The following is a 144,179-nucleotide window of genomic DNA, read 5'->3' on the forward strand; positions in this document are numbered from 1 at the left end:
GGTTAGAATCCTAAGAGACTGAGAAACTTGAGAGTAACTGTCCATTCAGTCTTGCTTAGAAAGCCATTTCTTTAAGCAGAGCTGGCAGAAAATGAGTCAATAAAATCTCAGTATGTGACATTTAATCTCTGTCACAGACCACAATCCTGAGATCACTTACAACTCTTTTTTTCCTGATGAGTTAGTAGAATAGCTGTGCAGAAATATCTCCTTACTTCTTTTGTACTGGGAAAGTAATCCTGTGCCAGCTTCACATGGGCTGATGTCCTGGCATATCTCTAAAAACATCAAAAACTTGTTGTATAGCAGCACTTTGCTACTTACCCATTCAGAGTGATTGCTTATGCTGGATTTCAAATGATTCAGCAATAAAACACATGCTGTAATTCCACTTACATTTTTTTTTCACAGCTTTTAGCAAGTTAGTGGAAATGTGGTTAATTTAAAACATAAGAAAATATTTGCTGTGAGACTTGGGTATTTTCTATTTCAGTGGGAAGGAAATTTTCCTTTACAGGAAGAGAAGCTCTGATTATGGCTTTGCCAAGCAGAAGGATAATTATTGTCTGAGTAATTTTAAAGAGACACCACCATCTTCAAAGCAGAATAAGGCAAACAAAATGCAGTGTCAGGAAGAATTAACCAGGTTGCTTGTATAAATGAATAGTAATTAATGTGGTGAAAAGGTTGTAGAATCAGATTGATAACATGGATGGTTTTGGGACATAATGGGACTAAGGTTTCCCAAGGTTAGTAGTGTGTTTCAGAAACAGAGTTTTCAGCTACAAGTGCTCTGAGCAGAGACCTGGTCTTTCAGCTGAAATGGGTAGATGGAAATAATTGGAGCTGATGACGCACATACACCATTTCTTTCTTATGCTGAAAATTTTCAACTCTTTTTTTTTTATCCTTGATAAAACCTTGGAAAACAGGATACTGGGTGTTCTTGTAAATAGTGACTACACTTGTAAATTAAAAAAAATGTTATTAATATATAAAAACTTTCCCATTGTAGTCTTAGCCCTTGTCATCCAGCAGCATCTAAACAACTTGAAGGTAATTTCCAGGAGCCAATGCATCAGCAAAGGAAGTTTTGTCAATGGACATCCTCAAGTGAACATTTTGTTTCAGAAGTTAGGGGAGTTTAATTGTGTAGAAGCCAGACTTAGAGCTTTGTCTGACTCAACACTGCAAAGAACAAAATATTTCATTAGTGAAGGTGTAGCTTCAGAGACTGGATTCCATATATGTGTTTGTCAGGGTATTTAAAAACTTACAAGGTGTTTTTCCACCTATCCTCACTTAGCCTTTTGAAAGCTGCTGTCTCAGTGATGGTAAAGTGAACCTGAGCATGGAAAGCTCTGTTACATATGCAAAGCAGGAGGGATGCAGCCTGTACCCTGGGAGTATGAAAAGCCCATGTCCCAGTCGAAAAATGGAGCAGGATTTGTACAAGTTAATCTGCTTAATAGTTTATTCCCTGTGACATTAGGCATTTTCAAGTTTTTGGGGAGGGTTTTTGACAATTCTACCCACAACACACAGGTCAGAGTGACGTGTTTCACTTCCACACATTTACTTATCTAATCCAACACATGTTTAAGCATCCTCATCCAGCATACTTTGGCATTCTCCTGCTGTAAGTGTGAGGAAAGGGAAGCTCAAGTAATATTAATATCTTTAAAATGCACACACAAAATGTTGATTGTACAGGTACACTTCATTCACAGAGTATACATTCACTTGCTTCTCCCAAATCTTAATGCTGAAAACACTTGTCACATGATTTTACTTCAAAACTCATGAAAGACCGTGGAAGCTGATCTGGGTCCATAGGTAGCTTTCCAAATTAGTGTTATGTACTTTAGCTCATAGCTTTGTTGGGGTTTTTTAATTTGCTTTTTGTTTTGTTTATTTGGTTGGTTTTTGTGGGGGTTTTTTGAGGGGGGAGGGCAGCGTTATGAAGGCAAATTACAACCAGTGAGAGATCTTGGTGCTGTGATTTGGCATGGAGTGGATATATTATTAGCTGTTTCTTCATTGCAGTACCCTCTGGAGGTGAATACTTTTTTAGACCTGCATTTAAATTCCAATCTGTCTTGGCCATATCTAAGGATAATAAAAAAGACTAGAACATTTGACAAATATGAATGTTATTTCATTAATTTTTATAACTTTAGAAAAGTCCCATGAATGTAAAAAAGGTCCATATATATCCTTTTTTGAGATAGGCCATCGCTAGAAATAACATAATGATGTTAATTTTCTAATCACTGTCACATATGTATAAAGCACAGCAGTTGACAGTTTCAGCAATTTCAGAAGAAATATGTGTCAATTAAATCTGCTTGGTATGTATGAGAAACTGCCACTTATGTTATAGCACTCGGAAAAAATTAATGCCATCTTAATTGCCCTGGTGAATTTGAAAAATATAATCTGTTCTGTACTTAAAAATGATAACATTTATTTAACCCATTAGTAGATTTTATGTTTTTTTAAAGATTACTTTTAGGTTGAAAGTACCATAAAAAAATTCTTTCTACACATCCTCAGAAGTAGCAAAGATCTGGCATTGCACAATGATTAGGTTCTAGAGTGCTTCAGTGGTGTTGCACTTGATGTGCAAAGGAGATTTATGTTACTACAGAGACTCTTGGATTGCATTTTACCACAGGAAGGATAACATTTCTTGGGGTTTCCTTCCTCAGAGACGTCATTTCTCCTCTTAAAACTGAAACTGCCTTTAAGAGTCAGTGAAATAAGCCCGTTCAGGAAAACTGTGATGGTCAAGCTCCACTTGAAAGAAAATGCCTGTTTTTTGGGTAACTTCAGTGGAAATAATGAGCAATCTAAGCATCAAAAAGCATAGAAAAGAGTAGTTTTGATGTTTCTTTTGTTGACTGAAAACCAGAAATGGCAGGATGAGAGGATCAGAAAGACAGACATGTTACAAAGATTAGTTTTGCAGAATATTATGCTGTCTACAGAGTGAAATTAGGAACTAAAAGACAAATCCTATTTGTCTCACTCAGAGAAGTTGCTTTCAATCAATAAAGTCACATTAGTGTACAGACTTTCAGGATCATGTGTTCACCTTACACTGCTGAGCAGCTGAAATGAATAGCTGAAATGCCAACTGAGCACTCACAAGACTTATTGGCTTCACATTGAGTTATAAGAGCTTGTCATTTCCCAGATTCAGATCTTTCATGCATAAAGCTCCCAAAAAAATCAATGCCTTCTATGTGTCTGGACCACAAGAAACTTCACACTAATATCTTTGACTTGTGTCTGTAGATATTCATGGTTTTATTATGGAGAGGGCAGCTTCTATTCATGCCCCACAGCCCCAGATCTTTCAGTTCAGGTATCTATCTTCTTGGGCACGCTGTAGCTCTTTCCTGCCTGCTCAGCTGGTTTTAAATCCTGTGTTAAAATGGGATGGGCAATGTTTAGTGCTTTCCAAGATGAATGATTAGTGTCTCCAAGATTAGTGTCTTCCAATGATTAGTGTCGCCAAGACCAAGAGTATGAAATCCAGCCCCTTTGTCCTATAGATACTTGCAGAGACACTACACACATTAAGAGCTGCTCAAAACTGAAAATAAAAATAAATTAATTTCCATGATATCAGGGCATTTAGGCAGGCATGACTGTCCAAATAAGGAATGACATCCTAGGCCATTGAGATTATTTTTCTGAGTTATTTGACACCGTTCCACACTAGAACATATGCTAGAACATTCCACTTCAACCCAGAGCCTCTACAGAAGTGAACAGGACAGGTTGTTCAGGCCACAAGTTACTGCCAGGGACTAATACTTCATTTGTCAGCTGCAGAAGATGTGGAACTCCATTACTTCTTAAACCTGAAGATTTACATGTGCTACGGTTTTGCCCTTCCATCCCTCTAAGGGGAAAGAAGAGGAAAGGAGGCACCTCAGGCCACATTCCTTATGTGCAATTTATTGTGCATGTTAAGAAAGCACCCAGTTTTGTCAGTGGGAATTCTCTAAAGTAAAATGTATTGCACTGTTTCCAGTTCCAATGAAACCTCATTATTGTCTATTTTATTCCATATCTACTTAGCAAAACATTCTAAGCACACAGCCAAATCTCAAATTGCAAAAGAAATCAGGGGATTGATGTAGGCAAAATGTTTTTAGTATAAAGCAGTGCTTGACTCCCCATCCAAGATCAGTTCATGTAGCATTCATTTTAAAATAAAGCAAAATTACAGCATTAAAAAGACAGGAAAATACCCCAGAGCTGTGGTTTGGAAAAACTGAGAACTCCCACAGAGAACATCAGTTCACATCAGATCAGTGGGAGTTAACAGGGAACAGAGTGCTGAACATAACCAGAAACATCTGAAAATGAATCCCATTTCAGCAATAGCTGTTTCTAATAGGAAAAGGAGGATTGAGAAAGACAACCCTTATTAAGCAGCCTAATATCTTAATACTGTGGCCTATTAGTTTTCTGACATCTTCCCACTGCAGTTCTATTCCACTGTATCTAAAACACCGGGGGGTTTAAGGTGCTGAATTCATGTTGCATAATTTAAACTGCTGTGCTGAGCATTCACCTGGCCCTACTGCTGACAGAGTCCAGCAGGCAGGAATTGCCATACAACACAAGAAATACTGCACAAGACATCTCTGTCCCCAGAGTTCAACATTTTCTATCAGGCTAAATTTGTGTGTAGCAGACAGCTGTAGACTGATCAAAGAGGTGATATTTCATGTCTATATTATTTTGCTTCTTAGGTTTCAGTATCAAATTATTAAACCTTACAAAATGCAATTTGTTTTCATTTATGACAGCAAAAATGAGCTGAGAAAATACTACTTCTTGGATCAGTTTTGATCAGGAAATTCTATTTATGAAGCAAAAAACTATAATGAATACAGTTGAAGAAAATGTTTGCTTTTTCCCTGACATAAACCTGTACTTCATCATCAGTAATATTGGACGTGAAGCATTTTTTTCTAGCACAGAAAATTTGTAAAGTCCAGATTATTATTTAATAATAATAACTTTTTCAAAATAAAAACTAGATTTTTTTTTTCTTTTAATTAAATTTAATCTGTTTTTTCTGGTCTTGTCCCAAAAGTATTCTAATAAAATGAGTCCTTGTAGTATAGGGGGGTTAGCCAGCACAGCCCATTAAAGTGATGTCACTAAAACCACAGTGCAATATTTTCAACTACTGAAAATAAGGAAAGGAGAAAAACGTTCCTTTAATATAACAGACAAAAAGAGAAGTTCATTACAGCTATCTGGATGAAAATATTTATACTATGATCTAACTACAGCTAATACTTTTTTAATCCAAAGTTTTTTCCCCCAAAATCAGGTGATGAACATTAAGTTAAATCAGGGGCTAGTCCTAGGGAAGTTCACTGCTATTTTAAAATATTACTGAACTTTGCTTAGTTTCACATAATTTCATTTCCTCATAATTTGACCTAACTCTTCCAGAGCTTCATTGTGGAAGTTATTTATTTAAAAACTGTATCTTCAAAATATATCTACCTGTCTGAGACCCAAACAACAAGTTATTTTATTCATCAGCTGTATATCCTGATGAACCTGGTTCTGTTCCATAACAAATATGCAGCAGACACTGTGGTTATTGTTGTTTCATAACTCATGTATTTCTTGTGAAAAAACTCAATAATATCTTAATTCAGAAAGTATGAATTGCACTCAGTTGTCTAAAGATATGAGGTGTGGTCCTAAGAAATTTCACTTTGGGAATTATTGTGGTGAACAGGGCACCATTGTCTCCATAGCATCAGATAGCTGAGAGTGGATTGCCTGATCTCTAAAGGCCTTTTTGTGTTCTGAAATGCTAAATGCTGGAGGAATTGTGCCAAGTCTGATTGGTTCTCCAGTTTGTCCTTTGTAAACCAACTCCTGTTTTGTTATTAGACTCTCACGCTGAGCAGCCAAAGAGGCTCTCAGGGTGTAATGCAACATTGCTCTTTGAATTGCAGAGGGAGATACTGGGAAAATTCCTATTAATCAGCTCCCAAATCAGCACTTCCCTTGTTGCTACTGGTGTGCTTTCCTCTCATCTTGTTATTTATTTTCCTGCATCCTTATTGTCAATCAGCTACCCAGATTGGGATAGTAAACCAAATACTTCAAAAGACTGCAGGGTCTCAGGATTTCTATGGATTTTTATTTATAAAAAACTTGAACATGCATTATTGTGCAGGATCAAGTGTATCCACAGATAAGTTTTTATGCTTTATTTTTTGTTTTGTTTTCTACATTGAGCCACGACTTACAGGCACCTTGTAGAAAATTTTAGATGGTCTCATTACATAATAAAATAAAGGGGACAACACTGGAACTCTGGTCTCTAATCCAATTTGCACCAGATTATTTTCAAAATGGAGTTTTTAACCAAAGCCCTTCAGAATGCTTTCAAAATCATGTCTCCTTGAAAATATTAGTTCTAGCTTAATCTGTCCAGAGACTCTCAACTGACTATTTCTTGCATGTTTTAAAGCTACTTTATGCTGTCCATCTCCTTAGCCTTGGCCAACATACAACATACACCCACAGTGACAACACTTTCCAAACACCAACCTGTACAGACAGCCTGGGAAGTCCTCCCAAGTAACTCTTACTTTGGAAACACCACAAATTCCAACTTCTAGAGCTGGACTTGATCCTGAAATAGTAAATACTCAACAGCTTGGCCAGGCTCAAATGTTAAACTCTTCAAACATGTGAACTCGGAAGCATCAGGTTTAAACCTAGTGTGTTAACTCCTGATAAAAAAACCAACCAACCAAGCAACCAACAAAAAAAAAATCCACGAACCAAATACAAAACAGAAAACTCAAGCAAACAAACAGAAAAACAAAACAAAACAAAAACCCACAAAAAACCCCCAACCAACCAAGCAAAAAAGAGAAAACGATCCCAAAAATCTTAACCCTAGTCTATTCAAAATTGAGAAATCATTGCTACTCCACAGCAGCTGTTTAATCAGGTTATTCAGGCAGATGCCAGCCAAAAATCCCTTTTCCATTTTCATATTACATGGCAACTCCACTCATCCATCTCTGCCAGACTGAACCTCTAATTCTGCATTTAGAATAAGCTTCTGCTTACTGACTCTTCCTGGATGGAGACATGAATGTGTGTGTCTGTGGAGGGAGATGGTGGAACTGAAAGAGAGATGACTTCTGGGATCATGTCAAGTACAGGGGATGGGGTGATTTCAAAGAAGACCATTATTAAATTTATAATGACTTTAGGCCATGCTTCAGTTTTGTGCAGGTGGATATGTTGTTAATTCCAATTATCAGGCAGCAGAAAAGGTGCTTTTTAGAAAGGTTAAGGTGAGCCCAAAAAGACTGTTGAAAATCACATTCTCTATGTCTGGAAGGTCATTTTGGAAAGAGTAACAAGATAACTCTGTCTTGTAACGTTAGAGCTATATTAAAGCACTCTCTGTATCTAAAAATCCACTTTATAAGCCCTGCAGACAGGCACAAAGTTTCCACTAGTGATTTCGAGCTTAAGGCTCAACTGTTCTTGCCTCTTGTTTCATTAGTGCTTTCTGCAGCTGGACTGTAAACCAGTCCCTCTTGCCAGAACTGAAACAGGTCACTGAAATCAGAGCAGCTCTCTGATGCTGGGGGTCATCCCATGGCTCAGCTTGAGCAGCAGTGTTGCCATGGAGTGGCTTCTATTTTTTTTTTTTTTTAATTGAGAATTAAGCTTTGTTTTTATCCTTTTCCCCTTAAAATATGTGTTGTGAAATTCAATAAAAACTCATTAAAATAATTTGGTATGGTTAAGAAGTAGGCTGACACCAATGTCCTCCGTTTCTATTCAGTTTTAGATTTCTCTGCCTTATGTACACATAGGTTTTATGCACATCTTCAGATACAGCTTCTTTTATTGCCCTAATTTACTGTCAGACCACTGAGCTGTCCTGTAAATTACTCTCTTCAACAGGAACTGAATGAGAGGTGGAGAAGTTGGGTTTCTACCTTCTGTTATTGTTCATTTGAATGATCTTTCTGTTCAAAAAACCCCAGGAACAAACAGTCCCAATTTATACACATATCTATTTCAATAAGGTTGATGGTAAATATTTCAAACAAGACCAGTAGGGAAACTCTTTACAGCAGCCCATGCCATTAGGTTCTGCAAAGCATTTCCTGACACTATGGAGAGGAATTAGAGATAAACACTTAATACTTTGAAACTGGCTGTAGTTTGGTCTAACACTGTTCTGTCCATGGGACTTGGACAGATACTTTTTGACAAGGTATTCTCTGTCATGTGGTTCAGAAACTTGTTGCATCAGAATAATGAAGATGTGCACAGATGGAAATAAACATTTGAATATGGTGAATTTTTCATGTTGATCAATATCTGGTATCTCACTAGAAATTTGCTGCTATAATAAAGCAGATACTTAAAAAAAAAAAAAAAAAAAAAACCACAAAAAACAAAATACACACACAGAAAACCCCCAAAAAACCCAAAAAGAAAAACCCCAGGGAACAACAACAAAAGCCTCAGTATTTCAACCTTTTAAACATAATTTGTTTGTTTTAACAAAACTAATTACCTATATTATGTGGAACTTGACATTGGCATTGAAGAGAACAGGGAATGGGAAAAAGCCACAGGTTGTTATGAAAGTCAGCTTCATGTACTTATGGAAGTGACCTTTCAGAACTGATAAAAGCCAGTGCTGAGTGCTTTTGAAAATTCCAACAGAAAAGAACACATCTTGTGTACCAATGAATAAATATCTAGCAAAAAGGCTTGAAACATAAAAATGACTGTCATGTGAAATATAGAAGCCACAGACTGAATCTTTCACACTGCCTGGCATTCTGAACCAGAGCAAACTCAAAGATTAATTTGATGTACAAATTCTAGGAGGAGGACATTAAAACAAAACAAAAAATTCTTTATTTCCCCCTCACTCTCAACTTTGAATGAACATTCAACAATACTAGAGTTCAGAAAAAATACACATAAATATTAAGAGCTAAGAGCTATTGTGAAGATCCTGGATCCCACAAGATTTTTGAAAAAATATTTCTGGATATTTTTCTTTAATTTTTGATTGATGGATCTCCCTAAATAATTATTTTCTTACTTCATTTCTGGTATCAGAAGTTTTGGAACTAATTTTTGACATTCAAAAAATTAAAGTATAAAATCTTTAATTTAAAAAAATCCCCAGAACATTAAACTCAGGGTTTTTTGTTTTATGTTTCCCAAATAAAGTGGAAAACATAAAACAAAAAAAAATATGTTTTTTTGTCTTTAAACATATAAAGAAAACACTTTATTGTACCTACCCATCCTCACTTGGAGATATTTTCTGTTTTTCTTTCCCCTCTAAACTCAAACATGATAAAATGAGACAATTAAATTACACAACATAGCTTTAGTGGTGAATGCCAAAATATAACTAAAATTTTTAAATAATCTCTAAATTTTTCTCCTCTTGTATGGAATAATTTACTCTAATTTGATTGCAAGAAATTTTATTGACTTCTTCATAAAGAGAAATGCTGAATTAAATTAAATTTGACATTCAAATAGCAAGTCATGCTGTTTTCTGAATGCAGCAGCACTAAGAGGTCTGGGAAAGGCAAGGACAGACTGCATTTGTATGAGAACAGTAAAAACTAGTTTCTACTAATACTTCTATTACAGCAAACAGGGAAGAGAAAAGAATACGTTAGAGTCAGTCTATAAGGGAGGAATTGATGCTCTGGGAAATTATGATTTACTGAAGTTTGGAAAAAAGCTATTTTTCAAACCAACAAATTATATTCTGTGCATCGTTCCAGTGCACAAAATAGAGTAAAAGCTTCCAATTCTGATGTATCTGTGCTTTTGTCAAGCTATAGTTAGCTCAGCAAATATTTGAGGACCATTTCAGTTAGAAGGTTAAAGGCAGATGCTTTGTGAAAAGCAGTGTGTCAGCAGATTTCTAATTTGGAGAAAAAGCTAAGAGGAAAGAACAGATGGAGTAGAAGACTTACAATGGTTATAGTGGACAAAATGTAATTTATATTTAAACAATTAAACATTTTGAATAGACTTCCTTAATTAACTTCCAGTGCACAGCAGTAAGTACCGTAGGAGGAGTTATCAGTGGTTTCCTGTGATTTATGAGCTGTGTATGAAAAGGTAATATTCAGAGAGTGGCATTGCAATAGCTACATGTGTGTGTGAGGATAACACTGGCTGCACTTCCGAAGAATGACTAAAAATGATCTATTAATTCTTGGAGACAGCTCATTGTTCTTTTTTGCATAATTTAATTAAACTACATCCACATATAATGGAAATCTTGCTAATTGGCTCTAGAAACTTGCTGAGCAAGACTTACATCCTATTGTTAACATTTGGGTTATTTCCTTTGAATACTTTTTCTGAGCATGTGATCTACAGAGCAGCTGCATTTGGATTCCTTTGTGGGTTTCTTCTTGCTAATGTTCAAAGGGCCAAGTGCTGCACCAGGGATATAGACAGATTACTTCCACAAGTATTATCCTTCTTGACACAGCTTTTGTAATAATGTACTTCCACAGTTACAAAATTCAAATTAAGCACTGTAAAATAGCAGGCCAGACGTTTTATGGTCCTTGTCTACTACTTCGTTTCTGAGCTACTTTGGGATTGTCACCTTTCCTGGTTGCTGGTACTGCCTGGATGGCCCATCTTTCATCTAAATCCCTGTGAGACTGTCTGTACTAAGCATTTCTGAATATCAGTCTTTCTGCTGCTCCATCTAGTCCTTTTCCCTCTCATTGATTAACTGATGAGTTTCATCTTGAGACAAAATCCTTCTGATTCCTCGGTCCTTCAAATGCCACCAGAACCAGCTGCTTACAGTCTCACCCCTAACTCACTGCCTACAGGCTGTGCATCCTCCTCTCCAAATGGCCTCATGGACCCCCTACCCTGAGAGGTGAGTCTGAGCTCTGCAGGGAAGAAGTGCTCAATCATACCTGTGAGGATGGTGCAGCAGAAGCAGGCTTTTTTGGGGTGAGCAATAAGTTATCCTCTCCCTGAGTCAGCTGTGGAAAATTGAAAATACAGAATCAGCTACAGCCTATGTTTGAACAATTTCCAGGTCATTTTCACTGATATAACAGACAGTACCTCCTTAGAGTTCTTGGAAAGAACTAAGAGAAATTTAAGGCTGCAAAGAGTTAAAAAACTGATTTGGGGAAAAAGAGAAAGAAAACAAAAAAGGCAATAAAGAATCTCACTGAAACCTTGTGTGCCCAATGGGATGTAGTCAATGATTACTGCCCTGGTATTCTCCTTACTTCTTTTCTTCTACCCTAGCCTGGAAACCTGTGGCATCTATACATGCATAGATGTATGTATGAAAGTGAAACCATTTTACACACACACACACACACACACACACACACACACACACACACACACACACACTACAAAATTGTATAATGTGTCATTTATAATTTATATTATGATGCTTTAAATATCTATTCATATATGTTTATATTCATATCTTGCATCTAGATATCTAGATTATAATCAAGCTTCAAGGGTGGTGAGCGAGGACAAATGCAATGAACACTGGGTCAAAGAAAAAAAAGAAAATTTCTTCTTAACAACAATAAAATTCAAGCACATGTGTAGATAGTTCAGGATATCTGGAGATCTGAACAGTGGCCACATTCCTATTTCAGCAGAGCTCCTTGTTTTCATCATGGTCTTGTCTATACCACACAGATATCTTCACCCATGCTGTCTATCACACATTTCTATGCACATTAAATTAGTATTCTAAATGTTATTCTACTAAGCTGTCAAGGTTACATTTCCACAGTGATTAGTAGTGAGCTTTAATGATGAATAAACTTTTACTGATTGGTGTTTACAACCATGGGAACAGTGGTGTCATTCTGTACTTAGACTTTCAAAACATCAGTTATCTTTTTGTGCCTGCACTTTTGGTGGTCCTAGTTCCCAATGCCAGTTCTCACTGAATGGCCTCCAAGCTGCAGTTACCTGGCAACAAACATTTTATTCAAATGGTCTAATAACAACCACACTCATGTTGCAGGATCCTGAAGCATTTCACTGGGGGAAAAAATATTGATCCGTGAGAAGATAGATGCACATAAAGTTATTTGCGTGTATTAATGTCTTTTAGTTAGGACATGGTTACATAATCAAAATTGGTTCAGAGCAATCAGTCCCCTCTTCCATATAATCTGTTCACGTTACTGTCATGAGTCCAACCAAGCTGCACACTCCTGAACCTGCCTCATCTCATTATTGCAACTGGCCCCTTGATAAAGTTCCTGATGTTGGGTACCTCCTCTTCAAAATTTTAAAAAAATTACTAGTCACAAGTAATTTTGCTGAAATACACAAATATGTTTCCATAAATTTAAAATCTTTTTAAAAGTGATGATAAAAACTTTTGCTTTATCCACAATACAATAATTGCATGGAATACTACACATATTAAAATTCTTAAGGATCAGCTTCTGATTTCTCAAAATCCAACTCAACATCTATATTTACCTTTCCATATACATATTTTGAAGTAGTGATGAAAATCCTGATTTTGCATTTGATGTGTAGAGTAAAATTCTTACTTTTATGGATTTGTTCATTTGTTACAAGTATCCTTGAGTTCTCCACGTTTCAGGACAGTGGGAAATGAATGCCCTACAACCTCTTGTTCAGCCATGGACTGACAGCAAGAGCTTGTGCTGGAAGCCTTTCCAGCAACTGGATCAACGTGTTCAGTTTTAAACTTCATGGGGAGAGCAGGAAGAGGGATCATAAAGGGTAATTGGTTTCTCCCTTAAATGTGTATTCAATTACACAGTCGACTACTACCAGCACAGAAACCTCTGTGTTTGATTAGGCATTTCTGAGATGCAGAATCCCTGCCAGGATGCTCTTCCTTTTATTGTGGCATGGAATATCCTGAAGCTTTTTCCATAGTTGTCTTGTCCACTGGTTACAGGTTTGATTCATGAAGATAAGGCTTCCTTTCTACTCTTTCTTTTATTTTTTTAATATTTTCTTTTTTTTAAATTTTATTTTATTTTAATAAATGTCATTAAATAACCAGAGATTCCTGCAGTTAGTACATATAGCTTTCTATTGATTTATGGAGGTTTTTTTTTTCCCTTTTTTAACTGCAGAATTTTTTAATTATAACTTCCTCAAAATATGATTTATACACAATGCAATTGCACCTATTTTCAGACATTTTCAAATATCCAGAAGTACCACTTCTGTTTTTATCATCTTTACCCTAGGTTTCAATAAAATCCTGTATTATTTTTATGTTTTTGTGCTCTAATTGTAAGACTTTCTACAGTGGACAAAGATCAATGTATCTCTCAGAAATTTTGAATGCATTTTCTCTTACTATTCTTAAGGGCAGTACTTATATTTTTATCTAGTATATAATACAATTTGAAGCATTTTGATGCTATGGCTTTAAGCAACTGAGGCAGGTGACTGAGGAAAAGATGTTGCAATTTTATTTGAGATGATCAGTGTTTCTGAGCTCTTAGTTTTATAGAAATCTGTATTTTGTGGTGATTTTAGAAGCTTTAAAAAATTATGTTATAATAAAAGTTATTGCCTTATTGCCTTTGGATAAAAAAAAAATAGTAGAAAAGGCTTGTGGTTATTCTCCTCTGCCTGTGGGGCATGAGCAATGGAGTGAGTGTTGATGAGGTATCTAGGGATGAGACATAGGGAATTCTTCAGATAAGCACACACTGCTTCCACAGTTTACTGCTGGACCATTTTATGCAGCTGGAAGGCAAAGGAAGTCTGTCCATCTCACAAGTCACTTAGGAATGCTTTCCACTTCAGTGAAAATTGTTATGTGTGTTAGAAAGCATAACTTCAAAACAGCCCCAAACCCCCCCAAAACAGCAACAACAAAGTCTAGTTCTGTTAAGTTTTTTGTAGCTACATAAATGTAATTGCAGTATTAAATTCTTAGGCAGGCTTGGGTTTGTTTGAAGACCATTCCTGAAATCCGTCCATATTTCTTGATGTATACATTATGTAATTTCTTATCTGGTACTTTGAATGTTTCAGGGACACAAAATCAATTTTTTCAAAGTTGTAAAGGACAGAACATCAGGCTAGGCTTCAGCACACTTAAATGCTGTACAGTCCATTGGTGAAATTGCAATAAAACTAAACATCAAAATAAAACTTATATAAAAGTTAATAAGCTTAGCGTGCAAGATACTTTCAAGCATTTAGAGAAATTGCATTACCAGAAGCCATGATCACTATAAAGCCACTATCCTCATTAAAGACTTTGGGGAGGATATAAGCTTTTCCAAGCAGGTTTCTTCATTACAATTCTTACAGTGTATGCGAGCAGCTTAAACATTTGCCTTATCACAGAAAACCAGTGAAAACTTTAAAGTCTTCATTTGATACTACCATGGATTTACATGGTACCAGAACATTATTACTTGGTGTGAAAGACCAATGGGCTGAATGAGGAAATCAATTGACTTTCTCAGGCTTTTATACATCATCCAGAATCGTCATGGGGAGTTGTTAGCAATGCACTATTTTCTTTTGAAACCTGATGTTGTGCATTGGATCTGTCTGGGTTGGAATTAACTTCTTTCACATCATCCTATATTGTGTTGTGGGGGGGTTCATATTTGTGGCTAAAACAGTCTTACTAACTTGCCAGAACTCTAGGCTTTGGGGCACCTAGGTGTGGCCCTCCATTACCTGAAGGGGGCCCACAAGAAAGGTGGAATGGACTTTTTACAGAGGAGCCTTGAATGACAGGACAAGGGGGAATGGCTTCAAACTGAGAGAGAGCAGGTTTAGATTAGATATTAGTAAGAAATTCTTTAATGTAAGGGTGGGTGAGGCCCTGGCACAGGTTATCCAGAGATACTGTGGATATGCCATCCTGGAAGTGTTCAAGGCCAGGTTGGATGGAGCTCTGAGCAAGCTGGGGTCATGGAAGCTGATAAAGGAACAAGACAAACATTCTGATGGAATTAACGATTTTTAAGGTCCCTTCTACCCCAAAGCACTCTATCATTTTATGATTTCTGCTACTGCTGAGCAGTGCCAAGACTTTCTCTTTTACCCACTCTGCCCCCAGTGTTCTCTGGGAATGGGCAAGTAATTGGGAGGGGGCAAAGCCCAAAGGCACATGCCATAATATTTGACATCATGCATAGGTAAAGAGAAAAGGCAGGGGGGATATCCTATTTTATGGTGTTTGTCTGTAAGGTGTGCTGAGGCCATGATTTCCAGGACGTGGTTGGTCATCTGCCCACTAATGTAGAGATTCACATATCAACACTGTTGGGATTGCTGACTTTTTCTGAAGAGAAGAAAATTACTTTATTAGCACTGATGAATAAGTAGGCCTTTCCAGGACGGTCATGGATCTGGTTACGTTTGTCTCTGGGATACACTGTCAGCATCTCAAAATTTTCCTTATTCAGAAGATGATGTTTCTGACTGTTAGTTCAAACCCCTGTGTAATAATTTGGTTTGTATTGCCAAATATTTAACTCCAATCTGTGCTCTGGACCTTGACTTCTTGTTACAATTATTCAGCCTCTAATTTGATAATAACAACAAAAGAAACTAAATGAATAAACAAACTTTACTCTTACCCAAGCAAAATTTGTGGAGGTTTTTCGTAAAAAAAAATCTGTGAGATTTAATTTGTAATAGTAAATGCATCAGATTCCTTGGTGTCAGAAGAACTGACTTAAGAAAACAGATGATCATGTTATGCTCTGAATAATCAAAATACTCTTATGGCGAAAAGAGAACAATCATATATATAATTTTATATATATATATATATATATATATATATATATCTAAATGTGAAATTGCAGTTTTATTTTAGCCCAATGACTGCTTTTACAGTCTAATAGTGAAACTATTACCCAACTTACAATCATAACAATACTCATAAATAAAATTGATACAGGAAAAAAATATTAAGAACTTTAAAAATCATTATACATTTAAAGCTACTGACTGTTGCCTATAGGTAAAAACTCACAAAAAGAAGATCTTGTACAACCATAGGTCAGGCCTGTTACTTTGGCTGAGTAGAAGAGGACTATGGGAAAGTGATGCAGCTGAATGAGAGGTAGAAAAGCAAGTTCTATAACCATTGTGTGTTCCCATCGTGGTGTATGGTGGTTGGTTGGATTATGTTTGTTATGATTTAAAGCTATGTAACTGAGAAAGGCCTGGCTGCTTAAAAAGCCTGGTTTTTGCAATAAAGCAGCTCTCCTTTGCAGCTGCTTGGGAATTCTGTGTCGTACAAATAACACCTACTTGTTTCCTCTTGTACTCAGCCTACTCTTCCAACCCCCCTCTGGGCACTGAACCTTCTGCCTCCATCAGGAATACCAGAGCTAACACACCTGATGCAGCCAATGGGAAAAGAGGCAATATGAGGAGCAAACCTTCTGCTCTGGGCAGATGAGGAAGGATGAGGGAGGGAAGAGGGCACAGTCCCAGAGGAAGGAATGGTCTAAAGGTGCCTGCAATGCCTGAAAGGCCAACAGTTATGATTCAGATCAAAAGCAGAATAAATCTGGTTGTGGAACTAGATTGTTGGTTTTTGTTTTGGTTTTTTTGTTTGTTAGTTTGGTGGGGGTTGGTTTGTTTGTTTGTTTGTTTGTTTGTTTGTTTTTGCTGGTTTTCACTTGTTTTTTTATTTGGGTTTTTTTGGGGGGGTCTGGTGGGTTTTTTTCTGTATTTCAAGTGTAAATTGAAGACAAAGTTTGTGGTAAAGACTTGTGGCTGAAGACTAATTCAGAACAAGCCTTAAGAGAGTAAAAAACAAAAATCTTTATACAGTAAAGCTTAATGACATAAAAGGAACACAAATACAAGTTTATTTTGGTTTTCTGATTAACTAAAATCCCATCAAATAGGCTTGCTTTATCTTTGCAGCTATCTCAGAGAAAATATCCAGGGAAAATTTACTCAGGAACAGCTGCTATTATTTTAAATCTGGTTTTATCTAATCTTGTATGATTCTAAATGATTTTCCATAAGGTAAATTTATTTGAATTAAAGTTACCTCATATCTCATATTTCCTCTGGTACAGCAGAGTAAAAATTTGTCTTTTTTTTTCTGACATTGAAGCAACATTTTGAAACAAAGCACTATTTATAGAATGCTCAAAGGCACCAAGTATTTTGGAATACAAATTAAAAAATGTATTTTAGCTATACCTCTGTAGATTCTTCGGGCTTGGTTCATCTATCTGAGAGAAGACAAAAAATCACTCAAAGCAAAAGCTGCAGAATCCCTTGCTGCCCTTTTGTCTTCCTCCCTCTGCAGATTTTTGCCTGTTCATCAGTGTTGTCCATACACCAACTTGGCAGGCTCTTCCTGCTCCTTCAAAACTCTGCTCTAGCCTCAAATGGGAAAATTTTACATCTCTTTTGGTCCCATTTCACCCTGAATGATACCAGACAAATAAGGTTTTTCCCCACTGATTATGGAGATATTATATGGTTTGAGTGGTGACATTACAAAGGATTGACTTGCATTTCCTCTAGATTGTGTCAATTGTAGTCTCAATTGTAGTTTTATCTGAAGAAAATAGTTAAATCACTGTACCTATCTCCAAGAGATTCCTACCACATACATAAACATAATACAGGCATTTCAGAATTTGCCATAATAGATTAAATTCATTGTTTACACTTATTTGCCAGTAATAAAAAAGTACTGTGAAGTGACTTTGAGTTTGTGTTATTTTTTTGTCTCCAGCAAGAAAACTGCAGCATACCCAGGCCCTTGCACAGAGATAGGCTTGACTATATTTAGCATTTTAACCTTTAACCCAAAACCTTCTCTAGAGGATTTTGGGGTAAAAACAAACAACTACACCAAGCCTTGAAAGAGAAGCCTTTTCTATTGCCTTTGATCTCTGTAATCATTGTTTTTAAATGCAGCATTTTACTGATTATAGATCTACTTGTAACTGTTTGGGGGTAATTTTATGAATAGGATTTTTGATAAATGGCTGTTTTAGTCCCTCTGCAACCTAATTTATCACTGAAATTTGAAGATTTAGAATTTCCATTTATCTAGACAGGAATGAATTCACCTAGGTCACCTCAGTTGCTCTGATGAAAAATATATTTATATATTTCCATTATATTTATGTATTTATTAGAGACAGCAAAAAAGTTCAATCAGAACAGATCAGACATATAATCTTTAGAAATTATACAGGCTGATTCAAAATAATTCCCATCTCTGGAGCTCTCTAAAGCAGAACTTCTTCCTTTGGGAAACTGACAACTCAACAAAACCTCAAACTTCCAGAAATTTCCTTTTCATCTGACATCCTATAGTTTCCTTACTTCCACAAAATATAAAGTGTCAAACCTTTGAATGTGAAGCCAAGAAAATATCTAACAACTTCAACACCAGAACAAAAATATTTTATAAAAATGAAAGCAATCAAAAGTCTCTCAAGTGACTCTATCTGTGGAAAACAAGTTTACTTCTTCAGATATGGGCAGAAACTGGATGAGAATTCCCAAATGTGAAGTCAAGCTCTCAGATTTTATGGCTCTTACTTCTAGAATTCTCATTAGGGGACAGGCAATTCTATTCCACACTGAAATTCACTTCTAAACTTCTAAACCACTGCACAATTTTGGCACGTGTGGTAGGCCAGAGGAAAAGTGATTCTTTAGTGGTGAGGCTGTAAAGAGGAAGGGTTTCTAGGTGATTACCCTGAATTAGGCTATTATGTTATATTATCCCAGTTTTCTAAAATAATGCTGCTAAACAGTGCAGTGGTCTTTTCACAGTAATATTGTATAAATACAGAGTGACCATGGGTCTCCAGTATTGAATGTCTCTTCCGTCCCAATGAAACATTGGTCTCCTGCTCTCAGGTGTCCATCCTATTTGGATAGAACCTAGTACATTTCATAAAGTGGAAACTAGATCAGAGAAAAAAAAAAAGATTGCTAAAATAAAGAAAAATAGAAGAAGAAGAAATAAAAACTGTTGCGGTGTGAAGCTATATCCTGTCCCCCAGGTGTGCCAACTTCTTCCTTCCCCTCCCTCTGCCCCCTTGCCCTCTTCCTAATTGCTGTCTGTCAAGTTCCACATTCCAGTAAGGGCATCGTGTGATTGGCTGAGGTTCAAAAGATGCTTCTCAGACCTGGGATCATTGGCCTGTCCAGGTGTCATTGTCCCCTGAGACCCTCCCCCTCCCACCTGGTTGGGGGCTCACCCCTATCCTCTCCCTCCCCACTCCCTGTGGGCTTAAAAGTCACTGAAACCATGCGGTCGGGATTCTGTTGGAGCTGTTACCAAGATTCAGAGCTCTGCCACCCTGGAAAAAACTCTGGATCTAACCGTCCGGAGAACCCGCTCTCTTTCTCTTCACCATCACCTGAACTTTTTCCACTAGAGGTAAACTGAGTTTCTACCATGCATGGACTCATTCTGAGTGCCTAACTGCAAGTGCCAGCCAGCCAAAGGTGTCTCTGAAGTGAAACATCTCCAGCTGCTGCCTTTGGTCCAGCACTAGGGCCGGACGAGCCCAGGCACGCTCCACTCAGCAATATTGGGATTTTTTTCCAATAAAATCACATGAAAAGATCAAATGACTCTAAACATCAAATCAGGTACTCATGGAAAGTAGAGGATCAAACCAAAAGCATAATGTCAGAAGTTTTAAGTACATTGTGTTGCCTAGATCAGTAATTCTCCTATTTTTTTTTTTTTTTTGTGATTAAAATGAGTTACTGCACACATTACGAATACTCCTTTTAAATGATCTTACTTGTCTTTTCACTGAAGGGCTAAGAAAGTTAGAATTCATAGAGATAATTTGAAGACAATATGCCCAAACAATGTAATTTATTGTTTGGAATTGTGGCACAAGGGGGTTGTATTGATCCAAGAAGGCAAATTGTAAGGTAGGCACAACACGCACTAAAAAAATAATCTCAGAGAAAGAGGTATGCTTTAACCAGCCTTAAAATAACTGGAATTATTATTTTTGGAGAGCCTGTTGACTGCAGAAGATAGGCACAGCCTGAACACCTTCCTTTAGGCAGCTAAAATTAAATAAGAAAAATCTGACCTTGAAAAAGAAAGGCAAGATACAATGGAGGGCAAAGGGCTCTTTCCTCCTCTGCATTCTGCCAAAATGTGGAGGTCTGGCAACTTATATACCCTGTTTATTATGAGTCCCAAATCACTGACATAAAAAGAATAAAATAATGCTTTATTATTCAAAACAAGATGAACAGAGCAATGTCACAAAGCCAAAATAGTTCTTTTCTTATGCAGATGAAACAACAAATCTGAAATAGTTTGCTTTGGCTTTTTTTCCAACACACTGTCAAACTGACAGTTTCCTTTTAAACATGCTGATTTTTACCAAAACTGTGTTTTCAAATGGAGACTTTTCTAACCTTTTATGACAGAATCACAGAACCATAGAATATTCTGAGTTGGAAGAGACCCACAAGGATCCAACAGCTCCTGGCGCTGTACAGGACCATCCCCAAGAGTCACACCATGTCCCTGATGTATTGTCCCAACACTTCTTGAATTCTGTCAGGCTGGGTGCTGTGACCACTGCCCTGAGGATCCTGGTTTTTACTATGATTTCAATTATCCTTTCCTTATTTCCTAGGCAAATACTTCTGGATGTTTTTGTCTGTTTGGTTGGTTGGTTTGTTTGGATTTTTATGTTTTATCCAAGATTTTTTGTAATTTATGATCTAATTTACAAGTACGGAGTCTTCTATTAATTAAAGTGCACTATCTTTCTTCCTCCAGCTTCCCTCTCCCAAATTATGGAATTTATTTTTTAAAATATTATGTAAAGGAAAAGGAATATTTCACTATCATTGATTTCTTGTTACACCAAGCATAATCATCCATTATATAATTTATTCAAATTTGAGACCAAAGTAAATACAAGATTTCTGTCCAAAATGCAATCTCTTTCTTTGTTTGTTTTTTTCTTTTTTTTTTTTTCTCATTATCAGCTACATATTGTAATTAATTACATTTCCTTTTCATTAAACCTGCATTCATGGTTGTCTTTATTGTTATACGGATAACGAAATTAAAAATAAGAATCAACATCTCCTTTACCATCTCCTTCTGTCTTGCAAATAAAGTTCATCTTCAATAAAACTACAAAAGTTGGATTTACTGCAGAGAAGAATCTAATTAATGAGAATTTCTAAAGAAATACTGACATGTTGAAAAAAGAGAATTTGAAACACTGTCTGTGGATCCAGGATTTTATCCTTCAAACATCACATGGAGCCATCCTAAGAATTGATGGGACTATAACGATGATCATAATGATAATATTAAGACAAAGCTCACACAAGTTTTCATAGTTTTTCAAGCTATATAAGAAGAAAACTCAAAATATCACTAGAAATATGTTCTTGGGAAGGAAAATTCTTACATATCCCTTGGTTCGGGGCAATAGAGCTTGTGTTAAATTTTGGGGTTCATAAATACTGCAAGGTGAAGTAAAAATCAAAGAACAAACTGGAACAAAAACCAAGGAAAATTAAATTAAACTAAGTCTTACATGAACTACACTTGTCTACTAACAAACAATATCTCGTGAGTCAACAGAATATTGCCATAGAAAAACAAATATATAATTACATATAACAGCCAACTAGATCTTCAAAATGTTGAATAGTAATAATAAAACAAATAACAACAATATTAATAAAAATATATATTTTAAAAAATCTTCCTTATTTTTCTAGTGATGTATTTCCTGTATGAAAATCTGCTTCCAGTATTTGTTTCACTAAAAATCCCACTTACAGTTATCAAGCCTGGTTTCTACTCTAGAAAAGCCTCCATGAAACTTCAGCTGATTTGAGGCCATAAGCTGCCCATGAGCCCATCTTTTCTAGCTGTAGTATTTCCTTTGTCTGGCTAAATATTTTTGGTTTTCTGAATATCTGGGGTTTCTGACTGCAATTAAAACAGCTTCCTATCAAAAAAACCCGAACCAAAACAACCATTTTCAACACCAATTTAAAGCTTCACATAGTTTTTGTTTTCCTTTAATTATGAGATCATTTTTTGTTCTATTTTATTTAAATTCTAAGATACCAGCCATTTAATGACATTAGGTTTGCCCATAATTCAGCCTTTCAGACTTCTGCATTCTATGCAATTGTAAAATACTCCCCTCTTTATCAACACTTTCTGAATTTAGAAATCCTCTTAAGTACAGTGCAATAAAGGTTGTAATTTGAGCATGTATGATGTTTACATTCAAATATTTTTGTCTCTAGCAGATGTCATATAATACACAGGGAAGTAAATGAAGTCAGCTGGAAAAAAGGAATCAAGAGGAATTCATAGAGAAGCCATTACCTGCAGTATTGCTATGACACATTAAAGAAAAGTTCTCACAAGGGGAAGAATGGTCTCAAATGACAAATGTAAAAAAAATTTAGGCTTGAGGCACAATATCATTTTACATCTGTTTTCATCCTTAAAGCATTAAATATTAATGAAAATACGTCTTTGTTGATGTGGTAATTATTTCCAATTATTTATGATCCTTACTCCTTGTCTCTCAAAACTGTTTTTTCATTGCTTAATTTATTGTCCTCATTTTGGTATCCCTTTGTTGCCTCTATTAAATTCCATATATTCCATAGTTTACATTGTGCAATATCTCATAGTTGTTCCAAAGCGCTCACATGGGGTCCAAGCTCTTTCTTTGTGTCATTAAATTTAAATAGGCACTGTTGCCTTCTGGATTTGGAGCCACTTTTCACATAAGAGGTGTGATGGCTGTATTCAGAAGTGCTGTTTGTGGTGAGGTTTGTGTTTTGAAGTGGTTGCAGATGGCTGCATTCCATCTTATACACATTTTGCCTATCCCCAAGTACTGTCTGTAGTCACGGTCTTATTAGAGAAATGGTGTTTGGCTGCCACCTATTTCAAAGCTCAGTAACCTTGTAATGAAGGAATGAAATGTTGAGTCTTTCCTAGATGATGTAATAATGCCTAAATGAAGTGAAGATTGTAGATGGAGAGTGTATATTGACTTTCCTGAGCTAAAGTGGATGAAAAAGAACAGCTTAGCTTTCAGTAAGAGATATTCTTGAGATTATTATAATGTTTACAATCATACATTTACAAACAGGAATGCCCATACCAAGTAAAACACACTGTACATTTCCTTCCCTGCAGGATGTGGCTTAAATGGTAGCTAACTGAAGTTTCCTCACAAATATTCTTCCTCCAAAAATTGCCCTGTAGGAATCTCCCAACTTTCTTTTTTCTCTCCAGTTTGAAATTAACTGGAGGCTTAAAGATTCCGCAGTAATTGTCATAATGTTTATGAGCATCAGTGATGCTTGTAATGCTGAAGTAATATATTGATATATATGCAGTAATATATATCATATATTGATGCAGAGAGGAAACTAAACAAGATGCTCAGCTTTTATCACAAGTGCTTAAAGAAATGATGGTTTTGCATCTCAGGATAACGACTGAGTAAAGAAACACTGGTTTGAGAGCTCCCACCTGGTTTAGACTGTGCTCCCCCTTGCGGGTGTCTGCAACCTCCTGACAGGTTTGAATCTAGTCACAAGACTAGATTCAGTTACTTATAGCTTTAAAAGTAGTAGGGAAGTGAAATAAGTTACTTGTGGACAAAAGCTGTGGTTTTGCAGCATAAGGTGCTCCCTTTACAATGAAAGTCTTGGTGCCTTGGGTGTACTTTATCTTTGAATATTTTCAAGTGGATCATTTGGACTGCTCCTACCCTTTTCCGGCTGAATACAGCCCTCTCTCCATGATCAGCCAGCCAGCAAGGTAATGGAATGCAATTTGTGCTGCACATAATTATCTGGATGGGAGACTCCCATGCTTGTGTTCTCTAATGGAGAGCTGGATTATGTGGCTTTATTATTCAAAGCAAATGGGAACATGAGTTACATGCTGTGTAACTGAAATGAGTAGGGCCCATAGGTTCAGCCTGATGCTTATGAAGTGGCCTGCCGTAGTTAACTCTCTTGTAAAATAGGATTTATAATGGAATCATTTAAACTGGGAATGCCAATTTATCCCCATCTACCAGTAGCTATGAAAATATTGTCACATGGCAGACTGTTAGAAGAGAAAAAAAGGCTCAGCAGCATACATTGCAGCACATATCCTTTCATAAGCCTAATGCAATAAGGCTTTAATAGTGAAGTCATTGTTTTTTATAGTATTTCTTGATAGGGGAAATCTAAGAATGTACTCTAGTTTTTGCTGACCTGTCTACTTTGTACATACTGTCACAGAATTAATGGATTTTTTATATAATCAATCTTTGAAGGAGTCTCTTAAAATAAATATTTGCAAAATGAAAGCAGAGTCAGACAGCATATTTTTCCTTTTAATAATTTTGTTACATGACATGCTGATAATAACTATCTTTATTTGGTGTCCACATACACTCACAGACTAAAGTAAAAGTGGTGTTGGAGGAAGAAATGTTTGTGGAAAAGTGGCCAAAGAAGGAAGACCTTGCTGGGTTTTGATTTCTGCAAAAATATATTTTGTTTTATTTACACCTTTGTCATTTTTCAGAGTCATACTCCAATCATCTGCACCTTAAACAAATGCAACTTTTGGTATGAAGTGACAATCTGTCTTGGGTATACCAAAAAAGTGTAAATTTAGATTAGAATAGATATAAGGAAGAAAATATTCTGAGGTTGATGAAACACTAGAACAGGTTGATCAAATAACTTGTGGATGCCAAGCCATTGGAGGTCAGGTGGGATGGGGCTTCAAGCAACCTGGTCTAGTGGTAGATGCCCATTTTCAAAGCAGGGGGGTTGGAATTAAACAATCTTTAAGGCCCTTTCCCAACCAAATCAAAATGAAAGACAGAAAATCAAATCTACAAATGATGGATAGGTAGAATAAGTTTTGGAAATTGACTAAATTGGTATAGGAAAAAAGGTAGGAAAAACATGTTTTAAAATAAGTGGTAAAAATATTAAGTAGGAAAATAAAAGCATGGAAAGCACTGGGAAAGGAAAAAAAGCTTTGAAATTAATGTTTCATAATTCTTTTCCTTTGATTTGAAATATTCTGTATTTTTCAAAATTTTCAGTCAGAAGACAACATCTGCAAAAGGCATACTTTGCCAATGTTATTACTATTATGCACTCCAAAGTAAAATCAATTTTTGTATGTCAGGGGAGAGACAGAACATAACATGCAGGTCACCAGAATGTGGTAAATCTCTCAGCAATGGACACCAAAAAACACTCAGCTGCTTGCCTCATGGCCATTATTTTTCTTTTTAAATATTAATCTTTATCAGAGCCCTTTATAAACAGCTGGGTTCCACCTTTTGTTCGGGAGAACGGTCTTGCTAAAATGTGTACAACCCAATCACATATTTTCCTTTCTTTCATCAGAATGTTAAGATCTGTCTGCTTGAAAAAGAATCTCAAAAAGAAAGGTAATGAGTTGAGAAAACTGGTTTGTAAAACTGATTATAAACTTCCTTCAAGAGATATGGCAATATAGGAAGGATTTGGTTTCTAGTTGGCTAACATCAAACTAATTATATGTTTATACCATCATTTTGTATTTTAGTCAGTGAGAAAATTGTTCTTTTTCTACTTGTTTCAAGAGATGAAGGAAAAATTTCCCCTTTTCTTGCATGGTGTTCAAGTATCTTCAGGGTAAACAATGACTTGCCATGTACAGGATTAAACACTGAGAATCATATTGGAGCTGCAAATCTTTTTATTAATTATGGAAGATGTCAGTGCAAAAGTGTGTTAAAAATGAATATAATGACATTTTTGGAACGTTCATTACTAGTGTTAATGTCGAGAGCCTACTATATGAATTTATCATCTATAATAGCTGACTCTATCACAAATACAGTATTGAATACTGAATTTATATCAGTCTTTTCCAGGCAGGAATTGTGCCATAATTGCATTACAGAATATATATGCTAACCTGTAAGGAGACAAATCAAATTTATGTTTTAGTTTGTGAGAAGGTGAAATATCTATTTGTTTATTTTATCAAAGTATTGTTAGAAATCACATTTTTATGCATGGTTACAAGTTTTCTGTTTGGTGTTTAACAGGTATAGATAATCCCTTTTGACAAGTACAAGAAGGAGTAAGTGCTTTAGAGCAAAGCATGTTTTTCTGTTAACAATATTCATATTTTTACACAAAGAAGTCACAGGTGGTTTTATATGTTATATAATACAATCATATTGATAAATAATCAGTCCCTGTGGTTAATCATGTTTCTTCTCAAACACAGAAAATGTGTATGTCTTTGACAGAACATGCACCTGACTGCACCTTTAAAGAGGGTAAAGACAGGGAAATACAATAAATGACACTTTAGCTGAGGTGCAGCTACACTCATTCCTGCACAGTTAATGGACCCATCCATGGTATCCGTGATGTGGGATAGGGCTTTGCTTTAGAATGTGCCTTCATGTTACTGCTGAATTTTTGGGGTAAGGCATCTAATGAAGCAAACTAGATTTTGCAGTGACTTAAAGGTGCTAATCTGTGCAATAAATTTAGTTAGAGAAGAAATGCCAAAGCTTTAGCTCTATTTGTCTGCATTTAGCAATTTACTTTGTTAAGGTTAGCAATTAAGTACACCCTTATTTTCTGTATTTCTTATTATCCTAGAAGCAGAATTCTTCTAACTCTATGCTAATACACTGAGACAATACTGACTCAGGGAGAAGCATGTCATTAGATGATTCTACAGTGTCACTGCTGCTTCCTTGTGGATTCAGGATATCAAAAGTTTTTTTTTCCAAAGATTAGTCATATAAATCACTGTTTCTGTTTCTAAGATGATAAATATTATAAAAAATTTTCTGTCCAAGTTTTAATAACTTGAAATTCCCCTCTTTCTGCAATACTTACTTGAAACTACCTCATGTTTTAAAATTATTTGTGTCAAACTAGTGTGAAGACACAAGTCCACCATTTAGTGAAGTTCAAATAATTTCAGCTGTATAGTTTAAATCCATTAAAAACAGAAAAGGTGCTTGAATAGGACAAGATAGATTAGAACAAGGTCTTGTGGAAACTAGTAGAACACACAATTACCAACTTGCAAACTCCACAGAAAAGAATTGTGGAGTGTAGAGAGCAGGGAGTAATAAAGCAGGAGTTCTGAAAAAAATGCTTAGGAGAGAATATTGCAAATTTCAGTGCCAAACCAACTTTTGGTGATTGCAATTACATGGAGTCAGGATTACCAGTACTGAATATGATCTCTTACAGATGAAAAAACTTCTTAAACATGATGAGAATTTGGAAGATTTGAACCATTTTCTTGTGTCAAAATTGAGAGAAAGCACAATGGAAAAAAAATGTTTAGAACTGAATGTGAAAATGAGTATAAAATGAGGGAATGTAAAAAAATGAGTGAAAATGAGTTTAAAGATTTTATTATTTACCTTGTCTGAAGAAATATGACTGAAGAAAGCAATTTCTTGACTTATCAAACAAGTACAATTTGCAATTTATACCTAAATAGCAGCAAATTGCTTTTGGTCAATATGCAGTTATGCTGTCATTACAATCTTAAAAAAAAAGCACTAGAGAAACCATTTCATGAGGTCAGTTTGAATTGTAATAGAAGATATTAATTTTAAAATGACTTCTAGATATAAAGAGCAACTTCTGCTTGCATGTTAATAAAAAGAAATGCCATGTGTTATTAAATAATACGTGATTAAGTTTGTGCTCCTGGATCTGACACAGATGAGATTTTTCCATTCATAAATTCTCTTACTCATGATGTTCCGCTTAGAACCTGGACAGCTTTTCTGGCAATATAATGTAACAGTTAAGATATCCATAAGTGCTCTAGGTGAGTGCTTTGTCCCTTGTCATGGTCGTAAAGGTATTTTACAAGTGAGTAGAGCAGATTATGGCTGTACTGCATGTTCCTGTAGCCTCCAAGAAAGTGTCCATTCTCTTTTTGGAGCTGCTGAGTTCATTGCAGCTAGCAGGTAGGATATTGTAGGCCAGCTCTAACATAGTTTGATCCACAAGACCACCATACACTTCATGGGGACACGAAGAGCAAAATTACTCTCAGGAATTCAAGATCCAAGTACATCATGTGGCATAATAACATTTACTATCACACAGTTTACCATTTGATTTGCTTTCCTAATTTCTGTGGTGACAACATTTAAGTAGAATTCACTTGTATGATTGCAATAAATCTTTTCTAAGTGGTAGTAGTCGCTATAGCACATGTATTTAATACCAGGACTCCCCCCAAATCTTGTGCATCACTATATTTCTCTGTAGCAAATATTATCAGTCATTTTATCAAGACATCACTATTTAGTGGGTGTTTCACTGTTGCAATAAGGTAGAAAAATCATAAAGAAAGGCTTCATAAAATCAAGCCTGCTCTCCTGGAATCAGTGGCTGGCCTTGTCAAAGCTAGCATTTTGCAAGTTCCCATGTGAAAGCAATCCTGTTCTTAGCAATTCCTTATAATAACAATCTATTTCTGAATAAAAAATAACTTGCACCTGCATAACTTTTTTTGCACTGTTAGACAGAAAAATGAAAACTGTCTTTCACAAACAACTTCCCTGCAAGTACACACTGAGAGTTTGAGTGACCAGTCAATACAGGGTAACAACTTGTTGCTAACCAGTAAAAGTAATTGGCAAAAAAACTACTAACCGATTGGAGTCCCACACGGGGTCTTTAAAACTGTATGAAAAAGAGTTATGGGAATAAAGACAGGCCTTTTTTCCACCATGAAGGAAATGGAGTCCTGTGTGATTTACTCCCATATTTCACCTTCATTCATGACCTTCATTTTATCACCTTGATACCACAGAACTGTCAGGCTGTACTTTTAGCAGTTCTTCTTGGTGTAAAAAGAACTCTGTGTCTGTTATCATGGTGACAACAATAGCTCTTGTTCTGTTCTTTGCTGGTTTTGCACCTTTCTTCTCCACCTCCCTATTATCAGTGATGGAAAATTGCATGGAGCCCTTTATGCCACACATGGAGCCCATGGAGGAGATCTGCATAATTATTTTAGTGGTCAGCATGGTACAGAGGTGCCATTTAATTGGTTTTCTGATTTACTCTCACGCAAAGCAGTGCCTCTCCCATCAGCACTTGTTGATGAAGCTGTTCCTTTCCTCTGATCCTATAGTCCCAGGTCTTCCTTTCAATGAAAAGTTTTGTCCTTTCTTGGTTTTTATGCAAAAAAATATTAACAGTTTCAATTGTAATGTCTTCTCCAAAGACAAAAAAAAACTCCTTAAAATGGGCTGGGGCAAGGAAGAGACTGAATTTTTGTATATTTCATAAACATAATGGTGGATATGAACAGAATGAGTCACTTGAATTGAAGGCTCAGGGAACTGCACTCTGCTCATCTCAGCTGATCCACCCTGAGGCTGTTGTGTGACAACATCATCAGAATCACAGGCGACAAGCATCATCAACTCCCACTAGTGTGGCCCATGTATTTTTTCTACACACGAACATATAAAGTTTTTCCAAATTCTCTTGGGTTTGTAAAGCATTTTCAGTAACACAAATAATGCTCATTCTTAATAACGTTTCATTATAGGAATTTTTTATAGATTGCAATTTTCTTACACTAGAAAACATAACCTAAAATCACTATGCTGGGAAATGGAGGTATGAATAAAATGCTATAGATTGCATTTCTTTAAATTAGGAAAAAAGTAGTTATTTCAAAATTAATTGCCAAATATTTTTATATCTCTCCTGTTACATGACACTGATATTAATTTCTCTTAACATTACAGTTTGTTTTCTGGTAGCACAGAATTTGACTGTTAAAGGGTGTGCAGTGTTTCAGTTATTTTCTTCCTTAGTTATTGATCTTTGAAAATTTCCAAGCTTCCTGCTACATAAGACAGTTACAGAACTGTGCCATATGCTTTATGCATATGCCAAGCATTTTGGAGAAGTTCTCAGTGTTGTGTTCTGCAGATCTGCGCAGAAAGTGCCACTCTGAGACTTGTGCAAATTTTTACAGCTGGAAAAAAAAGGTCTTTTAATTATAGAACAATAATGGAGCTGTGTTGGACTTCTTCAGGAAAGCCTGACACAGATGTTAGTGCAATGGAAACCAGTTATTAATTGAGACAATTAGCTCTGTCCTGCAAGCTGCTCCCAGCATGTGGACCCCATTGATTTCAGCTGGACTCTGCAAGGGCACAGTGCCTTCCAGCCAGATGGACCACTTTGCAGGGTCAGAGATCAACCTTACCTTTTGAGGGAGAAAAAAAGTGACACAGGTGCTTCCTGCTTCCAGCCTTCAATGCAGCAGTCACATCATCTCAATTTTTCACTACTTATTTTGTGTTGTTATCATGTGAAAATTGCCCATAATTCGGTGGGATTTTATTCAGGATGCTAAGAGCCAGATTCTCAAATAATAAGTGTTCCTATGAGGTGAAATGAAATGTAACTAGCTATCAAATTCTCACTGCAAAATAGAATGGATTGGGGATTAAAAGGTTTTTTTATGCTGTAAAAAACCATGTTGCAGTGGTTGGATGGTCAATTTAATGTCTGCTAAGGCTTTTTCTCTAAAAGCAGATTACATCCTCTATGAACTATGAAGAAAGGCACAGTAGATAGTCCCAAAATCTCTGAACTGTCAGAAGTACTCACTGTAGAATCAAAGCTCTCTTGTTTATACTGAAGGTTAGGATAGCACCAGCATGGTGAGATCCTCTGAGCCCAGTTTAAGGGAGAGTATGCAAAGAAGTTTTAGGTTTGAGTTCCAGACAAGAAAATAGCACAGTATTCCATTTATATGTCCATGTCCATATTGCAGTAATCCTTCATTGGTGAGAATATGGCAATGTGCAAACCACACTGTGCAGACTGACAATTTTATACTGAAACATGCAGAAAACAGTAACCAGGAAATATCAGCTGTCACAAAACAGGTATATTTTCCTTAACAGTGAAAAAAAAAGAAGTTAGGAAAAAACTTCCAAGCACACAACACTAAAAAACACCCAAAACCACCCCAGAAAAATAAAACTAAAAATTAAAAACAATACCAATCAAAAATGCATTCTACTATGATTTGATTTGTATGTGAATTATTCTTGACTTTTTCTTGGTTTGAAAGACAGGTGTCTAGGGAAGGCAGGAGCCTCCCTTGGAATGGAGAATGTAAATCCCCTCTCTCCGAATTGTTAGGATTTTGAAATTAAGGGTTTGCAGGCAAAGATATGAGGATAGGAATAACAGTTCTTTACTAGTATGTTTGACAAGGCAAACAAAGAGCCTTCATCCTTTATCTGCCTCTGTTCTTCTGGTATCTCTGTCCCGCTGAGAGAAACTCCCAGAGAAAAAGAAGTGAAGCCAGAAGTGAAGCTCCTCTCCTGACTTCAGCCACCTCCTTTTTTTCTCTTATGTACCCATAAGTACCCATTAGTTAGTCTCCCAGCAATTTATGGGAAAAAATTCCATAACTAAAAAAAAAAAAGAAGAAACCCAACCCTCAACAACTTTTTTATTACCATTTAGAATCTGTAAATTAGAACCTAAAACAGTAGGAAAAATAGACATCACAAAAATCTTTCAGAAAGATAAGGTGAAACAATTAAAGGTAGAATGTAATTTAACCATAAAGGAATTATATAAGATCTTTTTCTACAGGCTCTCATTCAGGCATTAAATGATCATCTATGGTCATTTGATCTATTTCAATCAAAAGTACGTTTCTAAATATGACTTTCAGTTTTACAAAACTCTAATGATTTTAACCTACTTCTTGAGGCCTTGATATCACTGAATGTGCTCAGGTGATTTTATGATGCTTGCATCCCCAGTCGTCTGTTCTGTTTACGCTGGATATTAAGCTCTGCACCTTTAAGACTGGTTGCAAGAGCAAAGGGGGAGACAAGAAGAGCTCAGTTTGTTACCAGAAGCTGCACCTTCTCCCCCCCATTTCTCCCTCTCTCAGTGAGTGTTGTCTGCAGCACAGAAAGTGGGAGAGTGGTCTCCTTGGCTTTTTAGTTAGTTTTTTTAGCTAATGAAACAGAAAAGTTCCCCAGACTGTGGCTTTTCTTTTTCTTACAACTAATTGTCTCTGCTCTCGGTCAAAAATAGGTTAGAAATTGTTGTTAAATAGTTGATAATTGTTAAGCATGTACTGTTGGCTTGGTTATTTTATTGTAAAAGGGGTTAAAAGGGTCGTTATAAGAAATATGGTACTCAATGTACCATAATACACCTCAGTAAAGTGCACCAGACCCCAAGCGAAATGAGCCAGCCTGGACAGAACTGTAATGGGCCAATCAAGAGCCTTATACCTTCATGCAAATGAAGGATCTCAAGAGAAACCAATCCAGAGGAACAAAAAACAGTATAAAAGGGGCATCCGACCCAGTGAATCTGTGCTGCTCCACCTGGAAAATCAGGGACATCACTGCTCGACAAAGAGAGAAGATCCAGAGCCAGAGTTGCAACATCCTCAGTGGGAACGCTCCTGTTTGGCCCATGGACCCCCTTGCTTTAGGCCTTATTGTAATAAATGCTGAAATCACTTTTAGTACTGGGAGTCTGGTCCCCTTTTTAACACTCTAGACTAAAAACCCAGAAAAGCACCAGTAGCTCACACCTGTGGCCCACTGGGGCCCAGGACACAGCACTGGAGGGACTGAGTACACTGAACTACACAGAAAGAACTTTCTGAATTTGCTGTCTCTTCAGAACAGTGAGAAGTTTTATGGTTTTATTGTTTATTCATTTTTTTAATGCTTGTGAATACTTTGCTTGTTAAATAAATAGATTTTTTCCATTTTTCTCCAAAGAAATCTTTTCCCAAACCAATTGCAAGAGGGGCCGCTTAAATCTGCTTTCTAGAAGGACTCCTTTAGAAGTTTCCTCCCAAATTTGCCCTAAACCAAAACATTCTCATTTATTAGCATAACCAATGAACCTTCTCCTCTAGAGAAGAAAAGAATAATCTGGTTTAGAAGGGTTCTCCAAAGATCATACAGTCCAACTCCCCTGCCTGATGCCTTGATCATGGACAAGCCTGTTACCCTCTCCCCTCTACTCTAGTTTAAAGCTCTGTCAATAAACTCCAGCAACTTGTGAGCAGAGACTCCCTTCCCACTTTGAGAAAGGTGAATCCTTTCTGACACCAGCAGACCTGATGCCTTGTGGGCCATGCCATTATTAAAACCTGAAAATTGTGGTGGTAACACCAGCCACAGGGCCATGCATTAATAGACTGGGTCCATCTGTGCCTTCCAGTGTCACTGCCTGCAGCTGGAAGATAGAGAAAAAATCACCTGTGCTCCAGATTCCCTTAAAAATTATCCCAAAGACATGAAGACCTTTTTGATCACACTTGACTATACATTGCATGGAAGAGCAGTGATGGGCAATAGACCAAGCCTGTGCCAGGCTGAGTTTCCTGGTGATGCCCTTAGCCCTGGCTTCAGGGAGGCAGAAAACTTCCCTAAAAGAAATGTGTCTGGCTGCTCTGCTCCCCTCAGAGGAGAGTCACATATAACCTGTATTTCCTTGCCTATGGGGGCAGTTGTGATACAAGGGATGGGCTTTCCTGACTTTAGCAACAACTCTGATGCAGAGGCACTGTCCTCAATGTCATCCATCAATTGGCCTTCCCCATCCAGATCCCCATCCCCGTAGTACAGATGAAGCTGGGAAGGTGTGGTGGGCAAGAAGAGAGTTCACCTGCTGCCCTGAGCAGGGACTTGACTTCATTTACTCCATTCCTATAAGCTTTCACCTTCTGCCTAGTGGGAAGATAACACTGGATCTCCTTGATGTGGGTTTTCTGGTGGCTATTTCTTTCTCAGAGAGGGTGGCAAGGGAACAGTACATGATTCACCAGCCAGACTTTTATACAAGATCCTTGATACTTTTGCCTTTTTATTTCCTCTCATAAATCTGCAACCAGAGCAAATCCTTACGCTATTTTCTTTGCAAAACAGAAATGGTTTTGGGCTAGAAATCATCCCACCCACTGCAGTAACATGTATGTTACTCAGTGCTACAAGATTTTATGGGTTTTATTATGTTTACCTACAGCAACTTATCTGTGTAAAATTTTCCAGCTTTATTAGTTTTACTTCATTCCAGTTACTGGTTTTATTGGCAGGTTTCATGAGTAATCTTGATTTGTATGTCTGGTGATTTAATCAGAAAATATAGTGGATAAAAAGGTAAGGAAATAATGCACTCTTTTTTTTAATAAGGCAATATATGAAGCCAATAGTTTTAAATTTCTTTCCACTGATAATGATTCTGAGGTAGAAATCAGAGATTTCTTTTAATCTGGGCATACTTTTTTTTTTTTTTAAAGTCAGAAATCTAGAAATCAAAGGACCTAATTCTTTAGCTGTAAAATTACTGCTCTTTATATGACTGCCTTCCATGACCTTCTGCCTTTATATGCAGAAGATACCTTCCAGACTTTAGGGATTCTTTTATGTGACAAAAGTTTTCACATGAACTTCCAGGACACCTAAACACTGCCTAAAACTTTATTCAGTGGAAATAATAGTGAGATGTTGGGCAAGAAACTTAAAGCACACAATGCCCAGGGATGGTCATAATTATGATACACACTAAGATTATAGGTTGCCTCAGCATTTTGCTGTGATTTCTTGCAGGTATTTGTGCTGAGTCTGGCTGGGATAATGATAACTTTTTTCACAGGATCCTGTATCATGTTGTGATTTAGACTTGTGGCTAGAACAATGTTGATAATATGCTGATGTTTTGACTGCTGTTGAGCATCACTGGCACAGGTTTCAGGCACTCCTGAACCAGCAGTTGTGCAGGTGTTTAGCTGCTGGTCTAGGTCAGCCCAGAAAAAAAAGTCTTTGTTAATAAACAATCACTGAATTCAAAATAGAAGGAATCCCAACAGGTAATCTTGCCCACGCTCTGCACAAAGCAGAGCTGGGTCAGGGATCAAACCAAGTCATTCAGGACTTTGTCCAGATGGTTCTTAAAACTTCCAAGGATGGAGACTGCACAGCCTCTCTGGCACCCTGCTTCTCTGGCTGACTATTTTCAAAGGTAAAAGGGGATTGTTTTGTGTCCAGATGGAATATATTTTTCTCAGTTCATGCCAACTGTCTCAGGTCAGCATGATACATTACTCAGTGAAGACTCTGACCCTGTCTTCTCAATGACCACCCCACAGGCAGCTGTTAGGCCCCCTTAAACTGCACCTCAGCAAGGTTGAACAAGCTCATATCCCAGAGCCTCTTATTGAATGGCACATTCCTTCACCCCAGACCAGCTTGGTGGTCCCCCACTGAACTCGCCCCAGTTTGCCAGTGTCTCTCTTGTAATGGGGAGGACTGAACTGGGCAGTGGTTGTGCAAAGAAGAAAAATCATTTATGAACTAAATGAAAGGGTACACCATTTTCTCTTCTAAGTGACTGATGCTATATAGGATATATAGGATAGGTTCCTTTATATATCCTGAAGAAACTCCATGTGTTTCTGGCCTTGAGCCAGACAAATCACTAAGCATTATTCTTTGAGACTGACTAAAGGACCCAACTTCACATCCATCCAGACCATCACCTCTAGACCACAATGTACCACACTGCTCACAATGAGGATGCTCCACGGGGCCATGTGAAAAATCTGCTTAAGTAAAGACAGGCAACACTCACTGCCCTCCCCTCACCCACAGCTACTTCATCTTAGAAATAAACAGGTAAGTCCAGGATCCTCTACCCTTGAAGAAAACAACACAAACCACAAAAAAGAAGTTCAAGATTTCCTTTGGATTTATTCTCCTGACTTTCCTTGTGGCCAGCTCCCATGACTATATTATTCAATTGAAAGTAAATATCAGGAATTCATCTTAATAGCTGTATAATGCAATACATTATAATGTGTAATCTAAAAAAACTGGTTAGGCTAGAGTGGGCTAGGACTGGATATAGCTTAAGCTTATGTTATGTTACCTAGGCAAATATTTCCTTTATTTTAAGCAATATAAGCAGGTCCAGTTGCAATACCTATTATTAATAATTGTGAATCACAAGTGATACACAAAAGGGGATTTGGACTCTGTCTTTGAATTATGTATTGTATATGTATTATATTTGCTACAATAAGCCCTGGAAAATTAGTACCTCACTAAGATTTTCTGCAGCTTTAACCTTTGAGATAAAGTTACTATGAAATTTAGTAAAAGCAAAAAAAGTCCTGCATTAAATTACTTTTGAATTAATTTTTTGCCTCTGAAGAAAAAGTGAAATAATAAACTGAATTTTTCTTCTTCAAAGTTAGAAAATATATGGAGAGATTTTTTAGTATTATTCATTTACTCTAAGACTTTATATGAAAATTGTGTCAAAAGATTAATATTATTTTCTTTTTAAGCATGAAAGCTATCATGCTAAAATCTTTCTTGATACCTCTTTCCCTTCATGCAACATTTGTCCTTGAGTAACTAATGAAGGAAGTTATGATGGCTTTTTTATGTAGTAAAAATACTCATTGTAAGTGTTCCTCACCTTGTTGCATCTTCTTGAACTTGAAGCTGGCTGAATAAGTTTTACTGCATCATCTTGGGTCTTTGGCAAGCTTAATGGCAGAAAAGACAATATCCAGTGCATGTGCCTAGCTCAAAGCTGCCCAAGAAGCAGCCTAAGCCACTGTCTACATCTGAATCAGTTCATTTTATTGTTACATAAAAAAACCCATTGCTTGATGCATCAAAGTCTTCACTTTGACAATACTTCATTATATAGCACATTTTAGGAATTTATTTTTTGATTCTGCATTCACAAAAGGCATTGAAGGTAAGTGATTTTGTAGAATTTCTTTAAACTCAGAAACTTTTTTATTAGTTGATTTAACCAGAAAGTACCCCTAGGCCATGGCAATATTTAGGTTTCAGCCCACATTACAGCCATTGACATTTAAATCTTGTTCCCATCACTGAAGTCATCAGCAACTGTGTATTGTTTAAGTTTTTGATACAGTTGGACGATGAGTCATCAACTGCACTATCAAACATTGATTTCCTCAGGCATTTGGAATTTCAAACTTTTATTTTACTACTTCAGGTTGTTATTCAGAATCTGTCCATTGGGTGCCATAGATTTAAGCCACATCTCTCTAATTAAGAGACAAGGATTTTGTGCAGGACAATGTCAATTACATTTCACAAGTCCAAGTACACAGTATCAGCTGGTCTTCCCTTATCCATCAGTAATGTATCCCTTTAATACTGTGGTCCTGTTCCAAACCTCAAGGTCTTTTAACAAAAGCAGAATCCATTTACAGAATTCTGTAATATATATATATATATATATATATATATATATATAATCCTTTCAAAATCCCCAACAAATACCAGCACTTTATTGTAGTGCATTTTAAAATGGACTAAATGGACTGCACTAATTGTCATTTCAAATTTAAACAGTACAAAAAGCAAAAACAATATAGTAATGTACTTAGTTCATTTGCTAGAAACTGAAGTTATTCTAAGACAGCTAGGTGACAAGCAGCTACAGTATCTTATCTTTCTTGTGTTAGAAAATAGAAAATCTTCAGAGTAGAAATGAGCCATTGATTTGCTGATGTTGCTGTGGCATAAAAATGAAATCTATATCAGGACCACAAACAGAATGAATGAAGGAAAGCAATGAAAATAAATGAAGATGCTGAGTGGGATTCATTTTTGGAGCAAATTAGTGGGATGCATAGCCTTCAGGCAGAGCATGAAAATATTTGAGCAATCATTTCATGTTAGAGAACAGAGAGAGATATAGGTATGGAGATAGGTATGATTTCATATATGTATAGACACATTCTACTAAGCAGCATCCACACAGCTGAGAGAATAAAACTAAGTGAAGAAAAGCTGAAACCAGAACACTGAGCCTAAAAATAAGAAATGTAAAATGAATTAGGCTATTGATCAGCTTCCTTTTTCTTGGTTAACTAATATTTTCTAATTAATACTAGTAAACCATTTTAAGTTTCATTTCTGCAAACTTAGCCTACTTTTGTCTTTTCATACCAACTTTATCCCCAGTATTCAAAAGCCAGGAAGCTATTTATTCAAGCAATACTTAAATCTTAAAGTAATGTAACACACACCAAAATCTTTCATTCAGTCCTAGAAGGCACTTTCTTATCAGTAAAGGGAGACAAAAAAATTTAGTTTATGTAATTCTGCATCTGTGTAGTTTGCTTTGTTTCATAAGATGAGAAATGTGTGGTAGTCCCACAGTTTTCTTACTATGGAACCAGCAGTAAATTATGCATATAGTTATAGATATTTTTCATATGGGTAATTAACACATGACTCACAGAAGTCCTTGGACACTGGCTTCCTTCCATTTCAAATGTTAAAAGCATAGAAGTAACTAACAGTTGATGATATGCAGTCACTAAGCCAATTGAAAATTAAGATTTACTACTGGTAAGAATATGATATTGAAGGAAGAAGAAGAATGAAAATTGCTGCTGAATTCTTTAGAAAAAAAAGTGCATGTCTGTATTTCTCTTACCAAAATGATTAATGGAAATAAATTATAAAATTAAACAAAAGATATATAATATGGAAATGACCTTCAAAGTTGACTAGATTTTGTTTCTACATAAGAAAATGCGAAGGATAAAAAAAAGCAAAGCCAAAAAGTCCCTCTTTCCCCCTCTCCCAAGATTTCTTTGAATTTTAGGAAATACAGAATTTTTTCCCAACAATTTTCCTAAAATCAAGTTTTAAGGAATTCTTTGTATAAGAGGAACATAAAGGCACCCATTTCTACAAAGGAAAATGAACTTTTTTTTCAGTGGCTTGGAGACTGAAAAAAAATAGAGCACATGGTTAACAACTTGGTATATATGAAGGCATAGTATTGAGGGAAAGAAATGTGTGTTTAATATTTAGGGTAGGCACTTACTCTAGCACTTTCTCTTTCACAGTATGCTAAAAAAAAGAGGAACATTAGTTTCTTTCCTTATTTTAAAAGTTCTGGGTTTTTCTTTTTTTTTTCCCTTCTTTTTTTTTTTTTTTCTTTTTTGGCTAGTATTTATAAAAAACTTTACAGGCATCAGTAAAGAGAAAAAAAAAACATTGTGAATGATGATGCCTAAATGCAAAACATTGCAAATATTTGAAGCAAATTCCTAAACATCCTCAGGGATGATAAAGTTGAAAACAGATATCTATTGAGTGTAAGGGAAAGAGATGGTGTCTTATCCTTCCTCTTAAAGGTCTCAATTAAGAGGATTGCTTAATTGTATCAAAGAATGACTTATTTCTGCACACAAAACTAACCAAACCTGAATAAAACCATCCTTTATGATGGCTTACTGAAGCAATGGATATTTATTCCACTCCCTTCTCCATGACCTTCAAGGAGATTAAAGCCTTCAGGCATTTTTCTATACAAGGTAATCAAGATAAATCTACCTACTGTTTGTAGGACTTAAGTTTGTCAAACAGAAATCTGCAAAAGACTCCCAGAATCCATTATCCCATGTGCTCCATACCTTTCTGAGAGGAAATATCTGTAACAACAGCGAGATGGAAGTGGGAGGGTTGATTCTTTACCATTTAACATGGCTTTGGACAGGGAAATGTCCCTTATATGCAGTCTAATGTTAGCAGAACACTTCCGATAAATCTTCAGAGGAGCTGAAAACAATTCCCACTGAAACTCTGGAAATTGTGCCTCTTCATCACTACTGAAGTGTTGCCTTCTGGAAGGGCTGAGTAATTAAGAAAATGCTTGCCAGTTCAGCACAGTGTGGAAGCAGCTGTCTGCTCGCTCAGGTGAGAGAATTGAATTCTGGAGAGCTCTTTATTCACTTTCTCTGGCTTGCTGTTAAAAGGGAAGGTCTGTGCTTCATGATCTTCCCTTGGTTTTCCACCACTGCCCTAGGCAAATCTTCCCCCCAGAGAGTTCTGTTCATCTTTTCCTTCTTTGCTACAAACATTAGGATGTTGGGGTATTGCAAAGTTTCAAATAAAAGAAGTTAAAAGGGATCAGAGCAAGCCACTGGTTATCTTCTGATAGATTCTGATATATTTTAAACTCTCTTTCTGGCCTTATTTTAATAAACTAAACAGAATATTTTCTTATTGCCAAATAGCTAAGCAAGTAAAAGAAAGAAAACATGGAAAGTGAGGGCAGTGAGGCATAAGTCTGTATAAAAGAGAATATATTCAGTTGCTAGCAGCTAGACATTTCATTTCAGCTTTGTAGGAGATTTTTAGCATGCAGAAAACATGAATTTAAAAGCTAATTTCTGACTGGGGAGAGAATTTTATTGAAAACGTGAACCCTTGCAGACATTTATAAACTCAGACATTAGAACTGAAAAAGGCATGTTAGTATGAAATTTCCTGCAGGACTTTGAAGTCAACTACCTGGTTTCATATCTTTCTTTCTGTATGTTATTTTGATTTTCTCTTTTGTTTAGTAAAGCTCTGATTCTGTCCTTTCTCTTTTACTTCTATTTATCCTTGTAAAGCATATGTGTAATCACTTTGATCTCGACCTCAGATCCCTTCATTTTCACTGAAGGAAGTCAGTGTCATCACTAGAAGTAATGCTAATTTTTTTTTTTTTTTTAAAGACATTAATTCTGCTTCCCAGTTATATTCTATTATATGTTATATTGTTACATCACCTTGTGGTACTGGAAGCCTCAAGCAGCATATGCTTTTTGTTGTAGGTTAAATTTTACTTTTCCATATTGCATTTGTATTTTCCACATTTACCTCCAAACTACTGTTTTGTGAATCATATTGTTGGTGGCATAATCTTTAAATAATCTCTTTCCTTTGTTATCCAAAACATTTCTCCATATATGAAGCAATCAGTACATCTACGATGACAGTGTACAATCTAATCAGTTTTTCTTGATCAGATCCCTATCCAAAATGATTTCCAGTCAACACACAAAAAAGTGACTAAAGAACAATGGATTTTTTTTTACATTTGAATCAACTATGTGTCCCTACTTTCTCTCTTGTTCAGATTTGGTGCCTAAATGAAGAACCATTTTCTTTATCAATAAACTATAATTTTAATTTTTATCTCAAACAAATGAAATTGCAGTTCACATAAATTTTATCCTAGAGAATGGAAGATCTTTCCTTCCATGTTTGCTTGTAGAGCTTGCCTTCTTGTTGACTGCTGTGTTTGCCTGTTTTCTTCTCCTTTTTTCTATGGTTGTTGTTAAGTGGAAGCAGCTTTCTCCTACCAGTTTGCTAAATATTATCTATATTAATGTTGATGATGATCACTTCGTGAAAGGGCTGGTAATTAAACTCTAAAAGCCATTCCCAAAGCATCATGCTCATCATTAAAAGTTTCCCAGGAAAACATCATTCTCTATCTTACTGCTTTTGCATTGCTCACCCAAAGAAGCATAAAATGACTGCATGCAATGTCTTGTAAAAAACTAGCAATTTTCCTCTTCCATCTGCTTCCTTCTTCATTATATGTCCGCTCTTTTATTTCTCTCTTTTCCCTCTATGTTCATATTTTCCCTCCCATCATCTATTTCTTCTACTTTCTATTAAAAAAAAAAAAAGAAAAAGAACAGGACAGAGAGGAATGAAGTTGTCAGAAGAAAATGGATTTTGTGAAATAGCTGTTTTACAGTTCAGCAATGTTAAACAGAGACTGACTGTGTTGTACAGGAAAATTTAAGAACATCATTAATCCAAAATAGCTGGTTTTGACTAAAGGGTATTGTGGAATAATGTTCAGCACCTAAAATCCATTAGGTTTCATTCTTTTTCTTTCTACTTTCATCGCTTCAGTACAATCATATTTCTCAGTTATCACAACTTTTTCATTGAAAACTTTCTTCATGGTTCAGAGACATCCTGCTAAGGGTCAGGAAAATTTTTGAAAACATCCTAAAAGAGTCAGTTCAAAAACCATTTTGAAACAAAAGATGGAAACTGCTGTGGTAATAAAGGTAAAGAACATTTAGGAAAGGTTTTCCCTCTGTGAGGGATTTTGCATATTTTTATAAGAGTTTAAAGAGAAAAGCCTTTTTTTTTTTGTCCTCCTGGAGGAGAACTGATTAATTACCAATTAATTTTGAAGCCCTTTTGGGCACAGGAAAACTATATATTTGTGGGTTTCAGATGGCTAATGATAATGTTACTGCAAAAACAACTACTTTCAAAATGTTTAGTATATTGCTGCTAAAAAAACCAAACAAAATGGGACATGTACAAATGAAAAAATGAAAAAATGAAAAAATGAAAACATGAAAATGCTACTGAGTAGTTTGCTTGAGAAAATACATACACATAAATACACTTTCAGTTAAAGTCTGACAAATAGAAATGTCAAGGAAGGAATTCACGCTGTAGCAATCAGGTTTTTCACATCCTGGCACTGATGAAATTGATCACCCCTGCATTCTCCTTTCACTGCCCCACCTCACTGTTACAGGGAGCAGTAGCCACTTCAAACGGGATTAGCAGGAGTTCTGACCTCATTGAGCAAAATGCTGCTTTCAAGGTCACACCTTAAACCAAATCTCCCAGCCTCCTTTCCCTCAGGCACTTAGAGATCAAATTACTTATCTATCTATCTATCTATCTATCTATCTATCTATCTATCTATCTATCTATCTATCTATCTCTATCTCTCCCATATATCTATCTATATCTATACCTATACCTATATCTATACCTATATCTATATCTATATCTATATCTATATCTATCTATATCTATATCTATATCTATATCATCTATATCTATCTATATCTATATCTATATCTATATCTATCTAATCTATATCTATCTATCTATATCTATATCAATATCTATATCTGCATTTCTATCTCCATACAGGCTTCACAGTCAGAAAGCCAGTCAGGGCCAAAACAGCATGCATCAGTAAAGTCAGCGTTTCTCAGGAAAGAAAATGAAGGAGAAACATTAAGTAAAAAGAAAATAATTAAAAACCAACAAACTACCAAACCAAACCAAACTAATAAAAAACCCAAACCAACAAACTCAAACAAAAAACAACCCCAGAAAAATGATAGCATTTCCTTTTCCATTGTCTAGCACTGCAGTACAGGAATAACAACTGAAATATTTTCAGACAAGAAGCATTTTGTTTCAACTAGATTAACTACTAGGTCAACCACTGCAAGGAGGACAGGCAAGAAGCAAGAGCTCCTCCTAAACACTGATGTGAAAAGGTCATGGTTCCAAAGGTTCTCCATGATGTTTGTCTTGTTGAAAAATGCACATCAAGAAAAATCTGCAGAAATACATATTAATTTGTACATCTTAGACAATTGCAACGGGGAAAAACTTAAAAAAATACTTCATCAAGATAGAAAAATTTTGACAAATGTGGTAGTTTTAGATATGATTTTACTTAAAATATTTGGTTTAGCCATGTTATAAATGATCAATTCTGCAGCCAAATTTATAAAAAATATTTTATAAATTTATTAGATTGACAACAAAAAAAATAGATTATAAAACCACCACAGCCAAGACAGCGTCAACCCCAGACTTTGACGCTGGACGTAGTGTCAGCATCTCCCCAGAGTGTTACACCAACTGCTCCAGGCAGCCAGCTTATATACAGTTTATTCTGCCTGGAGCAGAAATGACCTAAGATTTCTGTAAATTCCTACATATGTATAACGGGAACTATACAGATTCAATCCCCTACAAAAGTCAGTCCATAGGTTTGGATGGCTGTCTGGGCTTCTCAAAATTGTCTTCCTTTCAGCTGTAGCCAGGACATCACCGCTTTTTCCATGTAATCTCTCCCAGGTGTTGTTCTGTGAATGTTCTGGACATTCTTGGGAGATGGTCACTGATCACCCAGGAAAAGACTCATTCACTTGTTAATGGTCATGATTTTATCTGGACGAGTCTGGGAAATCTTTTGGAAATGAAAAGCCCTGCTTCTGGCCATGGGGGTCAGAGGCATGGTTGGATCTTTATAATTTTTATACAATTTCCAAAGCCTGAATTATCTACATCATATACTACAGCCATTTAATTAAATTGTATTCTAAAACTGGCAAAAGTCAATGCTTGATATTTTAATTTGTTCCTTTCTTGTTCTAGCTTTCAATCCACATAGCATTTTGGAAAGGCATAAAAGCATATTTTTGAGCAAAGATTGACTTTTAATGTTTCTTTCCTTTTTAAATAATAATTTTTAAAAAGATTATGATTTAATTAGGTAAGATTGAGCCCTTTTTTTTTTGCCTATGAATACTTTTGCAGCAAATTAACTTAAAAAACAAGCTTTTTGGAAAAAAAACCAAAACAGCAATTTCTGGTGCATCAGTTTCTACAGTAAAGAAGCTGATAGAAGAATATACAATTTTGTTTTCTTTTCAAAAAGTGGTTTTGGAATTATTCAGTTATTTATTTTCTGTGTCTTTAAGATGTTTTAGAAGCTCATGAAAGGCTGACAGAACAGTATGGAAAGGATTCCTCTAATCACTTTTGATGAATGCTTGTTTTAATACCTATTAGCTGAGCAATAAATGGGAGCTTTTTCTCTTGCACAGTCGTTGCTGGGGGCTTGCAGGAGCCTGTGCCCTATATTTTTAACAACCATTGAATTAATTATATACAATTCCTTCTCCAAAATTCGTCTTAAACTAGCAGAAGACTATTTGTGCCTCGATCATCATGTTCATTGAGTCGTCCTTTGTGTAAATTCACCCTGTAAATATCAGTTTAGAATCAATTCCTTTGATTCTGTTTTGAAAGATTTCAGGAGTAGGGAAACAAACAGTGCCACTTAGCTCTAGGCAACGATGTCACAACTTATGTGGGAACCAATTATAGCTAATTACAGTCTGACTAACCTTCTGTGCCATTAAAATTCTGGTAGACTCCCCCCAGCTCCTGCTCCTCTCTAGATGTTTTTCTAATAATTTATCTGCTTTGGGAGAGTTTGCTGTTTTGGTTTGGTTTGTGGTTTGTTTTGGTTTATTTAATTTTATTTTTACTTGGAATATCATATTAACCAGAAGAAAACAGAGATTCAGGAAATGAAGGAGAATCCAAAACAGATCGAGAACTATAAGTCTGCTAGAGATCTCTCAGCAGGAGCCAAGTAGTTTCGTCAGTTTTAAAGCATTCATATTCAACATTTACTTCAGTAGCTGATTTTCTTGAAGTGACAATCAAAACCCACAGAAATAAAACCTTCAACACTGTGAAAAGGTTCTGGAGCAATATTGCCTTGGAGCAATTCTGATCACTTCTGGGATGCTAAACACAGCACAACTGTGGTTCCCCAGCAACTAGCGAGAAGCAATTTTTTCCAGGAAAAGGATGAAACCAAAAAACACCAAAAAAGAGAGATGTAAACACATTCCTGGAATGTACTAGGAACTGAGTTGCAAAAGCATTTAGATAGATGAAGATGCTAGAAATTTCAATTATGAGGATCTGAGAAACATTTGAGAATATGATGGTGAAAAGGAGCTTGGGACAGACTGATTGAGAACCTAGAATAAATATAAGGAAGAAAAAAAAGAAGTGAAAGAGGAGGGAAGGAGGGAAGGAGGGAGGGAGGGAGGGAGGGAAGAAGGAAGGAAGGAAGGAAGGAAGGAAGGAAGGAAGGAAGGAAGGAAGGAAGGAAGGAAGGAAGGAAGGAAGGAAGGAAGGAAGGAAGGAAGGAAGGAAGGAAGGAGGGAGAGAAGTAAGGAAGGAGGGAGGGAAGGAGGGAAGGAGGGAAGGAAAGAGGGAAGGAGGGCAGGAAGGAGGGAAGGAAAGAGGGAAGGAGGGAAGGGAACTATGTCATCATTATAAGGTCATAATAAAACAAATAATGATAAGAAATTATTTCATCTTATTTGTGAGTATTTGAATTCCCTCAAAAGCTAGACAGATGCACATAAAGTACTAGGTTTATGATGCAGAGAATTAGCACAAACTTATAGGACAAAAATCAGTTTGCTCAAAGCCCGAAGAAAGATACAAATGGAAAGAAGTGTGAAACATTTTTCATTGGATAAATCTTACCTAATATTAGCTATGTGAGATGAAAAGTTCTGATGAGAGCTGGATGGAAAATCAGCTCTGCTCACATTTCTTGTGAAGAGACATTTATCCTTTTCTCCTAGCTGCAGAAGGAGCCCAGATGACCAAAAACTATAGATTAAACAGATTTATATTTAAAGTATCTATGAATACCATAAATTAGGTCTTATTAAAAGCATTGTCTACAATTATTTAACTAATTAAAGAAAGGCTTTTTAAAGGAAGACAAAGGGCATCTTCTCCTGCTCAGTGATGGCAGCTGTTGATCCCAAGGAGACAGAACTGATTAAAGCCTTTTTTTTCCAAGTTCATTGTCATCAGACACTTAAAAGAATACATTGCAATGACACAGAATAAGATTTTTCTTTCAATAGAAGTAGAGGGTATTAAAGAGTAGGTAAGATATATGTTTTCAAGTTGGCTGGGTGTGATGAAATTCACTATATCACAGTCTGAGGATTGGCTGGAGTAATCCCAAAACCATTTGTACTTGTTTGGGGGAGCTTACAGGAACCAGGCAAAGGCAGAAGTGTAAAGTTAGTCCCCACTATCAAAGTTGGAGGGTAAGAAAAGGGGAAAAAAGGGCAAAAAGGGAAATTATTGTCCAGTCAGCTTTATTTCTATTAGCAGAATAATGCTGGAACAATCCCAGTGCTCTATAACCAACTAGAAGATAATCAGGAGATCAATATAGTCCAGTATGGATTTATTAGAATCTAGGCTTGTCAAGACAATCCAATTACTTTTACAGCAGGGAAATTGGGCTTGGGGTTGCAGAGAATTTGTAAACACTTTGGCATTGCTAAACTTCTAACATTTTCTCAGGTAATATGCTAGGGAAATATGGTAAAGACACAACATCTGCTGAATGTCATACTGTTTAGAAAACTATCATTAAATAGTGATTATTTTTTCCCTGTAAAATAAAAATCTAAGTGCAGCTCTACTGATTCCAATTTAAATTTTTATTTTTATTCTTTTGTAATTTTATAAGAAGGGAAGACTGGGCATGAAATTTACAATTGACAACAGGCTGGGAGTATTTACAAGCATGACAGAGGCCAGGCATAGATTCTAACATGATCACAGCCAACTGAAGAAACAATTCAGAGAGCAAAAATGCACTTCAATAGGATAAATGACAAGCTCCACAGTCAGCAGAAATAATCAGCTGCCATAAATACAAGACAAGAAACAGATGATTAGACATCATTGGTACTGAAAAGAACCCAGGTATTTAATGGGCCTCAAGCTGAACATGAATCAACAGTGTCACACAATTACCTTAAATAGAAACACTTTCTCGAATACCTAGACTGAATTGATGGCCATAAGGTTGGTGACATGCTGTTGGATTCCATTCAGCACCAGTTTGAACTTTGTCAAGAGGAATTTGCCACAGTTCATGAAGGATGTAGCCCAGGTGAACAGAGCTCACTGAGGAATATTGAACCTTATTAGACCCATGAAGAACTGACATAGGAAGGCAAGCTAAAAAGGAGACAGAGAGAGCATGCACTAATAATTAAATGTATAATAAAAATGTTGTAAAAATAGAGTGGAAAGAAAACCTTTCCTTGGTAAAGACCAGGTAGATCCTTTTGGGTAGATCAGCCTGTGTGGGCATCACATCTAGAGCTATTTTGTCTACATTACTAGTGCAAGCTTTTTTCAGTACTAAAGCACAGGAATGCATTTCTGAGAAGATTATAGAATTTTTTTTATTCAAAGCTGAAGAAGTAACTGTCAGGAATGGCAGAATTATAATTGATCTTGCCTTTCAATACAGGTGATTCCTTATGTTGAAGTATTTCCTTTAATTTCAGTTATGAGGCTTGCAATGAGCCTCAATTTATTTCTATGCTTGTTTTTGCTGATCCAAGGGCATATCTTCATCTGCTTATCGTTTGATTTTGTGGTTTATTTGGAGAATTCTTTATAATATGCTCAGTAGAATATTTTGTAGATAATTGTCCCTTTTATTTGAAAGCTATATAGCTAAGAAGATATTTTTAATGGTTTTATGAAAATGAATGAAGGAAACAAACTGATATCTATTAAACATGGTATTGTTAAATTGTCTTTTCACAGGCTACATTAGAGAAGTTTGAAAATTACTATGCAATAGTTTAAATACATACCTTTATGTATTTTAATGTCTGGTCTTAATGTTTCAGTTCATTGGTTAAAACTAGTGAATAATAAAACAGAACAGTAGTGTTTGAAGCTTATCATGAATTTCAGAGGTAGACAGAGAAAATAGCTCATTATATTTGGCCTCATAATGTTTAATAAATCTCTACTTTTGATGTCAGATTTCTGCATGCAGATTTTTTTATTCATCTGTAAAATTCTGTTATCAGCTCTGCAAGTAATTCAAATTCCTGCAGAAGGAAGTATATCCACTGTTATAAAAGATTTTTCAATGGAAGCCCAGGATATACCTCCTTCATTAAGAAAAAAAAAAAGTATCTGTTTACTGGCAATAATTCTTTTGATGTATAAATCTAATAAAGAGGCAGAAGACATTCAATATAACCAAAAAAAGAGGTATATAGCAAAACCATCCATGACTGGAATTGCTTTGAGGTGTTCTTCACAACTCTCAGTATTAATACACGATTCTCAAGGCTTAATAAGCATCTTTCACTGTTAAACCACAACAGTTAGCAGAAAGGTGTGCAAAACCATCATTCTTTTCTTTTTATAAATGGAAAAAATGCTGTGAAAAGGATGACATGAAGAGACAGAAATCAGCAGCAAGGCAAGTATACCGTTGCTTAAAGCATCCTTTAAAATTGTTTATTTAAAATAAATGTTTTTCCTACAAACATTTCACTTTCATTTGCCTCACTTCATAATCTTGCAAGCTCACATTCAGCCACTGAGCAAGTGCTAATTGTAATCTGGAAATGTGCTATAAATATGCAACAGTCCTCTCTCTGAAGGACTGGGGATAAATACTGTGTTGTTGTTTCTTCTGAAAATGAATACAAAGTGTTGTTATTATTTGATTTAGGAATGTGTGGACATATTTTTATCTGTCTGCTCTACAGAGGTCTGTTTGAGAACTCTATTTTAGTTTTTCTATAATAATTTTCTATTTAGCTTCAAAATGGCAAGCAGGAATAATTTGTATGCTTAGCAAAGTGGGAAAAAAAGGCTTTGTGTCAGTAAACTAAAGCAAATAATTCAGTTCTCTCTATACTTAAATGGTAGGAAGTTTAACTAGAGATCTGATAAGTTCAGCTCCTGCTTCCTTGAAGAACTGTGACCCATCAAATCAGTCTTGATGGGTCAGTGCTGAGCAGCCATTGCTTGTCTCTGCCTCGTGCAGCTATTAAAGAAAGAAAACAACTGCCTCGACAGGGCTCCTTCCAAATGAAGTCTCTGCAGATTGTACAGTGGTGAGATGAGCACGTTTCCCCACTGCTTCACAGAATCTGAAATGATTGCGGCAAGCCCAAGTAATGTCTGCAGGGGTATTTTTTAGAGAGTATTTTAAAATCAAAACCTGTGCCTACTGAGTGACTTATAAAAACAAAAATCCATTTCAAGGAAGGGACAAACTGCTGTGTGTTCCCCACAGGCTAATTCTTGAAATGGGCTTTTGAAATTCTTTTGCATTTGAAATGAATGACAGTCATTCACCTGTTTGTTTAGTCTGAGGTTCACATTCAGAGAAGTGGATAAGTGCCTTTGAATGAAGTGCTCCAAAAAGTGCCCTTAAAGAGCCTCTAAGGATGTAAAATCTTTCAAATCAGATTTGGGGCATGAGTCCCTACTAGCAGAATATTATAGTTTATGCAGTGAATGTGTCAAGCCAATTCTCAGCACAAAACTGACTCCTCTTTTCCCAGAGTGACTACATCTGCCCACATGTTCTGTACCCAATAATTTAGCACATGCATTGTGACACATGTTCACACACTGCAGCAGCAACAGATAGTTTGGTTTTCTCCCTAAAAAACACATTTGAAAGGGAACCTTTTTATTTGTACTTTGTGTGTGGAGTTATGGATGGGATGAAAATTTATCCTGAATGTCTACAACTGCTCAAATTGAATTTTGATTAGAATATGGAATTAATCTCCTATATGTGAAAAGGAAATGAAGAAAAATTGTGACAAAACTTCTGATATTAATCATGGGAAGGGCATTCGGATTATGGCCAGGGAACACTAAAGTGTTCATTGCTAGAAATGTACATTACAGATGTCTCAAAGAGATTTTTAATACAAAACCTTTTTAAAGTGTTCACTTGTATTTGAATTCTGAGCAGAACACATTTTTTACTTTACCTCATACTTTGGCTGCTATTTGCAATAACCAGGATTAAGTGTATGATTATAGAAATGTTTGAAACAGATTTTTCACTGGTCAAATATCTCATCACTCAGAGGTTACATTTTAATTAAGAGTTTTTAGACTTTATCATAAGTCTGTGCATTCACCTATAAGTAAGACAAAATTGTGTTAATAGAATTATGTGACTTCTTAAAATAAAGGACTAAAAGATATCATGATAGGTTTTAATATTTCTGGTTATTTAAACATAATAATTCATACAACAACCATCCCCTGGGGTGTGATTAGGGCAAGTTTTGAGAATTAAAATTATATTTTCCTGAAACAGTAGCGATATAATTTAAGAGTTCTATCACCAGTAATTTGATTTGGTCTTCATTATAATAAAAGTAATAATAACAAATTCAATTGCTATTAATGGAAATGTCATATGCACTTTCATAAAGGTTTTATTGTAATTCAGTATTAATCAGTGTATCATTAAAATAAAGTGTTATCATCTAATTTGTATTTATTCAAGCATAAAAAAAATCTATTATGATGTACTGCACAAATACAATCTGTTGTTTAATGAAAAACGAATTTGCTATATACTTATGTATTTTTCTTACATTATAGTGGAGAAACATTGTACTAAAATGTTCTAATTTACATCATATACACCCAACAATATTGCAGTGGCAAGGTTAAATTTCATCAGTTCATTCCTATTAAATCACCTCTTTAAAATCTTCAAGGTTAAAGCATGTTGAAATACCTTTCAGGACTATGGTGCATCCCATCCATAATAAAGGAGCACTTTTATTTGAACAAGTTATCTTTATTAACACAGATAGTTGACTAAAATACAGGTAGATACAGCAGCTTCTAACTAGTATGAGAGGTAGATTTCTCTATTTCCATAATTAATAGTATAAGTTTTTCTTACCTATATTTTACATTCTTAGCTGCAGAGAGGACTTTGAAACTGCAAAAAAAAGGCCCATGAATTTCATTTTGTCATTTTTGTAAAGTATCGTTGTGTCTCTATAGTGAACCATTTAAGGGAGAGGGAAATCACAAGGTAATTTCAAATTTTTAAATTCTATACTTCCTTCATTCAGTGAAGACTGAATCAAAGCTCAACTGGTATATTCCCATATTTCTTCCCTGTGAGGGTGGTGAGGCCCTGGCAGAGGTTGCCTGGAGAAGATGTGGCTGCCCTATTCCTGGAAGTGTTCAAGGCCAGGCTGGGTGGAGCTCAGAGCAAGCTGGTGTCCCTGTCCATGGCAGTGGGGTTGGAATGAGATGATCTTTAATGTCCATTCTATCTTGAACCACCTCTTGATTCTCTGACGTTACCTCTAAAAAATTATAGCACTCAAGATTATGTAGCCTTCTAAATTATTTTGGATTTTTGAGGAATCTAACTTCTGCAAAAGATCCAGAACTTGGGGTTAAGCTACTCCCATCAGTTTAAGGTCTGGGTAGAGTTTGGCTCTCTGAAATGGACCAGAAAGAAACCAAAAGAAACAGAAGCAGGGACCTAGAGCTAGGAAAAAAAAAAAAAAAAAAAAGCCAAGGAAGACATATGTTGACAGACAACAAAAGAGCACATTTGTACCTTATGGCTTTAGGCTCCATTACATTGTTCCCAGTCACAGTCAAGAAAAGCTTTTACTTAATAGCCATTTGTCATATTCATTTAAGATGCAAAAGCACTTCTTGACAAAGAGGTGTGTCTCACATCTTTTTCTAAATTATTCCAATTTCATCTACAAGCCAATAAAACTTCTATACTTGCCTGAAAACTTATTCACTTTGAAAATGGCTGATGAAATATTGCTTCAGATCAGCGAGAAACCAGGATTCTTGCAAGGATAGTGACAATGCTGCTTCTGAAACCCTTCAAGCCATATATCCATTTCAGTAATGTCTCCAACATTATATTTGCCAGATTTTTGTAAAAGCAGAAGGCGTGCACAGAAGAATCATTTGGCAAGAGTGAGCATAAAAGATGACATCTTGAATTTAGGGGTTTCAGGGGACCTTTGAAGGTTATTTTCTCCTACCTTCTTCAAAGCTGGATCAGCTATAAACTGAGAGCAGGTTGCTCTAAGTCACTTTGTCCAGCTGAATCCTTACTATCCAGTGACAGAGACCTCACAGTATTTCTGGGTATCCTGTGCCTCACAGAGAAAAAAATATATCCACATACCTGGAATTTCCCACGTTCAGCTTGTGCCTCTCTGCTCTTATGAGCCTGCATGAACCTCAGGAGTCACAGAAGCCCAGAATCATTTAGACTGGAAAAGATTCCCCGAGACAGCGAGTCCAGCCTTTGACTGGTCACCACTTTGTCAAGTAGACCAGAGAATTAAGTGCCCTGTCCAGGCTATTCTTTAACACCTCCAGGGATGCTTACTCTACCACATGCCTGGGCAGCCCAGTCCAATATCTAACAACATTTTCTGTGAAGAAGTTCCTCCCAATTCCAGCCTAAACTTCCTCTGCTGCAGTTTGAGGCCATGCCTTCTTGTCCTGCCACAACTTCCCTGGGAGTAGAGACCAATCCCCACCTAGCTACACACTCCTTTCAGGGAGTTGAAGAGAGCGAGAAGGTGTCCCCAGAGCCTCCTTTTCTCCAGGCTAAACACCTCCAGCTCCCTCAGCCACTCATCAGAGGACTTATTCTCTAAAATACTGTTTCATTTTTCTCAGTGTTTCGACTTCATCTTTGCTGTAACAACCCATCAGGCAGTGAAGCCAGCAGTAAGCTCCCTGTAAGTCATCTCTTCCCTTGTCTGAACAAGTCCTGCTGTCCCTTTTACCACGGGTAACACTTCATTCTCCTGGGCTCTGCCTAAGAACAGGTATGAGGGAGCCTGAGAGCAAACCCTGACTCTAAAGTGGAAGATAAAAAAGACACCTTGAACTTTTCAGTTCCTTCATTTTTCGGTACACAAATACATTTGCTTCCAACAGACCCAAAGAAATGTATTTTGTGTCATAGAATCATAGAATGGTTTGGGTTGGAAGAGACCTTGAAGATACCTCATTTCCACCCCCCTGCCATGGGCAGGGACACCTTCCACCAGACCAGCTTGCTCAGAGCTCCATCTAACCTGGCCTTGGACACTTCCAGGGATGGGGCATCCACAGCTTCTCTGGGCAACCTGTGCCAGGGCCTCACCACCACCATGGTAAATAATTTCTTCCTAATATCTAAGCTATACCTTCTTTCTGTCAGTTTGAAGCCATTCCCTCTTGTCCTGTCACTCCAGGCTCTTGTAAAGGGACTGAAAGGCTGCAATTAGGTCATCCTGAGGCCTTCCCTTTTCCAGACTCAACAATTCCAATTTTCTCAACTTTGCTAATAGGAGAGGTGCTCATGCCCAGCTGAGCTCTGGTTTTCATAATCCCATAGCTGCATGCCCTGGGGATATGACTGTTAACTATATGGATAACTTCTCCTGTCTTTCACCTTTTTCTAGTACTCCTTTTTATCTATGAGCACATTCAAGCTGTTCATAGTGAATCAAGGCAGGATTTTGCCAGGCCTGTTGGGTTTCTGCCCATCAGAACAGACTGCTTCTGTGTCCTGGGGAGTCTTTCCATGAAGGAGGATGCTGTGTCTGTGCACATATCTGGGTGCAGACCTACTGAGAGATTTCCAGACACTGATCTGTGAAGCAAATGGGTCAGGTCTGTATGGTCCACCAGGATTTTGTTTTCACACTGGAGCCATGAGAAGAAAGGGTGAGTCACAATCTCTCTGCCCCTTTCCAAGACACTGATATCAGAATTCCTTGGAGGTGTCAATTAGGGGTACTTACAGGCTAAACATTTTACTTGGAGACAAATTCTGCTCACTTATTTTAGCAAGCCCCATACATTTAAGTATTTTCTTCACAGTGAGTAATCAGGTATTGTGACTAACAGTCATCTTCAGATCACAGATGGGCATTGGGAAAAGTGTTTTAAAGCTATTATTTTTCTCATGGTGCAGCATTAAGTTATATAACCGTCATCTTCAGTTCTACTGCCTCCTTATTGATTTAAAGCATGAATTTCAAACATACATATATATATGTATGTATATATACAATGATATATCTCAGCTGGTGTGCTGCTTCATTCCAGTCATCAACACCAAAGGGAGCTTTTGAATTAATGTAGACCATTAGTAAATCAAAAAAGCAATTCAATACAGCACAGCAGGGAGAAGATGCAATATCCACAGCAATGGAAAAATATTTTAAGAAGGGCAGTTGTTTGTTAAGAGCTAGGGAATTCAGAAAGACAATTTAACAGAATGGTCTAATAAAGATCAGAATTGTGCTGAACAATAATAAAACCCAGAACTGAAAAAAAAAGCATTTTCAACAAACACCTCTAAAAACCTATAAAGTAAAATGATATGTTCTCCCAAACCAGGCAGTTGATTACAACCTTGGTCAAGCATAGATCTAAGAATTTTATGCTGCTCTGTGCCTTCAACCTCAAGGTACACCCATGAAAGTATCTAAGCACTGCAGCATACAACTTTTAGTCAGCTAACTTTCAAGTACCTGTTCTTAAAGCCTTGGTTAGACCCTTGACCATTGTCATGGGGCATGCAGGAAATATTCTTGGAATTGCATCCAACATTTTCAACATGCTGCCTGTGAAAGGTAGAATAAACACTAAAGGATTTTTTTTTCAATTCCCCATTTTAAAAACTGGATTGCAGCTGGAACTTATCAATTTCAATCAGGATTGTAAAGAGGATTTCCTGTATCCTAGGGAAACACCATCTGGAATCTCTTTTAACAGTAATACTTTTTTTTCTTTTTTCAACACTGACTTGAGCAAAACATTGCAATGTTTTGAATTCATGTGCAACTTTCCACTTCCCATTAAAGGGAAACAGCTTCCCCTTAATAAGTCCCTCAAAGTTTTTTGCAGCATTAAAGGAACCTCTCAGTTCTTTCTTCCCTAAGTTCAGCCTGGAAGCTGACTGGATGCCAGAGATGATTTAAGTTTCTCACAATTTTTTTGCAGCCTCTTGAGAAGGCACAAATTTCCTGTGTACAAAGTAGAACTTCATATTCAGAATAATTTTCATAGCCTATATGTCAGTAATCAAAATAAAACATGCATGAAAAGCATTGCTAGATATCAAGAAGGGCAGAAGAAATCAACAGGGGCCAACTAAAAGAAAAGAAGAGTTAAAACCATGCTAGGGATCAGTGCATTGTCCTGTCCTGAGCAGAGCCAGACATCTCTGGAAGCTGATGGCTACTTCATGTACAGCTCTTCTGGGCCTGGCCAGAACTCCTGCTGGCATTTTCACTTTACCAACAGTAATGGCAGATGAAAGACTGAATGAAGTGACTAAAAATGTACTTTCCAACAAGGTAACTCTTTACATCTACTCTCATGGCATGACACAGCACTGTTTTTCTCAGTGGAGTCCTAAAGAGACTGAAAGGAAGCTGGTATATTTTTATCTCTTCAATCCCCAGTGTTTCTGGGATAACCCATTCACCATTAAAGTCTTTGAGTTATGCTAGAGGAATATAAGTGAAAATACTGACTTGCCAAACATCTACTGACACATACATGCAGATGAGAGAGACTTTCTGATCCATTGAGACAAAGCATGCAGACAATGGCTGCAAACAGCTTGCCTGTGTACATGACTACCAGAGGTTTCATTTCTTTGTTGTGTTATGCTGTGTCCTGGTCTGAGCTGTGATTGTAAAGCACTCTGAACTTAGGTCTTATGTGATATCATGTGTTCCTTGGGCTTAATATTTATTGCTCTTTGTCAAACAATAAAAGTTTTGTTAAAAAGAGTACCGATAAATCAGAAAGTCTGAGAGCTGACAGATACCTCAGGAAGAATGGCTGTTCTGGATATGGCAGTCCATACCTTTGAGGGACAGCACATAGACTGGGATTCTCAGCATTGATGATGACCCCCTTAGCTTGCTAATCCTGATGAATTCCAGCTGCTCTGAAGTCCTGCTGGAGCGTACAGTGCCCAAAGAGGCACCACAAAGACACTCCAAAGCAGTGAAGTGCAGCTCTGCTTCTGCAGGTCTTTTTGCTACTCTACCAGCTCCTCCAGTTTTCTCTCTCTCCTTGGTTCTAAGACAAATTACCCGAACTGTTTGAAATATAAATAATTCTAACCTAAGCAGGAGCATATACCATCAAACAAAAAGAAAAATCACCATCCTTGGGACTTTACATGGTGTTGTTTTTACTTTTTTTTTTTTTTTTCAGTCATCATTATCAGCTCATGAGAAAAGAGTTAGTAGGCAAAGAAACTAACAGATTTCTGAAGTTTCTGTTAATTTGTACCCAAAAGCTTTTTTCCACCTGACTGGCTGGTTCATTTCAGCCGGAAATGCATTTTTGCTACTCTGCTTGAAATCTTAAAAAATTTGTAGATACTTTTGTGTTTTGTATTCCTCACACTGCTTCAGTTCAAGGAAGCCAAACATGAAAAGAGAAGACTTTGTTCCCAGATTATCCAATCTAGCGATCTCTCTAATCTGTATGAGATAAAAGCAAGGGACTGCTCATTGTCATCTTTCCCCCACCCATGATTGTCTTATTCCCTTGCTATAAATCAAGACATTGTCTATTAAAGAACTATCTTTACATCTTCCCAACTTCAGTCTGGACAATGCAACCATTGATTTCACGTGAGAGAACTCCTGGCCAGGACAGTGGGACAGTCTCCACAACTGACCTTCAGTAACAACCATGAGGACAAAAATGCCACATCCTACTCAAAGATGCTACAGAATTAATGCACAAGATGTTTAAGTTTGGTACATATTATCTCATACTCTTTGATTCCATGCTGGAGAGTAACTCCTTCTCTCCAGTGCCTTTACAAGAGCCTTTTCATCAGCTCTAGAACTGTAATTAATTAGATAATCATGAAAACTCTAGTCCTCCACTTTGAATCAGACTCCCTGAAACAAAATCTCTATTGATCAGAAAAAATAAATGTAGGAAAACCAGCTGGGTAATTTGAAAGTCTACATGAAGTATTCAGAAGTGAGTAATATGAATCTTCCCTCCTTTCCCTGCAGACATTTCACTGACTTTCCACGGAGAAATTCTTATCTGTCAGGAAGGCAATTCTGAGATTGTACATTGGGGAAGAAGTCAATTTTTCTTCTTCTTTCTACTCTGGGAAAGTCCCTATATTTCTTTCCTATCTTTACCAGTTTGGGATTTTTACATTGGAAGTGTATATCTAGGCTGAAGGAATATCAGTCCCTAATTCCAAACGTGTTCACTTAAGAAATGCGTGACTACTTAGACTGGGGACAGTGATGGATTTAAACTATTCTCTTATCGACTTATCCAACAGTGCAGCAAGTCTCCACTTTTGGTTCAGAAATAATAAATTCAAAAGTGATTCTTTTGAACCTAAATCCATGTGCTATACATGTCTTATTATGATAATTCTGTATGTAATGTTTTCAGAAATAATCAGCTACGAAAAAGATATTTTCCTCCACCAAAGAACATCACAGAATTCCTGAGACAACTGACACATCTTACAAATGTATTTCAGTTGCTTATCCGTTAAAGACCTAATTCTCACATCTCCTAGTTTAACAGGGTGAAACAATGGCTTTTGTGGATGCATCATAAAGAAAATAAAAAAAAAAATCACCTAATATAATCACCTATTTCTTGTTGATCTATCTTTTGCATGCCAAATTATTTATCACTAACTTCAGTCTTCTGCCACATATAAGGTTCAAATTTTTAAGTAGGATTTTAAGTGGGATTGGTTTCATAACCCCTAATATAAGCAATTCTTCACAGTAACAAGGTTCTCTACTAGGAAAAACCTACTAACAAGAGTCACAGATCCATGCCAAGCTTTTTGCAGCTATTTAATAGAATTTTAGAGGCTTTACAGTCAAACAAAATATAACCCATCTTTATCAGGCATAGAAGGAGCTCTATTTAATTTCACCCTCTCAGAGGGTGCTCGATCTAGACGAAGACTATGTCATTATAGAAATATAACACAAAAGGTTCTTTTAGTGTTTGGTTTGTTGCTTTGTGGGTTGGGATTTTTGGGGATGGGGTTAGCCGGGGTGCGGTTTTTTTATTTTGGCTTTTCTTTTTGAATAGGACTTCTTTTACAATGGAATTAAGAATTCCAAAGACCATATTGCAGACATTTTTAAGATTCCCTTTCTTATGGATACCTTAGGTCCCTTTTCACATCTTCAGCTAAATATATTGTGATAGATGAAGTACACAAGATCAAATAGACACTGTATTTACATTCTGTGAGTCACTAGCTTCTTGATTTTCATAATACTTCTCACATTTTACAAAGAGAGCTGCCAGTCCGGGAAAGGTGAGCAGGAGTTGTTTGTTTAAGGATGAAATTTTATGTCCTGTACAAGAAGGAAAAACAGTAGGCAGAGTCACTCATTCCTCTTACATTCATGCAAGCAGCACATACATGCTGCAATAGACAAACCACACAGATCTCTTAGTTCAAAATGACACTATTAAAAAAATTACACTCAAAAAAACAATGACAAAGGACTCTTTTAGAATCATAACAAGGAAAAATTCCAGTCTTTACCAAAAGCTTCTTGCATAGCCAGATAATTTTATCTCAAAATCAAGAGAAAATTTCATTCCAAACCTCTTTCTTTTAATGCTTTCACATTGTAACTAATTTAGGTTTTGTTTTTTTTTTTTTTTTTTTTAAGGTTCAAAGACAAACTCAATCCCAAGACTAGCAGCATTAGTAATAGACTTTTTGGGCTAAAAATCACCTTTCTCAGAATTTCCTCTCCTTTAATTTTAAGACAACTGATGATTTTTGACCAGGGCCATATTTACACTATATAAGTAAAATCTTAAATGCAAACAGAGTATGGGTGCTCAATCCAAACCATGCTGCAGTCAAATGGAATACTGTCATTCTTGCAGAAACAGAATTCAGTCTAGAAAATCTGTTAAAATGTAATGGGCATTCACTATCAGTAAAGTGTTAAATTTTGATTTTATGGTTGGGTGGGAACACAATTTTTTTGCTAGATTTAGACTTACATTTGCATTTCTCTAGCTACCAAAACCAAAATAAAACAGATTTTTTTTTTTTTTTTTTTTTTTTTTGCTTTGATGGGCTTCCTTTAAATTTGTAACACCTTTTTTCTGATTATACTTTCTGTGCAGAATTTATATTCTTGATACCTACTATTTAAATTAAATGGATTAACCATGGGATAAGTTACTAATTGTTATGAATAAGAATGTAAAAATAGAGTCCTTTGAGGGCATTATCATTTTAATGACTTCATTTTAGCCTTATCATCATTCAAAATCTATAAATGAAAGAAATACAAAGTATAAGCCATAAACAGGCTGACAAGTGCATGACAATAAGAGATACTGAACATCCTATTACTTTTTGCAGTATTTCTAAATAGCACTATCAAAGATTATTCTATGCAAGTCTAATATCAAATCCAGATACAACAATAGAATTGACAGGTACATTCTTCATACTCTGCTACCTCTTTATCACATACAGTCTGTTTTTTGAAGTCATTACTGGCAGATTCTATAATATATCCACTCATTTGGCCCATGAATAACCACAAAGGATTAATTTTGGCATTCAGTACAGCCTTTCATTGTGCAAGATTAATTCCAGTTCTGTTATCTCTTTCTTTATTTAGAAGTCCAACAAAAACATACCTTAAATTCATGGATTTTTTCCCTTTTTTTCTCTTTTTTTTTTTTCACTAGGGCATATTTTTTGGACCGAAAAATATGACTATTTCTTATATATTAGTATTATCGGCCAGTAGTTAATAAGAGTAAGGTATTCACAATGTACCCTGAAAGACAATTTCTCTGCAGCATGATGTGGTCCAGGAGTTCTTTTATAGAAAGGTATAAAAAATGTGGAAATTATTGATAAAGGACAGAGAGGATTTCACCTTTTCCCACAGGTCTCTCCTCCATGTGTTCAGTAAGTAAAGAAAGGTCAACCAACAGAGGAATGAGTTAGAAAGAACCTGGCAGTTCAGCTGGTCCTGGGAGTACTCACATAAATTGATCAACATGAGATAAAGAGGCAGATGTTAACCTCCTTTAGAGGTATTGTTAATGTAAGTTAAAACACCTAGACAGATAAAATTGTGGAACATTCAAGTAGGACTTAACTGACAAATGAATCAATAGCCACAAAAAAGTACCCAAAGGAAACACTGCATTGGGACACATTTTGGCAAGTCTGATTTTAACCAAGTTGCTGACTCTTAGAGATGCTGGCTGAACTGTAATAGTAAAGGAGAAAAATTTCTGAAACACACACTTGAGAATAGCATCTTCTGTGCAGGCTTAAATATTAAATTTTGATGCATTAAAATTAGGCGAATGCTCAGCCATCAGGATAATGATGACTAATCTAAAAGTAAACATTTAAGACCAGTGTTGATATTGTTATAGCCAATGAGACACAAAAACTTTTCTTCAATTTAAAGTTATTTGGTGAATGGTCTGCCATCAGCAGGGAATGACTGCAGGGATTTTATGCAAAGAATGGCCAAGGGACAGGACAGAAGGAGGGCTGCATTCTGCCAGAACCTTGCTCAGGTGTCAGGAAGAACAAAGAAATACAAGGTGGTGAAGGCACAGAGTGGATTTCTGAATGCTTGTAACATCTTAATTAGGTTTACATAGGAAGTTAGGCTCTACAGTGCTTATCAGAGCTGAACAGAGTTGCTGAACTTTCTCTCCTGAGCCTTTAGTTAAACTGCAAGTATTTGAATAGCCCAAGCATGTTCCCTGAGTGCAGAATATGAATGAAGACAAAATCCCATCAGGGAAAAGGTACTGAATTTTTCTTTTCTATTTAAACATTATACTTCTTTTGTGGAAAACACTCTGGGCTAAGTATGCTGGCATGATACTTGCTTTAGGTCAAAAACTGTCTCCACATAGTTCTACTTTAAGCAATGAACTCTGTATTTCCCTTTTTAACTAGTCCCTCACCAAATTCCATTCACAGCAGATGTTTCAGGAGGAAAAACCAAGCTGTTAGGGTTTCAGCCACTCTTTCTATCCCAGAAAGTTTCACAGCAGCAATTTGTAACAGAGAATCCCGTTAATCACCCCCACCAAAACCATGAAGTTTCCATTACGGTAGAAAGGTATCCTGGCATGTGAACAGGAACAAATTGAGGCAAGTTCAATACTATTTCTGAGTCTGTTGAAGGGAGAACAGAGTGTAATCTGAGTTCCTGAACCACAGCAGGGGAGCCATCCTCAACTGGGAAGCGCTGTAGTGACACTCATGAGGCAGTGTACTCAATTTCAAACATGCCACTTCACATCAGGGCCTATTATCTTCACCACAACAGGGCTGTAACATAACTATATGACCTCTTCAGCATTCATAATAAGGCTGTCTGCATGGTTATATGTTGATCTTTCATCTGAGGCTAAAAGGCACTCATAGAAAAGAACCACTCATGCTGAATTATTTTTTTTATTTGTTTGGTTTGGTTTTTGTGGGAACTCAGCACATCACTCCAGATGTCCAGAGCTACCGAGAGAACCCTTGGGGGGCTTGGAGGTCTTGGAATGTTGCCAGAAGCACTTGGTGGCTTGATTTTGATCCATCTAGGGATGTGCCACCGATGTATGAGGAAATGAAACCTGTGAGAATCACTCGGGTGTGAATGGTGAAGGGAAGACATCATTATAGGGTAAATCACAGATTTTGGGGTTTTGGTACAGGGGGTTTGTGGAGACAAGATGGAGGAATCAGGGCGTGTCACAAGGCTCTTCTTTCTTCTTCTTGTCGTCCATCTTCTGTGGTGAGGTTGGCACTTGTGGATTGGTCTGTGGTGATGGTACACTTGGTAATAAGGGTGATAGGTATTGGGAATGAAAGGTAAATATGATGTATGTAGTTTTTACTATAAAAAGACAAGGCCGCCTCGTGAGTGGTCAGAGTGCCTTTGGCTGCCTTGCTGGTCAGATCCCGGTCGGGCAGAGAAGGAACTAGGTAGATAAGAAATAATAAACAATTCTGAAGAACCAAAAACCTAGAGTCCAGACTCCTCCTTTGAAGCCCAGCATGCAAAGAACCATCCTACGTGTGTGGGAGCAGAGACGGACACCCGAACCCCATAGGTTTTTACCATAAATTTTTTGCTTTATATATTGCAGATTGTTAGGCTTTTATTCAGTCTTTCACTGTTCCCAGGTGTGATATCCCTTCACTGAACTTAAGGAGTCTTATTTTACCTGAATTATCTATGTATTATATATTTTAAGATATTTCTATGAATACCAGAAGTAATTCTATGAACTAGCAATCTGAGAAAATAGCAGAAGTTATCCTTGGCTTTTCCTCTAAGCCTGAAGTAGTTTAGGTACTGGGCTGAGGAGCAAAATATCTCATCCATTATCCAGTTGCTTGGTCTAGACCCCAGGGCTCCCAGCTACCTTGACCACAGTGGAGGAAGAGTTTCACTTACCATTTTCTTCCCCTTTCCACACAGTCATTTCATCCTGTCCAGACTTGGCAAAAGGGCTGTTGGAATTCAAAATTTTTCACTATTTTGTTTTAAAAAAAAAAATCTTTCTGTCCCTTTGGATGCACAATAGATTTTACTGTATATATTTATTTGCAAGTCCTTTAACTTGTCAGAAGTTATCCTGCCTACATCTTGTTCTGCATTCAGACCAAACCCCTGAAGCTACAGAAATAAATATCACTTATGTATAACTGGTTTCATTTACGAAATTTCTAATAAAATACAATTGTGTTCTGTCTCACAATACTGCAAAGTTTAAATTAAGAAAAAAACAAGCAAAGCCTGGTTTATTGACATTTAAAACTAGTTACGAACAAACATCCTGTTCAGCCAACCCTGAAGGGCTCACTACATTTCTGAGATAGGATCCCAAATTTTGTATAAAACAGAATTTCTCCTGGGATAATGCAGCAGAAACACCTGTGGCATCCATAATGTTTGAAACCAAGTGAGGTAAACTAAACATGTTTGTCTTGAGCACAAGCACATTAAGGTAGGGTAATCTATGACTGCATATAAGAATTCTATAGCATTTTAACAGAATTTTGTATATACACCTAAACATGAATATATTAAAAACATACCTAGCCACAAAGAGGCAAATGGAGATTTGTGTAACTGTTGGGTGCAGTTACAACTGGGGTGCAGGAAAATACATTCAGTATGCAGTAAAATCTACAAGGCAAGAGCTAAGAGTTTGCAGTTATCAATAGAGGTGTGATGAAACCAAAACCATCCTGCAGGATGTACAGGACAGGTGCTGATGGAACCAGTGTAAGCAAAACAGATTTCTGTCAAATAAAAAAGAGCAAGCCCTGGTCCCAAAAATAAGATGCATTATGTCAAAGAGCAATTTAGATAATCGATTTGTCTTCCAGGGAGGGGATGAGGAGCACAGAGAGAGGATGGGGGGAGCAGACTGGCCAAGGTAACAAGGACCATAAGCACTGACTACCCAGTGTCAGCTCCCCAGAGCTGGATACTCAAAGCCCACTCAGGGTGTAAGTGTTGAGGACTGACTGCTTTGAACATGTATTGTTGACAACTGAAAGTGATTAAGAGCCAATCATTAGATGTGTGACATCAACAACTGACAATCAAGGGTTGATGTGCTGAAAGTGGCCAAACTCAGTATTTTTTCAAACACTCCATAACAAGCTGCAATGTTCTAAGTGGTATGAAGGTATATGCATATATGATGTACATGCTCATATATATAAAATATGCATATGTATAATCTTTGTAAAATCATATGTACAAGGTGTTTATATCACTGTGCACATATATCAGCCAGCATAGAGCAGCTCCTGTTCAATACCCTGAAAAATATCTACAAACATGACAAATATTCTGTCTTTCAGGGGCTGTTGTCAGATCTAATTTGCCAAAAAACTGAGGGTTTCAAGAGAAATTTAGAAGTCAAACCTGAGGCACATAGAATCACAAACTATATGAGACTTCATTAAAAAAGTTCCAAAATTATATTCACTAAGACAAGAATTATCCAGAAGAGCAGTTTTATGTGAAGGTGAAGGGAGCAGTTTGGAGACAGAGACAACCACTCACCTGATGTTCATGTAAAAAAAACAACAAAAAAAATCTATAAGTTGTAGCAAGAGTCTCTGATTGAACATTTATCATGGCAAAAATAAGCATACCATAGGAAAGTGATTTGGAGGTCAGTATAATTCCATCCTACCACAGAAACCACTGATTTTATCTTAGATATTATTTATTTTGGTAGTTTACCAGTCCTGGAGTAATTAAATGAAATAATGACCACAACAGAAGAGGACCCATTTCAAATTAATCAATAATGTAATAATTTCTATTTATTTCTCAACCCTTAGCACAATATACGCATGTCTACTTTGTTTCCTAGAATTCCTGACTATATTTTATTTACCAGATGCACACACAGGAAGCAACCATTTAAAAACTCATTGCAGGCAAAATTCAAATCCGAAAAATTTTGTGCTCTGCTTTTATGGATTGTTTTAAATCTAGCCACAATTTGGATGCAGACAATTTCAACTTGAAATACAATAACAGGACATATTCCGAAGTGCCCTAAATTTTTATTTTGGTTTGATAAGTAGTATTGTCTCTGAATTGCTTCACAAGTGGAGAAACTCACAAAATTTAAATCTATATTTCTGTGGCTTTGCAGAGTTCATAATGATTGATAATACCAAAAAGTGCCATTAAGATGAAGAAGTTCCTATTAGATAGACTGAACTCAGTGGCATAGATTATTTTTATAGCTTCCTAGAAATTCATGGAATATTTGAAAATATGCCTGCTAAAGTAAATCAGCCTGATTAAAAATACAGCAAGAGGGAGTCAAAGCCAGTGAGAAAGGAGTGAATGCTGTGGATAATGGACCTTTCTTTAGATACTCTAAGGTGAAATACTTGTAGGCTTATGTCTGGTCTTGTTGGAGGAAACTCAGAGGAGAGAAAAGAACAGAGGTAGGAGCTCTCAGAAAATCTCTCCTAAAATGTAGCTTATTAGTGGAGGAATTTTATGTACAACTCTGTATGTAAAACTCAGTTTTATTTCTACAGACATATAAATATTGCAGCAATTCCTCTTTCCCATGATCAGCAGATATTTGCTTCAATTATACCTGTAAAATTGTCTCAAGAGATCCATATTTGCCTTTGTTTTATAATGCTTTTCCAAACATAAGACAACAGAGTTTTATCCTCTCTTATTTCTATCCCTTCATGGTAAAATGGGCACTCCACGTAACCTCAAAGCAGAAATGAGCAATACTGATAAATCATAGGTTTTGTAATAACTTTTGATTGTTATATGCTGTAGGCAAGTGAGAATATGGTTTTCCCTTGTGCCATTTGAAATTAGCCTAAGAGTTTACAATTTCTTTTATTGTCAGGGCTAGTACATGATATATACTACACATTAGCTATGGACTAGACCTTAGGACTCATCTTGTATTTGTCTTTACCCTTACTATAGGCAAAGAAGGAAGAATAAAGCTAGAGGACACAATGATGCAGAGAAATTATGGCAAAGATGGTCCTTAAGGTCCCTTCCAACACAAATTGTTCTATTTCTAGGGTAAATTTTGATTAAATATTAGGGTGAAATTACCTTCTGTGACTGTGATCAGGCACTGGAACAGGTTGCCCAGAGAAGCTGTGGATGTCCCATCCCTGGAAATGTTTAAGGTGAGGCTGGATGGAACTTTGAGCAACCTGGTCTAGTGGATGTTGTCCGTGCCTGATTCAGGGCATAGGAATTAAAGGTTCTTTGAAGTCTCTTTCAGTCCAAACCATCAAACCATTCTTTGATTCTGTGAAATGGAGAGTCATGAAAATGCCTTCATTCTAGTCCTTACTTTTCAGTCACAGAACAGTAAGGAAAGAAACCATATTAAAAGCCAAAACCAACAAACCAACAGCAACCATAAAAACAACAACAAATTACCAAAGCAAAAAGTAAAACTTACAAAACAAAACAAGAATAACACATGACATTGCATGATGACCTTGATCCATAGGGGTGAATAAACTCTCTGGGAAAAGTGAAGGGTCTTTTAAAATGTTCCAAAACAGATAATAAAGCTCTAACAATTTAAAATGCTAATTTTTTAAAAAAAGAATATATGGTATATATTACATGCTATTGGTCTTTAAAATAAAAATTCACTACATTCAGTTTCATTATTATATGTTGCTTCTAGTAGCTGTTGGAATTTTTTTTCTTAAAGAATGACAAACTTTCTTACACTCCAAGTCATACTAGAATTCAATGGCAGGTAAATGTCTAAATACATCAAAGGTTAGTGTTGACTATTTGACTTCCAGATAGCAGATCCTCAAACATGTTAAATTAAAGAAGAATTAAGATACCATAAATATATAAAACTTTAGTAAAAATGACAAATTAGAGCAGTCTGTAAAATAGACACATATTGAACTGCATAAATAAATGCTATAAAAAATTGTATAAGTGAAAGGATATTAATTTGGACAACATCCAAGAAGACAGAAAGTTTGAGATGTAAGGAGAATAAGAGGAAGGTGGTGCTGAAATTTGCTATAAAATAATGAATTTTAACACAAGGAAAGTGTTATTTCAAAGTCAAGCATGAATGAATTTGGAATCTGGTCTGTACCTTGAATTAAAACTTGCAGAGAAGATTTTTTAAATCTCTATTTTACTGCCTTTAGCATTTAGTCATAGTTTAGATACAGCTGCTGTTTTACCTATTTCTAAATGCAGTTTCATAAAGTTTACTTTAGGTAGGTTTTTAAATTTACATCAGAATCAACTGCTTTGAACTTTCTCACTTCTACTCAGCACTGCTGTCCTCAATGAAGCCATTTAATTTCATTTTCTGTCACCTTCAAATATAATTAGCTATCTCCCTTTCATGTCTTGTCTTTTTTTAACCCTGAGTCTCATTTTGCAATATGGTCTTGCAAGTATATGTAACTAAACAGCTGCATTTCTTTATCTTAAATTTTCCATGTCTCAATCTCTTTTTCTTAGCTATCAGGATAATTTCACACAGTCATCTACACAGCATCAGAGAAAGGAGCTTCTTATAGAAGCAAAACGGTAATTTAAACTTGAGCTACAAGATATTTTGGAGCAGATGGGTTTTATTGTGCGTCTCCTTGGCCTGAATCTGAATGAATCACTGAGTCGTGCAATGACTGGGATGTTTGCAGTAATTGCTTCTTGATTTTCTTTTGACCATTTGAGGCTGAAAGCACTTTTGATTTCTTTATTATACATTGGAGGAAGGTCACTGATTTGATTTGTGATAGTGTTCAATCCTGCTGTTAATGTTTGTGTCAAACATAGTGCAAATGTTTGCTTTATTATGTCTACAAGACTACTTATAATTGACATTTAAATTGTAATCAGTGCATTTATCTCAAATTGAAGGTTCTCAAAATGAAATGGTGTTATCCAGGGAAATATAGAAGTATTTGTAAATTGTGATAGTCTTAATACTCATTTTAACAATTTTAGAAGGCAGAAGGACAAAGTACACTTCAGCCAAGTAATAGCAGTGCAATATTTTGTCTGAGAATATTAATATAGTGTTCAGTATCAATTTTAGATGAGGCACAGAATGTCTATACTGATTGCTTTTTGACAAAACACATAATCTGAGAACCATAAATCAGGTATTTTCTTTCCTGCTGTGGGAAATAGAAGCCCTGGGACAATACTGCCCAGATCCCACTTGGCCACACAGTCCAGCAGCATGTCTCCACACGCAGCATTGCAGTCTCTGGGTAGGCAAGGATAGGTTAGATTCAAATCTACACAGGGACCCTCAGCCAACATCAATCAGCCCTAAATGCAGATGTATCATTGGCCAGAGAGCTGGAAAGGGCTAAGACCTCAATGAATCACATGTGCAAGCCAGGGAAATTTGAGCTCCTGTAAAAGGAGCTGAGGGAATAAACTCAAGGCTATTTGTCACAAGGACCACCAGGTATGTCATCTGTCTCCACATTACATCCACATAAAAACACAAGCTGGTTTTTGAGAGGCCCAATACACAAACAGACTGAGTGCCTTTTTCCACCCCTGTTCTGTCAAAGACAAATCCTACCATAACATTTTCCTTCAAAGTCACTTCTACTTAGTGTTACAATAAAATGTCAATGCACACTCTGCTGCTTCCTAACATGACTCCTGGCTTTGTCCATGTTCAGTTTGGTGACAAGCTACAAGGCAAAAGTTAACAATCTGGTTGGTTCCTGCACGATATGCACCCAACTTTTACCCTAGATTTCTTGGAACATTACAGCTCAAGCAGACCCAGCTAAAGGAGTCTATAGCCTTTCTCCTACTGCTTATTATTTTGCTTTGTCTTTAACCATCTATGTCATCATCTTCTGACTCCAACATGGCACTAGTGTGAAGCCCCATCCTTAAGAGAAAGGGAGCATCCAAGATTTACACACGTTTGTAGTCAAAAGGAACAACAAAATGGTCCACTTGAGATTATGAAGTTTTATTAGTAAATTACACACTCAGCATGGAAATTGCTATAAGTTAGTCCCTGACTGCCTATATAACCACACAGCTGTGAGACTTGGACAAAGCAATAGGGTGAAAAGGAAAAGAGAGAGACTGAAGAACTAAAGAGAGAATGGAAGAAAAGGAGAAAGATCATTACTCCTGGGTCCAGCATTGATCCAGCTGGGGTGTCCAGGGTCCTGTGGTGCCCAAACACATGGGTTTAAATGAGAGATCTTTTTATAGATAAGTTTTCCCCACCCTGGAGAGGCTGGAAGCTTCTATGCAAATTAGTTCTCATGCACAACCTGTTCTTCGAGAACATTCTGGAAATGGGTCTTTAGTGGTCTTGATCACCTCAACGCAGTCCACGCCCACCTCTCAGCCTCACTTCTGCCCTTGCACTGTGTTTACTTCCAGGAGGCAGAACAAGGATGTTTGTCCTAGAAAAGCCATGCCCTATCTCCCTATGGCCCCTGCTCCAGCCACATTCTTCTTTTTCTCACAGTGTATTATTGCCAGCAACCCTTGGCTGTTACTACCAACAGTCCTTGGTTGGCTCCACAGCAATCTCACCATCAGCGCTGGAGACATACACATGAACTTCTTTTAGGTTTCTGCATTCACTGCTAAAAGTGGGAAAGCTCATTTTCAGTGTGGCCCTTGTAGCAGTTGCCAATGACAGAAGTACAGCTGGAATCCGCACTCTGTAGATTCTTTTATAAAATAAATAGAGAAGACTCCTTCTCCTGTTATTTTTTTCTCTCCAGTCCATTTCCAAGGCACTCTTCTCTATTTTCAAAAATTTCAAAAAAAAAAAAAAAAAATCCCAGTCTCCAGGAATCCTCAACTGTGTTTCTCAAAAGTAGAGAACAGTCACATTAATTTTGCTAAGGTGAGGTTTGCTCATATAACTCTTTGAGAAGAATGAACTATTTCATAAGTAGGGATAGGCACACGCACCTGTGTACATTATGTTGCAGAAATTATGAACTCTGGACATCCTCAACTGCTTACCTGTACTAGCTTAGATGAAACAGGACATGTCTTGTAGTGGCCTATTTAGCCTGACTTGGATCAGAGAATGCTCATAAGAGTTTGAGAAGGAAACAACCCTCTAGCTCAGTTGACAATTATGTTCTTTCCTGTGTAGTACACCTGTACCCAGAGGCTGCAAGCTTTCATGCCTTGTTATGAAGTCATTTCTGTGTCACAGTAATTCAAAAGAATCCTTGATGGGAAGTCACATTTTTACTGCCTCAAAGGTTAGACGCAGATACATGAACATGGAGCAAAAAAGGAAAGATCTTTTGAAAGAGTCTTTGCTCCTAAGATACAGAATTTGCTGTCTAAACACCTTTTTTTTTTTTTTAATAACTTTGATTTTCTTTCCCAAATCAATGCACAAAAGTGTTAAGTGAGCATATGACTCATGCACTTCACAGCACAATCCTGGCATCTTTTCATGAATACAGTTACAATCACAATCTGTTGTCATATATATAATAGAAACATAGAAAAATACTAATGAAAGTACCCAAAAAATATTCAGAAATGTGGATAAATGTAAAATTATGCATGCAGCTGTCCTGAATTAACCTTTCCCCTCAGTTACCTAGAAGGAAGATGATGGTGGATTCAGACTGACTGCTACCAGAAGTCAGTTCTTCTACAGTAAAACCTTCATTCCTTTTCTCTGTACCCTTTCCTAGAGGCAGCTACATACAACAGATTCCTTCTCTTCTTCCCTCCTTAGTCATTCTTCTGCAGCACCATCCAACTCCTTCCTGCTCCTTACATGACCCCTTAACTCTGTTTGTCCCTCCTACAGCACTGTACTGGTTCTGTCCCTCACACAACCACACGACTCTTCCTCCTCACAGCACCAGCTCCCAAACTGCTCACCCACTGTTTTATATCTCACTGGCCACAACTGTGATCTGTTAAGGGCAAGCCTGTTCCCACTCTTTGGTAATTAGCACAGCTGCAATTCATCAGGGGGATTGCCTTCAGCACTATCCCCATTCTCTTACAATCTGTCCTTCCACCGGAAGAGATTATTCCATTTGTGTTTGACTGTCAGCTTGGCCTCTTAGTGAAAATACTTTCCAATTTCCACTCCTTTTAGAAAAGTTCCCAAACATGTACCTTTGACGATAAGAAACATGTTACATTAGTCACTGTCGCAGACTTTCATGCTGCTGAATTACTGAATTTTGGTTTTTCTATTTTGGCAAAAACATTCTATCATGTCAGATGTTTCCTGGTTACTAAAGTTTATAAACTGAATTCTGGTCCAGAACTTGTCCTGTTTATAAATATGAAATAGTAAGAATTTTATTAAGTAATCAGTGCACCACTTTTAGTTGAGACAGGGATATGTGTCCAAATAAATTGATCCATGGACTGAAAACACAACTGAAAGGCTGAATTGTCACTATATGCAAAGTCTTGACTATTTTTAAATATTTGTCACAGATTTTTAGCGCCCATTTGAAGGAATTCTAAAACCTGTGAGTAGTAGATGACTAGATGTGCCATGCAACTCAGACAAGGATTAGAAAAATTAGGAAAAACACCCAAAAAATACCAAAGGAATACATTTTCTGGAGATTTGACAATATGTTTTAAAATATTGCACAGTAGGCATCTTGAAATTAAGCAATGAAAGAAAACTGGTAATTGTGTTAAGGCGTGGCACACGATTTCACTCAATTGGACGAAAAAGCTGATAACTAATTTTGTAGAAAAAAGAATTTTTTTCCCAGTTTAAGAATTTAATAGTAAACAGAAGGAAAAATAAAAAAAAAAACACTTTGAAAAAGAATGCTCAGATACTCATTTTTTCAAAGCAAATAAAGGCTGGTGAAGAAGAAAGGTGAGATATAGAATCAAACATGGTTTCAGCTATTGCTTAAGTGATCTAAAACAGATCTAAAACACTTGTTGCCATAACATCAAAGCAAAATGCATCCTAGAATGACCAGTCTAGAACCATAACAGGAACAGACTTGTGTGGAGGGAAGGCAGTAATGCTCTGCCAGTCCAGGAACCTTTAAATTAACTTATTTTGAAGGCACAGGTGATGTATAAATATAGACAAGAGACATGCAATATGCTGACTGAGTAGCACTAGGGCTTTTAACGTGAACCTTAACTGAGCCATTTATAAAAATATGCACTAACACAAGGAGTTATGGGAAGACTGATAAGCTCCATGAGTGAAACCTTGCTGTCAGTGAGTTTGTGGAGGCTGTCTCTTTTTAAGACTAATTATTGCATCCACTTAAATCACATACCTAAAACTATAATGAGAGAAATATATGAGATTTTTACAGTATTCTTTATTCAATGGTTTAAGACCTTTAGATGAACTAATTTATCAACTGGAGATGGATTTCTCATTAAGAGATGCATGGAATATGACCTTTTCCAAGGATTCTGATGCAAAACAGGTGGCTTAGAGAAAATTTGCAAATATGGATAGGTATAATTTAGGAACTCTAGCCTCGTGGCTCCATTTCACAGGGTAGAAAAGCATGAAGCTTTTTTTAGGGATTTTTAGTTTGTTTAGAGCCATTATGAAAAGCCTCCACTAAATGTGAAAAATTCATTCCAGAATTAGACAAAACAAAATTTAAACCCTTCTTCATGATTCGTGACTAGTGCCAACATTTCAGTCACCATATTGCTGAGGAAAACACATGGCACAAGCGTGAGGCTCCTTTCCTCTTCTCTTGATGAAGATGCTGCACTCAAAATTTAGCTGAAAAAGCAGTTTTGTTTTCCTATCAGAATTGAACTGTATTTCCAAATCATCTGGTCTATCTGCTCCATGATGACTGGCAAAGGGAAAAGTACTCAAAACCAACAACAAAATTAGCTCTAATCACATGTTCTTTAATCCCAGCAAAGTAATTCCTCTCCTGTTGCACCACCTAATACATCTTGTTCCTGATTTGTATAGCAAGAAAAGCGAATCAGGACCTTTGTTGGCCAGCCATGTGTGTCAGTGTGTAGCACAGGATGAAATCTGCCCATACCTGCAGCCTGAGAACAGACCCATAGGTAAGAGAGGAATAATCTTTCTCCAGACAAGCCGCAAATTAGTCTCTGAACAGCCGGGACAAGTGGTTGCTCTCGAGTTAGGAGAGGTCCTCAAAACACCCCTCTTAAACTAAAATTAGTAAATTAAATTTTGCATTCCAAGAAAACTGAGAAAGTGCAAAGCCAGTTAATAGTAAATCATTGGCCCCAAAGCTATTACATACCATGTGTGTGTATGTGTGTGTGTGTCTGTGTGAAAGGTTGTTTCCAGTCAGCTGTAGGAAGCTATTGAGTCTTATTCACAGCATTTTTGAGATCTGGATCAGAATGAATGCCTGCCGATGCCTTTTATCAAAGACAGGAAACTCCTACTCATCACCCAGCCAGCTGCTGTTGTTATCAGCTCATTTGCTGCTTCCTCTCTCCCCTTCAGGAGACTTCTTGGGAGCAGAGTGCACACTTTGTCTGTATGAGGAAAAATAGATTAAAATAGAGCAAAAGACCAAGTAAGCATGAGGTTGGTTTCGCTGTTTGATTAATTAAAAAGAGGAAAACTGCTGGAAATCATACTGTATTTTATTGTGCATTGTTTCTGCAAAGCACTTCTGCCACTGGTTCAGCATTGCTCCCACCATCTCCCTTGAGCCTGGCAATAGGCATGGCAGCAGGAAATGCCAACAGCTTTCATAGGGAAAGGGCAAGTGTTAATCCTTACAGAGACCCTTGGAAATAAATAATAATAAACAATTAAAATTTTCTTAAAAGTTACACTTGTCATCTCCAGGATTAAAGAGAGCATCTAATTTCTTTTGTTATAAATTTTTAAGAAGAAAACTTTAGAAGGAATGAAAATATAATTAATAAAAGGTGGCGTTTTCACTGAGGGAGGTAAATAGAAAATAATAAAAATAACTATCTTTATGTGATTATCTTTGTCCAAATAAATTTCACGAGGGTACTTCACTGAGATCAGTTACAGCTAAAAACTGAACAAGTGAGATTGAACGGTCACAATACATTCTTCCCACTCACAGCACTCCCATATTAAATAAGCTGTTCATTTAAACAGTATGACAAGATGCTTTTCAATATATTGACTGATTACTGTGATAAAAATGTGATTATGTAAAGCATCTTTTTGTGAAAAGCAAACCAGTCATTTTCTTAAGTGTGCACTGTTATAAGAAAACAAAAGCAAATTTTAGCACCACATATATATACATTCTTCATGGTTATGGAAGATTAATTATTTCCAAGAATCAGAATTTTAAAGGTAATCTATAAATTGTTTTGTTAAGAAAATTACTACTAACAGGGAATATACTGATGGAGCAGACTGTGACAGAATAAATTCTTTGACAGTTTATGCTGGTTTTCTTCTTAGTAAAGGCAAGGTCCTTGACACTGAACTCAAGATAATTAAAAGATACACACCTGGTTGAAACCAGTCTGCTAAGTACACATAAAATCAATGGAGAAGCAAAGAGGAAAATTGTCCTCATGTAAGACAAGCATCCAAGACAGTTTGGTTTAACTGACCTCAAGAAAACTCTGATTCTCACTGTGACCTACAGAGAGAAACCAGGTGATTAACTTAAAAAAAGCCTATAGACAATGTTGTTCAATAGTTTGTGATTTTTAAGGAACACCAGGGAGAAAATATGCAGCTATTTGTACCTGAAAAATAAATTATCTGTGTTATGGGTGTGTGGCTGAGACTGGTGTTGATGGAAGTTGAAGGTATAACATATAAAGAATATGCTTCTTGTGGACCAATAAATTCTAGAGGCACACTGAAGGACGATTAAATTGGTTTGGGATAGGTTGTTCCAGCACCAAGAGGCATCAATGGCTTAGGCTTAGGTGGTGACTAGGACATGGCACTGTCCAGTGTTAGAAGTCCACCTGTAAATTTCTGTATGCATGCATGACAGCACAAACACTGTCTTGGAGCCTGTTCCTTTAAACATGGCAATTTAATCCTAGAAGTCATTTGGATTAATGCAGTGGCAGAAAAGGGGCAAATTTTTATCCCTCACAGTTTCCAGAGGCAATAAAGAAAATCATAGAATGATTAAGGTTTGGATAGGCCTCCAAGATCATTGAGTGCAAGCTGTTTACAAATACCATCATATCAACTAAACCATAGCACTGTGCTGCATCAAGTTGTTTCTTCAGCATGTCTAGGAGTGGTGACTCCACCACTTTCCTGGGCAGCCCATTCCAGTGCTTGGTAACCATTTCAGTGAAGAAATTCTTCCTGTGCGTTTGTTCCACATGAACTCTTCATGTGAATGTTTCTAAACGCTTAAGGATTTCCAAAGTTAGACTGTATACTCTTGTTTTCTCTTCCTAAAATGTAACTATACTTAGTTACCAAATGCAGAGATGTGGAAAAACTTTGAAAATAGTTACAAAATCACGAAAGAGCTTTAAACAAATTCAGAGTTTCCACTCTAACAAAAATGAGATGATCACTAATTATTTATGGTTCCTTTCGCAGGACTATCCAGATGCTCATTTTGTAGGTTGTGGTGGACAGCACAGCTGCACTTTGGAATGCATGATATAAGAGAAAGAAATCTAGCTTGACTCAAATATTTAAATTTCCTTTTCAGCTTTGTCAATGTGATTGGTGTTAGAGTTTGCTTTTGTCCCCTTGGCTAAATATCCCTATTTCCATTCGCACTTCAAAATCATAAACTACTTCTCAACAACTTCCTCCATGTCAAAATCTCCATTTTAACCAGCTGCAGAAATATCTGGTGCCTCAAAATAAAACTGTTTTGATGTTAAAAACACTGTCAAGTAGAACAGAACAAGGGATATTTCCAATGCTTCAGCAATTCAAAGGTCACTGGATGAGCGTTAGAAAAGAATCAAACCTGTCACAGCACAGTGATATCTTTTTCTTTTCAATAAGTTTGTTGCATTATGAAATAACATGGCATGTGTTGACACAAGTCTTGACACATTAACCAGAAGGACTTACAATCCTCTGTATGCCTTGTGTGACTTGACATAATATTTGAATAGTGAGACACAATATGCTGTCAGGAATTTTTCTGTCAGCCTGGGGTATGTTAGTTCTGTGTAATTGCACCAAAGCACTTCTGACCTTTTGAAATTGCCGGATTTATACCACTGTCTGTCACTTTATAATTTCTCACACATATAGATGTATATTTGTATGGGTATGTAAACCTGTGACAGATGGTTAAATTACAGTGTCTACTATTAAAAAATCTAGAATTTCCAATACAGGCAAAATCCCTGGTATTAACTGTGAGTTAACATTTTCAGGCTACCAGATGCTCACCAAGCCACTGTCACCTTACTCAGGTCCTCTCACCAAGACCAGAGGAGAAAATACAGTGAAAAAGCTCTTGGAAAAAATAAGGAAAGGGAGATTGCTCACTAATTATTGCCATAAGAAAACCAGACTTGAATTGGGGAAATCAGATCAATTTAATTCATTTTGAAACAGAGCGGGATAATTAGAAACATCCCCCGGAACACTTAAATCCACTCCTCCTGTCACTGTTTACCTGGGGGAAGAGCCAAACCCCCACCTGGCTACAACCTCTTTTCAAATTGTTGTGGAGAGTGATAAGGTCTCACCTGAGCCCCCTTTCCTCCAGGATAAACAACCCAGCTCCCTCAGCTATTTTCACAGGACTTGTAAAACCAAGGGATTTTTGGTTTTGTGCATCATTGCTTGTATCTTCTCAAGATCTGTCCTTAAAGGAAACCATTCTAAGTGAGGGGTTCAGTGGCTGCAAATCTGGAGGTAGAAGGAAACAGACTTATTTGTCCAAAAGGAGCACCTCTGTGCAGAAGGGTATTTACAATCATAGAATGGTTTGGGTTGGGAGGAACTTTAAAGATCATCTAGTTCAAAAATTTTAAATTCTTCAAGCCTGAGGAAAAAAAAAAATTAAAAAAAAAAAAAAAGAGAAGGATATGACTCTTAGTTCTGTGCCTTTATTTTACACTGAGTTTTCATTGGATGGAACTCTTCAGCATGATTTAGAGCTCCCTTTGGTCAGTGCTGCGATTTGCAGTAAAGTTCCATTCCCATCCTTTCTTTGCTTCCCTTCCCATACATTTCCAGGAGCATGACACACTCGGCAATGCCCACACAGACTGAACACACACACAACGTTTCCTGTGCTTTAAGTTGCCCGTCCATTGTAGTAGCAGAAGCAATATGTTTATTTAGTTCTGGGGCAGTGAACAAAAAGGAATCCATGGGATCTGGGTAGCTTCACAAATAAATGTATATTACGAACAGGTTCAGAAGTTTACATCTGTGCATTTTTCCTAAATACCTTTTTAGACAAATTGGATCTATTTACAGACATTTGCTTTCTTGTGCTTTCAAAAAAAGTCCTAACAGCTAGGATGCTAATTCAGTTCATAGTTTCTGGTAAAGAAAACTAAAATTGGAAAAATTCCAAAACAAATGTTATTTGCTTTTTGACCCAAACCTAAAATGAAGGTTCTTCTATGAATCTAGTATTTTATAAAAGCATATACAAACAAAGGAGTAGGGTGTTCCAGGATACTATTCATGTGGAATGCTAACAAGTAGCAGTAAACCTTAAAAAATAGGAAGTATAAAAATAGATTTTAAAGATGTTTTCAGAGAAATGTTATGAGGTTAGAAGAATCATATCATATACAAACCATCCATTTTCTAGCACTTTTATCATAGAGTTTCTGATTTCTTGTTGAGGTTTTGTTACCTGATGTGTCAGATGAGTTTTGATCCTGACAAATAGAAAGATAATGCTAAATATATTCTTTCAAAAATCAATGCATTCTAACATCATAAACAACTTTTTTGGACCTGCAAAGGATATTAATAAGAGCTACATGGAGAGATTAAAGGATCTTTTTTCTGTGGAGGGTTCTTTAGATTTCTCTTCATTAACTGGAGGTGCCTTATTTCACTAAGGGATCAGATCCACACTCGGCCTGAACTGAGATTGTACCACTGTCTCCAGCAAAGATTAGCACATTTATTTATGCTTCTTGAGACTCTGGACAGTTACTGTTTACACATCAATTTCCAGGGACAGGATTTTATTTCCTTTCCATTCCTCTGAAACACAACATTGTGATAATATAAAAGATGCCTAGAGTGTGGTCTCTTATGAAGAGGATCTTTTTTCCTGCTTTATTAATCTTTCTCAGGAATGTGTACCTGGAGAGAAGAAATGCTTTTCCTCAGTCACAGACACATAAGTCTTTGAAATTTAGTCTTTAGAGAAAACCCTTTTTGTATTGTTCAGAGTCATACTGTGAGTAACAAAGTCCATAAATAAAAGAGTGCCACAGAGCTCACAGGTTATCTGTTTAACAACGACAACTTTGTTCTTCTTGCTAATTTAACACATTTTGGTATGCTAAGATTCCGTGATTTAATCATTCTTAACAATAGATTAAAATGATTCCCACTGAGATTTGAAAAGCAAGAGCAACCAGAACATAGGCCTAAATCAATGTGTGCCCTGCAAGCAGGCTGAAAATTAGAAAAGGTTGAATGGTTTATTTTTTTGCATGAAAATTAAATTAAAAGTGGTAGGAAGTCTCTTACTTTTTTATGTTTCCTGGAATATATTTGCAAAATTAAGGTCTATTGACAGCAATGAGAATTTAGGCATTAAGTTAGATTAGATTATCCCTTATGGAAATTTCAAAATGAAAGAGAAATAAATCCTTGGATTTATTTTGACTGAATAAGATGAGGTTCTTAATTAGTTTTATTTAATGTTTTAGCTTTACTATGTGCTTCAGTTACATGATTATTGGGTTAATTTATCAATGAAATTAAATAATTGTAGAAAAAAATCTGAATTCACTGCATAACCCCTCATCAGCTTGTAAAATCTAATTTGAAATTTATTTCTAACTAAAACATGCAGAAGGTACTAAGAATATGTTTAATCACTGTACTAAAGGAACTCTTTTAATAGCTCTAAACACTTTGCTGATTCTATCCCCAAAACAGTTTTCCATGAAACAGGTTAGGGAAAGGAACTCCTGCTGGAGGACTTTGATCCCTTACAGCTAACAGATGGAACAAGGAAGTTCTAAAACAGCAAAGGAGAGATTGCCAATCATCCAGCAGGTCAAGACAAGCAGAACTAAAAGCTCTGTAGAGCAGGAGGGAAATTTTTCAGCTCTCCTGCTTTCTCCAGGAGATTTATTTAGCAGACCCCCCATTTGGGACTTGCTTTCTGGAGCAGCATTTATTCCTGGAGGGTGACTGCAGCCTCTCTTCAGTCCTTGGATCTTGTATCAAAGACATGTATGAGGGGCTACTGCTTTGGGCAAAAGTAAAGCTGCAGAATAATAAACATCAGACAAGTATTTAGTCAAAGGATGGCCCTTCCTCCTAAAGTTGCTTCTCCTGACATGAGGATGGGGAGGTTCTGCAGCGAAACACAAGGAACTGAGTGAATTGAGTAAGTACTGGCTTTGAAGCTTTGGAGATGTGAAATAGGCTGAAACCCAATGGAAACTATTCTTGCATATTTAAAAATGCTTTTTAAATACCAAAGAAAAAATATTTCAATTTTAAAAATTAAATTTACTTAAATACATATAGGTGATTTAACTTTATCTTTTCAAAACCAAATTGCTCCATTTGTAGCTCTAGGGATATGAATTGGAGAGGGAGGGAAAGCAGCAGGCAGGTAACTGTGGGGATGGTTCATTTCTGCTGACACTATGGGTAGTAGAACATCAATTGTGAAAAATCAAACCTGACACTATTGATGAAACTGGAAATATGACAAAAAAATTCCAATATCTCTTTCATTTTTTTCATGGATTCATGGACTTTAGAGGGCAGAGGGGGACAATTATAACCACATCATCTGCCTGCTTCTATTACATAAGTCATACAACTTTCTTGATTTAACTTCTGTGGGTGAAATGAAATATAAATTGTTCTAATAATTTAAAATGTGAATTATTCCTTAACAAAATATGTCTATCTACTACTTCCATATGGCATAATTCATTAAAAAGATTCCTGCTATATTTGAGAATCCTCTTAATAATTTTTGTTAAATAATTTCCTATTTACTGTAATCAAATCCCACTTAATGAGGGAGGGAATCAGTGTGGAGTTTGTGAATTCTGTTTTATGCTATGGAATCTTTACATATGGACAACTTTCACCTCACTATTGAGCTTTTCTACTTCTCTCGGCAAATTTTGTGCCTCAGGTTTGAGGAGAAATTCTGAGATTAAATGCCACATAATTAAAAATAACAAATTAGGAAAACATTTAAAAATTGAAGCAAACTAACAGAGCAGAAACTAAAAACAATCTATCTATGCAAACTGTCCAAATAACAAGAGATCCAGTCTAAAGTGCCAGGTGATCTCATCACTCAGTTTTAAGAAGTAATTCTTTAAATATTGAATTCTCCCTCTGGAGATTGTCCCATTCCCCATTCCCACAACCTCCTTGACACAACCATGTGGCTGAATGCCACAAAATTGTTTCGTTTACATGACACCAGAGAAAAGCCACCTAGGATCCGCCGAGAAACTAGAGGTGATGGTTGGCCAGATTGATCCCAATTTTCTGGGGCAATCCAGAGAACCAGGAACAACATGAGGGGATGTGCAGGGATGATCAGGGCAGATGAGCAGCCCCAACACCCAAGAGCACTTGGTTTATTCTGTAAGCTTTTGTGGGACACTAGACACTCAGAGAGCCCCATGGGAATGTCACCGTTCCACTGGATCCCAGAACAGTCAAACAGCAGGAAAGAGGAGAAAAACAAGAAATGTCATCCTTGTGAGAGGCTATATGTGTAGGTGAGTGTTTGGCTTTGTGTAGGGAGTTGCTGCACTCACATCAGAGAACGTTTTAACTGCTCTGTGATCCTGCCATGGCTCCATTGCCCTTAGCTAGTTTTACTGATAGAAGGAATTAAAGGTTGGGAGCATCAAAAGCTTACAGCTATGTCCAGAACTTGCATTTCCCTCCCTGCAAAACCCCCAAACATGAGCAAGAAGAGGTACAGCTGTACTATATCAATTAGAAAGGAATGAGTAGCATGGCACCACACACAAAGGACATAAATGGACAGGGACACCAATGCCTGTACCAGGGACTTCAGCAAGGATAGAGAATTGGTGGGACATCCCATCACAAAGCAAGGAAAGCTTGAGAACACAACAGTCTACTCTTCTGAACATCAAGCTGTGAAGCACTAAAAGTACAACAGTCACAACTTCCCTTGCAAAATTCATGTTTTGAGCTCCTTGAATCCTTCCCAGTCCTTTAATAAATCCTGTCCAATTTATCAATGCAATTTTTGAACTCTGGATTTCAGAACAGAAGCAGCAGCCCTCTAAGGAGAAATAGCACAATCAATTTCTACTCAATATTCTCATGTTTTTGTCTCACATTCACCTTTTTAATGTGGAATTGTATTGAGTGTTCATGCTTGGTGTGACTTCTTGCACCTTTTTAAAAGCATCTTCTCTTCAAGACATTTGTAGCTGCAAAATGTGGCTTCTATTCACACTTCACTACACCAAAATGTAACTTGGCTGAGTTGCAAATTGTATATTTATACTACACTTACTAAACCGCCTACATATCCCTGCTGAATTCTACCTATTTTTTTTTTTTGACATCCATTTGTGTTTGCTTGCATTTGCTATAAATTCAATCAATAACAGTTTTGTTTTCATCCAAGTCACTGATAACAATTAAATAGCAAAAGGTCAGGAAGTGTTTCTTAAAGACTTCACAAATACCAGTAAGAAAGACAGTGTTTAATCAGTATGAACTCTTCTATTGATTTTGTATCACCTGACTTCTTAATCAAAATATCATCCTGTAAAAAACCAAAACAGTTTACAGAAAAGGAAGTGATAAATTGTACTATTGCTGCTATCAATGACACTTCAATTTAAAAGACAATTTAATATCCATGTAGAACTCAGGAACCCAGGCTGCCTAGTATTGTTATCCATGTAGCATTATTTTGATAGCTAAAAATATTCTTACAATATTTTTTGTACAAAATGCCAAGCAACCTGGCTACTGAGCATTCAGGAGTTCACATACAAGCCTTAGCATGGCAATGATGTTCAATCATCATTAGCACTTTCAGGCAAACAGCAGAAGATGTCAGTCTGTCATCTGATAGTCACTCAGTAGTATTACACCTTCCCTGTCAGCCTTCACTTTTGTAGTGCCTAACACAGGAAAAATTGTTAAACTGAACTTTGGGCAGGGAAAAAATAAAGATAATAAAACTATTACAGTTAATGTAAGCAATTTTTTATGTATCTGCTAATTACGAGAAGGAACAAAACATAGAGAAGAGAAGGTTTAAGAGGTATCTTTTAAATGTATATAAGTTCCTGAAGAGAGAGAGTGAAGAGGATGGAACCAGGCTTTATTTAGTGCTGCTCAGAGTCAGGACAAGAGGCAATGGGCACAAAGTGAAACAGAAGATGTTCCCTTTAAACATCAGGAAACTTTTACTCTGCAGATGACTGAGCACAGGCATAACTTGTTTAAAGAAGTTGTGGAGTCCCTCTCCTTAGAGACACCAAAGAATTTTCTGGACACTGTGTGAGGGTGAGCTACTGGCTCTAGGTGGCCCTGCTTGAGCAGTAGGGTTGGACCTCCAGAGGTCCCTTTCAATCTTAAGCATTCTGTAATTTTAAAGGAGACAGAGCTTCTCCTCTCCTTCAGTGATCAGTGATAGCTCTTGCATCCTGGGAAAATGCCATCACTTCAAGTATTATACATTGTTCAAAATTTGGATCATGATGATATAAGTTTTGACACAAAATGAAATATTCTTTGGTCCAATTTATCCAGCCAGATCAGAAGTGCCCCAGTGAGCACACTGAATTTCCTAGTGGAGGGGAATGATACCTTGTACTACAGCAACCTTTGCACTGTCAGATTTCTTTTTTCCCAGATGCCTCAAGGTATATTCTGTTCCCTTTAGTAGAGTCAGTTCTCATCTAACCAAGTTTCTACCTGGTAAACCAACATACTTAATCTATTGCATTTCAAAGAAAATAACTTATTTTTGTAAGATTGTTCACATTTTTTTCTGCCTGAGGTGTCTTCCACTGCTCAGTGCACCTTATACGTGGTGGGCAATTCATTAAATTGGAAGCATTTAAGAAACAATCTTAAAAATTATGAAGTTAAAAGTACAAACTATGAAAAGGGGGAGGCTATAGATGTTAATTCATAAATATTTCTAGGATAAGGGCGATATAAGGATTTAAGAGAAGCAAAGGAAGAGGAATGAGAAAAAATATGCTGGGAATAAATAAGACCTGTATCACAGTAATTTAGAAAGTTAGATAATATGACACCATTGAGCCTATCATCTTTTGAATGACTGCATGATAATAGCACAGTCTAATGCTAACATCTGTATGTGTGAATCAACATGAAAATTAATTTCTGTATGAATTAGAACTGCTGAAATTAGCAACCACAGTATAGAAAATGTCAAGAAAATGCAAATTACAAGATTATGGACCTCAATATGTTCATTTTTTTTTATTTTAAATGTGTTCCTCTGTATCTGATAATATAATTTTACTTGAGCAAAATTTAAAAAAGTAAACCTACTACATGTCAATGTCTGTCATTTCTTTAAATTATATTCCTGAAAAATGAAAATACATTTTAGTACTCTGTATATGTTACTGAGACAAAACTCAGCTCAGTTCATGAAGGTGAGGAAACTCCACAAGCAAGTGTAATCTAAAGCTGTGAATTGCCATAAAGAGAGTTCCAAGATTCATTTCTGTACTTATTCAGGAAAGGAGGGTGAGCAGTGTACAAGCTGCTCTCAGACACATCCCTTGAGGAATTAACTAAAGTAATATGATGTTGGCTGTTCATTTTCTTTCCTTTGAGGTAGAAACATATTCCTCATGGATATGCTGCATAGTTCACAGGGCCAGCAATCTCACAAGTGAACTAAGGAGCAGCATCTCTGGAGGTTCTGATCCAGTGGTCACCTTGGTGAGATTGGGAAGCTATCTGCTATAGCAGGAGAATCCCATAATTACAAAATTATGTAGGTTGGAAAAGAACTCTGAGATCATTTGGTCCAACCTTTTGCCAACCACCCCTTGCCAACCAGACCATGGCACTGAGAGCCACATCCAGGGATGGATATTGAATACTTCGAGGGATGGTGACTTCACCACTTCCCTGAACAGTCCATTCCAATGCTTAAAAACTCTTTTGGGAAGAAATTCTTTCTGATACTTAACCTGAACCTCCTCCGGCACAGATTGAAGCCCATCACTTGTTACCTTGGAGCTGATTCTGACCCCCACCTGGCCACACCAGAGTGATAAGGTCTTCCCTGAGCCTCCAAGCTAAACACTCCCAGCTTCCTCAGCTGCTCCTTGTAGGACTTACCTTCCAGACCCTCTCAGCCCAACTGGCATTTTCTAGACATGTCAGAGGAGGGAGGGCAGACATGGTGTAAAGCAAGTTTGCAAACCATTCTGTTTCAAAGCTAAATACTGCTAGCTGCTTAAGCTGTGATACTCATATCTAAAGGACTGGTTGTCACTCACATTTCACTTCTTAAACTTTGTTTTCATTTCAGCGTTGAAATTCTGAAAGGGTGTTTAGGATGAGCACTCAGCAGCTGCAAGTTGTTAACATATGATCTCTTCCTGCTGTAAAAGCAGCAATCCTACAGAAATGCTTACAAAATTCATAGACCAAATAATTTAAACAAAACATTCAATACATTCTCCAAACATTAGGGGGGAAATAAATTCCAGAAATGATAAAATTATTTCTATATATATTTTATTGCTTAAAATATTTCTCAAAGCACATTTGTGAATTGCTCACAAGTAGTTCTTTGAAAATATTCATTGCTAAAGGCATTGGTTAATTTTGATCAAATATCTTTTCAGTTACCCAGCAGGAGTATATGGAAAAAAAACTTGTGCCAGACTTTTCTGAGAGATGCAGACTGAAAAGAAGAAATTGTGTAATGGGCACAACTTGTGATACAAGACATTCTGATAAAACACAGGAATTTTTACACAGAAAGATGTTCAACACTGAACCTTGAGAAGCTGTGACACTGGCTGGTAATGTCAGTAGGAAATACCCAGCTAAGTTACCTAGGCACAAAGAAATAACAGGAAATGACAGAAAAGAGTAAAGCAATGTTACTGCAAGGGAAAGAGCAAGGAAAGAGAAGATACTGTGAATGATGGGGTTGTAAAAGGGAGTATTATCAAAGAAAGACAAGAGAAAAGCAAAAAATCAAACAAAAAGATAAAAGATACAGATTAGAAGGTAATTTTAGATAGCTGCAAATAAAAGATATAACAAATAAGGTAATTAGTGGCACAGCTAACTGGTTCAGATAGGAATTAGATTTAATCAAAACAACTACAGCGATTTTTTAAAGATGAGATTTCAGATCAAATGGGATGTGGCCTGTTGACCACTGAAACGACAGGTTTATTGGCTGTCTGTGTCTTTGGGATGGAACAGAGAAGTCTGCAACACACAAATCTTGTTTGCTCTGACGAGGATTTTGCTGTAGCTAGACCACTGCTTGCAGGCTGTTCTCACATAAAGCTGATGTTATACACTACTCTGTTTACTTTTAATTTCACTTAACATTAGGCAAACAATGAAAATATCAATTATATATCCAATTGAAATGGTATTATCAAGATGTAAAAAAAAGCTGAAGTGTGAAGATTTTCCCTGACTCTCATATATGGCAATAAAGGCATCTGCCTGGTTTAAGGAAAGAAGAATTCCAAGACTCCATTTGCAAGTCCTTTTCAATAAAACTGTCTGTAAGCCCAAAGATTTGCCCTTCTGCCATCAGTGAAATTCTTGAAATTTTATTTCAATGAGTAAAAGCCAAGTCCCTGTTCTGCAAAATGAGCTCTCCGTAACCTTATTTCAAAAGATCCTTACATTTGGGCAAATGTGGAGCGCTGCAGAATTTGCATCAGTTATTGTGCAGACTAAGGCATGTTAGAAAATTACACTGCCACTTTTCCCGTTATGTCCTAAGTGATTTACTGTCAATACTACTCAGAAATAACCAGTAATAGTTCTCACACTGTAATAACTGTAAACAAAGCTAACTGAATATTTACATAGTTGATCTATTTCATTTCCACATATTTTTTTAGCTGAGACACAATTCCACTGTGTTAAATACCTACTTCAGCATAAAATATTGCATTTTCTATTTTTTCTTTTTTTTTTTTCTAATGAATTCCATATGCCATGGTTCTGACTATTTTCATTTCTCTAGTGACTAAACAAGGAGACTTGTGGAAAACAGCCCAAGTATTCTGAGAATTTCTTGAAATAAACTTACTATTAGAAGATTATGTTGATTCACAAGAGTTTTATTCTGTTCATGTTCTCCAATATCTTTCACATTTCTTTAATTTTCTATAAAAAGGTGATTGGAATTGAAATAGAGCTGATTCAAGGTTCATTTCCTGTATCACAAAGTCCCTACAGTAGCTGCTGAAAGCTTCAGCAATGCAAAGGAGTTCGTAGGGTATGTCCTTACCCTTGTAAGCAATTATTGGCTATTGTGTGATGATCCTTTTTCCACACTTCTTTGCTTCCTGTGTTTTACTGATTCACAAAGCAACCTTCACCAAAATACATTGTTCCTTTATGCAGATCTTGACCTTACTCTAAATCTAAATCGACAGCTGGTCAGCTTCTGCAGCCACACTAGGCCCAGAGCTGCTTTGCTGTTCTGCTCCCACATGAAAACAGTTTTTAAATTAATCACTCATTCTTTCTAAGCTGAATCTGTCTTCTGGATGAAAAACACCCCTCTCCATTTCAGCTGCCCCTGAAGCTCTTTGTAGGAGCATCCTTTCTCCTGCTGTAGTGCCTCCCTCTGTGAAGATTCTTTCTCCTACATAGATGGATTTGTCCTTTCTTGGCATGAAATGTAGGCCTACTTAAACACCCAGGCAGAGAAATTTCATGACAAAATGTATTCCTTAGATACATGGTTCATTATAGAAGTGCAGTAAAAATTAGTTTTGATCTTTAGTATTAGCATAATGCAAAAAAACTTATCTTCACTTGACCCAGCACTATCTTATATATTATTGTTTCTCTTTTTAATGTAAACTCTGGGCTAAAGATTGTGAGAATGAACAGTCGTGAGGCTGCTGCATTTAATTTCCCTTGAGCTAAGACTCTGACACTTCTTGTGTCCCGTGATTTAAATGTCTTTCTCATTTGCTCTTCTAACTCTTGCCTGCCAAAAACAAGGGGAGAAGAAATACATTGCATGTATGGTGCACTCTGAGCTAAGTCTACACAATCTCATTGCTGTCACAGAATGAAGACTGAAAACGTGGCCATTGCTGAACAGGTTTTGTTTGTATTTTTCCTTACCTTGTGAAATCACAGGCCTTTGAAAAAGACAGAGGGAATGAGAAAGGGAACAAAACCCCCTGTATTTCCTAGAACCGTAAGATCAGAGAGAAGTGCAAGAAATATCTGCCCTGTGTTTTGGTTGTCTCTCTTTTAAGACACAAAAAAGTCATCAGGAAAATAAATCCAGTGAAAAGGGATATAGAAATGTCAAGTAAAGAATAATATACTGCCTTGTATTAGACCAAAATGAAAGGCAGAAGCACAAATCTATGTGTTATAAAGCTCCAGATCTGCATGTAATTTCTTTATAACCTTTTTTGCCCTGTTTAAAGGAACAGATCTCCTTGTGATCTTTTCCTAGTATGTCACCAACAAAACTACTGCAACCTAAATTAGGGTTTCAAGATCAACAGTTTCATAGATCCACTCTTGAGTTCAAACAAAATTTCAAAAACCGAATATCATAGGTATCATCAAGGTGTTGGGGGTTAGGTTTCTTTCCTTTTGTTTCTTTTTACTTCTAGAGCTTTTCCCCAAAAGTTGCTAAGAAACACTAACAACTTGGTACCTAAGAAAAACAAAAGAAGTGACCAAGCTCAGGGTAGGAGGGCATCTGGTCGCACTTCTCTTATCTGGGAATTTCTCTCTGAGAGGCACAGATACCGCAGGAACTGGGCAGGTAAAGGACAGGCTGGGGCAGCTGCTGGCTCTCAGCTTCAGAGGAGGACGGTCAGAGCTGCTGCTTGAGGAAGGGAATTCACTGAAACCACCACAACCCAACCTGGAGCTGCTTCTTCTGCTGTGGAGTGATCCTGTGCTTGTGAGAGCAGCCACTGAACTGGGACCTCTTTAACACCTATCCCACTCTTAAAAGGGACCTATCACTGTCTGCTCGGGTGCCTGAGATCCTGAGCTTGCTTCTCTCTGCCCCACTCAGAGCTGGGCCACCACTGGAACACCACCACTGTTTCTTCAGCACTGCTCTGAGCTTTTCCCTGCACTGTAGCCCCGCAACCCCTGCCTGCTGAGGTGTTCTGCTGGCCCAGCTTGCTGGTTTTTGGGAGCCCTGCTGGGACACTGGGATCGGCTGCCCCAAGGTTTGTGGTTCAAAGCCTCTCTTCCACCCCTTCCCCAGGGTTTGTGGATCAAAGCCTCTCTTCCACCCCTTCCCCAGGGTTTGTGGATCAAAGCCTCTCTTCCACCCCTTCCCCAGGGTTTGTGGATCAAAGCCTCTCTTCCACCCCTTCCCCAGAGTTTGTGAATTAAAGCCTATCCTCCAGCCCTTCCCTGGGGCTTGCGGATCAAAGCCTCTCCTCCGCCCCAGCCCGTGCGGGCCGAGCCGCCATTGCCGCACCGCCCCCTGCAGGCCCGGGGGGATCCCCGCGTCTGCCCCGCCCACCGGGAGCCGCCAGCGCCCCTGGTGGCCGTGAGCGGAACTGCACCCAAGGGGAACGCGCCGCGGCCGGGGCGGGGTTCGGGTTCTGTTTGCTGTCGGTGCCGCGGTTGTGGTTGTTTGTTTGCTTCGTTATACATACTGGTAAAGAACTGTTATTCCTGTTCCCATATCTTTGCCTGAGAGCCCCTTAATTTCAAAATTATAATAATTCAGAGAGAAGGGCTTTACATTTTCCATTCCAAGGGAGGATCCTGCCTTCCTTAGCAGACGCCTGTCTTTCAAACTGAGACATACGGAAAATTTTTGTGCAAGTTAAAGTTATTCTGCTATAATGTCAAATTTATTAAAAAAAAAAGTTTTATTCCTTTTTAGTCCCAAATTCATCAAATGCCTACTCTTTTGAGGAGTACTTTTTTTTTTTTTTTATTCTGACAGCTCATCTGTGGATTTAAAATAATACAGAAATAAAGCTTTCTTGCAGTTCAGAAATTCTCTCATCTCTGTTTGAAATTACGTAACTGCCTCAATCAAAAAAAACCCTCAGGAAAATATGTGCCAAGAGATTTGTGTGTTTGCAATTCTGGTGAATAGATCAAATGTGCCACTCTCTGTATGTTTTCAAAATCTTCTTTCTTACAAAAGAAATCACAGCATTCATAGTTCCTTTTTTACTGTGAACTAAAAAAGTAGCACCTCTGCCGCAGTATGTCACAGTACAAGCTGGCTTGTACTGGGCAATTAATTTGTCTGAGAAACCCAATTGGTTCCATAAACCAGCCCCTGAGTTGACTGACAGAAACCTCAACCAATCACATTCCAGCCTGAGCTGCAGACATCGCACGGGTCCGGGAGCTGGGCGGTGCCAAAGATCAGACCAGTGACCCCCCCACCATTTATAAAGAGGGGTTCGACCAATAAACCACATGAACATCGGGTGTGTGATCATCTCTGTCTCTGACCTACCCCCACTGCATTACATCCTGTTCCTAACAACTCCATAAACAACAGTCCCTATACACTGAAAAATGCAAACTAGTTTGAATCGTGCCAATTCACTGCTTCTTTATTATATGCCACTTGTTTTCCTTTTTTTTGTCCTCATCTACATTCACCTTAATGCTTCTAAATCATCATTGATTGGTGCTCTGAGGACTAGGAAAAGCTATAAAACTAAATTAACATTCACCTGATCAAAATTGAGATAAAATTAAAATTACTATTTACCCTCTATGGGGTCTTGCTGAAGGCAGCTCCTGCTTTTTCAGAAAATCGGTCTACTGTTAAAGCAGTAATCCAGGAGGAACTTCTGATCCAAAGATATTATTCAATATGCTTTAGGTCATGCTGCAAACTCCTTTATTATTCATGGCAACTGCCTTGCTTGCTTTAGGTTTGATTTGTGGCAGTGCTCCAAGCCCAGAAAAAGCATTCAAGAGTGGACTGTGAGAGGAGACAGTGTGTGAAGGCATCAGAGAGGAGAAGAGACGCTGCAGCTGATACAAGGCATACTCAAGTAGAGATGCACTTTCAGTGGAGGTACTCAATGGAAGTGGCGCCAGTGTGAACAAAGGCAGCCAAGAGAGTCTCCAAGAAGGAGAGAGCCAGACCATCAGGTGTCTTATTTCAGCCAAGAGAGGAAGAGAGGGAAACCTGAAAATTCAGAAATTATAATGATGGCATAGCCTCAGAATACCTGTTGGATTTCTCTTAAGCCTGCTGAGCTTTCTATACAGATACTTCACTTATCTAAGTCCACTGAATCTTGTCCTCAGTTTAGTTAACTGCAAACTTGTGCCTACATTAGAGCACACCAGCAGGTCTTCAGGACAATAAATGTGTTATATATTTAAACAGTGACTGGCAAAACAAAGTGCCAACCCTCTCCAGTATTGCTAGTGATTATATCCCTGTTCATCTTCTTAAGCACAACCCTGTACACCCCTGTATTGCAAAGTGTGCCTGGATGTGACACACAGGCACCGTTTCAAATGTCAAGACTTCTGTATTTCCTTACGAACAAGAGGGATTGCAAGTTCCTCAAATGTGTTTCAGATCCCCATTGTAGCAGCTACTAAGGTCTTATTGTGTTCCTGTTCATACCCAGTGCAGCACATTGATGATTCTGTTACTGTTTCTTTTCTTCCACCGCAGTACAGAAGATATTTAATGATCCAATGAAGAAAACCACCCAAGAATTATAGAGAATAATTATCTCACTGAAGAACAGTATGAATTCCCTAATAAGTCCTTCCTCCCCCACCTCAATCGTCTCCCTGAAAAATATAATAAAATCTTTTATTCACTAGGCAGAGTAAAGCCAAGTGGAAAAGCTTTGTTGAAAGCATCTAGATAATGTCTATTATTCCACGAGAATAAGGTTTGTGAAATAGACACCAGATACGTATACCCAAAGAACTCAACAGAAAGTAGGTCATGGCTAACATAAAAGTGAATGCTTCAAAATAATCATTTTAAGAGGGTGTGACAGCATAAGAAATTAAAAAATATAAATTCTAAGCAGTTATAAAAATCCACTTGTAACCAATTGTGTTTCAATAAGGTGCCTGTACCCAATATTTTATTCAAAGGTTAGCATTCTCAATATCTGCCATAATTTATTTTTCCAAGAATAAAACAGAGCTGCATATATATAACAGCTGGGAAGAGATCTGTTTATCTGCTCTGTCAATAGATAACCTAAGTATGCAGCCTTTTCCTGGGTGTAGACAGGAGGAGAGCTTTTCCTATTTCTACTTTCAAAAGCTTGTCTAAATCTATGTTCCTTTACAAAGCATTTCTAAATAAATATGATCAAGCAGGTTTTCAGGACTATAATTTTAAAGAGGAGGGTTGGTGATATAAAGTCTGAAGGCACTGCATCACTGAATCAACTGAGTAAAGAACCAAATCAACATCTTACAAAAATGAGTCAATTGAGTCTCTCTGATGTTCAGTCCTGTGTTTTTGCTATTTTCAGGTTACAGCTGTACCAGTGAGACAGGAGTGCGCTCTGACAGCCAGGAGAGCAATTATATTAAAGGGTGCATCAGGCACAACTTCACCAGCTGGCTAAGGGAGGGGATTGTCCTGTCCTGCTCTGTACCAGGGTGGCCTCACATCAAGTCTTGGGGGAAATTTCAGGTACCATAATGAAAGATATAAAGCTGTAAGAGGAGAGACACAGAGGTGGGGGAAAGTCTAGTGGGAACACATACAAAGAACAGCTGGGAGAGCTGGAGTTGTTCAGCCTGGAGGAGAGGAGACTTAGGGGAGACCTCATTGGTGTTGGCAGCATCCTCACAAGGGGAAGAGGAGGGGCAGGCATGGATCTCTTCTCTGTGGTGACCAGTGACAGGACCCAAGGGAACTCTATGCAGCTGTGTCAGGCAAGGTGTAAGCTGGAAATGGGAATCAGGAAAAGGTTTTTCACCCAGAGAGTGGCTGAGCAATGGAAAAGGCTCCCCAGGGAAGTGGTCACAGCACCAATTCTGACAGTGCTCAAGAAGCATTTGGACAACCCTCTCAGGCACATGGTGGGATTCCTGGGGCTGTCCTGCACAGGGGCAGGAGTCAGACATTGATGATCCTGGTGGGTCCCTTCCACCTCAGGATATTTTACAACTCTCTGATTCTATGAATGGTAAAGCAGTAGCTTTATGTTTTGACATTAAACATTCCCAAAAGAAATTACCAGGATTAGTAAGCAAATGTTTTAAAAAGTAAAGTAAAGAAATCTCCAAATTAGACGATGATATTCCTTATTTTTTCATTTAGATATTTCCATCCTGTTTCCTATGTTCACAAAAATTTTATTAGTAGAAACATATATCACAGAAAGAAATGGCTGAGCAATTATTGAAAACAAGCAAAAGTCAGTCAAAGGATTGCCTTGTATTCACAAAAAAACTCAAGAGTGCCATGAATATTGTGTTGAATCTTATTTTTTATGCCTGATTAATGAGCACTTGTAGAGTTTCTTCATTTTACAGTTTTCACAGAGCAATATTGTGATTGACAAACCTTTAGCAGCTTTTGGAAACTACATTGAGCATGTTTGCTATAGCTTCCCTTAACCATGGCTGCAATATAATTCACTATTATCTTGTTGACAAGGCTATAATTTGTTTCACACATCACTGTTCATTAAAATAATATGTACTTGTGCTCTGGTTTTGTACCACTTCAAAGCTCAACTACCAACAAGTTCATGGTCAATTAGTTTGACTGGATGAATACCAGTTGGAAAACTACACAGGTTTCTCACCTTCCCGCATTTTGTGTTTAAATGAAATTACAACTTCATAAATCAATTACAACACAGAGAATTAGTTGCAGTTCTCCATTTCTTTCACTTAGTGGGAGACGTCATTTTCTCTTAACTCAGTCACAAAAAAACCCCAAAAAACTGAAATAATTAATTTCTTTTTCTAGACTGGTAAATCCTGGAGAAACTCAGAATTAAATCTAATGAGATGAAGATTCTTTACTGTGATGAAGATTCTTTACTTTGTAAAGCTTATACTTGCAAGACTGTTGCCTCATACTCATGTTGTTGCCTTTTCCCTAAACGGGTGTAGCCTTTTTATTTGTTAAAAAAAAAAAAAAAGAGACATCAAATTTCTTATTCCTTATAGATATATTCTTCTGAAGAAAAATAATCTTGCTTGCCACTCATCTTTCTTTGTGTCATTTGGTTAACTTGTATGTTTCATACAGAATGAGTGCAATGTTTTCTTAGTGCGCACAGGTGGAGTTAGTGTTGATTTGCCTCATATTTCAGAGCAAGTTTACTTCTGCAATTGGGAATGGTTGCACATGCAAACAAATACTGTACTCAGGGGGGACCTTAGAGTCCAAGACATCTGCTGAGGAACAGCTACACATAAACACTGATCAGTGAACAGAATCTTAAGTCACACAAAGGGCAACAGATGATCCAAAAAGTAAAAAAAGTGGTTAACAAAACAGCTTGAGCCAAAAACTTTCTCTTGAATTCACTTCCTACAGGGAATAGTTGGCCAGGTTGAAATGTATCTCTTTAAAAAGTGCACCATAGTCATCTGTGATCTTACATTATGAGTCTTTAGATAGCTCCTCCTGTAAAAACTGTAGTTTTTGTAGTAAATTTTGGAAGGACTTTATTTGACAGAGAAGATTTGACATAGGGATCGATCCAGATATCTTTATACAAGTGTAAAATAGTAAGTTGGCTATTCTTTTCCCTTAAGCCTTCTCATTCCCAGTCGACTCTTTCTGCTCTTCTAAAAAATAACAGTGTTCAGTAGGCACATTCCTATGTTCCAAAGGTTCATTCCAATCAATTTTCATTCAAAATCTTACATCCATATAAGAAAACTAAGTTTATTGGTTGCTGACAGAGACTAGTCTAACATAAAAAGCAAAACCAAAATCAAACATACAAAAAGCCCAGCCAAAAAATCACAGCCATGATGGTTTAGTTGAATGTAAAATATGCCAAAGTAGATTCCACATTATAGAGAAGGGGACACAATCTTTTTTTTGTAAGCCCTTTACTAGTACCAATTCTTAGGGGTTTTTTCCGCCTTTGGTTTAGCAAACCAAGTTCTGAAGGGATTTCATTATTCTCTGTAAACTCACATTACCTATTCACAGAAATCATTACAAATCAAAATTCCTCAGAAGACCTTGTGCTTTAATTTTTCAGCTACTGCCTAGAGCAAGACAGCAGAGACAAGCCAAGCATTTAAAAGGGTGGTTGTCTGGGACTTTTTTTCTTTTTTTTTTTTTTTTTTTTACCATATTAATGATTACATTTAATGAAAACAGGGGGGAAAAAGGTCAAAAATATAATCTCAGAAAATCCTGTTAGAATTGTGTTCTGGGTTAAATTGCTTGATGTTATACCACAACAGAAGTTGGGCAATTTGAATGTCTGCTGGTCATGAGCAATTTTTCTACAACACAAACAGTACCATAACATATCCACTCATGTCACACTGAAAGACAGTAGGTTTACCTGGATATTAGGAAGAAATTCTTTATGTTGAGCATGGTGAGGCTCTGGCACAGGTTGACCAGAGAAGTGTTGGATTCCCCATCCCTGGAAATGTACATGGCCTGGTGGAATGGAGCTCTGAGCAACCTAGTCTAGTGGGAGACCTACCTGCCCACATCAGGGAGCTTGGAACGAGATGACTTTTAAGGTCTGTTTCAACCCAGGCCATTCTATAATTCTATGATTTGTCAAAGAAGACAACAAATTATGCCCTTATAAATGAAACAATATGGATATATATCTTGGACCCTATCTCATGAATATTCTCCAAGAATCATAATGTCCAGGATACTAATCCCAGCTGAACAATTTTTGAAATAAAAGGTGTTTAGATATTTCATTATACAAATCTGGGTTGTAGAAAAACTCTGATTTTTCTCATTTGGGTGTCATGGAAGCAACACTTCTTTCATGGAAATGCACAGTGCTTTAATGACATTGAGGTGGGCCTGGATAAGGATTGGAGGACTAGAATAAACCTGAAGAAATCCATCACATTAATAAAAAGGAAATTTTTTTTCTGAAGAGTCACAAGACAAGACTCACTAAGGAAGGATCAGGATTCAAAATGTTAATTTTAACAATGGGAATGCTATTTATGTATTTTTCTGACTTGTTAAAAATTGCATCAAATATCAATCTGTACACATGGTTGAGAAGATCTGATTTAAAAGCAAGTAATTTAGGGTAAAATTTTTCATCATTTGTGTATGCAGCTTGGCAGTGATGGTTTGGGGATGACTGCACATGCTTTTTAGACTGGAAACTTTAGAAAATGTGACCAGAAGGTTATTAGAGCCATCACATCTTCCCATGCCTTCCCCATACCTTTGTTAGGTATAACCTACTACAGGATTTGGTGAGGAAGTCTAACAGTTGCCGAAAAGGAAGAGAGAAATAAAATCAAAATCTAAACCTTAGATAGACAGAAATGGTTGTCTAACTGCATCATTGTCTCTTAAACAAATGTCCAGATAGTTTTTCTCTGATTGTGTCCAGAAGGACAGTTCTTCAGCCAGATGTCTCAACCATAGTCAATTATTAGCACAAATTATGAACACAGTCATGGTTTCATTGCACTTATATGTCCAGCATATCAACAAAACCTGAAAAGGCTTTTAAAAATACATCTTTTAGGTTTCTTCTAACTCAGAAAAAGAGAATGAGTAATAGCCATAAAATGTCTGCCTAAATATAAGCTAAAAGCCTGAAGCAATAGTGTAACAAGAAATGTTTTTACAGTAGCATGGGTTTCTGGGGGACAAAGTAAAGATTTTTAAATATTTCAAGGTGATTCCTCAAGGGAAATACCTCATACTTCTGTGGTCTCCAGGGCAAAGTACAAAAAATGAACTTACAGGGAAAAAAATATTAAATTTAAAAGCTGGTTTGTCAGTGCCAAAAAAGCAGATGATGGGTGCTTATATACTTACTCCAAGGAGACCTTTAATCTTGGATAGTGCATCTGGCAATTTATATATGAATTTAAAGCCTAATTTAAACCTACCAGATTTGATTGGTTTGCTGGCCTCAGATTAAAAAAAACTCCTAATTCTCCCATGCCCATAGAAGCTACTGGGTCCAAGCGAGGGCACCCTGCCAGATATGGCTATCATCATTACAGGTCCTGCCCTCTCACACAGATTACACTAAGAAAATCCAGCTTTGGAAATGTTCAGGATCTGAGAGGGATAAGATTTTCAGATAGCTTGACTGACAGTATCTCCTGCAGTGCTACAGGGGCTACTGCAGAGAGTCTCGCAGGCTGTCGATGCTTTCTGTACTCCTCAGTGTAATTTCTCACACATCCAAATCACAGTTGTCGCTGCTACCTTGTCTACTCTTCTTCAGCTGGTACTGAGCTACACATCTTTTACTTTGGCTCTGCCGTGATAACTGATGGATAATCCCCCATCTCACTTAGCCTATGAGGAGGTTCACTTGTGTCATATGAGAAGAGATGACAACTGACACAGCTGTGTCATGAGCAGAAAAGGTAGTTAAAGGAGAACCTTGCTAAATGAATAGCCAAAGAGCAAAACAACTTCAAGTCCCATGCATTATAAGAGAAGAAAAGTAGTATTTCTGTCCTTAGAAAATGAATGGTTTTAGCTCAAGAACAATTTCTCAACAAAATTAGGGCAGAGCACTTGCAATCTTACAAATATGACCACACATTCTTAAAACTGTAATTACCAAAGTCATTATTTCATAGAATCATCAAATAATTGAACAGCCTTGGTTGTAAGGGACCTTAAAGATTATCTCATTCAAATCCCCTGCCATGGGCAGGGATATCTTCCACTATTCCAGGGTGCTCTGAGCTCCATCCAACCTGGCATTGAACACCTCCAGGCCTGGGGCACCCACTGCTTCTCTGAGCAAACTGTTCCAGTGTTTCACCACCCTCACAGTAAAGAATTTCTTCCTAATGTCTCATCTAAACCTACTCTTTGTCTGTTTTAAGCCATTGCCCCTTGTCCTGTTATTCCAGGCTTTTGTAAATAGTCTGTCTCTGTCTTTCCTGTAAGTTCCCTTTAGGTATTGGAAGGCTGCAATTAGATCACCCCAAAGCCTTTTCTTCCCCAGGCTGAGCAACCCCAATTCTCTCAGCTTTTCCTCCCAGCAGAGCTGCTCCATCCCTCTGATCACCTTGGTGCCTCCCCTGGCCTGGCTCCAGCAGGTCCCTGTCCTTGCTGTGCTGGGAGCCCAGAGCTGGATGCAGCCCTGCAGGTGGGGTCTCAGCAGAGGGGGCAGAGGGGCAGAATCCCCTCCCTGCCCTGCTGCCCACGGGGCTCTGGATGAGCCCAGCACACGGGGGGCTCTGGGCTCCCAATGGCCGGGGCATGTCCAGCCTCTCACCCACCAGCACCCCCAGGTCCTTCTCCCAGGGCTGCTCTGGATCTGCTCATCCCCAGCCTGGATTGGCACTGGGGGATGCCCTGACCCAGGTGCAGCACCTTGGACTTGGTCTGTTAAACCTCCTGAGATTCCCAAGGGCCACTTCTTGAGCTTGTCCAGGTCCCTCTGAATCACCCTTTCCATCACATGTGTCAGCCACCCCACTCAGCTCAGTGTCATCTGCAGACTCTCTGAGTGATGCACTAGATCCCTTTGTCAGTGCCAGTTAATGAAGACATTTAATAACACTGGTCCCAAAGCAGACACCTTAGGGACACCACAGGTCATGGATGTCCATCAGGACTCTGAGCTGTTGACTGCCACCCTCTGGATGTCACTGTCTCATTTCTTATCCAACTAACAGTCCATCCATCGAACCCATGTCTCTGCAATTTAAGAGAAAGATACTGTCAGAGACCACAAAAACTAGTCAAAGTATTTGTGTGATTTTATCTAGTCTGAATTAATTTTAATTAATGACTCACCTCCATTGTGCTAAGAATCCATGTGACTGTTATCAAAAAAATAGCTAAATTAAACCAAACTTGTCTCAAAGAGTGGGCAGAGGGAACAAATTCCTGATTATCAGGCTTTGCAGGAACTCGATCCAGGCTGTGACTACATGGAGGTGTACAGCAGGAGGGTAATGAAGAAGATATGGATTCAAACACTCTCTTGAGCACAGGAGGAGAGGTAGAAGGCTGCATATTTGTAATACTGTTGGTAAATATATTTTCAATTTTGCTAGAATATTCTGCACCACTTCTGCCAAATTGTATTTATAAATTATTTATTTCTTACAACCAACATGTCAAGATATTTAAATTTTTATATATTCAATAAAACTGTATATGACCTACACAGAAAAAATATGTAACAACTTAGGCCTTTCTGTTGACTAATCAACAATCATGAGTCAAGCATTTATTATAGAAAAGAACACAACCCTACTTTAAAGACATCATGTCTATACAAATTCTTTCAGTTGCTTCTTATCTTCATGGTTAATAATGTATGTGGTTTTCAAAGTTAGGTTATTATATAGGTTTGAATTTTAGCCACTGAGTTTCTTTGTACTTCTTAATTTAATTAATTCAAGCATCCTGTTCCATAAGAAATCTTCTAAATTACTGATGAGTCTACCAAATTATCTTTTTTAACATTCTTCTGGATAAACTAGCAGAACAGTAAGTGTTAAGAACACACGTAGGTTGGCCAGATGGCTTAAGGGAGATATAACTCCACCTTCATGTCTCTCATTAGCTCTACTCTGTATAATGTAAATTTTCTAATCAGATGAAGTGGTCCAGAATTGCATAGTTCTCCCATTCAGACATTATCTAAATGCATGCAGTTCAGAATAATTTAATGTATCTAATGCATTTCATCTAAAACGCTGTATAATTTTAATAGTTTTTTTTCATTACCTCTGAAGCTCCACTGTCTTCAAAAGATTTTTAAATTAAACCAACCTAAAAACAAGATTATCTCGTTTAGTGTCATTTCATCTATTATGGTATCTGGAAATCAACCTCACCCTTGATTTTTGACCAGTAGGCTACCATGGGAAGTCAAAGTAAAATCAGAAGTGCAATTATAACGGAGTTGGGTTCATTTAACTGTAGGTTGTAACTCTGGCATGTGCTCCACCATGCCTTTAACAGTTTGATACCCAAATTCCTGTATGATAATTTCTTAAAACGCATCCTTGCCTCTTTTTGTGTTTTCACTGACTGATTCAACACTTTCCAGGAGAATGCAATTTTAGTAGACAATATGAAGTAACAAATACTGCTGAACTGAGATAGGGATATGCATCTAATCCTTAGGAAACAGTGACTTGCCTTTTCCTCAGTCTCCATGGTCAGTTTTCTTGGTTCTATGGGAGGTGCGAATTTTCTGAGAAACAAAGAGGGTTTATTTACCCAGAACCATCTGGAAACTGCAATCCTGATAAAACCAAGGGCACAGGTAACTAATTTTGTGGTTGAGGCATATCTGAGTTGTGGAAAAGCAGATTGTGTTCAAAGTGCTGGGAGCAGAGAGGGGTGGAATGCTTAAAAAACATGCAGGTACCGTTAATGGTCTCTAAATGTGAAGGTCCTAGAGTATGTAATACACGTATTTATGTTCCAGTTTACTGAGGAAAATTAAATCCCTCTGTTCAATGAGAAATAGATTGTGCTTTTCTTATGTAGCTTCTTTGGTTTGTTTGGTTTTACTCCACAGTCCCTCCTAAGGTATATTTTGTTAGAGGGGAGGACATAGAAGGACAGTTATTATTCATTATTTTATGATTAATAACAGCAGTTTAATGGAGGGAACAACAACAACAAAAATGAGGTGGAACAATGATTGCTACTTCCTAACCACAGGTTCGCTGGTCTGTACTGGACTTTTAAGAAGCTTTGTCAACAAATACTGCATCATGAATTATTCATTTTATCAGCTCTATTAATTCCATTACAACGGAAAGACATCCCTAGGGACTGAGACTCAATTCTCCTTCTGTCTACTGGCATCACAAGGAAATCTAAAGGAGAGACTGAAAATGGCCCTACCATTCATCACATTTTGTTTGGCACGTTCAGAAGAGCACATTATTAATACATGAAGATTAAATATGCATTTATTTGTCACAAGCAAGGATAAAATGATTAATATGACTTCTGAAAACCAAAAAAGAGTTTACAAGGGAAAGGAGCAATCCAGAATTGCAAAGTCACAATTAACTTTTCAGTTAGAGAACAAAATGATAGTATAATGGGTAATTTTACTGCATAACTGAAGAGATGGTGGGTTTGCATCGCAGGGCCTCTTCAGATCAAAATGTGATAATGCATTAAGACATTATATCAGATAAATGCCTCAAGAAATATAACTACATCTTACACTAGTATTTTTTTTTATCAGAGTGTATTTAAAAAATATTTGTATTCCCCTGCAGTTTGCAAGACAGGGAGAAACCTATCTCAGCATCTGAAAAAATATTAGTGATATCATAACGAGCAAGGATGAGTCACTTGTACAAATCATCCTAAAGGAAGTCACTGCTTACCAAAACACCTGTGGAAGTCTTTTTTCCAGACACCATGGAAAAGAGAAATGAAGTGGATGAGACTGGAGGTGAGAGGTATCAGTTAAGGTAGGGATATTTTCTACATTTGAAAGAGCATATTCTATAATTCAGCTGTATTTCCCTTGAGCTATCAAGTAAAACAAGCCTATAAAGAGAGCTTCTGGAGAGTGGAGGCAGCAGCAGAGGACTGCTCTCTTCCCATAAGGGGAGAGGGATGATGTGGTGAGGGCTGCATGGCAGTGTCTTCCACTGGAGATTTCATGCTTAGATCACTGGAGACCTCTTCATTCCTCCAGCATGGAGCACTGGGGTGAATACAGTGCTCCTGCTGCCAATTCCATACCACACTGGGCAGATGTACCAGGTTAAGAAAAGGAAATCACTGATATCTAAGTATATTTAGTTGACTGGCATTATTTCTTTTTCCACACAAAGCAAGTTCCCTATCACCAGATAAAACTAGAGCACAGACTGCAGATACAAGTCAGAAGAGCAACCGTACGATTTAAAAAAACTATTAAAAAACCCCACAACATTTAATTTGTTTCTTTTAAGCCCAGCTTTAAGTTTAGCAGAAGAACAGGAGTTTAAGAGTATAAATTTAACACATTGATTTGAGCACAAACAGGTTTCAGAAACAAAGCATTTTATGGTGTATGGGTGTCCAGAAGCTCTCAGAGGCTGTTTGGTGGCCTCTCTGAGCCTTCCCTTTTCTCAGTCCACAAGGCCTGGCACACTGCAGGCAAGGAACTGTTATTTCAACACTGGGACTATACCGCACATGCCCAAAAAATGGGTTTTTAGATGCTGAAATAGAATTGCCGAAGTTCAGTACTTCAGAACAGTTATGAGAGGCTGGCAATATTGAGAATCCAAATTTGCAGCTCAGACACCTAGATTCTAAATGCTACCTAAGGCACTGGAGAATAATGGCAGTCACAGAAAATGTAGCAATGAGAGACTTCCCTCCTTTATGTTAAGAAAGGATTTGCAGTGCTATGTTAATTTGTCCTTCTAAACAGTAGATTTCCTGAAATGCAAATGTCTTGATCCTTGCACAGCATTATTCTAAGAGGTAATCTCTCAAAACAGATCTTCCCAATTCCCATTGGGAATCTGAACCACAGATATCTTCTGCAAATTTGGCACAATTAATTCTGGAGATATTGACCAGAATAAGTCAATGTTATCAAGTCCTCCCAGCATAGCTGCGCTCCTGTGTCTGTAACATAAAGAGAGGAGAGAAATGTGAAATGAAGACTTCAGTGGGCTATTGCTGTACTGTGGAGAACACCACTTCTGCAGAACAATCTCTCTTGCCTCTCAGGTCCTCGTGTAGTTCTACCCTCAGTTAGATGAGCTGCATAATTCAAAAATATGGTTGTACATACATTCAGTTCTCAAAACTGCTGAGAATTATAAGCATAAAGAGCACACAACCATAGTCATAAAATGCAAGGAAAATGAAGCGTTTCCTAGACCTATTTACTTGTCTAAATATAACTCATTCAGTATAGTTCATCAACTTTAACTATATCTACTTGTTCACATTATGAAGGTCAAACACAAAAACGGATTAGAACTCCAGGCATTTATATATCACTAGGTACCAATCCCATATATCAATGGCTCGTAAAGTGAACAAAAATAAACACTTCACTAACTTGATAGTCTGTGGAACAGACAGTCTGGAAAAGATGTAAATAATTAGTGACACACTATATATGAGAGACCTGGAAGAAGGTCAAGAAATCATACCATGAGAAAGACTCAGACATACATTTAACAGTAGAGCTCTCTCTAGGTTATCATGGTTGCATTATTTTATTAGTGTTGTTAAGCAGGGAAGTAATGGGACTTGGTAAAGCAAAGCAGAGTAGCATATTTTCTTTTCACTGTCTGAGCATTCACTTCAAAGATTTAAATGCAGAAAGGTTTTTTTTGTTTGTGTTTTCTTTCACAGCCTTCAAACATCAGGCAGCTTAGTATAGAATCACTGTACAATGGGACAGAGATCAGATGTTTTAGGGTAGTGCTGAGAGATGAACCTTGCCCTTTTTTTTGTAATGGCAATTTGGTAGAATAGTCAATAGAACATTTATTTTTATGGTACTACTAAGTTCTGAAATTATGCTCAGCAGGTTGGGAGTTCCTGGAGAGACATTGAACATAATATTGCAAATTGTGCAATAAAGTATGTTACTTTAGAAAAGACAGACAGCCTTTTCAGATAATCTAACAGCCATTGCAGACTTTCTCTCAGCTGAATGTACAAGGCAACCTGAGCCTGTTTTGCAGTTTAGCAAAATTTGTCTTGGAGGCCATCAGCAAATGCAGTAGATACAACTCAAGCTTAGGAAAATGTGCTTGTGGTCCAAAAATAACTGAGGAAAAGGCTCATTCAGTAAGCCATGACCTTGATTCTGTTGATACTTTTGTACATACCTAACTCATGCGTATGAATGATCATCCAGACCCCAACAGCCTTATTCATAAAGTCAGCAAGTATTGGAATAAAAAAATTCAGTCCTACTTTTAGGAGTAACAGTTATTGATCATAATATGATGTTCACTGTATATTAAAACACTTAGAGTAATATCTGATTAAATATAAGTAAAAGAAACCTACTGAAATTTTGATTTCCCTTATTAAAGCATTATTATTTGCATATAACCTGCATCAAAGTACTCGATGCAGGAGATACATGGGTCCTTGAAAACAATCATGTGAAGTCATAAGACCAAAAATATTAGTTTGTAATAATGAGGTAGAAAAAACATTTATCCCTTTAAAACAATCATGGAATGGGTTTGAAATGCTTGTACAATATATGGTAGGGTGTTTTTACTACCACTTATTAGATATTTCTTCATCAAGTTCACTTGCCAGGCTCCACAGTTTCATGATATTGTGCAGTTCATGGCTGATGTTATAACTGGTGATGCTGTAGTATAAGATTGACAGAAGTGCGATATTAAATCAACAGGATCAGTTATTGAAACAACACAGTGAAAATTATTTTGAATGCAATATGCTAATCTGCATCATAGACATTTCAAGGCCAAAAATGCTACATTGCAGATTGTATGTTTGCTTTAGGAGGAAGAGATATTTTCTACCTTATAAAGATTCTGAAATATGACATCTCTTTTTGTTCTCGTCAAGACAGAGAAGTTTTAAAGATGATAAAAATTGCTACCATGTGTTTTGGAAGTATGTATAATTAGCACACAGAGCTTGCTTCATCAAAAAAAAAGTGTTATGCTTTTGGCTAATAGCTGAAGGGCAGTTATACACTATTCCTCATCATTGCATCATCAAGTGTAAAGAAGAATACTTTTACGTAGATGAAGATAGACAAATGTCAGTGAAAGTTAAGAATTTCGCAGTCAGATTTTCACAAGGATGAAAAAAAAAGGAAATTTTCCTGTAAATGAATTTTTATTGTCATACTCTATAATGATAGATAGTAAAGTTGTAATGGCATCCATACAGAATGATCCTGAGGAGTCCAGGACATGTTGTACAATGCACTGGAACTCACCCTATTTATATGCTGTTAGTATTTCTATAGGCTTAAAAAAAAAAAAGTGGCTTTACTAATGGTGGTTTAGCAGCATTTTATACTTTTCTTCTGCACAAAGCAATGTGCTTTGCCCTCTGGCATCTCTCCTCATGGGTTTCAGAATGTAGGTCCAGTGTGAGGGCAGTCTGGGGACGGAAAGCAGCATGTTATGGGCAGCACTTGCCAGTAGCTTTCTGACAAAACTAATTCTGTAAACTCCAGCTAGGCATGCTGAACTTTCACCAAGAGAAGCCATGCTGTTTTCATGATGAGCAACTAAACAGTTTTGGTTTCCAGCAGGTCAAAGCTGGGACTATCAATTTTGCAGGCAGCTCAGGACTATTTTTATTAGTCCAGGTTCACTGATCTGACCATAACATTTTAAAAATTTAAGTTACTGTCAGGATTTCTAAATTTTCATGCTCACATACAAAAATATCAAAATACAGTAGTTAGGGAGCACTTAGAAATGTCTGGTTTAGGGCATCACTGTAAAATATTTATTTATTATTCACATTCTTCTTTTAAGAGTAATCTCACAATATCTGCTTTTGAATGCCTCTTTTCAGGTGCTTTAATTGTCAGTAGAAAAAAAACCCAGACAATTCTGCAGTACCATTATTCTTATCCTAAGACAAGACAGAAGAACCTCATACAAACTATATATTTCTCACAACTGACCATACAAGAACCTAGATGATCAATTTATAATGGTATTGTGGACATTTAAAGATAGATTAATTAATACCCCATTTTATAGGCCAAAATTTCCAAACAAAATAAATCCCTTAATTAGAAGTTCCATGTCTTTTACTTATATAGTTCTATTTTCCTGTACAACTTTGTGTAGGTATAAAACCTACAACCTACAAGCTTTGTTTCTAGAAGCTGCTTCCAGAGCTATTTTTTTCCATTGAAGTCCTCTGCTCTCTTTACTTACTGTGAGGTTTTTTTTAAATTTTATTTTGTTCAGCTCTCTTCATATTGCAAATTTGGAAGATCTCAGAAATTATAAGAAAGAAATATATACATTACTTCAAAAACCTAACAAAATGTGATTTCATGCATTCAAACCATGCCTAATTTCTTTGCCAGTGAAAATGAAAATCAACCAAGGGCTTTCTAGACCCATGACATTCTAGTCACACATGAATTTAATCTTAATTTTTTTGAGTTCTGGTTTCCTCAGAGTTTCCACAAGTGTTCCAGAATGTTCTACCAGTCTCAGACCTTCTCCAGCCCATCCCATCAGTCTGGCTTCTCTCTGCAAAGCAGCTGCCGTGTAAGCCATAACTGCAGCTGGAAAGAACAGGGAAAAGAAGATGAGTTGTCCATATAAATATGGAAACAGGGTTTCCTCAACCTATCACAGGTATGAGCGTAGGCACTTACCCATGTTCCTACAGGGGGGGGAAATGAACAGATTACACTTGGAAAATAAAGCCACTGGATGAGGAGAAGTTGAAAACCAGGATAACAAAAAAGAGAAAACAATGAAGCACAAGAGGGCACAGAAACAAAAAAACACCAACCAAAACAAACCAGGATTCCATTAAACAGGATTTAAAGCAAGGATGGGAAATAAACAGGGAAGCAGGATATATTAAGCAATAAATAAAATAAATTAGATCCTAATATACAAATGTAGAATAATAAACTTAACTGTTGCCAGCAGTGACTCTGAAAATCAGGTCATGACAAAATGACAGTATGACCAATTTCCCAGCTGAAAATTGTGGTCACTGTAGTGACTTGCCTACCCAAAAAACATCAAAGTTTTTATTTATGGCCTTCCATTGATTTCCTGAGAGACCTTGCTTTGAAGACTGTACTTTTTGAAATGACACAGCATGTAACTCTAGTATTTGCTGACACCAAGATGTCATTCTCAGAAATAACACCTCTTTAAGGTGCTGCTTCCATCCTGAGGCAGTGATACGGCATTCCTCCAATTTCCAAAAGTTAATACCCAGGGGTTAAGAGAATGGTGAGCACACAGGCAGAAGCTTTAAATTGTCTTAACACTGCACTGACTTAGTGTAGTTTTAGCAGAGTAATGAGTTACAAATAGCACTTGTACACATACACCTTTAATTCAGAGTTCAAGAACTACATGAAATGAGTTTTGTGACCTCGATCCAATTGCCAGAAGCCAAGAGTCCAGATCAATAAAACCATGGCCTCAGGGGAGAGTAATTAGCACCCTGGCAGAAAGTGCCATCACACTTGGCAGGCACTGAGTGGTCAAAAAGCTACATCTCCTCTGTCTCTTCAGAAACACACCATGGGATGAGCATTTTTTGCTGCTGTTCCTCAGGTTGAACCCATGGTTTAGACTAAGCAGAAGAATGAAATCTTCAGAAATACCTATCAAGCATTTCTCTTGGAAATTAGATCTTTATACTATGTGCAATTAGTCCAATTTTAAATGGAGTTACTACCACAATAAGAAGAATATAGTGTATTTTTACTTCTGATTTCCCACATCACTCTAAGAAGGGAAGACCTTCTTCTTACTATATTCATTTTCATTTTGAATTTCTTAATGCAAACTAATTATCATCTACCTTTCATCATTCTATGCAATTTATCTGTTGACTGTCCAAACAAATACACTGAATGATGGCACTTAATGGGACCTTTGCCCACATCATTTGCTTATGAAATCATAAATATTTTCTGGACTGCATTAACAAGAGCAAGAGCCTTTTGAAGCACACACTTGGTAATACAGAGCAAGTCAAGTAGTGCATTAGGTAATAACATTTTATCCATAAACAATCTTATTATTTGCTCTATCCCTTCTATTTATCACTCATTAGATCACATAGAACCATAGAGCTGCAGTAAAACAAAAGCATCTAGAAGTTGAAGAAAGGTAAGAGGAAACATAAGAAACCAGGCAATTCTTGAGTACTTGCCATGTGAGGGGCTGAGGGAGATGGATTTCATCCTGGAGAAGTGATGGCTGCAGGGAAGAAGCTGGGACCAAAAAACCCACAAAAGCAGGCATCAATTGAAATTAGATGCTTAAGCCTAGGTATAAGAATTAGCTGTTTTTTTCTCTCAAGGGTGGTCAAGCATGGGAGTAAACTGTTTTAAATCTTAACCCTTGAGATTTTCAAGACCTTGATTGGAGAAAGCCCTGAGCAGCCTGGTCTGACCCAGAGCTTCCCCTGCTGGTTTGGGCAGGAGGTGTGATTACAGATCTCCCAAAGTCCCTTTCCCCACCAAGTGACTCCATCATGCTTCAGCTGTAATGTAGGGATGAGCAGGACATTAGCTTCAAAAGTACAGCGCTGCAGTGCTAATTAGTGCACTGACATTAGCTAATGGGAAGAGCTAATGCCAACGGAGTCAGGGTGCTGCTGTCACTGTGTCTATTGGTACTGCCATAGCACCAACCTCTCTGTTTTGGAAGAGGATTCCTAACCTTGTGAACAAGCAATACAGAGAGAGAAAAAAATTGCATACATTGTCTGCTTCCTGACTTTCCATCATCTAATCACATCTTGTTTTACTAGGATAAACTTCTGGTATGAAAAAAAAAGAGAGATGCAGAAAAAAGAACTAGTCTTTGTGGCTAATTCTGCATTTCAGTGTTTCTGCAGGATCTATGTGTTTCCTCTGTTACAACCAAAACTACATTATGGGTGAAAGCAAACTCTTTACCTTCTCTTCATCTTCATCTTAACTTTGTAGAGCTAAGGGTATAGTAGCACAATTGATGCTGTGGTGCTCTAATACTCCAAATAAAGCAAGTAAAAGGCCTTATTAATAAAACATCAAAATTTTTATCTGAGTGTTTCTAGTATCTGCCTCCTTCCCCTGGAGTTAAGCCCACCTTTTCCAGTTCCAGTGTGTTCAGTTTCACATGTTCCAGAGTATCTCAAGGCTGACAGTTTTAGTCTTCTTGGAGACTGAGGATGTTTAGGATAACTTATGAGTATCCTGTGGTCTTTACTGAGAAGAGTGTGGTGTTGATGGTAAGATATTTTTCCTCCTTAGTGATGTGGCTTTCTTTTAATACATTCTCCCTTTCCCACCTTCTCTCTTTCCTCCACTACCAGGGAGGAGGTGAAAGCTACCTCACAGCTCCTCTGCACCCTCAGAGGGCATTTGTCCATCCAGCACTGCCAGGATCTGCCAACTCCTTTTCCAGTGGCCTTCCCAGAGCTGGAGCTCAGACAGGCTGGGCAAGGGGAACCCAGCCCAGCCCCCTCAGGGCAAGGACAGCCCCTGGGATCCAACACTGCCTGATTCCTGCCCCCACAGCATAAACCCAGTATTTACAGGGCCAGAGCTCACCTGCACTCTCTGCAGAAGATACCATGGATTACAGTCCTTGACTGGTTTGTATCCATTAGTAAATAAGGTAACTAAAGAAAATTGGTTAAAATCTTGAAACAAAAAGGAACATTTTATTTCTTTTCAGTTGTGATATCTTGAACTCTATCTACCTGTCAGTAATATGAACAGGAGACTTTGGAGACATTCATATAGAAGACATAAGAGATAATGAAATACTCTATCAGGTGAAGTTTCTAATAAAAACCTGTTTTAATTACATGGAAAGGGAAAGCAGATATTTGAAGTATCATAGTGAACACTGACAATTTTTAGGACATTATGAGTCAGACTTCAAAACCTTTCCCTGATGAAGAGATTAATAAGGTGAAAAATATTACTAAGATCTCTTCAGAGAATAGATTATATGGAAACTGATGTTGAGAATGTACTAATGTAAAATTGTTCAAAGCCATGTGTATCAGGGAGGTACAAAGATGAAAATATTTCTGGCTCTAAACCATGGATCTTATTGTATAGTGACCATGAATCTGACCTGCCAGAAGACTTTCTTCTGCTAGAGGCTATTAAAACCCCATGATAGATTCGTCATGAACTTGGGGAGAAGAGGTGAGGATCATGCCCATGTTGATAAATTAGGTGTGGGTTTGTGAGCTAGGCTGTGTCCTCTGTGGATGACTGAATACAGAATCAAAGAAGAGATGAAAGTGAGCACTTTATCCACTGAGCCATCCTTTTTCTCAATTTCTTTTTTATTTTATTTTCCCAGTATTTTGCTCATAAGCTGGTGTTTTGCAAAATTCATGCATGTTTGAACATTTTGAACTATGTTGTATTAATTAAATTTCAACTTATGAAGTATTAACTCACCAAGAACCTTTTGTGAGTCACTGAGTCTTAACTGAAGGCTTACTTGATTTTCAGCAGTAGGTTTTTATCTAATTGCATTTATTTAGAAATATGTGAGAAGCAGACTTGCAGTATAAAACAGAGGAATGTCTTTAAATTTAAAACGTGAGATTGTTCAGTGCAATACTTCTTTTTTTTTTTTTAATTATCTTCATTAATCTTGTCAAAATTCAGGCCAGAAAAGCATTGTTTTCCATTATTATAATTTATGAAATCATATCCAATAATGGATGAATGCTCTTCAGACAAAAAAAAAAACAAAAAACAAAGGTGCAGTTAAACCAACTTAATTTTGCAGAGAAATACCTTTGATATATGTGAGAATGATATAAGAGTTAAATGAAAGTAAATATGATTAAGAGTTTATGTTTTAACATTTTAAATACAATTAAATAAATTTAGAGAAATTTTGAATTAATTTGAATGAGCACAACTTAGACATACTTTTGTTAATGTATTACTGTTTGTTGTATTGATTAATTAAGTATTGTGTCTATTTGGAGAGCTTTTAAAATTGGTGCCTTTGACTGTAGACATTAATGAGCTCATTACAGGTAACGCAGCAATTCTTGAAACTCTGCCTAAGCAGGTTAAATGGTGTTGCCACCAAATCCTCTGAACTACTGTCTAGAGAATGATCTTACCCATTTCCTTTACTAACTCACAGGGTAAAAGAAGTGCCTTTCTTTGCAACTGAATTGGGAGCAGCTGAGCAGAAGAAAAGTCACTGAGCTTCCACGTTTTCATTCATAGATCAGAAATTATTTGTTCAAGCTTCCCCCTAGATTTTCTCAAGTCATGTCCACAGTGACCCAGCCTTCCCCCCACTGGGTAAGCTTGAATCAGGACCAGAGTAGCATTCACAGGCTGCTGTTGCCTTTAACCTTTCTTTATTAAGACTTCAAGCACTGCACAGTTTCAGCTCCCTCTGGTTCCTTGTGTTATAACAGATTGAGCTTCAACAAAGAAACAAGGGTAAGAGTTCAATTTTAAATTTTGTCATGGTTTTCTAGATGAATTTAAGCAGGTCACTCCAATCTGTTTCCATTTTCCTATCTCAAAAGAGGAAGAAAAAGTAGATTTGCCTCTTTTATAAAGTCCTTTAATATGTATAAATCATAAGTCTCTATAAATCCTAGGTGTTACTACTGCTTCCTTTATTCTACTGAAAAATGACTGAGCAGAACACTTGATTCAAGACACAACATCTGTAACCTCTCTTAGCTTGTATTCAAATCCGGGGAACATTAGTGTTGTTTTTTTGAAATAAAGGAAATAAAAAGTTGTTGGTTATGTGTGAGGGTGTGGTGTTTCTAAAGCTAGCTGGAGTGTTTGTCACTGAAATGCGTCAGTGTGATTCCACTCTGAAACTGCCTTTCTTTGGACTTGAACAACTGGCATCCACAGATACCCCCAGGTCATCCATGCTGTCTTTAACAAAGTGTGTATATTTACAAAAGATTTAAGCTAAATACTTAAAATTTCATAGGATTTCCTCTATTCTAAGGTATTTATGACCTGTTTAAAGATTGAAAATGGCACAATAAACTTAAAAGCTACTAAGAAGTGTCTTCTTTTATTGAGTTTGAGCTTACAAACTATTATTTTTTCGTGCAGTTTACTTAAAAGAAATTATTGAATTTTCATTTAAACATTTAACACTAACCCTTCTTTTTAAATGGTTCAACTAATAGTTAAAATTTGTTTTTTAATTCAGATGTTCCAAAATTAACTTGCACAAAATCTACTGAAGGCTATTGGAAACCTACCATCAATGCAGAAGTCAAGTTTAAATTGTGGTGTCAGATATTTTATCCTTTTAAAAACCAGATTCATAAAATAACTCTTCCTATTCTGAATTTGTGCTCTAGTGAATATGTAGCCAGTGAAAAAACCTTAACAAATACACAAATGTGTTTTCTATGTCATTCATTTATTGTAAGGTGTAGAGGGTGATCTTGTCCCCCAAGGAGTTGCAACTGGATCAGTTGCTGAAGATTGGAGGCGGGCCTGATCTTGACAGGCCACACCTGTAACCAGCAGGAACTAGTGATATATAAGACTAAGGAAAGAGGAGTGAGAGGAGTCTGATTAGTGCTGCAAGGACCTGGAATAGTAAAAGCATAGAGGAGCTGCCTATGGGGAACATCAAGAAGGTATGAAGCTCTGATAATATGAAATGCTTGTGCTGTGATGATGCTAGAACTTCTGATATCAAAGAAAACAAATGGTCATCCTGACATGATTCAGGATTAAACTATGTTGCCCCGTGGATTCAGGAGGACCTGTGGATTCGGGACTAAATTATGTTGCCCTGTGGATTTGGGAGAACTGGATTTGACCAAATAACCCCGTGGATTCAGGGGAAACAGGACTTGAACACTAAACTATTGGCAAAATATATCAATTACAGCTATTGGTGTTTGCTAAGTATGAGTGTAAAAAGACCTTGAAGATAAGTGCTTTTGTAAACTGGGAAAAGCTGTAGAACAGAACTAATATTTAGAAATATATATCTGTGCTGTAACATGCTGTTTTGAACACTTGTATAACTCTTTATTCTAAATGAAATATATGAATATGTCATAACATTAATTTATTTGAATATGTACTTCTGGAGATGCTGCAACTCTGTGGTTAAAAGAAAAAGGGGGAATTGTAGTTGGTGATCTTGTCCCCCAAGGAGTTGCAGCTGGATCAGTTGCTGAAGATTGGAGATGGGCCTGATCTTGACAGGCCACACCCGTAACCAGCAGGAACTAGTGATATATAAGAGTAAGGAAAGAGGAGTGAGGGGAGTCAGATTACTACTGCAAGGACCTGGAGTGTAGAGGAGCTGCCTGTGAGGAACATCAAGAAGGTATGAAGCTCTGACAATACAAAATCCTTGTGCTGAGATGATGCTTGAACTCGTAATATCTAAGACAACAGTAAGGTCCTCCATTCAATTAGAATATAAATCTATCCATGTAATGCTAGGATTTATTTTCATTCAACTGATATCTTGAAATGAAATACAGTGGAGCCAAACTAATTTTATTATTTTATCAAACTGATTAATTTCAATAATTGTTTCTTAGAAAAAAAGACACTGGAATTTGCAGTAATACTTAATATATAAATAATTATTGAATTATCCTGGAACAAACAACATAATGTTTGATAGAAATTGAATAACTATTAAAATATTTCTAACATTTTCTTTATAGTAAGCTAGACCTCCCAAGTATTTAGAAAGTTTTCACTTAGGGTGTCTGTAACTTTTTAGTTCATTTTTTGAACAGACTTGTAGATATATTTATTTTTCTTTTATTTCTTCAAAATATTTATTTAGTAATTCTTTGCATGCTGCATCTCATCAACTACAGTTGATGGGTTTGAATATTAATTACATAAACCCAGCTATATATTTAATGAGTGCATATATATATATATGTATGTATGTATATATTTGATATACTTTAAAACAAATTGTCTCTTCTCATGAACAGTTCTCTGGCACTTTGCAGCACAGAATGCCATGAGATAAAATGTTTAAGAAAGCATCAGAGATCAGAGTGTGGTCTGAGGAGACAAGTCCCGTAGTTCAAAAGTTTTCCAAACCTGACAGTACACAAGGAGAAGCTTATAAAGATAGGAAAGAGTTGGGTAATTACTAATTAATTGAAATGATATCATGAAAGGAAAAGAAGCATACCTTGATTAATCAGCTTTTCATCTCTCCTCCAGGTGCTAAAAAAACAGGAAACAACAGACTAAATGCATCACTGTGGCTAATTCACAGGTAAAGGACACTGACATAATTTGACTGCATACTTTGCTTAGCTTGTAACTTTACTAAGCAAGTAACTGATTTTAAAACAAAAAAATCCTTCTAGCTACCTGGTTATCCCTTGTATTTTTACAGTTCTGTGAACACGAGTACTATTGTAACATTCCTGTTATTGTGGAATATAATGCTTTAAAAAAAATATAAAATTTTTCAGAAAAAAAGAACAAAGTATCTTATGATGGCATTTTAGTCCAGAAAAATTTATTTCAGAAGCATGAGAATATGTGGCCGCTTCCACTTTCTCCTACACAATGTGAATTTAAAACAAACTCTTTATTAGCTCAGAAAAAAAAACATTTTCATTCTAAGGACAGCAAAAATGGAACATTTAATGGATCTTTTTGAAAGATCTCTTATTTGAAAATCAAGCTTCAAAAGCTGTCAAAAAGTAACTAAACTCATAAAAGGTTTGAATATTTCTATTAAAAGCTAAAACAAATTTCACCATAACTGCTGCTATTGCTGTTCTTCCTCTCAAAACCTGTTCTTGGTGACTCATGCCTGCATTTAGGTTTTCATGTATTTTTTTCCATATTGACCTCCAATCTTTCAATTTCCATTAGAAAGGCAGGTTTCCACATGGAAATTTTATTCATTTTGGTGAGATGTTTGAGTCTTGCTGAACTGAGAGCACTGCAGAACAGAGAGCTTAGACTCTATTAGTTAAATACACAGAGAAAATTAAATGTTCCTTTAAGAATCATGGTTTTATTTGGGATAGGGAATCTGTATTTTATCTAACAATTGTTTCAAGTGACTACACAGCTTTGGTGCAGAAAATAAAACTTGAGCTTCTCACTTCAAAGCTCAGCCAAAAAACCACATGTTCTACAGCTGTTCATTCTTACTCCTTCATCCTGGCTATTTCCTATTTTTTCATACAGCACAGAATGGTTTGAGTTGAAAGGAACCTTAAAGATCATCCTTATGGGCAGAAACACTTTCCACTAGACCAGGTTGTTTAGACCCCCATCCAACCTGGCCTTGAACACTTCCAGGGATGGGGCATCCACAGCTTCTCTGGGAAACTTGTTCCAGTGCCTCACCACCCTCACAAGGAAGAATTTCTTCCTTAAATCTAATCTAAACCTACCTACTTTCAGCTTGAAGCCATTTTCCCTCTTTCCAAAGCAACAGTTCAACTGGCATTACAAAAACTTCTGTCAGCTCCTACAAACCTGCTGATGACAAATACCAAGAAGTTTTATTTGCAGTGGAATCCTAAAAGCTCTGAATAATTGCAAGAAACTTTTCTTACTAAATAATTAAAGTGTTCCCTTTCAAGAAATCACACAGTAATTCATAGAGATTCAGCTGAAATACCAATTTTGTCAGTGGCTGAATAGGGTCATAGTTGAACAATTTTGATTTTCTTTTCCTTTTTCAAACATCATACTGCTATAGCATCCATTTTCTTTAAAATAGAAACTTACCACCCAAATTTACAATTCACATTTAGGCCATAAGTAATCTTTCAAATATTTAATCATAGTATCAGTCCACTTTATAATGCAATATCTACAGGATCAATATGGCATGATTGTTTTGAGAACAGGGGCTTACCATGGTTAGTCACTGGCTGAAGACAGACATAAGTTATTGCCAGCATAAAAACTCTTCAGAAAAGATATTTAATTACTAAAGAAAGAAACTTAATTAGAAACTTTAAAGAGAATTAGAAAATAAGGACCACATTAAAAAACCACCATCTTTTGAAAACTGCTTAGCTGCCCACAAACCATGTTAATATATATTTCCATTTTCTGCTTGCGTGATGCCAACTTCTTAGAACATGAGCTACCTTTATATAATCAGTTCATTCTATCAAATTACTACTCACAAGGTCACCACCTGCATATTAAGTGGGTGTTAATATAATTTAACAGTGTTTAAACAGTACTACTCAGAACTTCAACCTCAGAAAAAGCAGAACTAAATCAGAACATTTCTCTACAAGAGGTTGTTATTGCTAAATGTGTGTGTGTGTATATATATATATATTTATATTTAGAGATATGTAATCCATATGTCTTCTTTTGAGAAACCCAAAACTACTTCACAGAAAAACAAGCTTTCTGGTAAGATATTAGAAATGTTTTGAAGTTGTGAACTATAGCTGCAAATCATGTTTAGATGTCTTGTGATCCTAAGTGTAGGTTGATAACAGTGCTTTTTAAAAGATTATGTGGTTCAATAAGTTTTTTCCCAGCTACCAATTTTCAATTTTCAAAATAAAACATTTTCTGCTATTCATAAATGTTCCATATTCTATGAACAAGAATGTATGAACATGTATGCTCCTACATTTTAACAAATTTTCAAATGGATATAAGCCACTTCTTCACTCATTGGAAGCACAAATCAGAGGTTACACAGCTTCCCCCTGTCTCTGAAAAATTTCTGTTTCATAAATATATTCACTTATGTGGTCTAAGCCTGACTGTTATTATTTCTATACACTTCTAGGGGTTTTAATTATAAATCAGAGTAAAAATATAGTAATAAACCCTTGAAAATGTTATTTCTATAATTCCCTAATAATATTGCTCTACAGTTTCCAACTGATAAATTACATTAATACTTTAAAAAAAGCACTGATTAGAGAGAGTTCATGGATTTCTTTTAGGTAAAGTGCTTGATCTCTGTGAGCTAAAACCACCATAAAACAACATATTAATTATCATCAAGGTGCTATTTTCTTGCAGCAGGCCAGCTGTGTTCTGTATTGATTGCAAAGCAAGTTTCAAGCATTCAGGTCTTGAAGGAAAGCCATTTTTTATTTTTAAATTCTTATTAAAAGAGCAACTTCTCCTGCAGATAGGAGAATAAAGCTCTCACACACACAGTGCAGCTGATTCTTAGCATCAAGTTTCAACACACACAAATAGCATAAAAACTGCCACATAAAAAAACCATTATTTTTAAGTGCTAAACTAAAATATAGAAATTTTCTTCATCTGTATTACTTTTTTGGGTAACCTTTTTTTTTTTAATGCCATGCTTCTAAATGCTTTTTCAACCAGTGGTATACCCTTGTAAAGTCTAAGATTCTTTTGCAGAAGGGTTTGTGTGGGCTAAAATCCAAGTTATTATATTGATAAGAGAACTAAGGATTAAAGATTATATCAGAAGTGAAAAAGGGAAGAGTTTTGTTGGAAGGAAGAAAAAAGCCAATCCAGTCCAAGTCATTACATGTTCAATCAATTACTGTTATTTCTAACCTGGGCCCTTGTTTCACATTCAGGATTAATGGCTATCTCGTGTGTCAATATTGGAAGTGATAATTGACTTTGGTCCCTTTTAGTGTGCTTCCAGCAGGCTTCAAATTCCTTTCTAATTTGAAATATATCCTCAATCATAGAAAATGGAGAGATACCACCTTTCTATAGAAAATGCTTCAGAATGTGAAATTTTTAAAATATAAGGAAAATAAAAAAAAAAATAGGAAGAAAAATGTTTAATGAAAAATCATAATCCTCTCCTAAACAACATATGTTGACACAAGATAACCTTGATTTATGTGAGTAATAAATTTTATAGATAGCTAATTTTTATATTTTCCAAATATTTACAAAATATTAAAAATATTTTACAGATATTTTTCCTGTGTTTATGGTTTATATTAAATTTATTTCCTCCATACTTTCCCTTCACCAAGTCAGAGAAGCAATTGGTCTCACTAGGTTGATTCAAGTAAGGATGTATTTTACAGGTGCTGTTGTAAGAACATGTAGTCACAGATATGAAAGGGACTCTCAACAAAAGTCTTCTCTGGCTGGGGAAACATGCTTTGCACTTTGTAAGCAGCAGAAATAAAGAATTCGCATTCAAAACTTTTGGCTAAAATCTCTCCCAGGTGCCAAGGACTTTCCATTGTCCTTTGTAGGTTGGTTTTCTTGAGTCCAGTCACGATTCTCCAGAGTCTGAGTTTTTTATTCTCACTTTGATGTTTTGTGACTTGATTAGCTTTCTTTGGACCCTCTATCCCTTCATTGTTCTCCACATGAACTGCAGTCCTGCAAATCCCATCACAGCAGGAAGCCTTGGGAATACAGCTGAAGTCCCTTCTCCTGAGCAGGCTGCAGGGGCCAAGAGCACCCCAGTCAGGCTGTCTGACCTGTCTCCCTGCTTGCCCTGTGCTGTGAACAACTTCCTGATAAAACCCAGTGCTGGGTCCCCCTCAGAGTTGGAAAGACACATTGCTTATTCCCATGTATTCTTTTTCCTGATTCATGGTCTAAATGAGGAAGAAAGACAAATTAAGCATGGTATGGAAATTGGGGAAGACAGGCAGTGGCTACAAGGTCTGGTGTTTCAGCACTTAGGAAGCTGATGCACCTAAGACTGTACAAAATGGCCCTACTGTGTGTTACATATTTGCAGATGGTTTCAACCTGCAGGTGAAAGCGCCTGGCCAGCCTCCAGGTAAAGATCATTAGAGCCTCAGTACATGACTCTCCTCAGGTAGCCCAACCTCATGGTTTTCCCATGTCAGTAGGAAGCTTTACTTACCCCACCTTCATTTGTGAAGATGTCCCAGCTGTGTACACACATCAGGACACAGGCTATTATGAGAATAAATGCAGGGAAATATGACTACAATTTTAATAGAATAACAATTCATGGCTTTATGTCCTTTCTCAAATTCCTTTAACAATGCAACTTCAATGTTCTCTTAATAAAAGTGTGCTTGTAAGTATTAGATACATATCTATGTAGCTTATGCAAATATGCATCTGTACAAATTCACAGTAAAATAGTAACTACACATATTTAACACATTTGATAGGTAGGACATTGAAATATTTTTTTTTAATATTCCTAAATTTTACTTTTATTACTATAGAACATAAGTGGTATTTTTTCTCAGTCATCTAATTAGACCATTATAATTTAGGTTTGTCTATCAAAATAATTTTTTAGCTTGAAGGAAGGTATAATAACAAGATGAAATAAAATCAATTTGTACTCCAAAATCAAAATTACTTTGAGGAAAGAAAAAAACAAGCTGACCAAATATCACTCTCTGAATCTATTTCGTCTTATTTACAGCCATTGAATGAAAACAATAGATCAATTTAAGAATAAATTATAAAAGATTTTAACTATTCTTTGTCATTTTTATTGCATTCATTCTTTTTCTTTGGTTTGTGGTAGGTTTTTTCCTAGCTAGTTAATCAGAAATGATGATTCCTTCAGCAATTTTTCATTGACCCTGTGGGCTCACTAAGGTCAAATAGCCAATGTCATTGTTTACATTCCTCACCACCTTTATTTATTTGACAATATTTACTTGCTAAGCAATATGGATTTCTGACCTGTACTGAAATCAATTACTTAAAAGAGCAAGGATGCTATTGCTCCTAGAGATATAGATTTAAAAAATAAAAAAAGAGAGAGAGTCAGTCTACTTACCCAGTCGTGCTATATTCATGCCATTATAGACAGTATATGAAGTGTCTGGGGTATGAGACAGGAGATCAAAGCCCCCTCCATGAAGATTATTTCATGTCTTGGCCAGGCTGTTCCCATTGCCACAGTAACACCTGGAGAACTTCCTCTTCCTAGATGCTGCAGTCATTCTCTGCTGTCTGCATGCAGAACCCAGCACAGCTGCTTTGGGGTCCTGACACAGCAGGGTTTATGAGTATTTGCCGTAGATTGACACCTAAATGTGTTAAGTACCTTCTTAATATTTAGTACACAGGTATTTTATTTGCTTTTCTCATTTTGAATAAGACAACACAAAAATCTTTTTTTTTTTTCTTTGTATGAGATCTTGTAAAGTCTTTCTAATTAACAAGTAATTTATATCCAATAGGACTTGAATATCTGTTGCTATACTGTGTCTTATGCTCAGAACTTTGTGGTTTTCCCTCTTTGAAACATGTATGTTCTGAATATTTTTTTTGGATGAAGTAGAAAAAGCAGTTTAATTGACAGAGACAGTATCAAGGGGACAAAGCATCCTCCTTGTCCTGATAATTATTGACCCATAAACTGTGTATACAAAAAGTTCTATTGAAGGGATTGAATATTTTGATAACTGAAAAGGAAAGCAACTTTGCTGCTTTCAGCTCATTTTATTCTGCCAAATCATTTCCCATGTCACAGATTCTGATGACAGGTACTGCCCCAAAAATGTCATAATTGAGAAAAATAAGTGTAAATTGACTTCATTATCTTTAGGTCTCGTGAACAATCTGTGGAATCAGAGATTTTAACAACCTTTCAGCTGACATGGGATGCCTTACTCTTTCTTCATCCTGAAATCTATTTCTATCAACTTCATAAATATCCAAAACAAACAAAAAAATGCCAACAAACATTTGAAACTCTGAACTGAAGCCATCCATCTGAACTCTGGTCTGATTCTTCCATGTAGAGCCTCTCACTGAAATACAGATGCCAGTTTCCAATAGTTTATTACATCAACACAACTTACCCTATGTAGAAATTCTTTTTCAATTATATATATGTATATATGTATTTTTATATATATATATATATATATATATGAACAGTCAGTACATCTACAGATCAGATTTTTCAGTGTGGCAAACAAATGACCTCATTATGACTACTTTGGGCAATCTGTATTAAATACAGAGTCTGCTTTTGGTGACCAGTGAAGTGAATATATCGTTATGGTTTTTCCTATCTTTTATACCACACATCTATTTTGCCCCTGTGACTGTGTAAAATGGTACCAGTCTTTTAGCAGTAATGATGTAAAGACATAGCATGAACAGGTTTATGCTCAGAATGATCAGAGATACAGACAAAAGCTCTTCAGAATATCATAAACACCTTTCTCAACTGTGCTTTCACACAAATGTTTAAAAAAGTATTCCGAAACCAAATTATTTGTGTTTTACAGATCCTAAAAAGACAGTCTCACTACATCTCTATTTAGAAGTCACCTCTACAAGCACAATGACCTTCAAGGGATTTTTTGTGTTAATGATATCAAGGCTATATCAAGTGTTCTGAAGTTACCACTATTAAAAATTTATATACCGTAGTTAAGACTCGGAGATAAGGGGAATGTTCCTTAGTTACCTTTTTGTCAGGGAGAAATTCCAGTACTCTCTGCAGTCAATTAACAGTTAAACCTACCTGGCTCTTTCCCCATAGGAATGAATTTTCTATCGATGGCAAGTGACTGAAACTGTGACTGCAGCAGAGCAGTGCAGGAGAGAAGAGATAATGCCCTATCAAATCACTTTCAGTGTTGGAGATTATAGGAACACCCAGGGCTGAACTTCCATTCAGCAGAAGTCGTCCAAGAAAAAAGGATATAATGAGAGACTTCATCTTAGAGAGCAGTATGCTCCTCAGCAAGAAAAGACTGAAATTTATCTAACAGACTGCTGCTTATTTCCTGGGAGATGTTTGAATTGACTTTAGAGATAGCTGACTTGTTATTCCACTGGCAGGGGAGAACAGAGAAAACAAAGTGAAACCAAGCTAGAGTGAGAGCTAAAAGAGAAGGAATGCTATACTTAGAGGGGGGTTTTCTTGTCTGCCTCAAAAGAAAGCAATTGCTTTTTACTTTTCCCCAGTCTTTGTATTTTATTACAATAAACTTATTTCACTTAAAAGTTCACCTAGTGCTGCCTGACTCTCCATCACCAAAAGCCCAGGACTGAAACAGGGCTTGGATTCTCAGCTGTGGCAGTCTGAATGTCAGGACTGAGTCTTGGTCTGCATCCACCTAGGAGCTGGACAAGGATGTGAGTGTACCCCTGGCAAGTGTAGACTGGAGTGGTTTTGAGACTTTTTGCATCATCTCTGTGTGCATCACCCCTACCTTAGAAGGAAAGGATATGAACAAAAGCCTGGCATTAAAAATACTTGCCAGAAACTAAGAACACATTTAGAGGAGGTTGGATAGTATTTATACAAACCACAGAAACAGTGCCAAGATGTAAATAGCAGATATAAAATAATAATGATGGTTGATGGTCCTGTGAACAGCAAAGGTAACACAAAGGCTTACATGACCACCAAAAAGTGAGTTACGTTTTATACTTTTCCAGAGAGTGCTAGTCACTTTTCCCAGGATTCTGGAAATGTAGCCTGGCTGGTGTGGGTGAACAGCTGATGTCACTGAATCAGAGATCCATCTGCCAATGGCAGTGTGACTCAGTAGCAGCACTCATGAGTTGGAACAACCCTCTTTCACAAGAGGTCATCCTAAATTAGCACGACAGGCATGTTGAGTTGAGGACACTTCATACACATGCCTGAACCTGAGCAAGCCGGGACAGAAATCGCTTACTCTGGAATTCCTTCCAGTCTTTTCAGGAGCCGATGACCAACACACAGGGGACAGAACTGCAGCAAACATGCTGACTTTGAAACAAGCCCATTCTTGTCTGTGACATCCTGCTCCTGCTGTGACTGTTGTGATTCCCTGATGGCTTTGGGTGCCTGTTCTGTCCTTTCTGTCCCTACCAAAGTGACCTTACCCTACCAAGCCCACACACCAGCTTCCTCCTTTAACCTGACATAAGGCTGGTACAGACACTCTCTGATGGTCTTTCTACTCTCAAACTAGTCTCCAACTATATGTTAATACGAGAGTGCAGACAAATGTGCATGGTATCCTTATTTTTGTACTGGTAGTAAACCTTCACTGACAATTCTGCAGTGCCTGCTCTGACCACCCACTACAGCTAATCTTTATCCAGGCTGAACTAGAAGTACCTTCTGGACAGTCTGAACACCTCTGGAAAGAAGGACTGTCAGTGAGACAGCTGCCTGCAAAGGGAGGCAGGAAAGTGAGCAATGAATCCCGAGTATGAGATGGAATTCTTGAATTCACTTTAACATTTCCGCATGCAATTTATGTTTTCACATGCGTTTTAGAGGGATTGTGATAAAATATTGGGTTCTTTTTCTTCCAGAATTTTGCTACAACTTTGATTTTGGAAAGTATTGCAATCCTCTCTTGATTAAAATTTTTATTTGAACTACTATTTAAAGTAATTGAATATTCGAAGTAGCATTCTGAAATATGTTTGCCTATAATATATTGAAGTTCAACTAAATAAATATTTCAGACTGTCAGAAAAGGAGCAAGATTTCAGTTTAAAGAGAGGTTATTTAGGGATTTTCTACTACTACTACTACTACTATTATTATTATTATTATTATAATTATTATTATTATTTTGATACTCCTGCTCTGTCCCAGAAACCATTTAGCAAAAGTAAAAGACAGTTTTTAATCAGACACTTTTTTAGTCTCTGCCTGTTACTGAGTGGAGATATATAGAGTTATACCAGCATAATTCATCGAAATAGATGTTCAGGAAAAATGTTGATAACCTTGTTATTTCTGCTTCTATTATTTTACTTACTTTACACTGCTTAATATTCCTTGTCATGTTATTTTTTGTTATTTATAAATGTGATAGAACAGGCAACATATTCTGTTCTGTGGAGTCCAACTTTCACATGCAACAGTAAGCCAGAGGAGATCGTGCACATCTATAAAACTAGAAACTGTTGTAAAATAGAACTTCTTTTGTTTCATTCTTGTGTATCAGTTCCATATTTAGCTGAAGCACAGATTAATGCTAATCCATTTTCTTTCCTTGATTCATCAGCTATTTTTTAAGATTATCTAATTTCTGGATATTTTTATTTTCTTCCTTTTAGAGTGGTGTATCAAAGCAGGATGTCAACACTGCTATTTCCTGAAGGATAACAGTGGCCAACCACTTGCATCTAGAGTGACTGTCATGGTTCAAAGCAAACAGAATTACCAGTGAATCAAGCAATTCTAGTGATTAGTGATAGTGATACTCTGCTGGATAAATACTCACACAGTGAGAGTATATCTTCAAGAATTTGAAATTCAAAGGGTGTATGGATTTTCTTTCCTAAAATTCTGAGGACAAGGGAGTATTAAGTTCATGATGTGCATACACCCATTGCTCATATGTTCATGTGTGGCTCTCATGTTAAATATTAACATTTTGTAGTGGATGTGAGTGCCACACTAAGTCATGCATCTTGCTTATGCAAACTTCTTATATGGACTAAAACTGAGAAGGAAATTAAAACCTTTTTAATGTATTTGTTTAGGAAAAAAAATATGAGTAGATAAGCATTAGTATCTTTTTCCTTATATCAGAATCTATCAGTGCCCATCACTATTGGGGAAGTTGCCCACTTGTAAACACATCTGCACAGTCTGAAAATTATGTTAGAGCTTTCTGCTTTCCTGTTCCCAGTACTGTGGTTGAAATATACGAGAAAAAAATCCTGACAATGACAGAGTTCACAAAGTCAAGAAGTTTTCAAATCCTCTTCTCTTATCTTTCAGAAAGGGTAGCCTTTTGGAAGAATTCATAGAGATACAGAAATATTCAATCAATTTCTTACAAATAATGTATTAAAATGATTGAGCAAAATAATAGTAAACAGTTCATCAGTTGTTGGCCTGGAGTGTTTAGTTGCAGTGCCATTAGTACTGTTGTTCCTGGGAGATGCAACTCCAGAAAGGAGGACTTTTACCATCACTCTCCAGCACAGCAGGAACATCCACAATACATGGCACAGTTCAATGATGCACAAATTTGTCCCTGAGACTGATGCTGCATCTTCTCTAGTCCAATGGGGAAGTTAATTACTTTTATCAGAATTAATCTAGATCTGCATTAATTTTAGGGTTAGGATGAAGGTTAAATACAGCTTCAAATCATCTCATCTTAAACTTGCCAGAATAGACAAGTCTTAACAACTGAAGTGATGATTGATTCATATGAAAGAAAAAGGTGCTGCTCTCTCAACATTGCTCAGGCTTCAAGGTACTTGTGGAGATCATCTAGTCAAACCTCTCCTTTAAGGAGCCAGAGCAGATCATTCCAGTTGTGTTTTCAGTATCTCCTAGGACAAAGACTCCATAACATCTCTGAGGAACAAGCTCCATTGATCAATCACCCTCACAGACAATATTTCCTCATGTATAAATGGCTTTTCTGTGTTTCAGTGTATTTTCTGTACTTCCTCCCTGAGGAATTTATGCACATTGATAAAATTCCCCCTAACCCTTCTGTATTTCTCATGTGTCATGGGCTCCAAGCCCTTAACCACTAAGTAGCTGTTTACAAGAATTACCCCAGTATTTTCCTGTCTTTTGCACAAAGGACCCCAACACTGGGTCAGCACTCCAGGTTTGTCTCACCAGAGTTAAGTAGAGGGGAAGAACCATCTCCTTCCCAATCTGCTGGTAAAACTCTGTCTAATGGACCCTGGGAGACTGCTGACCTTGATCCTGCTGGATCACAGATAACTTGGTGTTGCTGAGGGGCCCAGGTACAGGACTTTGCATTTCCATTTGCTGTGATATATGAGATCCTTGTCTGCCCATGCCTCCACCGTGACAAGGCTCCTGTGAAGAGCAACCCAATCTTCTGGTCCACCAACCATTTTTTTGCAAACTTGCTGAAGGTGGATTCTCTCTCATCATGCAGGTCATTAATTGAGATGTTGAACAGCAGTGGTCCCAGTATCACTCTGTGACATACTCACCAAGGGCTGTAGTTTTCCTAGCCCCACTCCTGCAAGGCTGGACACTGTCTCTATATTCATCCTAGATCACTTACCCTGGCTTCCACTTTATGCTTCCTTTACACGTATGAGTTTTGTCAAAAGCTACTTGTTCATCTCTGCAGATCTTTGGCTTCTTGCATGTAGGCTTGCAGGAAGAGATCCTGGAAAATCAACAAGATCCAATTATGAGTATTTGATGTCTAATATCCTGGTTTAAAGACATTCCTAAAATTATCTTTGCATTATAGGTTTTAAACAGTGAAGAAACGTCACCATTATATTTTCTTAAAAATCTTCTTTGCCCAGGAGTCTTCTCCTGGGAAGCTGGGAAGCCTCAGTAAGAAAGGAAAACAATGTTATCTCATTTGCTTCCCCTGTGTTTTGCTGCTTTGGAATGTGTTTGGAGACTCTTTATCCAACATGTGAAATGTTTTTACTTGATGACCAATCTCAGTCCAGCTGTGTCAAGGCTCTAGAGAGAGTCACGAGTTTTTCTTTACTATCTTTTAACCTTCTGTCTGTATCCTTTCTCTATTCTTTATTATAGTTTTAGTGTAGTTTTAGTATAGCATAATATAATATAGTAATATAATATAACAAATATCTTATCATATCATATCATATCACATCATATCATATTATTTCATAAAATAATAAATTAGCCTTCTAAGAATATGGAGTCAGATTCATCTTTCCTTCCAACTACAGAGACCACAGAAAATACCACAAAGAAAGAAGAAGATTATTAGATTTTTTTTTTCCATTACTTAATTATAGTGATTGGAACAATAATCATGTGGAGTGTTTCCCCATTGTTTTTTTCATTAGAGATCCCACTTGATGAGGCAAAAAGTCTGGTAATTTTATTTAATGGTAGTTACCATCAATATCTGACCTTTGAGATATTTCTTCGTAGTAAATCTAAATCCTCTGGATTTTAAATGGATTAAATAGGCTTACTGAGCATTTTTATGCTTACCTTTGTCCTTAAAAAAAATCTCTCCAAAAAATCCTCATTTTTATATATTCCATGTGCTTATCATTCATTACTAAAGTAAATGTAGTGAATTTACTGAAATGGTATTTTGTATTTGTTCTCCAAAGCAAAAATCTTAGGATTGTGGATAAGTTTGTTATAAACAATGATTTAAAAAGATTAGGCAAAGATTAACCTTTTGCATTTTTTTGCCTTGTGACTGCCAAAGTATTATAGTTTCATTGGTTTTTTTTTTTCTAAAAGAATGAAACTTATGAATGAGAAGAACAGTAAATGATGAATACCAGACCCATAAAATTCTTCATGAATACCGGGGTTTTTGCATGCAAAACTAAATATTCATACATTGAACAGTAATTTCCTAAATATTCATGTTGAACAAAAACTTCTCTGCATGAGTTTTTGCTAGCAATGAATATTAAGGAGCAGGAACCCAATCTGCAGAAACAGCTGTGCAGAGCTGAAACCAATGTTCACTTAACCCTATTTTTGTAGTAGATGTACAGCTCAATTTATCAGGAATATTACACTCCTTACTTATCACTTCATCAGGATGCACATGTACACAGGCAGAGCTCCTCTATTCCTTCTCCACAGCTCTGCCAGCTTCCATAAATCAGTGTTTAGGCTCTTGCCCCACATCCTGGTGTTAGACAGAACTTGAGGTCTCAGGAAAGCAAGCAGAGGGTAACTAATTGGATTTCCAAACTGTTAGAGTGGAATTAGATGAAGCATTTTATAACATCCAATGGCTTTCACTTTCTTGTCACAATCATTAAAGACAAAGTTCCTCAGTGCAGTGTTACTGATTTACAGGATTGAAACGTTTTGTCATTTTTGGGAAGTCTGAATTTGTGAAGTAGAACTCTCGGTGTTACAGAGTAAAGGATTAATGCTGTCAGGCTAGGTGCATTACAACGTTGATCCTCCAAGAGCTACATTTGATTTGGCTGAGTGACTTCAGCAATTTCACATGGAACATGACCTTACAAGAAGAATAAAACCAGCCAGTGAATGAATAAATGGTTAGCCCAGGTAGCAAATTTGCAACAAACTGATGGAGGAGTAGATAATCAAAAGGATAATTGTACTTTCTTACTAGTAAAATATGTGGTGATCATGAATAAAGAAAAAAAAAAGGTAAAATCTTTTTTTTTTTCTGAGTATGATAAAAGCATCTTAAGGCTTCTGCCTTAGCCATGGATCATAATTTAACCTCAGCCAGCAACCAAGTTCCACGCAGATATTCACCTGCCATCAGTGGAGTGGGGAAGAGAACTGGGGGAGGGTAAAAGTGAGAATACTCGTGGATTGTGATAAAGACATTTTAACAGGGAAACCAAAAGTCTTGCTCAAAAGTAAAGTAGAACAAGGAATTAATTCAACACTTCCCATGAGCAGGCAGATGTTTGGCCATCCCCGGCAGGGCAGAGCCCCATCACATGTAATGGTGACTCGGGATGAGAAATGCCTTCACTCTGAACATCTCCCACCCCTTATGCATCCTCATCCCTCCCACTGCTAGGATGCTGTGAGAGGCAGAAAAGGCTCTGACTCTGTGCAAACACTGCTCAGTTATAATGGAATATCCCTGAGTTATCAGCACTGTTTTCAGCACAAATCCAAAACACAGCCCCACACCAGGCACTGTGAAAAATGTTAACTCTACCCCAGGCAAGTCCAACACATCATTCAATATACAGAGTTTTAAAAAGGTGGAATCTGCCCTAGGCCTATTGATTTGATATATGACTGAATGCATTTCTTATAAACTAATTTGATATCTTAAGTAAAAAACAATATCCTAAATTACATATAGCTCCATTCTACAAGTAGGTTGGTTTTAAAAAGCTTCAATGAATGTTAAAGATTGCTATCAACAGTTTAGAGTATGCATGAAGTACATAAATATCTGTACTTTTCAAATGTTCAAATGCCTGTTTTCCTTTCAGTAATTTCAACATTAAAAGGCAGCAACAGAAAACTCATAAAGCAAATGATATATTGTGAGAAACTGGAACATTAGTGGTTAATAACTCAAACCAATCAGCCAGTGCTTTGTCAGGGTTGGATTTGCAGCCCTCAAGGGGGAGCAGGACAGTTTTTGGGTGCGTGCTGTTGAAACCTCTGATTCTCATAAGAGCATTCACTACTGGTGGCTACAAGCTGGGTTTGGAGTCAGCAAGGGAGAAGGCCAAAAAGAAGCAGATAGTGTAAGGTGGGATATTGCTTTTTATCATGCCAGTCTCGTCTCTGACAGAACTGGATCAGCTGTGAAACTGTGCCCCACCCTGCTGAAGGTACTGGGACATTCACATGTAGGTCTGAAGGTATTTGTCCCTTCAGATGGAGCAAAACTGGCTCAGCTGTACTGATGTGAGAGGCAGCTGTCTTTTCTCAGAAGGGATCATAAATAACCAAAAGCCATTAAGTACTCCCAGACTCATCTCTGGGGCCTTTCACCAGAGGACTTTTGGATTTTTGCACAAAATCCAAAATGTTGTAGAAGATCTGCAGTGCTGCAGCAGGCAGTGTAAAACTCCTCCACCAGAGGAGGAACCTGGGTGTTCTCACATAAATCTGAGCTTTATTAACCCATTGAAGTTTGTGTTTTGTGTGCTTTCTCTCACCCTCAACAGATGAAGACTGTGACAATCACTTTGATCACTCGGGACATCGAAATTGCAGCAATCAAGTCTCACTGCTGGGTCCTCAGGCAATGATATCTTTCTGCTCTTATACTTTCTTTCTCTTTCTTTATTTTCCTTATGCATTCTCTGAAGGGTTATTTTTGAATTGATATAATACTATTGATAATAACCAAAATGGCTACATAATCATTTCCATTGGGAACATATTGTTCTAAAAAAAAACATATATATATATATATATATATATATATATATATATATATATATATGATAATTCAGTGTCATTTCAAGCTAGATCTTCCCATGTGATCTATTCCCAAGAACCTGAGTTACCCCTTCAGGAGAGGGTCATAACAGATAGTTTCAAAGTAGAACTGAGAAGTTGTGGTGAGAAGGTTCCTGATGGATCCCTCTAGGAGGTTAATAGAGAAATGCAGTTTCTGAGATCCAGCCTAGTTAATTTCCCTAATCAGTCTCCTGGTTCATTATTTTTACAGGCAATTATCTCAGATATTTCTAGAAGAAAGCACTCTTAAGATAAATATAAGTACTTTAATTTAAACAAAATAAAAAGAGAAGCATAACACTGACACTGGCTTTAAGACTTCTGATAGATTTCAAACATAAACAAAGAATTTAAAAATCTTACATTAAAAGGAATCAAAGATTATCTTACTTCAAATTCTGAAGTGGTTAAAATTTTAAAATTAAAAAAAAAAAACAAAGAAACAAAATAAAAGAAAAGGATAATGCATTTATTTTTTTAAGTCTACTTTCACAATGAAGTTCTAAAGAGATTTTGTGCATTATGAAATGTTTTCTACCAACATTTTCTTTTACAAAATATTTGTTGAACCTATTTGATGAGAGTGCTCAGTTTTTTTGCCTCTAAAAAGTCTGTTTAATCCTGTTAGTTTAATTTTATATACACAAACTTCTAATATATTTAAAAGAATATAGAGAAAATAATGGAAAAGGTAAGAAATATACTTCAAAATTACAAAAAAAAGAGTGAAGAGGGTTTATTCTACTATGTCTTCCCCTTTCATGAATACACTCTATTCTGTCTCCACATTTTGATAAAATATTACTGAATTATGTAATCCATGTGTTTTTTAATCACATTTCAGTGTTACTATTTCAGCTTGTCCTCTATCCATAAAATGTTCAATTATTTCTTTTATATTTTTTCTTGCAGCAGATTTTTTTAAATTATAATGGTCCTTTATATTATGAAATAACATTAGCATTTCGCAGTTTGAGTAGCTTTGAGAATTTCTTGAGCTTTACCAAATTACTCATTCATTGTCCTGGATGGTTAATAAAAAAAAAAACCCCAGTAACTATTTTAAAGTATGCAAAGTCAAAAATACATGTAAGAAAACCAAACTTTTTACAATAGAAAAGGACTCCTCATGATTTTTTTGGTTGCTGTTTTTAAAATGAATTATAAGAATTGAGAGTTATGTCAGATTGCTTTGAAGAAAATGCAGATCAAGCCTTCTAGAAGCACACTGACACTAATAATTATGAAAGCAATTAAATATCTAATTTGTTATTTCACTTCTGAAAATGCCAAGCTCTATTAAACCACTATAAAGAGAGGTTACATCATACTTTTAAACTTATATGCACTCAACTGGGAGTTGTTAGCTCTTTGTCAATAAAAACCCTAGACAAAAATTTTCACTAAATCTTATCCATTATCTCTTTTATAGTAATCAATATTCACACATTAATTAAAGAAAAATTTTAAATGTTTTGTGCAAAATGGATAGGAAATATTATGCCTTAAATAGAAATCAAAATTTTTTTTAACTGAAACTGAGTTCCACTGAAACCTATTAGACTTTTCAAAGGGTAAGAAGCTTTGATCGTGCAAACTTTCAGTGATATCTGATCTAATCTGTGCTTTCTTTTAACTATAAACAGCCTCATGAAAATATTGCCAATTAGAGGGTTTGAGAAAGAAGTAAAACATACCCAAAACTGATGGAGAGAAAAGAAGATCAACTAAACTGACACACTGGGTGGTTTAGTTTCAAAGATTTTGCATACCTGCTCTGACGGTATTAACTCCCTTTGTAATTCATTGTGAAGAGTCAACCATCAAAAAGAAAATTGTTTTTCCGTAGTCAGGTGGTGTTTGCATTAAATTACTGATAGCACAGAATAAAAAAAGAACTTTGTTACAAGCCACAAGCTCCAAACAAAGCCATTGCTGGAAAATTTTAAAAAGCAGCGCGAAATGCAATCAGTATAATCATGCCTAAGGGCTGCAAAGTCACCCTGCAGACTGAATCATTGTTTACAAATAGATTTTGACAGGTAATTCCACTGAATAATCCACCCCCCTTTTAACTTTACAAGTCCAGTCCTATATGCAATGAAATCAGCTGGCAGGTTGCAGTTGATTACCACGGGAATGTGGATCACTGGCTTCTGAGAGCAGGGGAAAAGAAGCGGATTTGGCAGCATTTCAAGTTGTTGAACATCACAGACAAGCCCTGGGAACATCAGTTCATGGTCTCCCTTGTTCAGCTTCAGCCGACATGGAATACACAATGGATTTGGGAGCACTGCCTGAGCTTGCCCACGTGTGAGTTAAACTTCCAGACTGCAAGAAAAATGAGAGAAAAAAATGGAAAGGCCACAGGAAATGTGTATCCATGTAGCAGCTTCAATAAACCAATGCAAATGGCAGAAGAAAACAGACATGGGAAATATATCAGAGGAAGGAAGCACATCCTCAGTCTCCTCTCCTGGCTTCTGGGCTGTGTCAGGTCTGCCTCCTCCTCACTGAGTTTCCAAGATGATTTGATGGACTTCTTCTTTTCCAATTACATCCTGTTCCAGGCCAGTTGTCCTGAATTACACGGTGGTGGCCTGGAGGCATAGTTCTCTCTGCCTGAGGGAGACCTTGGTGTTCAGCACCAGACACACCAATCCTCACACTCCTGCTGCAGTATATGGAACAGGATTTACATCTCCATGGATTTGCTGTTACTACCTGCTGTCTACTCTTCAGTTATGTAAAAGCTAGGGCACAGGTTTTGGTCTGAAATGTCTCTTTTATCTGGAAAGTTTCTGAATGTGAAGGAAAGAAAAAAAAAAAAAGGAATTGAAACAGTCTTGAACCTTCCAACAGGGAGAATGAGATCCTGGATCTTTAAAAAAGTTAGTATTTGCTTTTATGTCCTCTAATTAACAGTGAAATTCTGCAGTCATAGCCCAACCAAAATTCGATTGGACTCTACACTTAGTGGCTGTTAAATTACATCTATAATTAATATACACAGAAAATATGAATAAGATTAAAAATGTCAGCATTTGTTTGAAGTGGCAGAAAATTTAACATGCATTTAAAATTACATTTCTACTCCATTTTATTATAAAGCTCTTTGTTTTATTAAAATATATCTTGAGGCTCTTTTGAGACAGATATCCTGATTTCACAGGCTTTGACACTAGAGCTTGTCTAAAGATTGAAGAGCAAATACTGAATACTTGTTTCTATATAATTTACAGCTTTCAAAGGAGTTGTTTGCTTTTTCTGCACTAAATAATTGGAAGGAATACTTTGATTTATTTAGTCAGAATATTTAATACCCATTTATAAAGCCTCTGATGGAATGGTATCTGGATTCCCCCTATTATTTGAATAAACTAAGATTTCAGATTTAATTTTTTTAAAGCGTAAGAAAAAGTATTTTAGTTCTGAAATTCCACTGTCTGAATAGTTTTTGTGGTGGTTTGCTGTAGAACAACTTTGACATAAATATCCACCACAATCTTTGGATTTCATGCAGTCCTTGCAATGTAGAGTAACAGACACTAATGTTCATTCGCAAAAATATATTTCATCCTGTGGTTGGCCCCTGGAAGAGGTTCCTCAGGGAAGTGGTCACAGCACCAAACATGGCAGAGTTCAAGAAGCATTTGGAGAATACTGTCAGGGACATGGTGGAATTTGGGCCAAGTATTGGATTTAGATGATCCTTGTGGGTCCCTTTCACCCCAGGATAGTCAATGATTCTATTATTAATGAGTGTAACCCAAAATACATAAACAAAAAAATTCTAACCATTGCAGAAGGAGTTAACAGAGGTAGAGGTGGCTTTTCTCTCCAATTAGGATTATCACTATTGACTGAAAACCTATATTCTTGTTTATATTCAAAGAAATTTACACATAGTCTTATAAATTCCCTTCATTCATTACTATTACCTTTTTAATGTTGTAATTATTAATCATAAAACATTAAAATATTTAATTATTAATTATTAAAACATTAAAAATGCTGAAAAATTATCCTGTATTTATGCCAATAGCAAAAGCCCTGATATTATATGCAAAACCAGTGGAAATTAATGTGTAAATGGATAATGACTCAGATCCTAGGTTAGACAATAAGATTCTTATGGTTGTAAACAAATATTTTAACCCTTCCACTCAGCCTCTAAAGCAACAGGGCAAAATAGAAATATCACTGACTTTCACTTCTGTAGGCAACACACAGATCTAACTTTAACATTAAGGGATTTTATTCACTGCAGGTGACATTTTGATATCGAATTAAATTCTTCGTTAGAGAAAGAACATCATAAAGCTGGCTTCGAAAGACCATGAACCTTATTAGTTAAGTACTTGCTCTTTAAAAAGTGCATATTTTATGGCAGAAAAGTTATGGGGGGTAAATTTTCAGTATAAATGAATTTCAGATATGATTTTTTCAAACTGTTTAACAGGCTGCAGACAGAAGATCATTGACTGTATCCAGTTTGTTTTCAGAGGGTATTATTTCAGAACAAACAGCCATCTAAACAATCTCATTTTCCTGAATAAATATTATATCTATTTAATTATACTGTACACTATCTTCACCTCATTACATACATACATATATATATATATATATATATATATATATATATACACACACACATACGTATATATATTTGTTATATAAGAGAATACCATTCAGTCTGTTTAAATAATCTATGAAATTCAGCAGACTATTGGTCTTTCATTTATTCACCCTGGAGAGTTCTGGCCATAAAAAAGCTTCATTTACTCAAAAACTGTCAAAAAGTAAAGTATTTGTTCAAAGAGATATGAAAGATGAGGCACCAGGGGGAAGATTGCATTACTGTCTATAATTCATTGCCCTACAACCTCTCACTAGCTTTTGTTAAACATGCAATCCAAATAAAGAGAGAATTGTACTATTTCTGCTATTGTCTAATAAAGTAACCACAAGAACACTTTTTAATATTTCCAGGAGTAATTTTCATAAATTTTCAGATTTATTTTATCAAAATCCAAAGTCAGTATTTACTTTTCATACCCTTTGAACTCACATGGTGTTCTCCCCCCCCTCTTTTTAATCTGCACATTTTCAATATGAATGAACCATTTATTGCATTCAGAGTGTTTTATTTCACTGCTCACCTGACATTCCTGTGGGACATAAAAGATCTAGCAGGCATTTGTTACTAAAACAAAAAAAAAGAAAATGAAAAAAGAGAAGCTTGCTTTCTCTTTTTCTTTCTTGCTTTCTCAGTACTGAATCCAGAATGGTAAATACCAGTCAACAGCTTCTATTTTAGATAAATACAAAATGACAAAAGAACTCCAGTGGAAATCTATAGATAAATTCAGATTCTTGATTTAAACACAAATTTGGATGTAGGGTTTATTTTGTGGCATAAAGCCATCACAAAGCTGGCTCAAGGTCAGACTGGACAGTTGAGCAACCTGATCCAGCAGAAGATGTCACTGCTCACTGCAAGCGAGGTTGGACTATCTGACCTTTAAAGGTTCCTTACAACCCAAACTCTTCTACTGTTCTATTTTAAAAGAAATGTGACCTGTACTGAACAAAAGGCATATATTGAACACCAAGTTTCTGGCAGATTCAGTAATAGATCAGAGCAAACTTCCTTCACTTTTTTATGTGATGATACTAATATACCATATATGTACAAATGGCTTCTTCATTCATTTTCATTCATAAATATTACTCTATGGTATAATTATTTAGACAACTTCTCTCTTCTACTATTGTGCATTTGGCACAAACCTATTACTTAAATCTTCCTACTTTCTTCTGTATGTCTCCTCATTTTTCAGAATTCAATCTGTTTGTCTAATTTAACAAGACTGTCCTGATTGTAGATCCTGTCTTCCAAAACAGCTGCTATCCTGCTTAGTCTGTGGATCAAAATGAAAATTTGAAAACTGCAGAATGAGGTTTAAAGTTTTGCTAGGACCTACTATTTTTCTATTTTATTGTATTTTTTGGGGGTATTTTTTTTCATCTTGTTTGGGGTTTGGAATGTGTCTATTTTTCTAATATTCACCTGATTATTAAAACAAATTAAAATAAGTTATGACTATGGATATATATATATATATATATATATATATATTTTCTGTGTAGGATTCATTCTAATGAAGCAGCTCAGTTTGTATCAAAGTGCACAAAATTACTTTTCCTCTGTATTACACACATGCTATGACACTTGGTGAAAGATCTTACAACATGGGCCAATCACAGTGAGATGTTCACTCAGAAAAAATGTTACTTGTCATAGAGACTGTATTTATGTTTATTCAGAAGCACCATAATCAGAGGGAAACTGACAGAAAAAAAATTCTTCTTCTTCCTAATCCCTCTAGTTCACCCTTAGTAACTCCACCCTTGTTTTCTCAGCTGAACATGCATTTTGGAGTGATTTTTGTCAATTTTTAGAATAGACATGCTGGGTCAAAAGTCTAATCCCATGGTTCTGCAAGATATACTTTAAAAGAGTGCAAGGAAGAGAAAGTGTTTGCTACAGTAAGATGTGACTTCAGCCACCCTGAGGCTTAGACCCTTCCTGAGCCAAATGTGATATCTTTGTGTTTAATAAGCTTGAATGGGTTCTACATCTATGAATTTGTCTATTTAGTTTTTTTTCAAGCTCAGCTGTAAGTTTTTCATGTGCTGTAGCAGCAAGTTCTACATTGATCAAAAAGGGCTGAAAGGTGGCAAATACACATTGAGGAGCAAATACTTGGGCTTAAAAGGAAGAACTATACCCATCATCCACAAAAGGCCAGCAAGATGGTCAGAGGAATGGAGCCCCTCTCCTAGGAGGGAAGGCTGAGAGAATTGGGATTCTTCTGGAACAGAGAAGCTTCAGGGTGACCTAATTGTGTCCTTCCAGCACCTAAGGGGAGCCCACAGGAAAGATGGAGAGAGACTATTTACAAGGGTCTGGAGTGGCAGGACAAGAAGGAATGGCTTCACACTGACGGAGAAGAGGTTTAGATTAGATATTAGGAAGAAATTCTTTCATGTGAGGGTGGTGAGATGCTGGCACAGGTTGCCCAGAGAAGATGTGGATGCCCCATCCCTGGCAGTGTTCAAGGCCAGGCTGGATGGGGCTTGAAGCAACCTGGTCTAGGAGAAAGTGTCCATGCCCATGGCAGACCTTTAATAGATCTTATTTCAATAATCAACATCATACTTGCAGGCAGGTTCAAAGATTCCAAAGCAATGCAAAGGTTCACAGTCTAATTCTGCCATTGTAACTGAGGAGAGCAGGGGGTTTTAAGCAAATCAGTATTCCTTAATCAATATAAAAAAACCTGGAAGATGTCATAATACTGTCGTAAAGTAATACTAGGACTTAAGTGTGTACAGATCTCAAAACTAAACTCTAGTGCTAAAACAGCAGTTAAATTTTATTTTGAGAAATATACATAACCTCTTATCCTCAAAATCCCCAAACATCAAAACAGTCTTTCAAAACTGTAATTAAAATACTGCCTCATACATCTTGTTTGAATCATTCTGCCCACTTAATTATGTTTTGGAGGTACTCCCTCTGAGTGCCATTTTTCTGCACGTTTCCTGTTATCTCCATCTGGAGTTTGTTTACCAAAACTTGCTCCATTTCTCCCAGGCTTCACTAAAATGGATTAATGATGTTCATTACAACATATGATATTTGCAGGCTTTACCTTCCCTTCTGCATGAAGACAATAAGCAGAGTTTTTCCTCAGGTTTCCTTTCAGTCTGTTCTTTTAGGTGAAAAGCAAACCAGTCACAAACCATTGCAAAAGACGAAATATAAGAAATCGCAAAAACAATCTCCATTCATTCATTCATTTATTTAAAAATATTTTTAATGACACATCTAGAAATATAGATATAAAATATATTTGTATGAAGTGTTACTCTTAGACTTACTGCTTGAAGCAGCCTAACTGGTATGAACAAAATACATCATTATTTCTGTGTCACATTTCTACAGCAGGTTCAAGTTTTTACCAGCCCAGAATTTAAGATGAGATCCTTCTATTTTTACTTGAACTTTCTTGCTGTAATGGTCTAACAGCAGTCTAAACAAATCCAAACAACATTAAAAAACTGATGAGGAATATTTTCTAAATCTCCTTGTTAATTCTTTTTTTGTTTTTTTTTTTTTTTTCTTTATTGATCTGCTGGGTTATAGCAGAGCTTACTCTCTTAGTGTTTATTGTAACTGTGGAACTTTTCTGTAGCACATTTTCCATTACTTGTGTTAATAAAGATATCATGCCTGTGTTTGGTCACCCTGCCCATATAAATAATGTGGGGATATGGGGAATGGAAAAGGGAAGAAAAAGTGTGGGAAAAATAAAGAAATAGGCAAAGACTTTCTGAGCTATATATTTAAAAGCCTAAACATCCTAATTTCCATTAGAAAATACAGGAATGGGTAAAAAGCTGAGGGTAGAAATCTGTCCCAAAAGTTGGTTGAATAGCAGACCTTTCCCAATATTAAGCAGACAATTTAATATCACTGTCTGAACTCAAGTATCTCCACAATCACAAGGCTTTTTTATGCACACAGGAACATATAAGGAAGAAAAGAAAACCAATTTTCATGAGGTGCTTGATTCTGTTTTTCATGAAATCTAAATCTAATGCTCTATCCCACAATCACATTTTGTCATTTTTGAGTACTTTTGGTTTTTTTGGCATTATTAATAAAGAATTCCCATAAAATTATAAACCTTTCATGTTTAGCTGCAAATCAAATTGTCAGGAAAAAGTAATATGCCATTATAATAGGATATTACCATGTGACCTTCTGTGGTAAATTGCACATCCATGATACAGCTAAGGCAGTAATGATGTGTTTTGATAATATTTGTACCAGCTCCCACAACACACTGCACTTTGGTTACCAACCAAAGGTTGGTAGTAGCTTTCCCTGAAGTGCAAGTGTAAAATAAATAAGCAAGCAAATCAACAAGCATTATCATGAGTCAGGATGCATCAGTGGGCAAAATGTGTGCACTGGGTTATATCTGGCTGCAAGTCTTTACACGGGAAATATGACTGTGTTCATTAAAAAGTGCTGTGGGCAGTTTCAGTTTTTGTAGAAACTGTGCAGCAGCTACAGACAAATGGCTGTTCCTACCCTTTCCTCATAGTTTTCCTACCATGAAAATCACACTTTCCAGGGCCCACAGGCCTTCTGAGTAATGGCTTTACCCATGCCTAGAAACCCCCCAGCTCCAGTGTAACACACAGTGTGATTTTTCAATACGCAGGGGTATTTTCTGTACATCAGGAACCCAAACCTTTAGCTTATGTGCACTACAGGTCATGTTCCATCACTGCAAAAAGAGAACTGCACTTGCCTGAGGACTGTAGAGCTAGAAGCACACAAAGTCAAGGACGTTGCTCTGGAAATGTCTTGACACTTATAGTGCTTTTCCTTTAGCTCAGTAGGTTTTTCTGTATTTTTAGTGAAATAAAAGAAGTTTCCAGGGACTCTGTTGTGTCATAGTCTATCAGAATGAAGGAATTTTTAAAGGCCAAAATCAGTGAAGCTTCTTAAAGTAATGAGTGTTCTCTGGAAGGTGGCACAAAATGGCCTTCAGCAAAGCAGAGTTACTCAGGAAATAACAGATTGAGCTCCAAACTACCTGAACATCAAATGAGAAAATGCAAAGCAGTGCAACTTGCAAAATATGAATGTAAGATAGGTCCTAATATTTCAGAACCATGGGCTATATATTTAATCTCTTCAGCTGGCATTAGGAAATGCTATTTAGAACTATGCAGAGCATGTAAAAACAATATCTTCTGTGCTCTGTTCTCATACTTCTTGGGCAGTCATAAGTGTGGGAGGGTTCCTGCTATGTTTCTGCCTAATCAGGCTATTCATTTCTGGACCTGCCATCCAGGAATTTATCTAATCCCCCAAACCTGCTAATTACAACTCCCCCAACAATTTCCTGTGTCAGGAAGTCTCACAACTTTATTTTCTGTTTTGTAAACTATCTGTCTCCAATCAATCTCACTAGTTTCACCAAGGGCTTCCTAGCTTTTGTGCTGTGGCTGTTGAAAAGGAAATCCACATCCAGTCTGCATGCTGCATCATGACTTTGCAAACCCCTGCAACTTGCCTGTTTGGAGATTCCATTGTTCCTGCCCTGGTCTTGTCAGACTGAGCCAGAATTTCACTTTACGAAGCCATATTGCCACTTTCCCAGCAGGCTACATTCCCCTGACTCAGTTTTCCTAATCCCCATTGACTGTGCCATCTTGCCTGTAGGAGCCAGGCTGGTCTGAGGTTCCCAGGACTCCCTAAAGCTCAGAAGTGGCAAGATTTACACGAAAAGCCTTGTAAGCCCATAGAAAAAAATAAATCTACACTGTTTTCTAAACAATCATAACTCCACAATCTAAACAAACAGATATCCCTGTACATTTAGCAGAATTTGAGTACAAACTCCAATGCACTTCACTGAATAAGCATGAATAGAGCATGTGCTAAAAGGCACCAAATATTGCCAGTGGAAAAAAGCCCCACTTTTGTTATCATTCCCTTGGACAGCAACCAAGCACCAAGCTCCAGCAGTAAATGAATGAGAATTGCTACCTACAGTAGTGCCCCAAAGTAGTCTGTTATTTACTGTGCTTCAAAATTCTTGTAGAAAAGTCATTCCAAGAAAATGTCAGAGTGTTTCTGTGGAAAAGTGTATTGAGTGAGGTTGAAGGCTCTGAGAATTTGACATCACAACAATGATTTTATACAGACTACTCACCAGATTCCATTAATTCTTAATGATCTTGATTTTAATAAAAATTTAAAAACTATTACAAGAAACAATGCCAATCCAGCTGAGACATGGTATTTGAAATACCCTCTTTAAAAATCAGCTGATTTTTTGCTCATGGTCTGTTAACTTGCATTCTGTCAGCAAATCCTAGCTTGATCTAAAATGGGTTTCTGTGAATCGAACACCAAAGTAAATATGGGAACTTGCAGAAACTTTACTAAGTAGGTTTTGCATCATCAGAAGAAGTTGGTGTTTTAATCCATGATTCCTTCCTGGTATATTAAGATTCATTAAATTATCTTCATAAAGGTCAAAATGCTAATTAGGAAATTTTCTTCAATGATAGAACAGAGATGTGGGACAAATTATTAGATCAACTGTTTCTAGAGTTCAAATATCCATCTCTTCATCTTAAAAACATAATATAGTTAAAAATAAAAGCTGAATTTTGGGTATTAAATATTTCTTCCTTTTTTAATTGGATAGAAAATTATTTTTAAAGGTTTGAGTTTAACTGAATTACATTTTAGTTAAATTTATGTACAATTTTACATGTAGGGTTACTATTTCCTTATTAGCACCAATACAATACAAATGGTTATAAAATAATTTTAGAAATAACCTTAAAATCAATAAGTGTAGTAATATTTTAAGATATGAACATTTAAATAAAATGCATCTTTCTAAGCTAGTAAGAATTAAAATACAGCAATATATGAAGAGCAAGGGAAAATATTACCTAATTTAAATGACAGGATATAATATCCCTTTCCAATCAGAATTTTAGAAATGAAGAATCAGCCAAGAATTTATAGCTCTAATGATCCATCTATTTTCCTCACACATACAATAATTAAGAAAACATTTGCAATGCCTCAGGAAACTGAAATATCAGCATTTCTTATTCTTATTGACACATTACTTTAAGTGTAAGTTAGGTATATTGAAGATGTGTATTATTGCCCAAAAAGTAATCTTGAATTCCAAAATTGCAGAACAAACACAGTAAACACCACAAACATCTCTGGCTTAATTGCAGCACCACTTAGTACAAGCTTTTATTATAACAGCATTTTTAGTAAAATGACAGGGAAGCAGAGTTAAGTTTTTACACTAATGGTTCCCATCTCACTTTCAGATCAAACCTGAGCTATTCATAACCCCTAGAAAATTGCCACAAGCTATGAGGATGTCATTCCCTTAATATGCTCCTGATGACAGACAGTGTGAAAAAAGCTTCCCAAAAAGTTTTTATAATTACTACAGGATTAAAATGTCCAGACATGTTAAAAATAAAAAGAAGTACCCAAACCTTGAAGTCAAATTATGATGTAGCCTGGACTCTGCAATCATAGGCTCATCTATCATCAGCTGAGAATTTACTCAAGTTCTCATTTTTCATTTCTCCCAGGTATGATGATATGTCCAGGCATTAATTCAGCTGATAAGGAAAGATAATTAATTCATGTTTCTTAATAATTGCAGGATACAGAGTCAAAAGACATATTCATACCGACTTCATAAGTTTGGTCTTTTATGTAGATATAGAAAACATGAAAATTTTGCAACCATTTTATTGAAGGCATACGTGTTTTCCCTGACACCAGGGACAAACAAAAAAAGTAAAAATTTTATGAAGCCTCCTTGTAATTTTTTTTTTTAATGGAGTTATGTTGGTTAATCTCTGGTTTCCAATATGGGAAATGAAATGTGAGTATTTAGCTAAGATATCCCTGGCCTTGTTTTCGAATCACAGAATCATTTAGGTTGGAAAAGACCCTCAAATTCTTAGAGTCTAACCATTAACCCACCACTAGCAAGTCCACCACAAAACCACATCACCAGGCACCACATCTACAGGACTTTTATTTCCAGAGCTTCGGTAACTAAGGAATCTTGTAAGCAAATATTTCTACCTTATTCTGAAACCACTGATTTATACCAATTTCTTGAATGCATATCACCACTAAAGAGATGTGATCCTTAATGAAGAAAAGGCATTATCCTAAAGTCCAGTCACAGCGGAAATATCTACACTCAGCATCTAATATGGTGAGAATACATCTAGGTTTAGTGTAGTTTTAGCACATATAATGTATTTTATTTAATCTCTCTGTAGGCTGCAGCCCTGACAAAGAATTAATATTATTTTAGCTGTTCATAAGAAGAGGTGACACACCCCACACCCTGATGAGGACAGGACACAGCCTTGCTGCCTGTGAACGAAGTCCCAGCTTTGCTATGGCTTTGGCCCAGTTAATTGAAAAAAACCCAATGCCATCAATGTGATATATTGCATAAACTAAAGACTGTGTAATAGCCAAGGACTCCAGGGAAATGTGAAAAGTGAGAATAAATGTGCAGTAAATTGACTGCTACCAGCTGCTTGTAGGGACTCATCTGGTACCTGCACCAGAGGTAAAAACATATCAGTGCTCTGACTATTGTATTAGCCCAGAAATGATTGCTCTGTAAACAGAACTTTTCCATATTCCTCCTTTTACAGAATAAAATTTTCCCAAGCAAAAGGTAGATAAGAGGTTAATCTTTTGGGATCTCTGCCCACAGCAAGGAGTAAGAGCCCCTCAAAAAGATTGCATGACAACCTATTATTTAACCTCTGAATCTGTGTCAACAAAATAGCATCAAACTTAATTCATTTCAAAAAAGCAACAGAACCTTTACATACCTTAAAATGTATAGATGCCATTTATTAGATACTGTGTGTAGTCTGAGACATAAAACTGATGGCAAGATGTGAACTGCCAAGCATTATTTCACCAGCCCAGTGCAAAGGCAGTTTTATGAACAGAGCATTGAGCAGAAGCACATCACAGCTGTGCCAAACAAATGATCTCTGAGAAGATTTACAAATGCTGGAGTAAAAATGCAAAACATGAAAAACAAAGACAGGCAAACATTCTAGATGTAACAGGTTGTGCTAATTCCTCACTTTTGCTGTAGCTACTCATGTCTTTTCTAAGCCAAATGTGAGGTGCCACCAGTGTAATAGAACTTCCTATCAATAACTCATATTTCTATAACTTAAACCAAATCTCTCCCCACATTCTGTCAGAATGAATGTCTTGTGGCCTAGAAATTCAGTCTTTAATAGCTAGTGCAGTCTGACATTAATAGTAAATATCTGTTTGGTAGATGGAAGACATCAATATGATTTCAATGGAACCAATTCAATGAAAGAACAGAGTCTAGTTTTGGTGGTTCTGAAGCTTTCTAGACATCTGTTGAAAAAGCAGCCAGAGACCAAAGCCATCCACTGATGGTGCAGCAGGGGTGTGTCAGGGTATATCCTGGCATTCTTTTTCAATGACCTCTTAAGCTGCACACCCACGATTTCTTTCCCCTGGAAATCAAAACACCATGGAAAATACTGCACATGTAAATAATCAATGTAGCCACCAGACACATCACCATTACAGTTTTGGAGTCTGAGGACAGGTTTGCAATTAAAAAATACCTAAAAAGCCCTATCTACCTGGCTGAACTCAAAATTCAAGGATGGTAACAACTGTGAAGCAAGACACTTAAATGCACTTAAGGAAAACTTGAGAATTACACTTAATCAGACAAAAGGACTGTCCAGTGCCATGTGTATCCTCAGTTAAACCTACAAAGGGATGCCACAGGATGAACTGGAATAGGCAGGAATACCTGATATTTCTGGTAAAAGTGTTCATTGACTCCAACTATTTTCATTTTATAAAGTTCTTACAGACCAAGAGTAATCTTTCTGATGCAGCAAGTCTTTGCAGATTATTCTTACACATATTTTTCCAATCTCACCCACCATTTTCATCAATTTAAGCATCCATGATCCGCTATTCTAATGAGTTGCACAGACTTATTCTCTGCTATGTGGAGAACCATGCCTTGTGTGGCTTGCATCAACTCCAACTGGCTTGTTTTGAATCTCACTGCCTGCATTGAAGGAAAAGGGAGCAGTTAATTCCTATTTCCTAATTCCTCTTAGGATTTTGTATGCTCTGTAATACCTAGTTCTCTCTCTCATGCCTTAGCCGTTCCAATATTTCCTCATACAGAGGAGGCTCTTTATCTTTGTTCATGTATTTTTACCCGCTTTCACTGAACATTTTTCTATTCAGTTATTCTCTTTTAGAGATGAAGTATTCAAGATATGGAGAATTCCTACACTTTCATGTACAAGATATGGACAACCCAGGAATTCCACAATGTGTTTATAATGTTCTCTCTATTTCTTTTGATCAAGTCTCAGAAA

Source organism: Haemorhous mexicanus, chromosome 2 (assembly GCF_027477595.1).
Source record: "Haemorhous mexicanus isolate bHaeMex1 chromosome 2, bHaeMex1.pri, whole genome shotgun sequence".
Lineage (NCBI taxonomy): Eukaryota > Metazoa > Chordata > Aves > Passeriformes > Fringillidae > Haemorhous > Haemorhous mexicanus.